The sequence below is a fragment of the Apteryx mantelli genome, chromosome 3 (genome assembly GCF_036417845.1).
Source record: "Apteryx mantelli isolate bAptMan1 chromosome 3, bAptMan1.hap1, whole genome shotgun sequence".
Classification (NCBI taxonomy): Eukaryota; Metazoa; Chordata; class Aves; order Apterygiformes; family Apterygidae; genus Apteryx; species Apteryx mantelli.
This window is the reverse complement of record NC_089980.1, coordinates 113,028,314-113,136,608: the sequence shown is the minus strand read 5'-3', so window position 1 is coordinate 113,136,608 and position 108,295 is coordinate 113,028,314. Positions and strand designations below refer to the sequence as shown.

Here is a 108,295-nt window from a genome sequence, read left to right as displayed (position 1 = left end):
TCTGCCTGTGATGCTCACAACCACCAAGCAGCTGGCTTGGGTGCTCCATACCTCCTCCCAGCTACCAGTGGTGTCATCTCAGAGGTGGGGACAGGCTATATAAGTAAATGCCCTTACAAAATTAAACCAGGGTAGAAAGATTCTCCCCATGCTTCTTATCAAGCTTTTAAACTAAAGTGCAACAGCACTGTGATAAAAGGTTAGAGTCCACATGAGTAGTTAGAATGAATTTGCGTCACTCAAGCCCAGGCTTGTTGTCTTTTCATACTGTAAATCTCCAGTGATTGCTCTAGTTCTGTCCTGGAAGCTCTCCTGAACTCCTGAGCGCAAATTTAACCAAGCCTCTATTCACCCTCCTGCATATCTCTGCAAGCTGTTTGGCACTTATCCAGACACCAGCAGTCTGAAAACAGTAATCTTAATCCTGATTTACACCCATTGTGCTGCCTCCAAGTAGAGAGGAGCTTAAATGGAGAGCCAGAGAAAAATTTATGCTAGCAATCCAAAAAAAGCCAGTGCACAGATCCCAGCACTGGCACGTGACTCTCCATGCAGGTAAAATTTTAGTGGCATTCCTAACAGTTTTGGCCTGTGCCAACCAACTGTGTCCTAGGTGGTGTGGGGAAGGGATCATTCCCAATAAGTAATTCAGACTCCCCATGTCTTGGGGAGTAAGTTTGGATGCACAGAGCTTCACCATACCAATTGGCTGCCGAGGCAGAGAACAATACCAGGCCAATTTTACTTACTAGGATAGACATTGCCAAACAGTCCACAGACTTATTCCTAGAGGGGCTGGAGACAGAATCTCGAATGTGTTTTAGTGATGTGCTCAGGACACGAGAAACAATGATGACAGCTTCTGTGTGGGCTACAAGCTAGCCCACAGGCAGGGAAGTATGTCTTACATGACTCAAACTAATTCAGAATGATGTCAAAGACAAACCTAAATATATGCATGGACATGCCCAAGAGGAGCATAATCTACACAGAGATCTAGCCCCCAATATGCAATACTTTAAAACAAGTATAAGGCACTTGCCAGTATATAGAACCTTATTATTTAGATCCTTTAGCCTTTATTGAACTAAACAGCGCAGCATGGTCAAATGGATGATTTACATAAACACGAGTTATGCAAGATCAAGTCTTCAAGGTCAACTGAAAAATAGTTTTCATCCATATTATGAAAAATTTATCTCAAATAACTCATGTATTATAATGACTTTCTGTATTTTGATAGTAACTTGTATGAGTATATGTTTCCTCTATTTGGTTTGTGGTGTGTGCTATGGAACCTTCTAAGTTTATGAGCACTGCTACAACTAAGGCTGATGAAGATTCTTTAAATCTGAAGTTAGTTTATTATATTTTCAAAAGGGGATGTAAGGAAGGAAAACAGAACTTTCAGAAGACAGAACAGAACTATTTTAATCTGATTTTGACCGACAGTAGTTTGGTAGGGGGCAGTTTGCAATAAAAGAGTAAAACTGATCACTTGAAAATATTTGAAATAAACATATGTTTAAAAATAAAATCCTATGAGACTTTTTTTGTCACTGTTTTTATAAAACCAGATCTATCTATGCTTCCATATAAGGAGAAATAGTTTTTTTTCTGACTGTAAGTCCATTTCTTGTCTTATAAAACAGTTCTGTTCTCCCTGAAGTTAGCATTTCCCTGGAGATCATCAGAATTTTCATAAGACCCAGTTTCCTTAACACAGATTTTAATATCAGTTTCTCTTCACAGGCAAATATTCTATCCTTCCCTTAAATCCTCTTACACAGATCTGTCAGTATAAAAAGATTCAACAAAACAAGGGTAATGTAACATTATTTATACAATCTAGAAATACCTCATTTTTAAGATACTCTTTATATTTTGTAGCATGCTCAAAATACTTTGTATGACTTATGGTTTCTAATTATATTTATGAATAAAGCTCTAACTCTTCATTTACCTTCCCTGCCTGTATATATAACAGTTTATGAAACAACTTGGCTTGCACTGTACTGAGGTTTTCTGAATGAGATTGATTTATGCCTATTTTATTTGCAAGACTGTAAAATCCAAAAGGATTTTTTTATATATATATATATATATATATAAAAAGAAAAGTTCAGCTAGGAAAAAGAGTTGAAAAAAATCACAACAGATGGAACCTGGCTTTATCTCCTGTTGAAAATTCTGTTTGTGAACGCTACAGCTTTTTCATCTGTTGGAGGCTTTCTTTGGCTGCCAGGCTGGAGGAACTTCTTAATTGTGGCAATGCTGCTTACTCTTGCTTTAAAAGCCTAAAATACAAAACAATACAACTGCAATAGAACAAAACAATACAATCATTTTCATGCTTTTAAGTTCCTGGCCTCAATAACATCCTCTAACAATGATTTCCACAGTCCTAGTGTGAAAGAGTTTAGCTTGCATTTTGCCACTTTTAATTCCATCGAATGTATTCTTCCACGTCTGTTATGAGACAGGGAAGATAAAAGCTTCTCTCCCTCTCTCTTACTGGGACCACATGCATAAAAATGATTTATCTTATTGTTTTTAAATTAATTGTACTGTAATTTGCTTCACAAGTGCATTTCTCAGATCTGTGTTTTCCCATATTCCATTCATTGTATTTCACTTTGTTGACTGTATTCCCTGACCCGCACTTGATTACTTCTGTATTCTACAAGAGGGCAAGAAACTGCCAAGCATTTAATTTCTTTTCCACAAACTTACTGGTAATGAATACGACTGTATTACTTTTTAATTTAATTACCTGCAACAAAAGGAACTCTGAGAGAATTGTGGGCACTTTCTCTTCTACTGTTAAGATGGCTTCAATCAGTTGGACATCTGCCCAGGTGAGCTGGTTTCCAACAAGAAAGTCATCTTTGTGGTCTTTTAAAATCTACAGAAAATGAGATAAGTTTGCATACATAAAACAGCATCTTCTAATCTCAGCTAAAAGGCTATAAAAAACACCTTGTAAGGTATGTGTTTCATATAAATAGAAAAAATCTGAATATTTGAGCAATGGAGAATACAGGTGAAATCCTTCTCCTTTGTCTTAAGGCACTGTACCTAGTGAATGTACTCAAAGCAGGATTAAAGGTTTCCAAAAGGAAATTTGTAGGAATGAGCACACTTCACTGACCTTTGATCAGACATATAACAAGGGAAATGTTACTGACAAATTATAACAGTAATATCAAGATATTTTGGAAGATATTTCATCCTGATGCTATAAACTGTCTGCATCTGGAAACTCCCTAGCTTTTTATACTGCTAATGACAAGTCACAAGAGAGTAATGTAATTTAGGAGTCATTTCTACTCCTCTCTGTTGATTGTAAAGAAATTCAGGGTCTTCGCAGGTTTGATTCAGTGCTCAGTTTCTTGAATCATGACAATATAGCAGTTATCAAAATGAGGCACTTAACGGTAGGCAATTTAAATACGGGTTACTGATAATAGCTCCCTGCCCAGTAAGACTATCAGCTGGAAGGAAGACTTATTCTTGTGTTTTGAAACAGAAAAATGGACATTCTGAATCCATTTCTTCTGTTTGTTCATTTAGTGACTGAGGGGAGGCAGACTGTACACAGGTTATCGGTTTCTGACCATTAAAGAATTCACCTTTTGAGGCATTTAGTGTAACAGAAGGTGATCCACTCTTCAGTACAGACAGACATGAAAGATTGTAAGTAGCTTGATTCAAGGGGAAAAAGGTCTCTAGAAATTAAAAAGCCAAAGATTCTTCTCAGTTTTGTCCCAGTACAGAGTTGATAGAGATATTCTTCACCTAAACCTACGTTTCAGCTGTATTTCTGCATCCCTGGACAATTTTATAATTTACACATATAAGAAAGTTACCACATTTCCATAAACATTAAAATAAAGAATACATAGAAGAGAGAAACTGTATGTATGGTATAAGATACATTAAAAGAGGGGGAAAGGTAGGTAGTTAGTCATATGTGCAGTGGGTCAGATACAAACCTCCACCACCTGCTCCTGTTCCCATGTTCTCAAAGAGAGGTTTTCAGTAAGAGTTTGATAATGGAATCTGGCTCATCTTGCCCAACTAGTTAGCAACACTATAGAGTTCAGTACTTGCTTCACAAAGGCAACTTCTTACTTACATATAAGCCTCTTTTCATCAGGCTGCACAATGGGAGGTTAAATTGGATGTACACATACAAACAACTGAACTGCCCTTGCCACAGCAGAAATATTGAAAGGAGGCTTTGAGGTACTTGTAAACCAGGCAATACTGTGTATGGTCTTTATAAACAAAGTAAAACATTTGCAACAGGTAAACGCACAATAAATACACTCATGTTAGAAAAGTGATGATGTGACTGTGTTTTTACTGCTTCTCCCAAGGCTGGTGCAAAGCAAATACAGGAATGTGTATCAGGATAGTGGTTTTTTTATTACCTTACACCCAAACATAGTTTGGTCATGATAGCCAAGTATATAAATCAGAAATAGTGTAATTGTACAAGGTAAAGAAAGATCTATGAATCCTCCTGTTAAACCCTTACTGTAGGTTTATATAAATTTCATGTTAATTCCTGCCTGGACCTTTACATCCGTGCATTTCTTGTCTCTAAGGTGCTTCCTGTGGACACTTTGGTAAGAGCAGAGCCCAAGGAAATTGGGAAGTGATGATTCATTTGAAAGCCCAACTAGTAGCCCATCAAGCCAGGTGCATTTCTTGTATATGAGCTTACCTTTCAGCAGTCTCACTAGTGACTCTTACCTTTTCATAAACTGGGAAGTATCTGGTTGCAGCTTTCTCACCAATCAAAGCAAGGTTCTTTTGCTGCTCCTGGGGTGATAACTTATGATGAACTCTGATCAAGTCCATCAGATCTCTTACTCCTTCCACATACATGTCTATCCTGAAGGAAGCAGTGAAGTGTTATTTTAAGCATTCTATTCTAACTCAAAAAAAAAATCTATGGGCTTGTAAGAAACTGAATGTTGTTTTATAGGGTATTTTAAACATTAATGTGAAACATGATTGGTATGTCATTTCCGTTGTTTTTCACTTGCCTAGAAGCAGGACTGATTCAGAAATCCTCTTGGTAATAAAATAAGCCTTATCTGTTCCACTACAGTAGCTGAAAGCTGAGATCCCTAGTTTTCTATATAGGAACAATCAGAAAAGACAGATCAATCTTTGGGGCCCAGGCCTGTCCACTTGTCTTCAGTAGCCTGTCTTGGAAACAAATCCCTCTTGCTTCAAGGAGGACCACGACACTACGCAACACTGAAGTCTTACTCTGTCCCTTTTGAAGGGTAAAAGGGACTCCTAGATCCTGGAGATGTACATGCTCCAGCCTCAACTCAGCACTGCATCATATTAGCACCTGTTACTATTAACAATGAGCTACGATGGTACTAGAAAAATAAACAATGTGCTTGTTTAATTAAGGTTAAGATACACACATTCAAAGCAGCTTTTCAAAGTAATCCAGAATAAACAGTTCTCTCCCGGGTCATCCCAAGAGTAAGTTTCTCCTACAACAAAACTGACTGCTGAATAATAGCAAGAGTTGAATAAGGTAGTTACTTCCTTGACAAAGTGAGCAGAGAGATGATCTGTGCTTGGACTAATGTGTGCAATGATTTGAGTAGGCGGGCACAGCTGAGGTCATGTGTGCTAAACTTTGGCTTCTAAGGCTGAAGGCTGAAGTGAACTCTGTCTCTTACCAGAAGGAGGATTACATTTCTATTCCATCTGCTCTTGTGTGTGAGCTTAGAGGTGCTCTGTTGCAGTATAGAAATTGATATGAAATGCAAAGTAGTAGTGGGTCAAGCAACACAAAGAAATTGGGACCTGCAGCATAACCACAAAATTGCTCCCAGTTTTGCAGTAAGGTTAGGAAGGGAGGCCTAAAGCTAGATACTTCATGGCTGAATGTCAGAGTTGGATGCAGAGTAATACAACCTTGATACTTGAAAATTTCCATTATGTACCAAAGGTGACATTGCCTTTTTTTGGATGCCAGCGCCATATTGGGAGCTGGTATATTATGATCGATTATCCACCATGTCCTTCAGCTCCTCCTCCTTAGAGTCCCTGCTTCCCATGTCAGTTGGAATTCAGCTGTACAGAATGTATCTTGTTTATTTGCTCTCAGTGTGCATCCTGATTCAGATCACTAGATCTCACACCCCCCACTCCTTATTGCCACTTTCTTTATCTCCTGCAAACTCTGCTAATTTTCTTTCAGTCCCATGACAAAAAAATGTTAAACAGCAAAGGGCCAAGGATCTAACTGCTGTTTTCAACTATCTAATGTGTAGTTATAGAGAAGACAGGACCAGATTCTTCTCAGAGAGGCACAGTGAAAGGATAAGAGGCAATAAACACAAGTTGCAGCAAAAAAAATTAGAGAATGCTTTACAGTGACAGTGGTCAAACACTGGAACAGGCTGCCCAGAGAGACTGTGAAATCCCTGTCTTTGGAAATATTCAGAACTTGGCTGGACAAGGCCCTGCACAGCCTGATCTAACCCTGAAATTCCACCCATGTTAAAAATCTGATAGCCCAAAGTACAGGTCCTGTCCCAACTCTAGACAGTGTCAGCCCACCACTGAGTTGTCTCACAGAACTGGAGATATAAATATCTGATTTCTGCTCTGCACTTGTGTGGTTTGTAGCACAAGACTGAAAGCATACCTAAGAGGTTAACTATGCCTTACAGTTCAGATAAATTGTCATCTGAAGGCACCTATTTCTTTCTATTGACTACAAAAGTAGCCACAGTTCAAAACTGAGCATCTAGTGCTCAGAGGTCTAAAGTTACTGTACCAGGCTCTCTCCTTCAGGTCCTTTCCATAGAGGTTGTACTTTCCTGCTATGTAGCTGAGGATGGCTCTGGTCTGCACCATCTTCATCCCATCAATCTCCACCATGGGCACTTGCTGAAACAACAGGGCTCCATCTAGGGACAGGAAAAAGTAACAACCTAATTCAAAGCCCACAGCTTTTGTACCATTGAAATGGAGCTGAGAGACACACCTAGTAGTTGATTGGGGCTGAAGTTTTACCCCATAGCAAATAGGATATAGGATAGCCTGGGGCTTAAAGCAATTTTAAATTTCAGAGGCATTGAAATCTGAAGTATGATGTCAACAATAAAATCTTAATTACTTGGGAGAGCTATTATGACTGAGTGGTATTCTATGTTCTATTCTCCTATTCCCTCTTCTATTCTCCTTTAGCTTTAAACCACTTCCAATAAATAAATAAATAAATAAAAAAGCAATGTCACACTCAAGATACATTTATGAACAATTTCCAAAGGATTAAAAGGTTTTTTTAAGCCTGTTACAGCTATACAGCTACTGATAACCATAAAAATGGTTTTATATGTTGCCATATGCAGACATCTTGGATTTTACAATTCTTGAATTACCATTTTATTAAAAAACAAATGGATAGTTTAACTCCTCTTTTTTTTTTTTTAATCCTAGTTTAGAAGGTGTAAATCTCAGCTGTGCTTGCCTCAGCAGCTCCTACGGCACCAGCTAAACTCTAGTCTCTGGCTTCCCACTTTTCAGCAATCAGTTAGCTATAGTCCACATTTTTCACAGAGATAACTTTTCAAATTGTATTTCTAAAGGGGTTGGTTTAAGTCAGGCCAGATGTCACAGTTGCTAGGAACTATGTATCAAAAATATGAGAAATGTAACAAATCACCTGTTCCTCTATCAGTTTTTCTACGACCCCTGTGGTAAAGCTGAGTATGGTGCTGAGTAGCCCACTGAGGACTCCCCTATTCCCTAGCAAGGCACCTGCAGTTGATGTCCATCTCCTAAGTGCCACCTTTGAAATATAAAGTTCCTCTTCTTGAACCTCAGAGAAGTGGCCACTGCACATGAGCATTAGCTCCATGGCCACCAGCAGGTCCACAGTAAAAGCATGTGGCCTTCTTGGAAACAGCCAGGGGGCAAATTTATTTGTGCCATAAAAAAGCAGACACTATTTATAGAAGGGAAAAAAAGAAGGGTGGTTGTCTGTACCTAAGCAGAGTCCTTTGATCATTTTGAGCTAATATTCCCTTTGGCTGAAAAGACTGTAGACTGGTTTACACAGTAGTATACAATATAAGGTAACTAAATCTAGTAGAAGTCATTCAAGAGTGTCAAACATCCTACCTTGCAGTAACATTTCATACCACTCTCTGCTTTCCAGAAATTCTTCTTCAAACTGGAAGGACAACAAGGTAAATTACAGTGAGTCAGGAATGATAATTCTCAGTCTGCAGCCACCTTTCTCATGCCCCTAAACACTGTGATAGAGATACAGCATGCTGTTACACACAGGCTGAAAGCAAAGGCCAGGAACAAGGACATTTCAGTGTTGAAAGGTGATTTTTATGGAGGCAAACAAAAACAAATTTGCCAAACCAAAAAAATATCATTACTTTAAAGTACAATGAATTTTTTTAATCATGCATTTTTTTTGCCATACTCCAGCAATAATAACAACCACATTGCATAGCAAGCACTGTGATTATATGACACAAAACATGTAAGAAGATTTGCTGGGAAATGTCTTCACAAACCTTTACTGTCAATACTGAGAGAAGCTCAGCTAACTCAATCCATTTGAGCCATTCAACTTGCTAATTTAGAAACCTCACCTCAACACCTGCAGGTGCCAACAGCCACCGTATAGATTCCATTCGTCCTCTTCCATTGAAATAGTGAAGTTTAGGTTTCTCAGACATGAATTAGGTTTCCAATCTCCTGAAAATAAAAAGGGATTAGAAGCTCTGATAAAAATCAGTGCTGAATGTGTTTTTTCCATGAGGTGAAAAACATAAGGATTGAAAGTGGTATTGGAGGACAGGTATACTATTTAAAGCATGCAGTTCAAAGTGGCCGAATCACTCACTACTGAGGTCAGAGTTTACAGTCTTTAGCCCCGTGCAGAGAGGCTGTTTTCAAGCTGACCAGGACACCTCTGCCTTCTTTCTGAAACTGAATTTTGTTAGAGGTTTCTGAACATTTTTTCTTTCAGGAGTCAGAGAAATGAAAACATGTCTAAGTTTTAGTGTATGATAACCAGAAGTCTATCTCCAGAACACAGTAAAGGGAGGCAGAGCCATACAGACCCATAAAGAGAGGAAAAGATTTTAAATCAAAATGTTTTAAACTCTTGGTTTTGATTGCCGATGGTCTCTTTTGTTAACTCTTACTTAATTCAAAGATTTAATGAGCATTTCTGAATGCTTGTTATGAAAACCTCTCTTCATTTTCAGGCCAGAGATGAAATCCCACAACATGTGTCTGCACCTTCCCAAAGAAGCCCTTCAGAAACATTTCAGAATGACAAATTGGAATACTGAAAATGTCAAACGATAAACCAACAAACGATCTTCCCCCTCCCCCCTTCCCCAACAAAAAGTTGCAGGGTAAAAATATTTCCTAGAAGTAGTGTGCTAAGTGTTAATGCTCTCATTAAGTTACCAGGAAGTGGTTCTCTCTTCTGTAGCAACTACTTTTCACTACTGTATAAACTTTGGATCAGTGGATTTTTAAAGACGAAACGAACAGAAACCAATGGACAGCAACCAGCATTACATGTTATTTCCTCAAAATCACCAGCTATATAAGAAGTACAGGATATCCGAACTGGACCCTGAAAGTCTGAGTGAATGTACCTGTTCTTCTGATGCACTCGGGCTGAAGGTAAGCCTAGGGAAACAAACTATTCTAGGCATTAATTCTCATCCTCCCTTGGCATACTAGCTCTCCTTGGTGTTTGAAAGTTCTCATTTGGCTATCATGCAAAACAAAAACAAACAAAAAAAACCCTGCAGTGCTTGTCCTGATTTACTCAGAGAAATCCCTCCCACCTCTATCTACCCTTCTGGCTGCGGCTCAGCTCTGCCTAGACATTTTGCTCTCCAGCACCTATCAGTACACACAGAATAAACCCCAATGAAATCCTGCGTTCAACCCTTTATTCTTGTACTGAAGCCCTAATTGATCATACAAGAACACCATTAAACCATCTTGAAACGTGGGAGAAATCAGTTCATCTGAGCTACAAGACTCACCTTAAGTCCTCTCTGAATTGCCTTCTTCAATGAGGAAACGTGCTCAGAGACTGAACTTCCAGAAATTTATCTTTGTGGGAGGAGCCTCCAACCACATCAGGTAGGGAAGAAAAACTCCAGCCCTGGCAATAAATGAATGTTGTCCTTTGACCTCTGCTTAACTGGAGGTAGTGAATATTTCCCTATAATAGCTGGTGACAGGGCACAGAAGCATTGTCTGGAGTGTGCCAGTTATTTCAAATAAATATGTTTTATTAGGAAAATGTGAGTTTTTCTTTTCTCTTTCATCTTCTTTGAAGCTTATGATTTCATTTTTTATTTCCTGGACAGTGGAACAAACAAAACATGGATGATTTGGGGGATTTTGTGTGCTTTCAACTGTAGGTAGCACCCTTCATTACATTTTATGCAGTTAATTTTATTATTTTGCTTTAAAAATTTCCAAAAGCAAAAAATGGGATTTATTGCAGAAAATATGACAGCATGATGGAAGTGTGTGTATATGTATATACACAAACTTTTTTAAAAAATATATAAATATATATATTCATATATACACATACATACATATGCACAAATTTTTGAGGTCTCACACTTGCATTTTCTTTTGCAGGAGCTTGTAAATCACCACTGTATCTGACCTACACTGAGGGTTCAGACGATTTTGCCTATTTGCAGTGATGATCTTTTGCACTGTTGTCATCTAAGAGTACGATTTTATGAGTATGTTAATTACTATACTCACCTTATGTATTCAGTATATCCTGGCAGTAGTTTCATAAATGATTAAGCTGATCTGCAAAGCTGAAAGCAGTGCTATTAAGAAGGTGGTCATATACTCTTTCTGGCTCACAACCGCACATTCTTACCACCTAATTTGTGTTGGCACCAGCAATCTAACTGACTGTATGATTAACTGTCTGAGTCTAAAAATTAACCCTTAAAATAAGAACATGTAGAATTTTCAATTGGATCAACTCACATTGCAAACAGTAGGACAAGAAAAGCTGGGAAGGAGGCAAGGGATGCCTGTCTTTTTTTGGTGACAGAGTAGCCATAATTTGACTGTAAAACCACAGCCTAAAAGCACAAGATAAACTATTCGGTACAAATAGGAAGTACACTTAAGACATCAGAAATGTACAATCCTTGCAGGGGATTTTGTACCTTTACTACTAACCATAGAAAAATCCTCAAGTGCCTGCTGTAAGCAATGCTAGGGAACCCTTTTGTCAGTTGGTCAGACTAGTTTTGCCTGAATTTGTCGTCTTCTTTTTTTCTTTTTTTCTCCCTCCTCTCTGTTAATCCTGTACTAAGGTATGAGGAAGTACCACAAGAAGCAAACAGACCTGCAAAATCCCTATGAATAGCTGGCTTTTCCTTTACTCCTTCCATTTCTCTTTCTCTAGCAGAGGTTTCCAGATTCCTTCCCCTGCCAGTAAAGCAGTCGGTGGCAATGCTCTCCAACCTGCCTCAGTTCCACCAGGCAGCTTGAGTTAATCTGTTACTTTTACCTGAGGAGAATGAAGGATACTCACATGAACTGTCCTGTCAGATGATTCAGATCAGAGAAGAAGTAGTAAGCTACTCACTTGGGTAACATCTTCAGCTGGCAATACTGAGTCTGAAGATGGCTGTTCACAGCTTGCTTTCTTGCATGACCCAAATAGTAATGTTCTGTTGGAGTTAACTGCAACCTACCAAACCACAGGCAAACACAATGGACAGTAATCTATAAAGATCCTGTATTGTTACCAGGAACCGTAACCTGTTCTAAGTCTACATCCTGCACCCACTATTAGATCAATGAGAATTTTCCCATTGCTTTCAATGGAATGAACCCATAGTTCTGCTGACAGCAAGTGTTTTTAGCCAAAGCTGCACCCTGTCTTACCACACAGGACTACAATTCTCACTCCCACTAAGCATAACTTATGCCTGGCTATCAAGATGCTGCTGCTGAGGGCTGATTTGTACATATATAGATCTTAATACAGCAGCGGTTGAAAACAGACTCAAATCCTTCTTGCAAAATACATCTGAACAACCTAAGATCTAACTGTTTTGGGGACATTTAGGAGTGAGACTAATCCTAGAGCTAACATATGGTCTTAATTAATTATGAGCCAGGAGATATTGGGCCTGTGATGTTGGGAAGCATAGGAGAGATAGCAACAAACATTCTGCATATTCTCTTTGCTTACTACTAACTTGAAAGCTGATAACAGAACTAAAGTGCTCTGATGTGCCTTAAAAGCATTACCAAAGTCAGCTAATGATCAAGGTAATTACTACTAGAGTGCTATACCAGGACTCAGGGATACTCAGTACAAGGATATTTTACACATTAGCTAGCATATACCAGGCAACTCCTGCAGACTGATAGCCTTTAAGATCCCTTTATTTTCCATTGGGTTTACAAAAAGCTTAGATCTAAACCCCTCCCCATTTTCCCTAGAATTTGGAAGATCGTGATAATAGTCTATAGACCTGTCATTCAGTACAGGCTAGAAACAAAACTGACAAGCCTGTGTGTAAATATCCAAATAAGAATGATTACGTCCTTAAAAATCTCTGTCCATTCCTTCCAGTAACGAAGGGCTCAAAGCAGTCCTTTGTCCAGCACTACTAATCCTTGTGGAAACGTTCCCCAAGACAGGAGAATGACAAGCAACATATGATTCAGCTCACCCTAAAGCAGACAACTACCAGCAAGGCGGCTCTGTTGTTCTCCCTGCTCCAAAGTGTCCATTGACCGGGCTCAGCTCCATCTCCTGACTGTGAGCACCTTGTGACAGCTCAGGTGCCTTATGCCAGCTGCTACAGAAGGCCATGAATCTCCAATAGTTCCTACATCACATCATGGAGCCCTGTGATGACAGCATACACAAAAATGGCTGTAGATGTTACATGGAGGCATGCACTAGCTCATATATAGACACTTCACACTTAGATGTTGTCATCTCAAATCAAATTGAGAAGTTAAAATAAACAAAAAACCCACAGAACAATAAAGCAAGTTCTCACCAACCTTCTCTCACAGAATAAACAGAGATCTACATCAGGAAATGACCCATCAGTTGGGCCAGAACTGGAGTGTTACAGCATGTCTACTTTAGTGGTCTAGAACAGGAGCATGCTTTTAAAATGAATTTCCTGCCTCTGCTTTGGTTTTCATCACAGAGTGATCCTGGAGTGCACAAACCAAACTCCTTTTGGATGAAATTGAACTGAAAGATGTGCTCCAGGAGTGCACCTAATGCCCTTCAATGGGCCTTCAGTCCACACAACCACACTTGAGCCAGGCTGAAGTAGCCACCCCCCCACCCTGCCAAACACACACGGTGTTGATGCCAAGTGGTCAGTATCAACTGTTTTGCAGTTCAGTTTCATTTCTACTGGCCACAGGCTGCAAACTTATTAATGACAAGTATTGGCAGACAATCATTTGTATCTCCTAGAGGAGCACTCACTCAAACAACATTACACCACAAATTTCCTCATATCCTGGAGAAAAAGTTCAGTTAGCAAAGTAGTTAAGGTCAACAACTACAAGTTTTTTCAAACTCTTACTATGCCAATTCAAGATTAAGCTATGGATTAAACTGTAATTGCAATTGTTATTAAGAAGGCAGATGACAGATGAGCCAGGCTAGACTGATCTAAACCTTGTGTTCTTGGAAATGAAGGAAAAGAGTTCATAGAGCTGAGGACTGTACTCACTCTCAAGATGACGGGATTGATGAGTTCTCAAGTGGGCAACTCATTTATTAATTATTACATAGAAAGCATATTCACTGCAATACAAGAGCAAGAAGCATCTCTTTTTTTCAACCTATAGCTAACAAGGAAATTAACAATGGCATTAGGGACTGAGCAGAAGTCTTTTTCTTGTAAACTGTATACCATTAATATAAAACTATAACAGCAGATATGAAACCCTATAATACCTTCCTACAGAGCAGCTTTTCAAAGCGTAAGTACAGTTTACCCAAGACGGTTGCAATTCCTTTGTCAAGTCATTTGTTGAAAACACAGATTAAAAAAAATAATAATAACAAAAGAGCACATTTTGATTTTGGCAAGTATTAGAACTTAGATACTAAACAATCGCAAAGCTGGTATAATTCCTATTTCTGCTTCACATCTCCATTCTCTGGTTTCTAAATAAAATGAAATGACTCTTCATGAATATGCCCATAGCATGTGAGCTAACAAAAAAACCCTTCATATCAAGTATAAAGTATTCTCTAGGAGAAGTAAAAATGAGGTTTGCAAGCTACAACTTTCATTCATAAGCGGAAGACAACATGACCACATAAGAATAAGAAGTTTATTGAATAGAAAAGGTCCTCTAAATACAGCAATTACAGCATTATACAGCAATGATATTTGTCAGTCAGATTTTGTACTTTTTTTTCCTGCTGAATTAAGAAACAACTTAATTATGAAGGCACAATACAGACATTTCAGGCAAGTCATTAATGTCCAACAGACCTGGAAAGAGAAGCATCTCCCTCCTACTTTAAAAGCTATTTGCTTCATTTTCCTACAACTATATCAAAAAATTCGTTAAAGGCCTGAAACAGAACCCATCATCATATTGTAATCTGATCTGGATCTCCGAATAAAGTCCTCATATCTACCAGAACGTACTGAAGCTGTCAGACAGCAACTCACACTTCTTTCTCTTTCGCTTTTCCCCCTGCTTCCAGAAAGTTTCTAGGAAGACTTGCTGCCATTTCAGTCCCTTAAAATTACTAGAAAACACTCAAGAAGAATGAAGGAAAAAATAGGCTAATAGTAAAGTGTTATGAAAAATACTTGCATATTGCATTTTGTGTGAGAGAACATGAGATACTGTTAATTTAACCTCCTTTTGAATGTCCCTACACCTTCCCTGTGGAGTTTAATTACGCATGTACAATCTGATAGTTTTCTTAAGCCAAGCACAGTTGTTGTTTTAGATAGCCATGCTAATTTGCTTTCATATCAATACATCCAGAGAACTTTTCTCACAGTCTCCACATATTTATCATCAGGAACAGGTTTTCTCTGGCTTCCTGGTTCTAGAAATTTCTTGATTGCAGGGATGCTGCTTATATTTGCTTTAAATGCCTAAAAAGTAAACAAGTACATGGTATTTAAAGATCAGAATGTAACACACACCCACAAAATAGTTAGACTGATTTGTGTAAGCAGAGGATTTAACTGAAGAGGGCACTATTTAGTTGCAATACAACCCAAAAAGTGTCTATGCTTAAGGCTTGCGTGAGCCAGTCCAAGACTGACATAGTGGTACTTTTCCCCTCAACTTGTGCATCTTTGTGCTTGTGAAATGCAGCTGGCGTCAGATCATGACAAGCAGAAGGGGATTGCTCTCAAAGTGAACAAAAAGGAAAAAGTCAACGTGGTTACACTGGAAGAAACACCATCTGTGCAATATTTGCACTGTTCATGCAGGTAAGTACTTACTCAAAGCAAGATTAACTGTGGGGATGCTATGAAAGAACATACTTCAAATGTTAGCACTGCCATAAGTGATTGAAGTGATAGCAGAGGAAGAAATAGGAAATACTAAGGCTTAACCACACTGCTGCAAGTAAAGACTACATTTAAATACACTTATCTAAGTGTTGCACATTTAAAAAGTATTGTTTGATGGAGTCTGATTGTACCATTTACTCAAATGATTTTGGAGGGTTTTTTTTAAACACTTCTAGGTAAATAAGACATATTGTATGGACACTGAATGTTTATGTTAGCATCCTCACCTACACAGAGTGCTTCAGAAAAACTTCAGTTCCACTCCTGTGGCAAGAACACTAGGGAAGAAGAACAGGTTGCCAGCTTTCTATGTTTCACTGTGCTAATATTCTTTCCAAGGATCCATGTCTTGATCCCTCTATCCTTAGGGTGTTATCAGAAGTGCTGAACGGGTCAACAGCAGGAGAATCTCTTCCCCAAAGTGTGATTAATGTAGCTCTGGTCTTAACAATATTTCCTCTACTGATCAGGCAGTTCCAGAGAGCTATCATTAGTAGTTTCCCCAGTAACAGTAGAGACTCTTAATGATTTCTGTAAATGATGCTCCTGTACTCGTTTCAGTCTTCCTAACCACCTTTTCCTTACACATTCGTTAACAAATTGCTTGTTGAAATAAGACACGAAATATAGTTTTAGCCATGGAGGAAGTTTACTCCCCTTTACTCCAAACTCATAATTTTAAAAAGTAATAAAACAGCCCTCTTCTGTCTTGTATTGATATTGAATGAAGTGGAAACAGTTATCTGTTGTTTCAGATGTGTACTTTATACAAATCACATCTTGTGATCTGAAAAATATTTTCTACTGAAAGGTATCACAGAACTAGTGATGGGACAGAAAAAAAAAAGTCAGCAGGGTGGGTTTCTTCAGATCTATACAGGGATTATTCTAGAAAAGAATGCATTCTCCAGATGAAGCCTATTAGGAGGCTCTTCCTAATGGTAGCAGAACAGGACTAGAAGGAAAGAAGTGACAAACATTCTTGTTTGTCCATGTCCACACGTGACAGACTTTGAGGGACCATTTGTCATGTTTCCAGCCATGTAAGTGTGTTGTTAGTGTAGCTACCTGTAATCGAGGAAACTCGGAAAGAACATCCGATGACTTCTCTTCTACCATTAAAATGGCTTCAAGAAGATGAACATCTGCCCAGCTAAGACGGTTGCCAACAAGAAAGGCCTGCCCACGATCTTTCAAAACCTGCAAGCGTTACGAATGAAAGAGTTTAGATGTGGATAGTCAGCCCTGGCTGATGTTTTCAAAATGCTCAGGTACACCTTCCTTCACAATACTTCCTGTGCCTACTCTTCTTCTGACCTTTTTCTCTCTCACGCAGCTAGGGATATTATTAGTCTTGGAGATGTGGGTTCACTTCCTGCACTCACTGATCATTTTATAGATTATATATGAGAAATCCTCACAGTAGTGATTTAGAACCGCAGGGTTTCTCTTACCCATCCTTCCTCCCTCCCCCCTAAACTCATATGTAACCCTAAGTACTGAACTATGGGGTTAGATACCTCCTTGGTTTTCTCTCCTTTCCAGACTAATAAATCTTGAATTTTCTGTATATAGTTACAACTTCAATGGGAAAATAGATTGATCACATCTCTTTTTACATTACCTAAAGCTTTTTGGCTAGGACACAAGTGGAATGCAGGGGAAAACTGAACTCCATTGACCATACTTAGGACTAGTGTTTTAACCAACAAGCTAGCATTTAAGTGGGAAACTGCCCTCCCTTCAACCTTTAAAAGAGTGAAGCAGCTATTTCTGCCAGATCATCCTGTCCGTGTATGTTAAGCTTGCACTGAGAGCACCTGTTGGGTCCAATCTCTCAGAGGATCTGTTAGAGAGACACCAAGATCCCAGTATGGCTTATGCAGCAGACAGTTCTGACTAGAACACTTCAGCACCAGGAGCTGCTCCTCCATCTACCTGGGGAACTTAAAACACTGAGAATCTCTGAGACTCGCTGTGTTACTGTAGTTAAAAAGCCATGTAGATGTATCTGAAATGTCAAAGATGACAATTAGCTATTTTAAAACTGCGATAACTTTGCAATGGCAAGTTATCCAGTTTTCTTTTTCTTAAAAAACAGGAAGTTGCCATTTAGACTTTACACAGACATATTCATGTACTTGTTAGATCAAACTTTTAAGTCTACAGGGATATTTGGATCCTTCAGTCTGAACACTGATATTGCTCAGCCCATAGAATCTCACTTAGGAATTCCTGCATTTAACCTACCACCTCTTCTCTCATACTGCTTTGACCTCCCACTCATCTCTCCAGCCTGGTGACAATATGACATCCCGGGTTAAAGTACTGTACTGATTCTTTCCCGTTTCCTTTGCTTTTGGTAAAATAACCAGCATTCCCTTTGTCATTATTCCAGAGCAATAGAAGGAAATAATGCTCCTACATACCTTTTCATAGGCTGGGAAATATCTGCTTGTGGCCTTTTGAATTATATGGGCACATTCCTTCTCTTTATCCTCAGCTGATAAGAAGGGAAATCTCATAATAAAGCCCATAAGGTCATCTGTTCCTCCTACATACATATCAATTCTAAAAACAAACAAACAAACGCACACACACACCACCAACTTAAATGAGAAGGCACCTTTATAGGCAAAGCACTTTCCTAGTCAGATTTGTTTTGTGGTAGTAAAAGTTGAATTTTTTTCTACCAGGGAAAATTATTTTTTTCAGTTAAAGAGTAAACAAAAAAAAATCTCAATCTCAGTCTCACTCGTACTTGTAGCATTGCTGGTGCTTCACTTGTCCCACTGTCCAGGATTAATTCTAAACAGGATTGTACAGGCATTAAAAATCTTTAACTTCAAACAGCAAATGCTGATATAAATCCCTTCAGAATCACTAAAGGGAGACACATAGTACCATAAGGTGATTCATTCTGAACTAGTTTAGTCATCTAGATGAATCCCACCTTTAGGGTTTTATCCCAAGTCTAAGTGGTGCCAAATAAACTACAGGCTGATGTTTTATTAGAGCACTGCAAACCACTGCATCAAATATTTTTACACAAACATAATCTAATTAGAACAAATCAGTTGGCCTGCATCCAACAGAAGCCTGTCACTCTCACTAGAAGTTATGTGTGTCACTGAGGCACACAGGCGATACCCTGGGTGTGCTAGTTAACAATTAATTCTAGATGTATCTAAACTACTATAATAAATTCAAGAAGAGTAGTACTGTTACAGTACAGGGCTCTCTCCTTCAGGTCCTTCCCATAGAGGTTGTGCTTTCCTGCTATGTAGCTGAGGATGGCTCTGGTCTGCACCATCTTCATCCCATCAATCTCCACCATGGGCACTTGCTGAAACAGCAGGGCTCCATCTAGAGAAACGGGAAGTCACACATTATTGTACTGGATCCAATAACTCCATATCAGATTTCCTGCTGCTTTCAGGAGAAGGTGTTTACTTTTACAGCAAATTTGCTGTGAGTAGTCCTTATATTATACTGTGGAAGGTTTTTTTTTTTTTTTTTAACATGCAAACAATAAATTACAATGGTGCAAGACAAATTAAATTGAAGAGCAGAATTACTGTGGATTAACAACCTCACTTAAAACAAAAGGTTCACTAAGTTGCAGTCTGGACTGTGTACAACAGCTTTTATATGGATATTGAAATACAGTGGAGATAATGACTCTAAAACATATAAATAAAGAACATCTAATTCTAAATAAATACATAAAAATATATTTCTGTTCTACTATTTGAAACACAGTTGAAGCAAATGCCAGATTTCCACGTCTCCCTTATAATGAGTATCTAAAGCTAAATTAGGACATTCAATGAAGCTTTAGGATAAGCCTTTGCAAGTTGTTGAAATCCAGGGTAAATGTGTGGGACCAGGTGGGATGCGTAGAAGGGAATAAAATTCATATGGTAACTGTATGACACCGTTTTCCTCATCAATGAGGATCTGATGAATTCTGACAAAAGAATTTCAAATACAGCTTGGCAAATGCTCAGGGACCATGACCTTTAACCAGCCATTTTATAGCTTAGGCACAAAAACATTTGCTATGGCCCATTTTCAGAAGTAATCACATGTTCTTAAATCACCTAAAGTGAATTTTCATCAACAGGAGGGGCAGCAGTGGACAAAGGGAGAACAGAACAACTGGAAGGCCTGGAAAACGCATTTAATCTTCAGTTGTGCCTGTCCACACTTGGGGAACAAAACAAAACAAAACAAAACACCAGTGCCCTGTTCTCCCCTGTTCACAGCTCTCAGTTTTACTTCCCCCCCTCCTCTGAAAGTCCCAAACGCAATATCAAACACACCTTATCTGAGGCTAGAGTAAAGCCTGCTCACACTTTTCTTGAGGTTTCATCTGGACTCACCTTGCAGGAGCTTCTCATACTGTTCTCGTGTTTTCAGAAACTCTTCTTCAAACTGACAGAAGAGAATAGGGAAGAAAAGGAAATGAGCATCTTGTAACCTTTCAAAGATTAGGCAAACCTGTTAAGCATCATACAAGGAAGAGAATATACAGCATGGTTCCTTCCATTTCAGGTATGGTTCTGAAGGAGAACATGCAAGGGGCAGAAGCACTGGCAAAACCTCTTGGTCTGCTGTATTTGGAAGCTGCTGCTACAGGCAACTCTAGCAAAAAACTGGCAATAGGAACTGGAGTAAGGATGGTTTAATTAGTATTCGACAGACAATTTCATCCAACACACTTGACCTAAAGTAGTAATATTGAATAGGGGGCTAGGCAATACTGTTTACTATGCCATCTTGAACACTTTTTCTTTGCTGGCTACTAACTCAAGTGATCTGCCTCAACGACAAGCTTCCAGATTAAAATTGAAAATGCTAAAACAAACCTCAACCCCAGCTGCAGTTAACAACCAGCGAACTGACTCCATTTTGCCTCTTCCATCAAAGTAGTAAAGTTTAGGTTTTCCAGCCATGTCTTCAAACTTCTTGTCACCTAAAATATTTATATGGAGATAACAATTTAATAATAATCACAAAAATCTGACAGCAGTTGAAGTAGTAGTTCACAGAAATTTAAGTTAATTTTAGACTAAACACTTCAATAAAGTTTTGGTCCAAACTGATTTGGTTTCATTGTTGCACAGTCAAATCACAATAACAGTGTTTCATAATTCTTTTCATTCCCCCAAAAGACAGAAAGTGCAAATACCAAGTTGCTACATAGGAGATAACTGAGAAAATAAAGTCACCACTAAAGAAATCTTTAAAATCCTTCAGGAGAAAAAAAAAGTTTTAGTGCTAGAGTTTCTAAAACAACCACTGCTAAAAGCCATGTTTCAGTCAAAGAGGGGAAAAGGGACTATACAGCTTTTTCAAGTCTGACAGTCCTCGTATCAAAGAATGCCAGAAGTATCTAAAGACTAATTCTACACATAATTAGATGAAGTATGAGAATGTGTTTTCAAAAGTTCTCACTTTTCTTTCTAGCTCTGGTGATCCAGGATAAGTAGGTGATCTAGGATAAGTAAGAACTTCAAAAGAGTGACCAATTTCTTCTGCAAGAATCCAGATTAAAATACAAAGATTCAGATTGTTATACAATTTACCCTTCTACTGGTCTCATTTCTATTAATAATCTTTATTATTAAGCATAACTTTATAGACTTTTAAGTTGCTGAAGTCTACAATGCTGCTTTGAGAGAAGAATTTTAGTTCTTGAACGACTTCATAAACCTTTTTGTTTGTTTTAACTAGACTAGTGTTTTGGTCTCAGCAGGAGTTGGATTCCATTGTAGAGCCATAAGCCAAGGGAACATCAAATTTCATCGTACAGGTATGTCATACACAGAACTGCATAACAGTAACTCCTTACTGCAACTGCGAATGTTTTTCCTCCGCAGGGATATTCTTTGTCCCTCCAAGAATTTAAGCCTGGGAAAGGGTCTGTTGGCATTTGAACAATAGCCTCCAGTTCACAATGTTTTTGCAAGAGTTCCTTCATACCAGGTGGGGGGGGTGGAAGGCGACCTTTGAAAGGCCTTGAACACAGAAGCAGCACTAGGCAAGGCATCTGCCTGTTTATTAAATAGGCACAAAAAAAAAAAAAGACACAAAGACTTCAGCTGACCACAGGAACAAATGAGCAAGGCTGGTCAGCCCTTCTAGGCAGCTCAGAGACCTCCTTCTCTTCTCAGGTAAGTCACTGGGAATACGAGCATTGCAAAATAGCATCTGCACCACTAATAAATAAAAAAGTGCATGGGGGGGGGGAAAAAAAAAGACTGAAAAAAAAAAAGGTATCAGAACGAACTACATAAGCTTCATGAAAAAACAAAAGGCAAAGACCTGACAGATGCTTGTCTTTTAAATACGTGGATATCAGCAGGCTTTGAAGCAAGCCGTAACCCCTTGGTTCCTAAGGCTGCACCTGCCATGCAGTGCTGCAAGAGCAAGGAAGTCCAATGGGGAACTGAAGCAAGCAGCGATCAGGCTTTTTCCTGCACAGTGGATGGCAAACCTGATTTTGACTCACGGTGCCATCCCCTCTTATTCCGACAGAGACTGATGAAGCTCGGCTAGCCCAGCAGGTGAAGAGAGAAACTTGCAGGAGGGAGGATGCTAACAGCCATACCAGAAGCCATCGCTCTCATGCCACCCATACGCACCAACAGCACAGCAGTGAAAAGCTGATTTTCACTTCACACATTCAGCAGCCCCCAGCTGCTCCTTTCTGCTCCAAAGCGCACAAGACCAATCTGGAAGGAAAGTCCCCTACTGACCACAGGGCTGGTAACAGCCTCCTGGGCCACCAACTCCAACCGCTGCCACTGGGGACAATTTCTCCACGGGTACAATATAAAAAATGATTAGGTCATTAAGCAGGGAACCATCACGTTAATTATTTAGGGTGGGGGAGGGCCTGGAGGCAAAGAGCAAAAGAAAACAAACTGTCACTAAGAGATCAGAAGTGCTAGAGTAGGCAGGTTTTCTTCAGACCTGAGGTAAGAAAGGCCTGGCCTCACGGCCGGTGACGCCGTTTCCAGATAAGATACTCGATCAGCGAGCAAAACCCGGCGCGGCCTACAGTACCTCGTCCGAGCGCCAAAGGCAGCTCGGGCGGCGAAGGGAAACAGGAACCCGCCGCCGCTGCCGCCCGCCCGGGGGCTTCGCCGAGCCGCGGCGGCCGCCCACCACGCCACCCCGCTCCCCCTCCCCCCACCAGCCGGACCGGACCGGACCGGACCGGACCGAGCCGCCCGCGCACGAGGGCCGCCGGAGCGCGCCGCGCGCGCACCCACCTGCGTCCAGGGCCAGCACGAACCACTGCGCGCCGCCACCCGCTCCCTCCCTCACCAACAACGCGGTAGGCGGTGACGAGCAGGGCAACCGCCAATAGGGAGTCCTATATTTGCATGTTACGCAAAGGCTTCTGGGAGAAAAATGTGACTTAAAAGATCGGCAGCGTTGTTCTAACCTTGCTCTAGTTTTGACAGATCCTGTTTGTTGGGCAGAGAAAAACGGTCTCGTTGCAAAGTTCTCCAGCTTCCGGCCTATAAACAATCACCCTAACAAGAAAGAAAAGCGGTATTAGGACCTTCATATAGCGCTGCCGCCGCAGTTACTTTCGGATGTGAGGGCGATCTGGCTGCGACATCTGTCACCCCATTGATCGCCAGGGTTGATTCGGCTGATCTGGCTGGCTAGGCGGGTGTCCCCTTCCTCCCTCACCGCTCCATGTGCGTCCCTCCCGAAGCTGCGCGCTCGGTCGAAGAGGACGACCTTCCCCGATAGAGACGTACCGTTCATCGGTCAAGGGTATACGGTAGCTGCGCTCCCCTGCTAGAACCTCCAAACAAGCTCAAGGTCCATTTGTAGGAGAACGTAGGGTAGTCAAGCTTCCAAGACTGCAGACACATCCAAGTGAGGCGCTGCACGTGGCAGTCTGCCATTCTTTTCATACTGCAGAGCCCTACCTCTGCCCAATGCTGCTTACTGAAGCAAAGTTCATTCAATAACACTCCTACTAGTAGGTTTTTAATATTATCATTCAGAATTATTTATTAGCTATTAAATCAATTTTATCAAGAAAATTAACATTGAGGCACTCAAGTACAACAGCGATATTAAACAGGAACTTCCTGATTATCAGACATCCCTTCTTGCATAGTACTTGCTTACACTGTTTCTTATTTTGCATGATACCTTTTTGGGGGAGGTGGGGGTGTGGCAAATTCTAATTAATTGTAATTAACATTCTTCCAGTCACTGCTGGGCTCCCTCAGTTTATCACTTCTCCCACCTGTGAATTCTTGAGTACTGTACAGCCAAGATACTTATAATCTAGAATACTTACCTTTTTCATGTATTTCTTCACAAAGTACTCGTCTTAATTTAACCACCATCTAGTTCTGCCCCTGCACAACTCAGTTCAAGGCTGCTCAAACAGATCGTAAAAGGGCTGGGTGTGTTGCTTACCAGTTGTCTTCAGCTTCTACTGTCTTGAAAGCAGGGGCAGAAGGGTGAGAAATGACGCTTGCAAGATGTTATGGACAATTGTATCCTTCTTCCAAGGTGTTATGCACCTTTTATTTTCATTCCATGTTTCTCTTCATTTCAGAGAAGTCACCACCCAAGGACTAATCTACTAGGAGTATACAAAGCTCACAACATACTGCATAAATTCCATGTTAGACTCAAACCACACAGCCAAGTCTCAAGAGTGCAGCTTACAAAGAGGTACTGCACATCTGAGAAGACACCAAATGGGGGGGGGTGGGTGAGTGTTTTTAAAGAGCCAAACTACAGCGCTGTTTTTAAAGCATGAATGAAAGTTCAACACTCTAGTCTATTTCTTCAAGAGGAACTTCATTCTGGGCAGGAAACTGGACACAGAAGTACTGAAACAAACATTTATAATATTTTTGAACAAAACCACTGAATAAAGAAGACCTATTACTTCTTGAAGATCTTTCTCGCCATGACAATTCCGTCCTCTCTTTCCACAGAAGCTCAGAGATGTTCTTCCAATAAATATTTTCCTCCCCACTTTACGGATCATCTTCTTCACATCAACTGCCTTACTAGGTAGGCAAATACCATGGAAAAGGGTTTTCTAGGATTCTTCTTCAGCAAACAGCATGGCACTTGCACAAGACTTTTAAGAAAACCTGGGTTAGAGAGGTGCACGAGTCCCCTATCAGGCTCCTTCATTTTCAACAGTCATTATTAAATGCTAGGCATAAGCCTGAGAAAATGTAAACAATAGATTTCTAAAAGCATCTTGCATAAAGATGCTGCTGAATCTTAAAACAAAGTAGTACATTACGTACGACAAATTCTCAGATATGCTGCTTTTGTCCAGATTTCAGAGCAGAGAAAGACTAACGCCTTTTCCACCTACATTGCACACTGAGAAAGCACATTAAATTATGTCGGCAAGTTAGTCTGTATTCAAACAGACCTTTCTCCAATTTCATCAGCAATTTGCTTGAGCAAAAAGAGTACAAAGAGTGTTGTCATTACACTTCCTATTTAACACTTCTTCCCTCCCACCAAATCAAAGTTCAAACTAGAAGAGGTGATTTTGAATGTCAAGCTTATTGGCTTTTTTCCAAAACAAAGGCTTGCATTTTGGAAAGGAGAAGATATATCAAAGAACTTGACTACTTTTGTTTGTTTGTTTGTTTAATCCTTTTGCTGAACAAACCCCAAACCTGAATGCTGTGTGCAAGGAAATCACTACGGGGCTCATTAAGGTTCATAAAGTTCAGGTCAGGTCCAGATTCATCCTCTATCACTTTCAGGATGGGAACTATTCCATGTAGTTAGCAGAAATAAGAACAATTTACATCATAAGAAAAATGGAGCAGAAATACCCAGGCACCTCCAGAGGCCTATTAAATTCTCAGGTGAGCTGAATCTCTCCTGGGGTGACTCTCACTCCCCCCTGCCCAGACATGCAGCTCACAGCAAAGAGGCTTGTGTCTGCCCAGAGGAATCCTAGCCACAGCAACACAGCCTTATGACTTGTCTCCCGCTTCCATTACTAGGAAGTAAGTGCATGAAACAGACTGCCCCAAGTGGGTAATTTAAGCAACCACAGGATCAGGGTTTTCCCCCTTCGGACCAATTCTCCAGTGAGGAAATAAATTAAATGAGATCTAGACATAAATACAGGTATTTATTTTCACCAGGAGAAAAACTGTCCGTCTGCTTCTAACACAAATAATACCTACTTCCCTTTCCACTTGCCCAAATACACCATTAGTGTGTGCTTTAGAACTCAGAATTGATGCTTTAGTTTATTGCTACACAGTGGCATCACTGCTTTGGAGGCAGTTACATAGAGTTTGGAATTAGTATTTGTTATAAACAAATAATTGGGGAAGGTGGACACACAACATATCCTTGGTACGTACAAGTCCTATACACATGTTCCTTTTAAGGCATAGACCCTTCTACTCCTTTTCTGCCACGTACATGTGCATGTACTGTCTCACCGTGGAGCCCATGCAAGCAACCTGCCCCTCATGCTTCCTCTGAGCATTGAGCCAAGCAGCCGACCCTAAAGTACAGGCTCCTCCAGTCCCTCCCATTCTCCATGGAAAGCACTGAAAAGCTCAGGGTACATTACCGGTCTCCAGCCCACAACGGATGCGGGCAGATTCCACCGGGAGGATCTCACCCATCTCGTCGATCAGCTTGCCACCTAGCCCCTTCACAAGAGCCAGGTGCAGAGAACCATACCCTCCCCATCTCATGGATTTTTAACATTTGTCTGCTCTGTTCATAAAAGGCAACTCAGGTGAGGTGTCCAAAAAGGTGAGCATTTCTGAACGCTTCTGCAGGAAGATGTGTTTTTACAACACACTTCAGCTTTGCTGTGCTGTTTCAAAACGCAGCTGTACTAGAAGATGCTCCCCCACAGCACTGTGCCACTTTTATCCACAGGCTTCATTTTCTGTGGAAGGAGGTGCAAGAACACCCAAACACCATGATCGAAATTACCTTTTGCCAATGAATGGCTCAACTCTGGCGCTCCTTGCCAGTGCCAAACTCCCTCAGGCGGCAGGGCCATTGCCCTTTGTCTGTTACTGACAAATTCCTTTTCTCTTTTAAACCCAGTTACTTCCTTCTGCCTTAAAAGAGCTGTATCAGGTTCAGTGAAATCAACTAAATTCAAGTTTGGAATGTTTGTTTAGTAGGACCAGGGTAAGGTCTCACTTTTTTTCCAGCAGAAAACTGGGGCCGAGTTTATGGGAACTGGCATATTCATCTATTGCAAGTGAAGTACTGAAGTGCAAAAGAACTGAAGGAAGCTTCAACTTACTCCTTTGCAGAGGCAGGGGGTGGGGAGGGGCGATGTTGTGAAAACTGAGTCAACTGCATCGATACTGTTTCCTTAAACTCTGCTGCTGGCTATCACAAATACTTTGTTAATCTGTCTGTGAAACCAGCTTTGTCATAGGCAATACTGTCTTAAATATGTCTTCAGATCCTATATTCCTTACCAAAAAAAAAAAAAGAAAGAAAGAAAGAAAAAAAAGAAAAAGCAGAATATGTTGTTTCTCCTTAGAAATCATTAGGAAACCTTAAAAATTTTCACTGAAGTAGATCCACATTCTATTTCATGGTGAACAATGCCAAGATGCAACTTTGAAGCAGGACAAATAAACACTATGTAGAAAACAGATCTATTGAATACCTGTCACCAAACAGAAGATTCCCCCAAATTTGACAAAAGCAAAACACAGACTGAATGCAGCCAATCTAACAGTCTAGTCTGTTTCTACTTCTCTCTTTCAGGCCAAATTCCCATTAACCCTCAATGGGAACTGAGAATGGGGCTGGAAAGCTAGACAGCAGTCCAACAAAAGCCTTCTAAAGGCAAAAATAAATACCAAAAAAAGTCTCCCATTGACTTGGGACTTTCATCAGTCTACCACTGACTGCAAAGGAAAGTGCTTTCAGTCATTCCTTTGACGCCAGTATGAAGCAAATGAGTAGATGACAACAGCAGCATGGCATCAAGATGAGGCTGTAATATTTTCACAGTAATGCCACATTCAGCACAATCTTCAGAAAATGTCTGATGAATGCCCCTTCTTCAACACTGCTCTTTCACTGCAAAATTGCACCGCTTTGCTTTTTCTACCCACTTTCATAAAAAAGCTGAATCTAATAAAAGAAAAAGTTAAAATTTAAAAAAGTTCATTATAAAAGTTTATCATATAAAAATGCCAATCCCCCTAAGCCATATATACAAAATGCATCAGATTTATGAAAATAATTGGACCCAGTTATATAACAATTTTATACAAAAAGGTACAAGACTGCATTCAAATACAAATAAAAATAAAAAACTTCAAAGTGTCTCACTCATAGAAGATCTGTTTCTTTTAAATTTACAGGTTTACAAAATGATATCAAATTGTTTCATGTTAGTCACCATTTCATGGGAAATATGCACTGGTTCAGAGCGTATTTCCATATGTCACCGGTGAGCACCATACTTTGAAGACCAGTCAATACGCCCGTGGATTGGCTGAGCTGGTGGTGGAAGAGGCATTAACCTTGGTGTGCTTTTTGAAGGCGAATTAAATGATGGTTGTCCAAGATGGGGTCCTACTGACTTCAAAGCAGCATAATCTACAAGACAAAAGAAAATATCTGGATATAAAGGTTCAGTGACCATCTATCCACATTAAAAAATAACTGGTTGCAGGTCTACAACCTCATTTCTTCAGGGAAGAAGCCTCCTTTTTGAACAGAATTTGCGATGTGAAACAATAGTGGGTCCAACCTCTAAAACCTTTTCAGACTAAGTGGCAACAGACAAATTAGCGTACATCCTTCTGCATCTGCTGTGAATTCTGTGCCAGCTCTCATACCAGCCTCTAGGTTCCACTGAAATATACTCATCAGATAAGAGCTGCACATAAACCTACATAATTCACTAATCAAAGTAAAACTAAACCTACTCCTTCTCCATAAAAGTTCTGAAAGGTCATGATGTGCAGCCCTAGTCTCTCAAGTATTTACAGATAATGTAAAACAAAGATATGTAGTTTAGTGCTGCATATATACATCATTACTAGAGAAATGAGGAAGAGACCAAGATGACTTCAGTACAATACTTACTAGAGGATGGATCCACAATTGGTGCTAACTGAACCCTCTGTCCAGCAGAGCCTACTTCCTTCTTCAGAAACGAAGAGATATAACCACTAGTTAGACCACTTGATCCTATGGGCCCTGCAAGAAATGGCAAGGAACACTTGAGGTCAACACAATGGATCTCTCATACTATCAAAGCTTGTTACAGGTCTACTGACAGCAGTTGACAAATGCGTGCATTGGTGGGTCATATTCAAGACCAAGCCAGATTATATATTTACAGAAACAAGAACTCCACTGAAACCACTAGAAATCTGTTGATCCTTTAGGCCTTTGTTCAGGAGACTGGCAACATCAGACTACCATAAAGACGAATGGAAAACAGGTATAAATTGCACCTCTAGAAGGGTAATTTCTGCTTCTCCCCAACATCCTAACCTTAGAAATATGCTAGCACCATTTTTCAAGGTTTCTTAGAACTTTCAAGACTTGGCATTCAGCTGGAATTTTTTGGTCTGACTTTCAGCAACTCAGTTCTGAGAGCGCAGTCACTCTTGGTGTCTAAGCTGGATGCAGTGAGTCTGGGGCTCTGACACCAGACAAAGCTCTTACCGAAGCCAGAATCTATTTACTTCAAATCAAATAATAGGGATTTAATACCTGAAATATCAAATGCCAAAAAAACCTGAAGAAAATTTGAAAAGTTTCACTTTCTGTCTGAAATTTTTAAAGCTACAGTTATTTTATTCCACTATTTTAAACATTAACTAATTAAAAGACATTTGATGATAGATTTTATTTATTTTTTCAAATGGCAAAAGTCATGCGCACAGCTAGTTCAGTTCTTTTTCAAACCAGACCAGCTTTCCCCTTTTGTGACAGTAATTTACGCAGCAGCTGGGTTAAAAGAATTTGGAAACCTGAAAATATGACTTACAAGAACTGACAAAGGAAATTAAAGGCTAGTGAAAGTGTTTCAAGTTGAACAGACTTAAGCTGTCCATCCTTCTGTATATGTGGTACTTCAGACTTTTTGGAAGTCATTAGAGGAAATGACTGTTTGTCAGTTAAAATTAATCCCCAAGTCCAAGGAACATTGCTCTTTACTGGTTTTGATGGAAAGAACAGACACAGTAGCAAATATGTTTGGAGATGACAATGTGTTAGAAATGGGTGACCCAAAATACAGCTGACTGGAATTATAAAGACACCACCTATTAGCTTTTCTCACAGTGTTAAGCTCAGCTTCTTACCTGAATTCATCCTGTTGATACTTCCTCCCAAACCTGAAGCTTTCCCAGGCAAACCAGAACTAGGCCAGGGATTAGATGGAACAGACTCTTTGCTTGAAGTGGAGACTATGCTATTCCTTGTGCTTATTCCTATAGGAAAAATGAGGAAGCGAGTTTATCATCTGAAATCAGTTGTTATACAGGCTTGCATGCATTCAGTCTGATGCACAATCTTAGAGCAGTTGTTCAGTTCAGCAAACTTAACTAAAAATCTTTCATTCTACCATGCTGCCTCTGCATTACTGCCTATTCTCTCACACATACTGCTGTGACTATCCATAGGCTCTGCTCCTGCAAGGATACTAGTGGAAAGAGTTTCACTAGCCTCAACAACTGTTTATGTCAAGAACGGTAGAGCAGGATTCTTACATCAGGACATTTACATTCAGAAATACTATGAAGTCACAGAAGGTGAACCGTGCTACATAGGTGAAAATTATGTTTTCTGTTAAATTCATCATGTCACAAATTTTAACCTTACAGTGACAAAATACCATGAGATTAAATAATGGTAATTGCATTTCTCATAATTTTCATATTCTTCTCTGGTGCCTCTACTGAAACCAAGAAAAGTTCTTCACACAGATTTTACAAGCAGTTTGCAGTAGAGTTCATATGTCATGTATTAGTTGTATTTGATATATATACACCATATTTAAGCAGAGTATCTAGCATGGAAGGATGTGCTCACAGTTTGTGGTAAAGCAAAAGCAGACTTGGGATCACCGGGTTTTACAACCTTCTTCAGCGACACAAGTATTAGCTACCAAAACTCTACTTCAATGGTCCAGTTTTGAAAGTGTCTGAAATGGTAAACATTACAGCTACACACCACTTGTGTGTCAGGAAAAAAGACTAAGTCTCAGTCCATCATCATATTCCCTTCCTGCTAACTTAATTTTGGAGTATTTACACAGCAAGTTAATGGATTGCTAACAGTGGCTTTACAAACAAAAATTATGAAAGAGGATACATTTTCAGACAGCTCATCTTCAATACAAGGAGCTATGCTCCCCCCCCCGTACTAGATTCTGCCCCAGTGCTGGTGTCAGTACCGCAAAGGTTAACAGAAAGACAGGCATGTGATTCCTCTACAGAGACACGGAGTTGTATTCTGTTTAACTCCAAGCCACATCAAAGTGTATTCCCACTAGCTGTCATGTAACATTTGCTGTTCATGCTATTATAAATTCATGAGATGGACAAAAATGCCCTCAGTTTTTTTCCAGACTGGAAGACCAGTCTTACCCTTCTTTGGGAAGCAGGGAATAACTTGGCTCATTAATGGATGTTTTCTAACACACTTAAAGTATAAAAAGAGTGTCTGGTAGAAGGAAGAAATGCCAACAATCCTATCCTTTTCCTGTAAGCAGGATTTACCTCAGTTTCTAGCCCGCTAAAGTATACTTTGTATTATGACCATTTACACTAGCAGGAAAGCTCTTGCTTCCCTCATTTTCCTTAAGCAGTACTCCCCCTCTACAAGCTCAAAAGGATAAAGCTTAATGTATTAATGACCATTTCATTCTGCCATTGGAATTACAGGAAGAAAAAGAAATATATATTTTTTACTAACCAGGTAGATACCTAGAATGTCTCAAGTAGTGCTGCTTTGCTGCAGAAACTCGCAATGTGGGCGTGTCCTGCCTTGGAAAGGTAGCATGCGAAGGTGCACTGCTGCCAGAACCTACAGCATCCGAAGGCTTCAGGTCCAAAATGCTTTCAAATCTATAACCCAAAAATTGCTATGCTTAGTCCAACACTTATAGCATATGTTTATCCACAGTCGGCCTTCTCTCCTCCATCCCATCTCCAGGGATCATTTCCTCATATTGTGTTTGCTATAGCATAAACACACAGACAACAGGAAATATTTTCAGCACTGAAGCCATTTAAGTGCTCCTGAAAATCAGATTTGAGTCTCTAAGTCCCTTTATAAAAATTGCTTTGTAAGTTTTCATCTACTGTGTCTGATTCAGTGAAAGTGCAGCTTAGTCTCATCCAAAACAGTTTAAATGTGTGGAATATGTTAAAATAGTTCATACATGAAGTAGAAAGTATATATTCAGAGATTAATTTGGGAAGACTCAAGCTAAGCATGATTTTCAGAGGGGAAAATGGATATGAAACTGTATAGAAAGATGCTTAGTCTATGAAAGAATATGCTGCTATCAGAAGAGTCAGCATGAAAGCAACAAGAAATCAAGACAAAGTAGAAGAGAGAAAAGTTGTATGTCCTTTACTAGGCTGGATATATATTTCTAGATGTGTAGAGATCATAAAGAGCAAAGACTCTGAAAAAAGAGGTGAAGCTTAAAGAAATGAGACCAAACAGCATGCTAACATAAGAGAAAACTTACCTACAAAGAGTTTCATCGTTCTGCCTTATCTTGTTTTTCAAGTCAGCTCTCATGAGGGAAGAGCTGAAATCAAGATCTTCCAAGTCATCCCAGGCTTCAGAGCTCTTCACTGTTCTGGCAAGATGTCCCCACCTTCGCCTAGTTTTTGGCTGAAGTTCACTATTTATGTTTTCAGCCCCACCAGATATTTTCTGTTATAATGATTAAAAAGAAACAAACTCACACACTTACACCACAGACGTAAGGATATACGATAGGAGTAAAAAGAGGATTTTTTTTTACCTCAAAGAATAAGAGTGATAATAGAGTCATAACAACAGAAATCTAACCTTTGATTTAACATATTAAGAACACGATCTATAGCCTGTAGACTATCTGCTGTCTTCTGCATTTCATCCTATATTGAAGTAGCTTGCACTGACAGGAGAACAAGTTTCTTATGTCTCATTTCCAATTCTATTTGTTTTTCACTATACAACTTCCAAAAAATTACCTCATACTTGATTTTTATTTCTTGACCCATCTTGTGAGTGTAAAACTGCATGCATGCTCATGTTTCCACAAGCCTGAGCCTAGGCATTTTTAAAATGCATTTTTTCCTACAGGACATTGCAGGTGCAAATTTGGGTCTCTTTTGCCATTTAAGTGCATTTGTACATTTTAACTTTGGGCAATTTGGTACATGCCCAGCACACACCCTACTTAAAACCTGTCTCTTAGCAGAAGCATTCACACTACGTATTTTATTCATCTGTCTTAGGAATCCAGTCTCCTTGCATAGTCAACAGAAACAGTAAGTTCTTATTCTGAAGGAAAAATCTATTGCTTTCCATTGCCTGTAGAAGAGCCCAAAGAGACTAATCTTTTTAGTTAATCATTTAAATTAGATGCCTGAAATAGACTAAGGGAATAGCTCTCATTTTTCAAAACTATTTAGCCTAATATTTTTCTCCCTGGAATCAATTTCGTTAACATTCTGCCCACTCAGCATCATTATACTCATGTAAAATCAGTGTCATCCTTTAAGTCTGCTTTACAGTAAAAGGACATGTAAAATGGCTTTGAGAAATAGACCTGCTTGTTTTATGGCAATCAGACTGAAATTTCATTTATTTATTTATTATTTATTCAGAATAATTCAGATTATTTATTCAGAATAATTTCCAGTTTATAGCTACTCTTTATTCCATTTCCTGTCTATTTAGTAGAGCACAAGGACTTATGCAAAAGAACAGGAAAAAAGAATGCAATTAATGACAGATGAGGCAACACATTCAGAAGTATACCTTATGCTAAGTTGACCTTTACCTGCTGAGGGACCTTATTGTGAATTGCAGGCAGCAGCACCTGGTTAGACTTGTCCTCCCGTAAATGGCTATTGTGATCAGCTCCAGAGGTGTCCGTCTTATATGGATACATCAAATGCTGAGAAGGCTGGCTTTGCTGAAATGGTCTTGAAGAAATGCGCATGTGGGGTTTTGTAGGGGGTTGTGCTGGAGGGACAGGTTTAATATGATGGAGAGCTGATTTATCATGGAGTTCCTTCTGTTTTCCCAGTTCCTGAATGCCCAGGGAATGTCCAACCTGGAAGTATGGGTATCGAAGTGCCTAAAACATAATAAGGATATCAGGATTCAACTTAGGAAACCAAAGTTTCTACCTTATCCTAGCCCTAAGGAACAGTACTTTTCCTTTTTCAAGGATAGGAAACAGATAACACAAGATTCCAGTGAGCATAATCCACTTCAGAATTAGTCAATAGTGCTGTAATAGTACAAAATTCCAAATAGATACCAAGTTATTAGATCTCCTGCTGACACAGAGAAAAGGAAAATGTTCCCCAGAATTGAAGAAACTTAACTATAGATATGCACCAACTAAAGACACATTTCACTATGTGAGATGGGTGAGTGGGGGGGGGGGTAGGTGGTATATAAACACATGCACACCTGTCATCACAGCATCAGAAATCAAGACTGGAATGATCCCAGAGATCTCATCTCTTCATACTGTCTTGGGGCTGGAGAATGGAAGTGAAGCAAACCTATTCCTTATGAAAATCAGTCTCTCTCTTTTTTGGAAGATAAGTTGGTAAAAATATCTTTGCCCTGCTTCACAGGTAATTAAGTAAAGGCAGTTCATCTTTGCCCATCTTGCTGCTTCAGGTGTACTCATTCTGCTTTCCCAAAGAGCTTTCATTGTAAAAAGTTTCTAAAAACTCAGATTCGTTTCTGTATTTGGACCTTATTGCAAAACAGATGTTAAGTACTGTTTGCTAATGGCTCTTAATACTAAGTTAAATTCACTATTTTTGTTCTTTCTCACCTTTGAAGGTTCTTCTTCTATTTTACCTTTTACCTGCTTTAATTAGCCTTAAAGCTTTTTATTACAATTTGTGCTAAAGGTCTGATACAACTATAGAGGTTCAAATGAAGTCAAGTACTGGTACTGTCAGAGGTACTGAAGTCAAGTCACATTTGAACCCAAAGTCACAGCTGTTTGCAAAAGGTGCCCTACTTATTTCATTAGTTGGGTACTATCTCTATAGTATGGGTATCTGAAATCAGTAGCTACTGCCACCAGAATCAACCAGACCATTATATCTGCTATACTGATGACCTGGGATATGTTTTTGTATGGGATGTTGGGATATATTTACAGTGCAATCAAGTTGAGACTGCCCTGCAAACTGCCCTGCATAAGCTAGCTTTATCCAGGCAACATACATATCAATAGCAATGAAAGAATGACATCATAGCTTCAACATGGGCTATTCTCCACACATTATACCTTTACTCTGTTGTTATTCACAAGGACTGGGTTATATGCAATTCAGATGTACTTAAACACACTGCAGTCATGCCTTTGATCATTTTATCATTGAGGACACATCCCACACAACTGATGTTGCAGGCAATGGATTGATTATTCCCCTGTAAATACTCCCCTTATCTTGCAAAGTCTTCTTGGCTTCTGCTCATTTCCTAAACTGACACCTTCTAAGAACTGGGTCCCTGAGCAACCATGAAATGACAGCCAATAAAGAAGTGACTTGTGGTGAAAGGAAGAGTCATATGCAGAAATGAGGAAACAAAAAAAGGAAAAAAATCTCCAAACCTGACTAGCTGTTGGCCGCTTTTTGGGGTCCCATTGCAGCATGTCTCTCATGAGCTGCACTGCTTCACTGCTGGCATTAGGTATGAGGGTTTTTAGGTTGTTAGGTACACATTGAGGCCAGCGAAAATTCATGGAGGATGCAAGCTGGTAGCCTTCAGGCCAGTCATTCTGGAAGAAAAGAGATTACTGATCACAAAGCTCAAGTGTAGAACATCATAGCTCCTAAGTACACTAGCATATATTTTCATATCAATAGTAGATTTCATCCAGCTATCCCAGACTATTTTACAGATTTCACCAGACCTCAAATCTCTAGTGGGAGGTAACAGTCTTGCTTTATATTTGACCAAGTCAAAGTCACAAATGAGATCAGGAGATAGAAGTCTTGTCACGCTTCCGATTTCTAGCCACTTAAACCAAAACAGACATCAACATCCAAGAGAAAAATGAAATTTCACTCTCAAAATAAATCACACACTAATGACTTTTTTTTTTTTTTTTTTTTACACTGTTCAGGGGTATATTTCTCCTCTCCTCTTCTAACCTTCAGTTTCAGTTTTTAAAAGCATAATTATATAATGCTTATTTCACTGAAAAATAAGTTTTAATTTTTTTTTATCAGATCTGAGATCAGTGCCATATAATAACAGTAAGGGTGAAAATTGATAATCAAAGTGCCGTACTGTATTGTAGAACAGCTCTGCTGTGATTGCAGTGTGGAATGAGCACTGTAGCTACCTTCTTTGGTGTCCCCAAGACTTGGCAAATCTTGAATATAGTATCAATTTCACTGGCACCTGGGAAGAGAGGCCTCAGTGTGTAAACTTCTGCCATTATACAACCAACAGCCCAGATATCTATTGGAGAACTATAGCTGGTGGATCTCAGAAGGACTTCGGGAGCCCTATACCTGTAGAAGAGAAAAAAAAAAAAAAAAAAAGAGGAAAAGAAAAAGAAAACTAGAAACAAATCCCAACAATAAACACAATTCAAACAGAGTCCCCTCATACATGAAACCGTTTGGATCTTCATTCTTTGCTAAGGACAAACATCCCTTAAGATGCTCTTATCTTCTCCTACCCAACATGTAGAAATATATATATATATATATATATATATATATATATATATATATATTTTTTTTAAGAATTAAGAATTAGAAACTACATAAGCTCTTGTAAGCTCTCTTATGAGAGAGCTGACATGCAGCATTTCCAGCCTGTCGCACCTGCCTTGTCAGGGCCCCTCTTTGTTCCTATGCTGCTGCCATTTGTAATCTGTCTTGCATTAACTGAAACTTTTTAAATTAGCTAAGCTTAAACAAAAGTTTCATAAAGAGGAGGCATCAAAAGTGATATTACATTCAGCACAAATTTAACACATCACTTCTTTAAAGGCTTGATTACGAGACATGCAATTTCATACAATGTAGGTGAATACCCGCACTCACCATCTTGTGGATACATAATCAGTGTAAGGAGGCCTAGATCGGATTTCTCGGGCTAAGCCAAAGTCCGCTATTTTCACAAGTTCTGGTCCCATGCAAAGGAGGTTTTCAGGTTTCAAGTCTCTGTGGAAGAACCCTAAAATTGAAATGAAATATTGATGTGCATTGCAATGTCACATGCAGCTGTAGCCTTAGTTTTCCACCTGGATTCTTTTGCTTTAGTTCTTACTGCTAATGTTTGAATAGTATAACACAGAAGTTCAAAGTCTTACATAATCAACAGAGGCAGTCAGTAAAATAATTGTTTTGTCAGACTGAAGAAGAATGTATGCAAGCTGACCATCTTATAACTATTCAGAGCATCTGATCAGGTAGCTTTCTTTCAAATGACACCTCCTTAAAGGAAAGCTAAATCTACACCATTTTAATACTAGCTTTATTCTAATTGTGTTGGAAACTGTGCAATGAATCAAAAAGTTTACCTCAAAGTTCTTTTAAACAAAATAGAAATAAAAATAAATGAGGTAGGGTTTTTTTGCACTTTAAAGCTTTTTTTTTTTTTCAATTAGCTGGAATGCAATGAAAGCTGTTTGTCACTCAGACATACTATTTTAAGCATATCTTAAAAAGAATGTGCCTTTTATACATGTATCTGTGTGTACCTTGAGGGGAAAGAAGAGAATAATTTATTCTTTATTCCTAATCTCTGGGGACCCCTAAGTCTATAAAGAAATGTGCCCGTTAACATCAGATGAGTTTTAAGAAGTGGCCAGCAGCCGGTTTTAGAAAGTGGAAATCCACTGAATGGGAACTAAGCCAGCATCCAAACTAAAATATCATGCAGCTGAAAAAATGCAGACACCTGCTCTCTAATGACCTGCTCAGTATTTTCTGTAATCTGAATCTCTACTGTAGTACCATTCTTTTGATCCCTCCCTTTAATAAAGGTACTAAAGTACTTGTTAATGCATTCTTTTAAAAAACTTATACAGATACTACCTTGTTCAAATTGAAAATGTTGCAGCTAAAACAGCCTACCATGCTTATGGATAAATGCAAGTCCTTGCAGGATCTGATACATAATATTCCTAACTGTAGATTCTGGAAACAGTTTGTTTCTGCAGGAAAAAAGAAGAGGAGGAAATAAATGTTAATGATTAAGTTAACACATCAGCTTACGCAAGCTCACAAACCAAAGGTTAAAGCTAATAATGACAAGAAAATGGTGACATACATTTTTTATGTGCTCTGATATAGTTTATTTCTCCAGCAAAACTTATGCAGTTTGTAGAACTGCCATATTATGTTATGGTAGACTATGGGGGACAGTGAGTTAAAAGAAAAAAAACAAACAAAAAACCCCCACAACAACAACCAAGAAAACTGGTGAAACTGAACAAACTTTAAAATGAAATGGGCATCAGGCATGTTCCTCAAGACAGCGAGGGTTCATGTTAATTAAGTATTTTTCTTGCACAGTTTCTTCTGTGCATTTCTTCCTTTCTTGTAAAGACACTTACAGACCACATATTTGACTTTCCTGTGTTATTATCTAACAGCTCTTTCCTCTTCTGTTTTCTGAAAAACAATCTCCCTTGCCCTCAGTGACAAGAGGCTCTTCTCAGACAAGATGATCGGTGACAGCAGGAGGTTTTACGACAGCCCCTTTTTCTGGGTTAAACAACCCTATACCAGACGCCTCTGCGCATTCCAGAACACAGCAGAGAGGATTTGGGGGAAGATTAGAGACAATTTTAATCAGAAAGAGCCTAACAGTGAATGAAGAAGGAGGCCTGAGCCTTCTTCAATTTCCTGAACTTGATTCCTCTCAAAAAACATGATCATCACATATTTTACAAGTGAGATCAGAGACTAGAGTCAGATTTTTGTACTCGCTTGCTTGTTTTTTAAGCTACAGCAGAAAAAGAACCAAGTTTCCTCTCAGTCCCTTCCAACAAGACAGACAATTTTAACTATGACTTAAACAAATAAATCACATTTTTAAAGATTTAACTTACAGAATGTCTAATTAGTTTGAGCTTATCTAAACTGTAACAAATATGATACATAGATGCCTGTGAAAGTATGCTGCCTTTCTAATTTTCATAAGGAGGTAGAATATATCAAGCATTTCTAAGAAATTTTGTGATACATCCTAAAGATAAACTGGCTTGTATGTTATAAACTGGAATAATTTTCTCAAGTTCATCATTTCATATAATTAACAATTGGCATCTAAATCTACGTGCAGAATTTAGTGAAAGTTGTTCTATACCTGTGTATGTATAATAAGTATTTATATGCCTAAAAAGATATTTTACAAAGTATTCACAGAGATATACTGTAATAAAACTTGGCTAAACAAAGTAAGATTATTCTCTCCTAGGATTCTATGGTCCAGAGAAACTAAAAGCCTTCTTCAGGGAACACTTCAAAGCAGGGACCTATTTCACCCTTGATTATACATTTGAGGATTCTGTCATGAGCCAAAGGCTAAAATTAAGGCTTCGGTAAAATTAAGACTCTATTAATACTCAAGTTAATATCAAAGACCTAGATTTTATTGAGAATATTAACAAATAAAACAGACAGGCTTTGGACACCTCAGTTCAAATTGCAAGGCAAAAAGTATCTTAGAAACAATCCAGAATTAGGTTCCTCACAAACAGTATTTCAACTTTTTTTTTCTTTTAAGGCAACGATATGGGAATAGGTAGTGATACCTGCCTCTAGTAGAAAAAGTGCTGGTGGTTTGAGCACTTACCTAGAAAGGTCCAAGTTCAGTGCCTCCGCAGCCTGAGAGGTGTTAAAGCCCACAACTCCTAACTCTCAAAAGAGTACCCTGCCTACCTGTCAGGCTAATCTGGGAAGAGATACTGGAAGCACTTTTCCAGTGGTGGTTTAGTATGGAAGTGGGGAAGATAAGCTCAAAGGAGACAGCCACAGCTCTTACTGTAGTATACAGCTTTAAGTTACAGTGATCTCGGCCTAAACAGATGACTCTGAGTCCTTTGAGAAGTAACAGGTATATTAAAAACAAGGAGAATGAGCACATTACACAAGTATTAATTTATTGCAGGAACGTGTGATGCTCTTACATACCTTTCTTTCATTAACTGATAAAGGTTTTCCTTCATGTATTCAAAGACAAAATAGAGATGATCATTTTCCCTGATTACTTCTTTCAGTTTTACTACATTAGCATGGTTTAATTTCTTCAAAGACTAGAAGTAGAGAACACAAACAGGATTTTACAAGGGTTTTACTCTAAGAAAAAAGAAAATACTATTTCACTAATGCAGAAGATTTCACTAATGCAGAAGACTTTCTTCAAGAATTATTTAATTTTTAAAATAATCAGACAGCTCTGAGAACAAAGACCAGATTTTCAAATATTAGCAGTTATATATACAGTATATATGTAAAATGCACTGACAGTCTTTCAAAGGCCAACTATCTGGCACCGTAGTAGGAACAAGAACAATTGCATTTTCTCTCTATGCAACTTCCCACTGGCAGACTTCACATTCCTCTTGTATTCTCACTGGTGATACTCAGGTTAGACTCAGGACAAAATACAGCCCTGAAAATTCTCCCCCAGGTCTTCATTCCCCCCTCTTTTTAGACTTTCAGTGTGCTCTTCATTCATTCTTGCTGTAGCAACAGAGTAAAAATACATGGCACTGGAAGAAAAGTGACCTACGCTTTCTGCATCTGTTTACAACAGTAACAGCAAGGATTGGAAATCATGGGAGATCCTTAAAGCACGTACCTAAAGCTTTCATGGTGGCAGAACTTCATGCTAAATGTGTCTCCAAACCAATTATCCAAAAACAAAAAAAACTGCATATGCAGGGGTTATTGCTGAGCAAAGGGCATGTGTTCTCATGCCCTAAAAAGCACACACCAAAGCAACTCCAGGCTTTGTGATTGGAAAGCTATTATATTGTGTAGACTGCCAGGAGATACTCTCTCACCACCTACTGCAAGAAGGAAGAAGCTCTCTACAACCAAATGATTTTTTTTTTTTTTTTTATATACAACTACAGAATAGCATCCGATTCAAATGCAAATCCAGGAAACAGAACTATTAGTGACACATTCCACAGTTCATTCTGGGGGGAACTTTTTGATACAAGGGGTAGAAGTGCAGAGAGGGCTTTTCTAATTTAATTTTTAAGTCAACCATTGAATGAAACAAGCACCTTAACCTCTCGAAGGTTCATGCATTCCTCCCAGGAGTAAAACTTTCTCTTCATTCTACAATAACAGAGAGAAAAACAGTAATATATGGTCAACACCAGCTACAGTCTGAGATCCACAAGTCTCATTACAGCTTAGTGATTCAGTTTCACCATCTAAATATAAGGAGTCATGGTACTTCCCTTGTCAAAAAAACTTTACATATCTAGACAAGGTACACTGTAGTAGAAGTAAGTAGCATTATTATTATAAAAGATTGTATTATTTTGCACATTTTGCAAAAAAGTCAGAACCTTTAACCAGTCAGGACATGCTATTTTTCATTCCAGTATATAACCCAGTTGGCTAGAGCCTAATCATAAAAAGAACAAGGGTGAAAACAGTTATGAACAAATCAGATTAAGTTTTGAAACAAATCTACAGAAGACTAAAGTCAAATTAAATCACTTTACTTGGTCTCCAATTTCATCATATTCTTCCTGCTCCTCTCCTCTAGATCTTGAAATTTCCATAGCTTTCTCCTGTACAGTTGCATTTCTTCAGTTTTCAGTGCTCCCAACATTTATCTCTCTGCCTTGCTAGTTACACCTATTACACCAATTGCTTTTCAAATTTTGCCTCTCCTTTCAAGCTATTAAGAAACACTGCTCTAACAAGAACAAACTGTTTGGTGGACAGGGCATCTGTTTCCCCCCCTCCCCCCAAGCCAGAATGCAACTGTGACCATAGTATTTCTGCATAAAGTGTGGTCATATTTGTTCAAACTTGATTTATTTTGATAGTTCACATGTCTCAGTTCTTTCACACACAGTTCTATGCTTTAGGACAGAGAGAACCAGAGCTTGTGTACATACACACACACACGGCAGAAGAGCACTGGTTAAACTTACAAAAATACCTGACTGCTTAGAGTCTGGATTTCAGTGGGAGTTAGGCAACTTTTGAAGATCTGACTCTCTGCCTAACTTTAGTAAGAAATCAGTGTTACTTTCTATAGTAGGAATTTTCCAATTTGAAATCTGCTCTGACTGAGTAGCTTAAGACGACTGTCACTGTCTTTCATTTCATGTAGGGTTATAGATTTTTTTGGGTTTAAATTGGGTTCTTTGCAATTACTGTCTTGTGCTTCCAGCCACCATGCCACATTTGTTCTTAACAATGGATTGGCATTGAAATGTAAACTAAACAAGTATCTTCTTCAACTGCAATGGTTTGTTCTGAAAGCTTGCGTTTCCACCATAATGCAAAATGAAAATCAAAAGTGTCTCTAGTAAGGTTTGGAAAAAGAAAAATATCCTCAGCACAGAGAATTTAGAAAGTTGCTGAAGCCAGCTACTGACTGCTCATACAAAACAACACTGTACTGAACATTCTTTCGACAAGTATGTCCCGGGGTCATAGCTGGTTTTTCAGGAAAGCGTCTGCAATACTTTATGGCTGTCTCTTACCATAACAAGGACAAGTTTGCCATTTATAAATTGAGGTCATTGCTGAAGCGGCAGAGAGGGAATGAGAAAATTAAATGGATTTCTCAAGGAATTTAAAGAAAAATTTAACCTAAAGAGAGCAATATGTGTTAGAATATGAAGACACAGATAATGGACAATGAGATCCACTGTGTTAATTACTGCTGCAATACTGACATCAGACGGGAAATTAGACCACGAAATATATGTTCCATTTAAGCAACAGGGAAGGGGCTGTAGATTCTAAAACATCACTGCAAAATACAGTATATAATATAGATAATGCACATTTGACTGCATGCATTATCTGAATGCTATTATGTTAAGTCTATATATCTCACCCTTTATTTTCTGTGCGGCTTTGGAGGATACAGGAAACTCCTATTGGGGTAGCACACAAAGCTCAACCCCAAAAGTGTATGCTGCATGGAATCTGAAGTACACAAACCAGCATGACCAAGAAATGCAGACCACAGAACAGAAAAGTCTGGACTATATCCTGTTGAGCAATAAATGAAGATACTTACTTTTTAATGGCTATTAGCTCCCCGGATTCAATGCTTCTCCCTAGGAGGACAGAGCCGTAGGTCCCATCGCCAAGCTGTCTGATAGTTGTGTACCTATTCATGATGAGGAAACTTTAGCTGCAAGCGCATTTCAGTCCTTAGTGATTCTTGTGTTTCTCCTCCGAGTGTAACCAGTTCTTTCTGTGGCAGCATAAATACAGAGCACTCAGGACAGTGTGAATAGTTGCAGGAATCATGTTTTCAAGACTTAGCCTTTGGTCTGAAAGCACAGAACATAATCCATTTGATTTTTGTACCCTTTTGAGATTGCTTGTTTGCAGTCTCCATTCTCCTCCAAGAGATAGTTCTTTTAAGCTATACACAAACACTTGTCTTGACTTCCTATCAGAAAGGGACAACTTGTATCTGGATGCAACTGGGCATGTTCCGCAGATTCCCTCTAACACCAGAGGCACTTTACAGGAAGCATATAGGCAGCTCTGACGGGAGATACTGTTACTGGAAGCAGAGGATGAAATGTCACAGCTTAGAAAAAATAGTCTGTTATCAGAAAAATGAAGCACTGTAGTAAGATAGCAGAGCATCTGCTCTAGCCAAATTATCAGATACGTAAGTCACCACCTCACAGGTCACACTGCAATCAAGGTAAAATAAACCAATTTTCCCGACTTTCAAGAGGCCTCTGTGCCAGACACATAGCCATATGTATTCTCTTAAGCAAAATCTCTATATTATATATAAAAATATTATACTGTCAGATAAGACAAAATATATTTCAGGACAGTAGTCCTGAAGCTCTAAGAATAACAGATATATCACATTATCTATCAGACCCTTTGTCCTGACACTGCATGAACAACAGAATGCTAGACATAAAGCAAGAAAGTTCTCATTCACTCAATCTAATTCCTGCTAATATTTCCTATGCTTTACACTATTTCTGTTACAAGGAACAAATGTGATCTATGCTGTATAAATTAATCACACACTTGGAATAAAGGAGAATTCCCCTGTAGTTTGGGTTTGGTTCTTGCTTTCTTTCTTCTCCAATACTGCAAGGACAACAATATTTGCAGCTAGTGACTTTTTGTCTTTTGTAAACCGTATTTCAGCTACACTTCAACATTTTTCTATAGCAGCCTTAAACCCCTGCATTTATCTTGCCTTATCTGGCAAAGCCAAATTACAATTTTTAAAGTAATGGGATGTTACTTGAACTTTATAATTGACATCAACGCAGAACCACAATTTTGTTGATGGAAACATCACTGCCAAACGTACTATACCATTAACTGAAGGTACTAGGAGCACAAGATGTTGCCAAGATTCCTCTTTCTCAGTTTTATAAGCCTATGAGTCCCACTAACACTGATACAGGAACAAACAAACAAATGAAAATCAGGAAACATGATGTCAAAACACCATTTGTCAATTTTATACATCATGTATGAAAAAGAAAGAGCAAGTCTCTCACATTTAAACACTGGGAAGCATCCTCTAGCATATCAATTTCTCTCCACATGCTATAAAGAATCATGTCCAAGTAGCTTAAATTAGAGTCCTAATCCCACTTTGTGGGCCACTTGCCAAGGAACACCGAGCCTGTCCACACGAATGGCATTTTATAAGGCTTTTCATTATCTGTTTCTTTTTGACTAGTTTTCCAGTTGTGCACTGGCACAGCATAAAGCTATGTTTAGGCAGTGATCGTATCCAAGTTAAAATGCTTACTGAATTCTCTTCAGTCTTTGCACAACGACTAGATAGTAACCTCAAAAGCCTGGGCTTCCAGACCTTTAGTCAGATCCTTACTGCAAATTTCCAATAATGATAAAACACCACAGAGTATCCCAGTCTGAAAATGTGGTATTTATTAATACCCAAACAGATTATTTTATACAGTACAGAATGAAACAGATGGGGCTTGTGGATTTTTCAGCAAATACTCTCCTAATGAAAGTGTTCTGAGATTGTAATCCCAGCAGATACGATGGCTCACAATTCACAGAGCATTATGCTGCTGCTGGCTTACCACTCACATAACCCTTCCCAAGGGACTGTGACTCTGGAATGGAATAGCATCTTTGCCTTATGTCGGATAACCACAGCGAACCAAAATACGCATAACACTGTTAGCACATGACATCGCTAGTAATAGCCAGCAATGGCTATCACGGATAGATCATTTGGCTGATGTCTCTAGAATAGATAAAGGTGTGAACATATAACTGCCTATCCCTCACCAGGGATATTAATTGAAGCCCCCCTCCTTTCCCGAGCCACTGATTTTCACAAAACTTGTAAATTATCTTTGAGATCCCAGCTCAGCTGTCAAATGTGACCGAAACAAACAAATTCAAATATTGCTGGGGGAGAAAAGGAAGGCAAGGAAACTAGAGAGGAAAAAAATAATCTAAAATAATAAGAAAAGATTTAATGAGGAATGCATGTTAAAATACACTCTAGGATGCACAGAAGTTAACAGGACTCCTATGGAAGCACAAAACCACTTGTACAAAAATCCACTGGACAAAAGCTAAATAACATCTTTTTTTGGTTAACTAAATCAGTATCATAAAGCTGAGCTTACCAGTGCAACTGTTCTTAAAATTTAGCTTCCTTTGCAACACTTATGTTCTGTGTTTATCATCTTGTAGTTCACCCTGAACTATTGAAATAAACTAAACCCTAATCCTGCAGCCTGTTTAATGTCAGTGGAGTCCCCCTGAAAAGAGCGCATGGGTCTACGACAGGCAGTTTCACATTGTCACAGTCAGCTTCACATTATTAGATTCACCTTCTGGCTTCCATGATGTAAATACTAACTGAAAAAATGGCTTGGACTGGAAGAAAAGAGTGCATTAATGTGATATGTGCTAATTTGTTACATCAAATTGAGAAACAGCCTTGAAACATCCTGGACTGTGATGTGTGCTAATTGGTTACATCAAAGTAAGAAACAGCCTTGGGAACATCTGTGGGAACATCCTACATCCTGTGGTGGGGGCATGTACCCTGCCTGAGATAAGGGAGTTGAGATAGCGAAGTGGCAATGTTAGTTTAGATAGCCTAATATGGTGATGGCGATGTCACACAACTGTGAAATATAGCACGACTTTGAAAGTTGTAAAATATATGCGTGACCTGAGGGTCACCACTCACAATGCAGAGGGCTGAAGAAGACCCCCTAGCCGGCGCAACCGCAGAAGTTGCGGGAAGTGCCACATATACCCGGAGCTGGAATTGCATATAAGGAGACTGTGAGGGGGGGATTGCGCGCGCCGTTGGTGGAGCAGGAGACTCCCCGGCCGCCCAGCGCTGTTTTGCTTACTTGTGACTTGCTCAATTATTTTATTAAATTGGAATTTATGCAACCCGGCCCGAGTGGTTGTCAATTTGTCACGTTTACCTGTAACATTAACACTAAATAGAATAAAAAAAGCTTTATTTTCACAATATTGTAAAACTGTTCCCAAACCCTCCTATCTCACCTGTAAACAATTTATTCCACACAAGTCAACTAGCAAAGTCCCTCTAAAAGCAAGCCTCTCTGTTATGTTAAGGAGACTTTGCAAGTGCAATGCAAAATTACTATTTTAATTTCTATACGCACATGGGTAACCTCGCTGGCGTCTGAAGGGCTGCAGGGCCGAGAACTGAAAGCTGACAAAACCGGAGAAACGCCAGCACTAACACCCACCAAGCAGCTTTTAACCTCCGTGCTGTGCGCTGGCAGTCATCTAAAGATATTAGTAGCAGCAAGCATAAAGAAAGGTGCGGTTTAAAGAGTAGTTTTAAACTGACCTCCGTCTGGCTATTGCTTATGATTGTCAGTAAAGGGTTCTGCGGTTCCCCACAAGAGGGAGATCAGCGTACCCGCCACGGCAGGGTCGCCCCGCGGTAAGGACCCAGAGCGTTTGCGAAGCTGCCCCGCGTGGCCGCAGCCTGCGGGCACTTCCTGGCCTCCCGGCCGCCGGCGGCTGAGCAGCGCGGCAGGGCGGCCGGGCGCCACAGGCCTTATAAGCGACAGCTCAGTGGCCGACGCGCGGTCCCGGCGCTTATCCGCGGGAGTAATCCCGCTGATGCAATTTACTTAAAGAAAAAAAGAAAAAACAAGAAACAAGAAAACCCTCCTCTTATGTCTAAACTTCTCCACCCTCGCAGTCACGCACAGAGGCAGGCCCTTACAAAGGGCGAGGAAGTCTCACGACGGGCACTCGCAGCACCGAGCCGTACTCACGACGGACAGGCATTGTTCCTCCTTGAACAAAAGCGGGCGGGAAGCGCGCGGCGCTCCTAACGGCTCGGCTCCGGCAGCAGCCGCGGCGCCGGCCCACAGAGCCGCGCCCGCGCCACGGCCGCGGCGCCGCTAGCCCGCCGCCATTCCCGCCGCGTTTCCCTCTCAGGCCGGAGGAGGTCGCGCGACGCGGGGGGAAATGGTGCCCCGGCCCCGCGGGCAGGGCAGGCCCCGCCGGCGGGCCTTCCGTCAGGGCGCGGGACTTAACCCCCCCCCGCCCAAAAAAAAGAAAAAAAAAGAGGGCGGAAAGGGGGGAGAAAAAAAAGAGGCCGGGAAGCAGCACGGCGTAACCCCCTGCCCGCCCCGTGCGGCAGCCCGGGTCGCGCCCCGCTCCGCGGCCCAGCTCCGGCCTCCTCCGCAGCAGGGATCAAGGCTGAACGGCATTTCACCGAAACTAAAAAATAAAAATAAAATAAAATAAAATAATCCCTGCATAACTGCTCTCCATCGCATCTCCAAGAGGAGTTTAAACAACCAAACAATACAGGAATACAGCAACATTACTGTAAATCGTTAACAAGTGGCAAAAATACATAGGTTTTTACCATTACCGCTCAGGCCTCCGTCCTCCGGGAGCTTCAGCTGCATAGTTCTGCTCGCAGGCTCCAAGCTTTCGGCCGCTGGGAAGGAGGCCTGATCCTTCGCCTCCCGAGCACCAAGGCTCTCACTGGCTCTAACAACGTCAAATTAAGTCATGGGGGATGGAAGGGGGAGGGAGAGGCAGAAAAAGAGAAATGAAGAAAAAAGTCGGCCCCAGGTAATTAATCATCACATCCCACTGCAATAACAATTCTGTAAGTCTTAGCTTCTTTCTACACTTTGTGTTCATCTAGGTTTTAATGGTAAAAACAAAAAGATATTTCCCAGGGCTTTACAAGGCAGAGTGAGCTGGTCTTGTAATTCAGGAGCATGCCACAGCTCCTCCTCTTGGGCAATACTTTATGTCAGGGAAAAGATACACCCCCAGAGCAAAATAGAGGCTCGTCTTTGGAACATTTACATTTGTTAAATAAAAAGGAGAACCCATAAAATTAAGAGTTAAATTCCCTACTACAGACAGGCACGCCTAACTCCCAGTGAAACCAGCTGGAGCAGTGCATATTAACCCAAAAGAGAATTCAGCTGTAAGTCATCCCTATAACATCTTACATGCATATACATGTATTTACACCCAGCCTGATGACAGTTATAGTACCGTTTTTCCATTGTTAAAGGCAGAGCTTCTTCATTTCCAAAAGAAGAGAGAAACAATCAGGCAGGGAAACGGCCTGACAGCTTTGACTCTGACCCCAAACGAGAAGACCCATTAGATGTGTCCAGCCATGGAACTGCTCATGGTCACCCCATCTCAAAACCTCTGCTACGACGCTACTGTCATCTCCACCGTTCACCCCCAGTTGCTCCAGAGCACAAACTGCGTGAGCCTGCCCAGACCCAGGCGCTTCCTGACCCTCCAGTCCCCCTCACCCTAGAGTCACCCCTTCCCTCACCTCCAGCAACTCAGCAAAGGAGCTCGCAGCCCTGCCCAGCCCAGCCCCCTCCTTTTGCTCGTAAAAATATTTAGGGTTGTAGCCATGGATAAGGGGGTTAACAGGGGAGTTGTGTATACATACTCTGTCTCTATTCCCCCCCCCCCCCAAAATAAGATTGTAATTCAGATTAAGGAAAAAATATTTTAGCCGTCTTTAGAAAATCTTATAAGGTATACAGATAGCATGTATTAAATCTCTTCATTCATTGTCGAACTGGATGGGCAGGACACAGCATAAGATTCATTTGACTTTTGCAATGCTATTATATGCACAGCCACAGTGCTACGCACTCCTTTGTGTATCCAGTTTTTCATTTATCGGCAGTAATAGCCCCAGCCTGACCATAATTACACGGGAAACCTCTACGCCAACACTGAACCACAGCTCCTGCTAACCTAGGGCTGAGGGGGTACTTACACATTTTAAAGAAAGGGTCTCTGAGTATTTGTGCTGAACAAGCAGGGACGTTTCAAAGCGTCTGCACACACCATAGCTGTGCGCGCACTCGCCAGCAATTTCGCAGGCGGTGTGCCCGGAGCCAGGCCTGCGGCGCCGCCCGCCCGGGCCCGGCACTGCCCTTGAAAATGGCGCCGCGCTCCCCGCGGCGCAGCAAGCACCATTGCTCCTGCGTCCGCGCCCGGCGGCCTTTAAAGGGCTTTACCACGTGCCCCAGGCGCACGAATGGAGACTGGCGGTAAGGGACAGCGCACCGCCCCGGCGGGACTACACTTCCCAGCAGCCACTGCTCCGCCTCCGGGTTTGATTAGCCTGGAAAAGCACTACCGCCTCGGACGCAGCACTTCAGCCCGGGGAGGGGTTTCGCAAGAAGACTACATTCCCCAGCAGGCAGTGCGCCAGGCTGCTTCCAGCGGGAGACCCGCTGCGAGGGCGTGGTGTGTGCTGGGAGGAGTAGTCCGCGCGGCCGGCGCTCTGCGCCTCAGAGCGGCCCGTGCGTCAGGCGGCGCTCTGACCTTGCCGGGTTTGTCTGGTCGCGTGTCTCCGCTGCTCCCGGTCCGCCTGCCCCTCACTCGCTGGGAAGATGGCTGCTGTACGCAGGGCCCGCAGTTTCTCCCGCTGCGTGGTGCGCTTCTCCGACCGAGAACTCTGCTAATTCCCCCCGCGGGGAGGACGCACGGACCGAGTGGGGGGCAGAGGCCCCCGGGACGGCACAGCGCCGCCCGAGCGCTGGCAGCATGGTGAGCGCCGCCCGGCCCGGCCGCCCGCTGCCGCCGCGGGGGGGGGGGGGGCGGGCGAGGCGCGGGGCGGCGGCGACGGCCCGGGCCGAGGTGCAGGCGGGGGCGGGGAGCGGCGGGCGGCCCCGCCCCGCCGCCGCGCTCCCGGCAGCGGGGGGGGGGGAGGGTTGGGAGTGCGTGCCCGGGGCGGGAGGAGGCGGCGGCCGCCGGGCCGCAGCAGGTGTCAGGCACTGCGTGTCAGGTGCTGCGGTCCCGGCGGTGCCGCCCGACATCCTGCGCCACGAGGAGAGCGCCCCCCACCCCCCCGAGGATTTTTTGGCTGATGAATTTTGGTCTTTTCATTCGGCACCATCTAGCTATCCTCAGAAACACAAATCGTTGTGTCTTTACAGATGCGTGTGTCCAGCCTTTCTCTTTCCTCCCCGCAAAAAGCGGATGTCATAATGTTACTTGGTAATTTAAAGGGCTCTGTGGGCCAGGCACTCAGGTTAAATCAGAAACTCTAGCAAACAATCAGGAGTATTGTCTGGTTCAGTACTGCTTCGCTGCCTGTGTTTCCAAAAGAAATGTAAGTATCCATGATGAGAACTGGAACATTCAAAGTTAAGCCTCTTATATCATTCAGGAGCTCTTAAAACTCTTTATCACAGTGATTAAAACTTTTGTTGAACAGAGTATTGCTTCTACCACACTGACAGGAAAGTGGAGTTATTTTCTCTTTTCTTACAAATCCGAGAAGAACATTAGCCATCCGTCACTGTTCTGCAGTACTGTCCTTGCTTATCCTTGAGTTCTCCACAGCTCGCGTGTAGCCCTGTTCAGCTAGTGGCAGTCACCTTTGAGCTGTTTCTGATCTTAGCTTTGTTCTGTTGAAACAAAGATCTGAAATTAAACTCAAGTGGCAAGTTCTTTAGTAACTCATTGTTTGTAGTACTGTGAGGAAAGCAGCATGCTTACCGATTGCTAAATAGTTAAAACTGATCTGTGAAAACAAACTAGGCTTGCATTTGGCAAATGATCTGTAAAGTTTTGCAAACAAATCAGAATCAAAATGGCCCAGCTGATTTCTTTTTACAGGTCAGAATCCAATGCAGATGTTTGCTGTTTCCATTTTGCCATCTTGCAGCTTGATTTCCTACCTCTTTTTTCACAGAAGAATTGTTTGCACTGATCAGTATAGACTATAAATGTCTTGCTTGTAATTTCAAGCAGAATCAAGTCACTGATGTGTATAATAGCTGACTTGGAGGAAGGCCAATAGCATAAAGATGAACAGGCTGTAGCAGTTGCAATACAATATTCTGTAACCTTCAGAAACTATAACTACAATTTAAATTTTGTCCGAATGTGGGGAAGAAATCAATTTTTATAAATTACAATCCACTTTGGATGTAGTCTCTCGAACTGTCTGCTGGTGGGGTTGGCTGGTACTTCAGTACTACCCCGGTGCTTACTCAGTTGTCCAAACAGGTTGTTAATAGAGATCAGTTTTCTAGTCCAGTTAGCTGTGCAACAGCAATGTGGAAGAACTGCTTTACTGGTAAATCTAGAGGGATAGATAGTCACTTATGCTGCCACTGGTGCCAGAAGAAAAGCTTTTGATATGAGTGACTTCAGATCACATGTGCAGTCAGCATAGAGGAGGTAATGATGAAAATCAAAACTTTGGTTATAATCAACTTTGTGATGTTTTTTGACAACTTTTAGACTTGGGACTAGGTCTTCATAAAGTGGTGTAATTTTTGCTTGGATTGAGGGGACAGTTAAGTTTTAAATAACATTGAATGACATTTTGGAAGCAGTTGATCCAGACCATGACCATTTGTGACTCAGGAATGAAGGAGAAGTAGAACAGTCGACACAGAGACAAGGGGAAGAAATCAAGGCTCTGGAAAAGGTTACTGAAACAGTAAGGTTTTAAACACTAGGGTTCAGGCAGCTTCATAAGCTTTTAAATAATTTTAAATTTTACCACTACTTTGCTCTAAACAGTTTATTCACAAACTTAAAGGATTAATAGTTTTAATGGGTGTGCCGTTATGTCCAGGAAGATAGTGTGTTGATTTGATCTAGAAATGACTTTACTAGTCTCTGCATTATGCAGATAAAACTAGGCTTTCTCTGCCCAGACTGAGAGCTGACTGGACATGAGCAAGCTGCAAACCAGAAACTTTGTATCTCTGCCTTCTGCTCAGGCAGACAGGTAGGCCTTATTTGTGTGAGCAGGGTGTTGTAGTAATGCACTTACAAGGCATCTTGTTCCTCTGCTATCTCTGTTTGTCCAGCATAGATGCAATCCCTAGATGCTAAAATACTGTGGTGATAGGACTACTGTAGCTCATACAGCATTAATGGCCTGTAATCAAATTCTGGAATCAAAAACTGTGTGAGGCTTTTCATGAAAAGAAATTTCTAAGCTTTTTTACTTCTAGTTCAGACTTAACTCTTCTAGTACTTTGGAATGTTTCAACTTACCTGGTTTCTCCACTGAGAAATTTTAAATGTACAGCCTTAAAAACAGAGTCAATATCTGTTTACTGTAACCAACCTACACTGTCTGCATTATGAATTGTGAAAGATAATATGCTTGGACATCAATGAAAAGACATTTACAGATGACAAGCCAGTCCAATGAGGTTGTGGTAGCTTGGGGAGCCAGAAATGAGGGCTACAGCTGAACTCCAGGGAGATGTTTGTCACCAAGGCAAACAGATTAGGCATTGCCTTCCCATCAGGTTTGCCAGTGTTCTGTAGCTTGATCGTGAACTTCCAGATGTTATAAAATGCTATAAATTTTCTGAGTACAAGTGCAAGAATGCTCTGATTTCTGCACTTCCATTGCGCCGGAGACTAGAGCTTTATTTAGGAGAACTCGGAAGGCTCTCCCTGGTAAGTGTGCACAATGTGACTTAAAGTCATTGAGTGCTTTCCACAATAGGAAAGAGTGGGAAACAAGTTCTGTAAGTTCTCCTGGTAATCTTCTTAACGACAGGTTTGCCTTCTTAATCTCACTTTGCATTATGTTTTTGCAGAACTATAAATGTGAATTTAACATGGAATGGTAGAAAAGCTGGGATGCTTCAGCTACAGGAAGAACTTCTAAGCAAGTGTCTTAGTCTTTGTTGTTTTGTTTTGTTTTTTCCTTCTGACTTCTTGCTGCTGTTCTCGTTGTCACTTGCTACTGATACTCAAAATTAATTTTCCTCTATTTTCTTATATATTTTGTACAACTTTAGTATACTTTACAACTTTACAATGAGGAATCTCCCTCTGAAGCAGGACAAAGGGGCTTGGATTTTTCTTTTTTGTTACTGTTGTTTTTAAAAGTTCTGTTCTTAAACTAGCTGTCTTAATTTCCATGCAGGGCCCTGCTAAGTTTAGTTTAAGGTCTTGCTGTTGAACCAGTCTCACAGCAGTATTGTAAATAAAAGCAGCTGTCAAGCTCTCATGCCCCTCCCTTTTTTTTTCCACTAAGATTTCTTCATTATAGTTTCATGTGCAGTTTTTTTCATAAAGTAGCTATTATTACTCAAAGTACTAGTCTTTTTGTGCTTTCTTAAATATTAAATGAATCAGAACTACAGATTATCTTTCCAGTGAGAAGACAGTGATTCTTTTTTAATATCTAATACAGAGCACGCTATGGTTTAGTACTGAAATTTTGGTTCTGTGCTTTGACTTAGGTGCTGAGGGTTTTTATTTAGATACTGTGTCAGTGTACTGATGCATGTAAGTGTGCAAGTGACACAACTAGTCAGTGTTGGAATGGCATGACTGAAATGCAGAAAACAACTTCAGTGAGTTAATAAGATAGTGTAAGTAATAGTTATTTTAATTTTTATCATTAATTAAGACTGATCAGTGGAGTAGGTGGGTAGTCTGGGGAAAGGGGGAGTGTGCTTAAATTTTTATACTGAGCGTCTGTGAGACTTGGGCTTTGTGAAAGTGCTGTAGGGACATATGAAGACTCTGTAATCATGTCTGACTGCTCTCTTCTAGGCAGAAGCTGAAGAAGATTGTCACTCTGATCTGGTAAGAACCGATGACAATGAAAGACCTGGTGAAGCAAATCTTCAGGTACATCTCATATGCTAGTGTTTTATTACAAACATAGTACTGTTTTGATTTATGCCGTACTACTTATGCTCATTTAGTTACCATATGTTTGTTGAATTGACAAATACTTATTTTGTTTGCCCCTCCAGAGGTGAAACAGATAAATTTTGGATTGTGTTCCAGGCGTCAAATTCAATGTTCTGTTATGTGTACAGATAAAAAGAAAGTCTGTGGCAGATTTGGAATTTCTTTGAAGAACTGTAGAAGTCAGACAGCAGTTTCTGTATGGATCAAACTCAAGTTTAAATTGTCACTTTCTTCTGGAGCAGAAAGCTGATAAAAGCAGCCTGATACAAGAGCCTGTTTTCGTATGATACTAGTTTTCTATGTAGTTGCTCTCCAGAAGTCTTGATTGCAAGAGACATTTAAAATATAACTTCAGAGATACTCAAAAAAACGCCTGGCAAAAATTACAGGTTGTCTTGTTTCACAGAGCATAGTACTTTCTTTTTAAAAGAGGAAGGAGTGTAAGGCTTAATTTGTGTGTAATATAAATGACAACCTTGATTATGATAAAGCTTAGTATGCTTATATACAAAAAGGTAGCTTTTCTAATTTTTAATTACAACAGCTAGGTGACTTCTTGCTTAAGATAGCTCTCAGTAAACAAGAAGTACAAAAGCCATTTCCAGAAAGAATGATTTTCTAAGGAATCTTAGGTGATACCATGGTATGAACAATCTTTTCTTGGAACATTCCAGTTTTTCTTCTGTGATTAGCAGCCCTGATAAAAGCAGTTATCTTATTCAGTGACACTGGACAAATACTTATGCATGATTTCTTTTTTTTTTTTTTTTTAATTTACTATAAAACAATTGCTGATTGTCTGGGTCTAAACTCGCTGAAGCCATCTAAGACTTGGAAGCGTAAAGCATAATTTGAAAATTTTGAAACTCTGTTTTTGTTCTTTATAATCTCTACTCAGAAAATGTGCTGTCTGAATGTGACACTAAGTCAGAATTAATTGGATTTTTTAGGCAGAGCTCCAGATGTTCAGAGCTCAGTGGATGTTTGAGCTTGCCCCAGGTATGAGTTCTAGTGGGTTGGAAACTCTGCCATGCAGATCATCATCAAGAGGACCTGGAGTAAAGTCTGTAGATACCAAAGGGAAACAGGAGCTAGCAAAAGAGGAAAAGGTACAAAAAATTAATTTATAGATTTTTTTTTTTTCCTTTTAGTGTTGCAAGCTATATCAAAAGTTAAAGTGGAATTAAATCCAAAGAAACTAGAGTGGCAATTAAGCCGTTGTCCCCACACGAATGTCTTCCTGATAAGTTTCTGTGCTTGGCTTTGTGCTTGCCTCATGTTCCCGGTCTGTTTTCTGAAAGGCTGTAGGTAAGGGGTGAGCAGCCTTTCCGAAGGGTTTTGCCAGTTTGTGTAAATCACCGATTTCAACTTGTTAGTAGAAATTCAGGCAGAGGGAGAAGGAGGAGCCTACTGAATAGGCTGAAAATCAGTGGGATGCAGGAGCAGAAGCTTCCTGCCTCAAGATGGCTTGGTTTATAGGCCAGTAGTGATTATAGTGTGTACCATATGAGCTATAGTTTGCTGAACCCTGTTAAAGGCCTTTACTACAGAGCAATGAGACAACATTGCCATTCATTAAGTGAGTGTTACACATTACGAGGTCAAATTAGGTCAGCTGATCAGACATCCATATTTTTGTGTGTATTAGAGAGAGCTGAAACTGAGAGTGGGTGGGTTAATAACCTGTCCCTTGTAGTCAAGTAATAGAAAGAATTGTGACATCAATTTGAAAGATGTGAATAGCTCTCTGCCATTCCTCCTTTCGTTTTCTCACATCAATGTGGGGAGGGAGAGGATGAAGAAGAATTTTACCAAGTTTCGTATAATAGTATAGTCCCCTTTTCCTTCAGTGAACCAGGCTGAAGACAGCACAAATGCTGAAGTTGTGCTTTTCTTCTGCTTAGGGTACCTGCTTTGGCTTGGTGTTTACCTGTGCTGTGCTTTCTGAAAGTTTTTCAGATGAATGAAGTGCGTTTCCTCCTCCTGAAATTTTTCAGTACTACTTTGATCATCAATGTCTGTAAAATTTCCAAAAAGAAGGCTTAGGATAGACCTCTTTTTTTTTTTTCTTCTTTTTTTGCTCCTTTTCATCTCCCCAGTTCTTTCTAGAGTGGATATGCTATGTTTTTGCAAAGCTGCAAGGCTTTACAAAGCATTGTCATACCTGCAAGTCCAACTACAGTTAAATTTTAAAGGGGTCATACTCCTGAAGGGATTTAATTTATATAATGCTGTGAAAGAGATTCATAATGGGAGTACTGTGATCCAGTATTAGAATTTTGGTAACTCTTTACAACTCCAACATAATGCCATGATTCAGTTTGGTGGAACTGCTTAAAATTGCTGAAAAGAAGATGCACTGTTTGATGATTAGGAAATTCAGTTATGGCTTGTAGCACATGAATTTGTCTTCTCATTTTATTAACGGAGTTATCTTACTCTTTCATAGAACTGTTTGTCATCTTGCTTATCATATTCTAAGTTAACTGACTTTGCACAGGTATTTGTAAGAAATATAAGAAGTTTTCTGTGTGATTTATTGTGCAGGCAAAAGAGCTTTTCCTGAAGGCAGTGGAGCAAGAACAAAATGGGGCCCTTTATGAAGGTAATATGGAAGTCTATAATGAGCACCCTTATTACAGAGGAATCTAACACTCTTTCATTTCTGTACGAGATGTTAAAAATAGTTTTTCTTTGCTGTGCTTGGAAAAATACTGCTGTATGATGCCGGTGAACTTAAACTGAAGGCTAATAGTAATTTGAAAACTAGACTGGGTGAATAAGAAAACAAACCTGCTGTAAAAGTAACCGTCATATCACAGTTCTAAGGTTGAGGTGAAGCAAACTTAATTCAAGGAAAGTATTTCTAGCTTCTAGACAAAAAATAGTGAGGATATTTTGAAATCTAGCAGCATTCACACCAGCTTCAATTTACTGAAGCACTAGATTGCTTCTGATTAACTAGCTAATGGTAGTTTTTGTTGTTTGATGTTGAATAGACCTAGTTAACCCATCAAATGTTTTTTGATATATGGCATGTTAAGATAGCTTCTTTAAGATTTCCTAAAATGAAAGTTTGAATCTGGTAGTCTCACTTTGTCAGCTTTGCCATAAATATTTAAGATGCTTCGCTTGCTTGTCGTCTTATATCCACCAGCAAAAATAGATATTCAAAGTTTTCCTCCTCATACTTAGCTTTCAGAATATATAGAGTAAGATACCCATCCTAACTCAAAGTCCTGTAGATCAGTAGTGGAGATATTAAGTAATAACTAGGGAACCAATTATTATATTGAGTTTACCGTTTCTTTCATTTAAAAAAGTGGAACACAGAATGTAACAGTGGACAAGCAAGATGGTATGTATGGCCATGTTGGTTAAAGTGCGGGTACAAAGTATGGCAAGGTAAAGAGATGGAAGTGGAAAACTGGGAGTACTCAAGAAGTTTCTGAGCTCAGCCACCTGTTGGAGAGAATATTTCTGCTCCACCATGGGAACTTTCTTCCCCTTCTTAGGGAATTCTGCTTGTTCCAGATCTCAAATCAGCTGAGAGTTGCGAGTCCCCAGTAGGTAATAAAGCTAGTTAGTTCTTCAGTTTTCAATTTATTATGTGTTTTTACAGGGCAAAGTTACTTCAGGCAAAAGTATTTTGTGTGTTAGATGTATAGTTAAATACCTAGTTAAAAAAAAAAGGCCTTAGATCTAAATACAGTCTACCATTTAGGAAATTATGCAGTACATTGTGAAGGTTTGTTCGTACCAACAGTGTACAAGTAAATTTTTACAAAAAAGCCAGGAGAAGCAGACTGAAAAGCAGACTATTTAAGCATTATGTGTATAAAGTGAAACTGATAGCTTCATCTGCCTGAATGTAGTCCTCGTACACTACACGCAGCAGCAGAGTAGTAACACCTATCAGAGGTTTGCATTCACAAGGGCGTCCTAGGCGTCCGGACTGCATGGTGAATCCATTCTTTCCGAGCTGAATTTGATTTGAGGGTTAAAGAAACAAAAATAAACTGCTCCTACTCGTACATCCATATGAGTCCTTAGAGACAACGTCCTACACCAGGCACAGATAAATTGCTGAGTATATATTGGGCCATCTGTTTTTAGACCATGCTTTTATCTGCTGACCTGGCCCAGTTCACCAGAATCCAAGTGACGTTTCGGCCTGCTTCTGCAATCTGCTGATACCCGAAGTTCGTGAGACAGTTATGTGAAGCAGCCTGTTCATGTTTAAGTACGGTACAGGCCTAGCTGCTAGATTAACTGCTAAAATTGAGACTGGTATACTCAAATGAGGTTTCTGGTATTCTTCATCCTCACCAGCCAAAGAATACTACTTGTCAGCTACCGGCACTGACGTACTCAAGGAAATAGGAATACTTACTCACCCTGCACTCCTGCTTCTCAGATTAGTTAGTAGATCAAATTCTGAGCTCAAACTCACTGTGATGTTTGCTTTGTTGTGTTTTTGAAGGCCCAAACTGAGGGTGAATTGCCCTCTGCTCTTGGTACCCTCACAGGAGAATATAGAGAGGCACATGAATACATACATGTATAATACAAGTATTTAGAAAGACTGAATTCATGTACGGTGAATCTCTTTACCTTGAACAGGATCCACAGCGTTAACTCAGAAGAAAGATATTCTGCAGCTTAAGTAACAGTTCTTTCCCAGAGGGTGTTTTTTTTCTGATTTTTTTTTTTTCTTTCTTCTTCTTTCACTACTCTGTTCGTAGCATCTTTGGAATATTAAAGGTAGAAGTACTTTCTCTGACTGCTGGAAGAAGAAACCCTGACAGTTTATCCTCACAGTTGTTTGCTATACAGCTTTTTGAAAAGGCTGCTCTCCTCCAGTCAGGTTTCTCATACTCAGTGTTTGAGTGGCTTGCTCCTGTGCTTTCTGTAGCTTCCATGGTTTTGCCACAGCAAAATTTATTCACTTTGTATCTGTTGTTGATATTTAAAAGAACAGCAATAGTTTTTCTGCTCTCTTGCAGTTTTATAATGTGATGTATGTTTAAATGATTGTCTGTATTGTGTACTGGAGATTTAAGGTACACCTACATTATCTTTCAAACTCTTTTTCACTTTCCTTGTTGTTATTTATGACTACAGTGCCTAAAATATTTATGCTTTTTTGGAAAAGCTTTGTAAGTATTGAGCAACAAACAAAAACAGGACTTTCTAACTTTTTACTGTAAACCTTTGTACTCCCTAATTGAATTTTTAGTGATTGTTAGATCTGTAAAAGCTGATATATATCTGAGGGAGGTTTTAATTTTTAAAATGCATTTAATTTGCCTCTCTTCTGTACTGAATTTAAACCTTTATTCTAATCAGTAAAGATTGTTAACAAGATTTATTAGGCAAAGGTATTTTCCACCTTTTTAGTGCTTTTAGCAAGCCAGAATGCTATAGCTGGTCATCTCTCTGGAAGAAGCTTTGCTTTGATAAGCTAGTATAGACATCAAACAAGTTCAGATAGTAAACCTTTGTTTTCAGCCATCAAGTTTTATCGTCTAGCCATGCAACTTGTACCTGACATAGAATTTAAGATCACCTATACACGTTCCCCGGATGGCGATGGAGTTGGAAAGAGGTGGTAAGTAAGAAAAGATTTATTAATAAAGAGCACAGAAGTACTGAAACATGAAATTTTGTTTCTAATGCACATCAGTGCTATATTGTGATACACAGCTGCAAGTCTCTGAGCATTTGGAAAGCTTCTCTTAATTTCATTTTAATAGAATGCTTCATAGAAAGTAACACAGATGCACTAACGGTCTAGGGAAGACATTTCTACACTGTAGTTTAAAGGAGGTAAAAGACTCATTTGGAGCCAGATAAATTTAAGTAGAAAAATTAAAATACTTATGTGGTTATTTAATAAAATGCATCGGCCACATTATTACTTTTGACTTCTGATTTTCAGATTTATGAATTGTACATTATAGGAACATCTACATAATTGTATTAGTTAAAAAGATCAGTTACTGAAAGTTTTGTGGCCTGAAATAAGCATAATACTTAAGCAAGGCAATATATTGCAATTCTTGTGCTGACTAACACAGCCAGATAGGAACATTCACAATAAGTAGAAAAATAAATTTAGAAGTTTATACATTATAATCTGAGTAGTCTCATTCTTCATCATTACAAGCATTGGAATACCTGTAGCCTCAACACACCAAATAAGTAGCAGCTTAAAGTTAACCTGACTTGAGCCAAAAACTTGTGGTTTGAGGACAGGATTCAGGTTTGGGCCAAAGCTTCTAATACAGCTCAGACGGTGTTGTGAAGACAAGCTCATGAAACAGAGCTTCCAAATCTGCTGCTCACTGATAGCATCCATAGATGCTGATAGCTACAAGAAATTAGAGTTTTAAAACTGAAAATAAAAATGGAGGGGAAAGCACAACATCGCTCATGTGGTATTACTAACTCAGTCTTGTTGCCCCAAGGCAGTACAGCTTCAGTACAGCACTGGTTCAATATAAAAGAAAGTGAGATGAACTAATTGCTTAATTTACATCTGTTACTTTAGTATTTGAATGCATTGCTGGCATGATATTTTTACTGTACATTTATGCTCTAGGAAAAATACTGGGTTGCAGAGTACAGTCATGTAAAATTCTCGATATTCTTAGCATTATTTTTTCACTTGGTCTTCTTTAAGCCACTCTTTCCATCTGTCAGTCTGTGTATGAATTTTCATGCAGCTGTTTTAAAAATGTTGCTGCCCCATCCCCAGCACTATGTAACAGTGAGGGGAAACCAGCCAGGACTCTTAACTGTTGTTTAAAAGCAGTATTTGTAGTGATGTATCTTTTCAAGAGATGCCAGTGGTGGTGGTTTTGCTTTCCGAATTAGTGTTGTAGGTGTTTCTCATACTGTCTTTGTGAGAAAAAACAAATTACATACAAGTTACAATATACCCTGTAGGTATTGGCCATCTCATTGATCAGAATAAGGGAAGTTATGTGCTGTGTAACATCTTATAATGGTTTTAGTTATGACAGGCCCAAACATAATTGTCTGCCCTGTATAATATTTTAAAACTTGCTGGTAGGTCTATTAGTTGCTTATGGGGCTCTATGTTATCAGCTCTTCCTATTAAGCTTGTTTAGAGTAAAATTGAATAATACAAAGACTTACTGGAAGATCTGCTAGCAAGTCTTTGACCCAAAACAGTTAAGGAAAGTATTCTGTGATGAGATTAAGGAGAGTTGTGTAGTTTTTGGTTATTGCATGCACTTGTGAAGTTGTATGCTGTAATATGATCCCTTAAATTGAGATTTTTTGAATGCAGTAATATTCTCTTACTACCTAGTAAGTCTTCAAGTGTACTGAGCAGTAGTAGATGGCTTTTGTTTTGCCATCTAGTTCACTATCCTAAAATTTTTAAATCTGCTGATTTACAGAATTTGTAAAAAAAAAAAAAAAAATTTTTAAAGACAAAATGTTTCGTGAAGAAAAACAAGATGTTCCCTGAATTCCCCAAATAAAGCAGGAGTTTAAAAAAAAAACTAGAAATCTCTAGATGTTTTCAGTATCTTAAGCTGTGACAGGAATTACAAAAATATTATGTCACTAAAAACAGTGAACCTGTAAATCCAGAAAGAAACTGCTTAGATTGGAATTAAATGGAGAAATATATATTGCCAGATGTGTCCCAGCAAAATCTATATGAACTGGATAGAATTGCTCAGGTTGTTTTATTATATGATAAAGTGAGATTGCTTGCAAAACAAACAAGGAAATTATATTGAATGAAGAAAAGAAAGCTGATTGAAGCCTACATAAGAACATCTATGGGTACGTTTTATCCAATATCAAGGTGTTGACATTCCCCCTTTATACAGTGTTGAGGATAATGAAGACGATGGCAAGATGGCTGATCTTTTGACGGATTTCCAGCAGCAGCTAACTCTTCAGGAATCTTCAGTCAAACTTTGTCAGCCTGAGCTTGATGTCAGCCAGACCCATATCTCAGGTAGGAGTTAAGGTCAGAAGAGGAATTTTTAGAGATGTTAAAATATTCATCTCCTTCAAAGATAGCTTTAGAATGAAGAATCTGTACACAGTATCTCTTTATAGTACATATAGTATACATCTAACTCTTCAAAGTTAGCTGTAAAGAAAAAAAGATCACCAGCTAGCTAAATGGATCTTTTGTTTCATATAAAAAGTATGAAAAAAATGATTTTGCCTAAATCTCAGAAGCTCCTCCATGCCCTACTGCTACTGAGTAGCATTTTTCAGGATTAGAGTCACACTTAAAAATAGCAACTTCTAGAAACAGACCTACTGAAGTAAGTATGTTCTAGTTTTTCTTCCACTAAGTGTTTGAAAAAGTGAAATGTTGTGTATATATATTCTTTTTTTTTTTGGGGGGGGGGGGGAAGGTTGCACATATTTATTACAATTTTTAAGTGTGAATAAGAGGCAATTGTTCTGTGAGGAGAATGCATTTTTGTATCTCCTGTTTTTTTTTTTATCTGATTCTATATCAGGGTAGTGTTACACATAAGGTTGGTTTGAACAAAATGTTAGCTTATAGACACTGTATGTACAGTGTACACCTGGAATCTTTGATGTGACTTCTAAGTCAGCTGAGAAAACTGAAGTCCCTACGGTCTTGTATATTTGTAGTCTAAAACTATGTTTTTAGAATTTCTTACCATAATGCACTTTGAACTCTTGATTTTTGTTCTTTCCTTATGTGACTTTTTTGTAATATATAGTAATTTTTTTATGAAAAATAATTTTCTTTGGTATGTTCCCTGGTATCTAAGATGTACAAAAGTAGGATTTCCTGTGGAAATATGGATAAGTTACTGATTTACATGTTACTGTCTAATATGGAATTCTTTTCTATTTGCAGTGTTGCCTATGGAAGTACTAATGTACATTTTCCGATGGGTGGTTTCCAGCGACTTGGACTTAAGATCATTAGAGCAATTATCTCTTGTTTGTCGAGGATTTTACATTTGTGCCAGGTATTATAGAAAAGTTATCTAAAGTGAAGTTTCTTTCTGCTCTAAGGAAAGAAAAAAGAGCTTTTTTCAGCTGAATCTGTGATTTATAGTAAACAATATATAGAGGTTGATAGTAAATCCATGGTGCAAAATTACCTGTACTGGAAAGATTTTTCTTTTGTTTTTAGGCCTCTAAATCTTACATGTGGGACTACATCCTGCTTTCTCTTCCCATGACAATTTGCATGTTATGTTCCTCACAGTGCTGACCAGCTTTTGAATGTGCCACTTATTGGTATATTAGATAGAGGACTTAACTGTAAGAAAAATTGCTTCTAGACTTTGTTTGAAAATCAGAGTTGCAGGGTCTCCAAAATAGTACGTCTGCTGTGTTGTCATCATCATATGGTCAAGTAGAGCAGTACCAAGCTATTGCAATGTTGTTGTACTGTACTTAGCTGAAATTGCGTTGTGTCTTGCATTTCACTGGGAGGAGGAACTAGCTTTCAGATTCTCAAGGATTAAGTAAATTAATTAGTGATTTAAATTATGTGTTATTCTTGTTCAAGAAAATTTCTTCCAGTTGCATCCAACACAAATATTGGAGTGTGTTACTTTGATACAAATACTAAGCAAGCTTTGCAGGAAAGTTATAGGTTTTGCTTTTTTTCTTATTTTCATTAGAGATCCTGAAATCTGGCATCAAGTCTGTTTGAAAGTATGGGGCAGAAGCTGCAATAAACTTGTTCCATATGCCTCTTGGAGGGAAATGTTTTTGGAAAGGCCTCGTGTTCGATTTGATGGTAAGGTGTACTCTTGGAAACAGATTTTTCATATTGCATGTAACTATTACAGAAACAGTTAGTCAGGTTTAGTATTTATGACATTGTTGTTATACCTAATCTGAATTTATTTGGGCTTTTGAAGCTGTAAAATATCTGTAAAGGCCGGAGGAGGGTGCAAGGGACAAAAATAAAAAGTTTGGGATTTTTTTTTACATTTTATATTTTTTGCATACTTAATTTTTCTTCATATACTTATTTCTTCCTTTCCTGTAGGTGTATATATCAGCAAGACAACGTACATACGTCAAGGAGAACAATCTCTTGATGGTTTCTATAGGGCCTGGCACCAAGTGGAATATTACAGGTAGAACTGTAGTACAATGAGTGAGTGAAATGTTTCTCTCTCTAAGTACTGTTCATCAAAATCCAGCCCTTGGTATCACAAACATTAATTATTCTGTAAAACTCAGTGGAAACATTACTGTGTGTAAAGCTATATATTTTTTTTTGAGAGTAGATCTTAAGGAATAGAATGTGTTATAATTGCTAGAGATGGACTCAGAAACACATTTTCTCCTCAGTTACACTTTTCCACGTGGATAAAACTTAAATGGTAATAGTGGTAACACTCATCCACAGATTTCTTCTCCATCCCCAAGTCACTTTACATTTCTGATATAATAATTGTTTTCAGCAAAGGGAAAAAAGTGATTACACAAGAACTGTCTTTTAACTTACTTGTAACCACCTGTCAGTAATCTAAAGGCTGGGATCTCTCAAATTGCTCTAAATGCTTTGCCATTTGTTACTGTAGCCTGTTTTTCTTGCTGTTCCTCATCCTGCTATTCACAAAGTGCATTGTTTCATTCTGCTGTCCCTTCTGTGGCTGGAAACTGTTAATAGAAACCATTGAATCTTATGGCTATATATATAGTCTTACAAGCATTAAGACAGTATCTGAGTATTGTAAAAACTGATCGAATTCCAGAACCTGAATGAAGTCCATATGGCATTGTCCATTCTGTATTAATACTGTAATTAAGATTTTATTATGTTTGTCTCAGTCGATGCTGGGAATGGAGAAACTTATTTGAGATCAGTTTTGATTCCTGAGTAGCCTTCTTGCTTTAATTAAAGTTGACAAAACTGAATTTCTGCCCTGTTGCGTAAGCCTGCATAGCTTGATTTTTTTTTTTTAATTCTTAAAACTCTTTTGATTTCTGATCTCTTTTTGTGCTTTACTATGTGTGAAGAAATCTGTTTTCAAATTCTGAACTTTATTACCTGTGATGATTCCAAAAAAAGACATTTTTTCTACGTATAGATTGTGTAATTATATTTCTGCAGGTATTTGAGATTCTTTTCAGATGGCCAAGTTATGATGCTAACAACTCCTGAAGATCCTCAATCTATTGTTCCTCGCTTACGGACTAAAAATACAAGGTTATTGAAATAAAATATTTGGTTATACAGTTTTTTTTCTTGCTTTTACTTGGCAATTTCTATTTACCTTTGTCTAGGCTTCTATATCTGGGCTTAGCAAAAACAAGAGTAAAAATATGATGTTATTGTTATTTAAGGTCCTGGTGTTTTAAGTAGATTTCTTTTACAGGTTCTGTGCTAGGACAATGTCTAGGAAGACTTTTAAAGGAAGTAGATGGAAGAATACATGCTATTGGCTATTGTGGTTTTAGAATGCTTTGAAAGATATTATTTCAGTATTGACTACATTCTTACACTTCCTTGTCCGTGTGAAGGAAGGTGAAGTTTTCAGTGGGACCTAACTAAACTATTGCTTGATTTCTCTTTGGTGTTTGCACAGCTTGTTAAAAATCTTGTAGAAGAGGGTTTGCAGCTTCCGAACAGGTTTGAGCTGTTCATTAGGAATCTGAAAATATTTAGCAGTAAGCTAGAGCGAACCAACTAATTCATCTTTACTGTGCTATCTGGGACAATTATAAAAGCAACCTTCCAAAAAGTTTTCATCATTTATTACCATCAGTCAGCCTGGTACTCTACCAAATGCAAATAAAAATTGGTTTCCTTGAGTAAGGGATGTAGTCTTCCTTTCATTACTCGTATTTGGACTATAAGTACATGACTCTTTTGGGACAGAGAGTATTTTTTTATGTGCTTGACACTGTCCTCTTAACCTTCCAGAACTGATGCAATCTTACTTGGCCATTATCGCCTTTCCCAGGAAACAGACAATCAAACCAAAGTATTTGCTGTAATAATGAAGAAAAAGGAAGAGGTAGGTACCAAAATAGAACAGAGAAAAATAGTTTAAGGAGAAAGGGCTTTTTAATTAAGATTTTTCTCAGACTGTGTATTTTAAGGCACAAGGAGATTTGCATTACATCAGAGGATTAAAAATAAATTTCATGTTTAAAATATAATATTCACAAACTGATTTAAAAATAAATACATAAATAAGTATGACAATTTATCTTACCATTTTTTTCCAAACCTGTAATAGTCTGTATTAAGACAGATAAATATTTGGTTTACATCTAAGCAACAGTTCTCTCCCTTAGGCTAGATTGTTGCACATGGTGATAGGCATTAGGTCATTTGTTTAACTTTTTAGTCCTCTAAATATGAAAAGGCAATACATATTCCCTCCTGGGAAGATAATGGGAACACTAGAATTAACCAAAATAAGACAGGACTGGGGAGGGACAGGTGAAGAGGTCTTTGTCTGAGATCACCTTTCGACTATATGCTGTTATGTTACACAGTGTTAAATAAAACTTAAATAAGCAGTATTCATGAATTGAACTCTGAATAATTTGGTCAACTTATTTTCCTCAAGAAATGTTCTGATTAACCAGGTGTCTGTCAAGAGAAAATAGTTACAAGTGTTATGTTACTTTACAATGATTTAGCATAGTTTGGGTGGGCTCTTCTACCCACTTTTTAATTTTCTGTGAAAACTTCTTCCCTAATTAACATCTAAATTAACGTGTTTTCAAGCAATACCCATACTTACTTTTAAAGATTCTCCTGTATGAGAGTTTAACCATCTGTCCTCACAGTTTTATTTAAGCCTCAGGATAAATAGTTGAATGATGCGTTCTTTGTAGGTCACAAAACTTCTATTGTCTTTGTACAGAAACCAATTGACTACCACAAATACAGGTACTTCCGCCGTGTTCCTGTACAAGAAACGGATCACAGTTTTCATGTAGGTCTGCAGTTGTGCTCCAGTGGGCGCCAGAGATTCAACAAACTTGTTTGGATACATCATTCTTGTCACATAACTTACAAGTAAGTAAATAAACAGAGAATAAGCTCAAAGAAGGATATTTAATTGTAGAAACATGGGTGGCATTAATTTGTCCAGTTTTAAGTTGAGAAAAATATAAAAAGTGCGAAACTTCTGAGGCTTTAAAAAGTACCTTGAAAAAATAACTGGTTTTGATTCAATATATTGTAATCAACTTTTTTCCCCAAATTTCAGTAATTTTTGCTAATGGTATGGAAATTGTCATTAGTAGAACTGCAGCATTTAAGTATTTAAGGGATTTATGAACAGTGTTTAAATGATTTCAGGACTGAATCAGGGCTGAATGACTTAATTGTGGTGCTAGTAAAGAGGTGTGGAAAACATGTATTCATTAAGGTCTGTTTCTTTTCCTCTGTAAAAGTGCAAGCTAGAAATGCTGTAGAAAGAGCCAATTATGTGAGGGTCTCTGCACCCATTTTGTGTAGAACTGTAGTGCTTACAAACTACATGACCCAGCAGTGCAAAATACTGTGACCAGCTGTTCTCATCATGGACCCAGGAAGAGCCATGGCCCTTGTTCTTTCTCCTGTCACTCTAGACTACTGGCAGACTGGCTAGTCAGATGTGTGACATTGGCATTTAGGCTGGATTTAGGCCTTGTCTTCCGGTCTTTTTAACCTTCATATTCAGTCTTTTTATAGGGTCAAAGCTCAGATATCGAGCTGTAAGTATGTAAAAATCTATGAATCTAACCTACTGGCAGTTCAGAGTATAGGTAGCTTTCATAAGCAGAAGACTAACTTTTATAAAAACAAATATTTTCATACCTAATTTATGAAGAAGTTGTGACAATATCAAAGATTCTTTTCAGCAGGAAGTTTCTGTGCTAGTCAGGTTCTACTTAACCTTTCAGTACGGCATGTCCTTTAGAAACTAGAGTAAAGGTGAGCAGAAACCATAGCTGGGAGGATGTATGCTTTTTGTCACTGATGTCCCAAAATGCTTGGGGGTGGTGTTAGTCTTGTAAACATGCGGACAACTTAGAGCTGTCATTCAGTATTCTGAAGTCCATGATTCTAACTGAAACAAATGACTTAAGCGATATTCTGCACTGTTCCAGGTCTTGGAGCTAATAAGAGGAATTGAAGGCAGAGAGTGGTTTCTTTGTTATTAAAATACAAGTGTGATCTAGCCAACATTCAAATGCTTTCAGAATGAAGTGGTATGAAAGACGCTTATTTAGCTTGCGTTCCAACTGTACTTTAGTGTACACATTTTACTGTGGAATGTGATTACATAATTGAAGGATTTAAACAGCAACTTACATCTGATGTAACTTTTATTTTATTGTCTATTCTTTGTAGATCGACCGGTGAAACAGCAGTTACTACTTTTGACATTGACAAGATGTACACACCTTTGTTCTTTGCACGAGTGAAGAGTTTTACTGCATTTTCAGAAAAGCCGCTCTAAGAAACACCTTTTCCTCTCACAACTCTTGCATGAATAAAAGGTTGTAGCAAATGAGCACTTAAGTTATAAATGTGTATATATTTGGAACATTTTAAAATTCGGGGGATTTTTTGGGAAGGCCATATGTTCTATTTGATTAGGGATGGCTGGAGATCAAGCTTATGAGTATTACACATCTTTACTTTGTGACAAGACTTTGATAACAAAGTTTTTATTTTTTTTTAAACAGATTTTATAAATCAGTCTGCCTAAAATGTGAGTCTTCATCTGCCTGGGCACCTTAATGGTTTGTCCAGAAGGAGTTGTTATAGGAAAATCTCATTGTCCATGGGACAGTGTGCGCATGCTCTCTGGTGAAGGCTTGAAATGTGAAGGGGAGAAAATTGTCTTATATCTGTTAAACTGTGTGACATACAAGAACTTCAAATAAATGTTTTCTTTAATTTAAACTTATTTTGTTTGCCTTTAAGATCTGACATTCTGTCAACATGAACGTTAAGAAAAAGCAATCGAGGGCAGACAAATGTGAAGTACAAATTTAACCGCAAAGGTACATCACCACCAACACAGTGATGTCAGTTGGTCATTAATGTAATTTGATCTTGATACAAGTTCAGTGGAGCCTGCCACCTTGATGGGATGGGCCTGAAGGGGAGCAGGATTTGGGGAGTGAGTTGTTCTCTTGTACTGCAGGAGGAATTGGCAGGGTACATGGCTCTGCTCGGGAAGTGTCACAGTGGTCATGGTGAAATACTGGAATGTACACTGGTTGTGCATTGGCCAGGCCTAATTGCACAAGTAAGAGCAGAGCTCACTTGAACATGTTTGTAATGTGTTATAACCCTTCATCTAACCTTGCTACAGATGCTGTAAATCCATTGGGCATTTATTATACTAAGATAAATTTTGAGGCTGCTGTAGATGTTCAGGTGCTGTGTACTGCTAATCATGAAGTGTACCTTGAGGTTAATTGCAGGTACTGTTTGCTGCTTCTCCTGCATATATCGCTTGGGGGTGTAGTGCAGACACTGTAATGCTGCTTATTATATATGTATCTTGGATTCTGAAAGAACTGAAGCTTTCTAGTGTAATGGTTTTTTTAAAGGCATTTTGCATAATTTTCCTTTGAACATCTCATTTCAAAATACTGACCTGGACTTGAGGACTAAAGTGTGAAAGAACTGTTGAAAGAACTATACTTGTTCCATAATTTATAAAGTGTATCTTTGCAAGGAGCTACACAACTAAAAACATCAATAAATCTTGATTTTGAACACACAATCCCTTGCAATTTCTTATTTTGCCAAGAAATCATTACTTTCATACAATAAAACAAATACTTAAGAGTTACTGTACATGAACTATTGGCAAGGTTGGTAGGTAGAGTTAATATCATAATGACTTTTTATTATATTACCTACAGGATATCCAGGAAAAGTAGAGATGCTTTCAGGTGCATAAGTTCTGAATACAAACACGTATGCCTGGAACTTCTGACTTCTTCTAGCTAGTCTAGTAAGACTCTACCTACAACCCTCTCTGTTCTATGTCCTTAATAGTGCAACTGCAGCTGTAATCTTACTACACACAACAGAGCATTTAATAAGGAGGATATTGTATTATGATTGAAGGGGAAAACAATTGCTTAGACTATCAACTTCATGTTTTGATGATAACTAATGAAATATTGCCATGTGTGTAAATGGAAAAAGATGTTAGTTACTTGCACTTATGTTGAGGGTGATGATCTGATTCTGATCTGATTCTGCCTAGTGAGAAATGTCAAAAGTTGATTTCTGTGACAAGAATCAAAAAAATGATACTGATTATGTGTTTAGATGCAGTTTTGTCCTTCAGTAACCAAGCTGAATATAGTAAAAATATCTTTTAAGTTCAAAGCCCTTTTCATACCAAGAAATACCTGCATTATCTGAGCTTTTTTTTTCCTGCCCTGGCCCTGTTTGAAGTATACTCTGGGGACAGTGGGAAAGCTGCTGATGTTCTCTTATAAATTAAGGTGTAGATTCAAGAAAAGTTTCAGGAAATGTTTAGTATAATCTTAAAGTAAAGATTCCTTCACCAAGAAAACTGTGTGAGCCTTCTGTCTATCAGACTGAGCTATGACTAATGTGCTTCCTCCCCAACATTTAGCAATATGAGAAAGCCAAGCTAGTTTGCATTTTAAAATGGTTTCTCATCAGCAAAGATTATTACTGTCTGTTCACACGCATCTATTAAAATACTTGTTTAAGCAAAGAAAGGGATGACTTTTCCTTCATTCTGTCTAGCAATTTTAATAGTCCAGGACTTTAGTGGCTAAAGGCTCCGTGTTCTTATTGTTTAGTTTTATTGTCCTTTTAATTAGCCTATAAAGACACTAGTCAGTATAACCAGCCTACTGCTGGGAGATTGTCCTTTACTAATTATATCAGTAACTTGAATGAAAGAATTGGGTATACACCTACTCAGTCCTTTTCCCAAGAGTTTGTGTGAATTATGACAAGGTGTGAGAAAATCCATCATAAATGGAAGGAGGGCTACAATGGGTGATCAACTAGTAGTTCACGTCACTATTTTTATGTGCTGGATTAAAGTCAGCTGCCTTTTGTACTCTTTGAGGAGGTCTTTGCTTCCTGGCATTTTTCCCATAGAAATACTTTCTGAACAAGAAAACAAAAAAAAGGGGGGGGGGGAATATATATGGCCAGGTGTCCTAATCCAGGTGATTGTAACACACCACAATATAGAAGCTAAACCTACAATTAGATGCCAGTGCATTTTTGCCCTTTCTTTAAGCAGAGATCAGAGAATAAACCAGAACAGAACACTGTCACAGCACTGGGCCCCAGCCCCCATTTTACAGTCAACATTCTTTAAACAGTAAGTGAATTTTGTTGAGAGAAGCATGTTCAGCTGATCAACTGTTATGCTAATTTGAGTCAGTCAAATAATATCTCTTCAATAAGAAATTAGCACCAGTGAAACATGTGCCTGTAATGCTGGCTTGAATGTGGGGGGAGGAAGTAGTGACAGAGTGATTTAATGCAGTGAGCAAAGGACCAGCTCCGGACACTTTCCAACTGCTGGGTTGAGCTCCTGATTTGCTCAATAACCTTGAGCCAAGCCAGTTAAGAGGTTCCAAAATACACAGCGTTTTCACAAGGGTATTGTTTAAAAGAAAGCAAGAAAACAATAGAGTCCATTTTGATTTTTTCTAATCCCAACAAAATTCCGTAAAGTATATGCCAGTATATTTGGAAGTTGGTGCCAACATTAAAGTAGCTAGATTATGGGGTGCTTTTTTGGTTTCATCTTTTCTACTGTTCAAGTTGAGAAAAAAAATACAGAAGTTTATATACTTTTGAAAAACAGGTAGCCTTTTAGAATTTAATGTTACATATATTACTAAATATTAATAGTGTATGTAGAGAAACTGACATTTTAAATTTGATAGTGCAAGGAATCACTCTGGATTCAAGTTTCATCCTTTATGCTAGGACTAGCTGCTTTTTTGCTAAAATGACTTACATAATGGTTTGCTTAAAAGAAACAGTGAGTGCTTTGCCATGCATCTATCTTGTCTGAGATTTAGCTCCTGAGGCCTTAAAATAATTTGTAAAACTGCTAGTCCTAGATAATGTTGGCTGAAGCACAGGAGCTGCAACAAAACTAGTGTCTATTATTGCATGGAACCATTAGAGGTGTATAAAAGTGGCATTCTCCCTTAGCTAAAACTTCTTTGAGCTCTAGTAGCATAGCCCATTTGAGAGCGTCCGGATACACCCATGCTGATATACGTGCTTATCTTTCAAGGCAATAAGAGATTATAAAAATACACAATACAATGTGATTGAGACATGCATTCTGAATATGAACAGAAAAAAATAGGATTTCATTTGAAGACAATACTCCTCCATATTTCAGGATTGACAGCTTTCCTGCCATAGCAAGTAAAGCTATTTTGACATCTTTTGAAGATGCCGGTAGCACACAGGTTAATTTAGTCTCAGAACGTTCTGTGAGAAATAGCTGGGCCTGATGCAGAGCTGAGAAAAAAATAAGACTAGTGAATTCTGTCAAATTAAATTAGTCTTTAATGCAGAAAGCCAAGATCAATTGCCTTTTCTTTTTTAAACACGTATTTTATTTCTGAATGAATGGATCTTCCCTTCAAAAGATGTATACAAACATGGTGACCCCTACCTGTCTCCAGGCTAAATTTACACCCTGAGTAAATTTACCTTCATTAATTCTATCTGTGTAATGGTACAAGGTTGCTAAAATTGCTAAAACAGAAGTTATGCTCGGCTTAGTTGGTAATAGATAATTTTATTTGGGGGTGGAGGGGGGCAAAGGAATTTTCTCGTTTGATTTTTTCTTTCAAAATAGCGCTATCCATTCAGTTTGTTGCAGCTTAGTGGTAAACAAGAACTTTGGGATGTGGCTTCCTGATTGCCAGGCGTTTAGTGCTACCAGTGCAGAATGATGCTATTCTGCCACTAGGTGGCAGGCCACAGTTTGAAGCTTTCTTTTGTATTGAGTATACTTAATACATTTATTTTTCCCCAAAAGCTTCTTTAAAAATTGAGAACATTCCAGCGAAAAAGGAGAAAATGCAACAAGTTATAGTTTAGCTTTGTGTGTAGCCTGCCAAGCATTCAGCACCTTAGGCTTCTGTGCTAGTAAGGCCTCCATGATAGCACAACTGAAGAGGAGTAAAAAGGAAGGCCAGCTCGCACCAGCATTTTAAGTGCCTGAATCGCAGAATGGAGCCTTCGGTCCTGAGTTTGATTCCTGAATGGTAGGGGACAGCTTTTGAATGGGATCTAAAGCAGCCAGTATGCTAAGCAGGAGCATCCTTATTTGACTAAGTAAGATATGCCAAGAAGAAGTGCATGTTAAACACTGCTATTTGGAGAGCTTATATTCCCACAGTGGCAATTATGATTTCAGTCCCTGCCCTGCTGTGTACATTTTTGTTCACAGTCCAAGTTTGTTATGTCAGAGTTGATGGCCCTAACCACTAGGCCAGGCAGATGCTCTTTCAGGTTTTTTTGCTTACGTTGTCCCACAGTATATATAATGAACCTATTGAAAGGAACCTCATGAAGTTCAGCAAAGGCAAGTGCAGGGTCCTGCACCTGGGGAGGAATAACCCCATGCACCAGGACAGGCTGGGGGTTGACCTGCTGGAAAGCAGCTCTGCGGAGAAGGACCTGGGAGTGCTGGTGGACACCAAGTTGACTACGAGGCAGCAATGTGCCCTTGTGGCCAAGAAGGCCAATGGTATCTTGGGGTGCATCAGGAAGAGTGTTGCCAGCAGGTGGAGGGAGGTGATCCTCCCCCTCCACTCAGCCCTGGTGAGGCCACATCTGGAGTACTGCGTCCAGTTCTGGGCTCCCCAACACAAGAGAGACATGGAGCTGCTGGAGAGAGTCCAGCGGGGGGCTACAAAGATGACTAGGAGACTGGAGCATCTCTCATATGAGGAAGGAGAGCTGGGCCTGTTCAGCCTAGAGAAGAGAAGACTGAGGGGGCATCTTATTAATAAGTATCTGAAGGGAGGGTGTTGAGAGGATGGAGCCAGACTCTTCTCAGTGGTGCCCAGCGATAGGACAAGAAGCAATGGGCACAAACTGAAACACAGAAAGTTCCATCTGAATGTGAGGAAAAACTTCTTTACTGTGAGGGTGACAGAGCACTGGAACAGGTTGCCCAGAGAGGTTGTGGAGTCTCCTTCTCTGGAGATATTCAAAACCTGCCTGGACGTGATCCTGGGCAATGTGCTCTAGATAACCCTGCTTGAGCAGGGGGGTTGGACCAGATGATCTCCAGAGGTCCCTTCCAACCTCAACCATTCTGTGATTCTGTGATTTATTGTAGAACAGCTTTAACAAGAAAGACTGAACATCTCCCCCAAAACCCTATAAAACTGGTAAATGTAGGTGAGGATTTGACTGGAATCCCTCTTAGGCAGAGGGGAGGGATGAATCTGTGAGCTGAAAGCGTATTTATAACTTTTATGAGAATCTCCCCCAAACTCTGATCAGGGTGGTACAGCACCACCTGCTACTTTTGGAGAGCAAGAAAGAGCAATCCTGTCTCATATTTTTAAAGAAGATGCTGTGGGGGTGCCTCACTCCAAGAGGAGTTCAAAAAGCTCCTTCCTACACTGTTAAGAAACTAGGTTTAGCCCTAATACTTTGCAGTTCAGTGTTTATTAGCCAGGGTTGGCCAATTAAGGTATGTTTATAGAGATATACTTTTTATGTGCAACTGCTAACTGATCTGAAGTAAAAAAAAAAAAGGTAAGCAAAATATTGGTCTTTTTTTCTCCTCTTTTCCCTGATGTCCAGAGTCCCTGCCTCCTCACTTGAATTATGGCCACACAAACAGCTGACGGCTCATCTGGGGGAGCAGAGAGCTCAGGACTGGTGAGGAATGGGATTCAGGGACTTAGCGTAGAGGAAAAGGCATAAGCCTCTTAAAACAATAAAGTAAAGGTAAACAGATTAACATCTGTGAAAGCAGTGATCATTTTTCACCAAGAGTATGTAGCAGGGCTTTGGGTTTTTTCTTCCTAACTGATCTATCCCAATGACTGTGTTTTCTCCAATAGGGCAATCCTGGACAACAAAACATAGACAGAGCTTAATCTTTTTACCACCATGTCTAACGTGACGGGCAGAATGAAAACAGGCTATCTGACATCTGTACCAGTGTTAGCAGAGCTGACTCTGCGCTGGCCTGGATTGCTGACCTGTGCTCTGTAATTCTCATGCACAGAAAGGCCCAGCTGCACTAGAAGCTACTTTGCGGGAATGGTATTTAAGCTAAATGTAATTGCTCTCTTCCAGCACAGCCAAATTGTTCCCTGCACAGATTAATATATGGATGAGTATCATCAATCTGATTGCTCCTCAAAAGCTTTTTCATTTTCTCTCTGTAGTAAGCAATGTTAGTTCACAAATCTCTCAGCTGAATCCCTCTCCCCACACTTCACTAGTCTGGGGGTTTTTTTTGGTGGGGGGAAACTAAGGCAAAGATAGCTCCTATTATGCCACCTTCAAGAAGGCCTTTGAAATTCAGGGTACTTTTCATAACAACTCCTCTACCTAGCTTTCAGTAGAAATCAATGAAAAAATCCTAATTTGTTTCAGATAATGTGACATCTGCCTTAAATCACAAACATGAATACTAGTGGGTCAGTTCAGTACTGCCTTGAAATTTAATCACATGGAAAAGAAAATATTGAATACCCTTAAACTCACCTTGAGTACACATATTAGTAATTGACAGTGTCTAGACAGATGGTGATCTGGAAAGTAAAGTCTGGGAAAAATAAACTTAAAGTTATTAAAGTCAGCTACATTTCCCAGTGGTAATAAAGTAGAAAGATCGGGGGGGAGGGAGGGGAGTTTTCTTAAAACAAAAAACAAAAAACAAAAAACAAACAAACAAACAAAAAAAAAAACCCAAACTTTCTGCAGCATCTGACAGAACAACTGTTGTTGCCAGCAGTCCCATTTGGAACCTGCGCCCCTTTTAAGTCTGTCTTTTTTTTGAAGATTTCACATTAAAAAAGTCTGTAGAACCTGAAAAACTACAAGAAAAAGAAATCTAATGATAAGATGAATATTCGTCTGAGTATGTGCAAAGCAGTGAATCCAGTTTTTCTTCTTTCTTTTCAAGGGACTCTAATTTAGAGAGTTTTTTATGAGATCAAGATCATACACAGGATCATAAGTGTGTATGTTTACTGTGGTTCACTAGGATGAAAAAATCATTATGGGGCACACTGTTGATCAGCTGGTGATCTCTGAGCTTCAGCATAGCATTATTTATGATTATCTTATGCTTAAACTGCTATACTGCTTCCCATCAGGCCTGGAAAATCCTTTGCTATAGAACAAATGTGACCTAAACAAAAGTTAAATGTATTGTTTGTGAACAGAGAAAAGATTACTGTCACCCCAATTCTACAGCGAAGACATCTAAGTTAAGTTTTCCAAAGAACCTGAGCAAGCTAGTTACCCTATCCTCCTTAAATTTAGTACTATTTGCCCCACTATAGTATTAAAGGACTACTAAAAATTCTGCTTACAGAGGTATTAAAGAGTAGAGTGAGAAAGGGTTGAAAACATGTGGTTGAAAGTAAGTGTCTAAGTTTTTTGAGGGGTCCTTGTGTTTCAGCAATGTTCAGAATCCACCTGGTTCGGTGCTGGATTGGGCACTCTCTGTACGGTTAAACAGAGGGCAAGCTGGCGAGCAGCAGAGTCTGTGATGCAGACCGCAGCTTTCCGCCTGCTGGCCTCAGGGCTCACAGCCTGGGAGCAGAGCTGCAGAATGGTTGTAGGGACAACCTGAACCGCAGGTCTCTGTCTCCTGCTGCGCAAGACTACCCGTTCTTAGGAGGACTGTGGTTGATCAGTCTCCGTGGCACTGGCTGTGTGGTTTTGGCATGAGGCATTTGGGGACTGACGATGGAGAACCTGGTGAGATGCCCAGACTATCCACATTTCAGAGGTGATCTTGGCCAGCACTGGGACATTATGTGAACTTGATCTTTCTCTCATTTTGCTCTGAAGCTTGCCCAAAAGCCCACGCCTGGGATAAGACTTGATTCCTCTAATGGACAAAAACTGGATACAGAGAAACACTTTGCTTCTGAATCCTAGATGGACTTAGGCAGGAGAATTATGTTCTGGGTTGTGCAGCTGGGCATAACGCTCTTCATGCGCAAGAATGGTGAGCTCAGTGGAGGTAGTTTCAGGCTCCAACAAGTCTCTGCCTACTAAATGAGAGCAACCTGCCTGCACAGTTAGGCTAAGGGAGAGATCGAGACTTTCTGGATCACAATTTTGGCCCTTAAAATTCAATTCCTAAATAACCTTTCAAATGGACTCTGTCTTGGCTGGCTGTTAGGCCTACCACCACTTTGCTAATTGCAATGGTGTGACTGTAAAATTTCTTGTTGGAGAAATGAGATCCTGAGCGAGGATTTTAATGAGAGTTTCTTTTGCTTGCTTGCTACAACTCTGCATTTAGCCATCAACAGAGTTAAGATGGAATAAATGCTGGTAAAGTCACAGTCATTATGGAGATGAAGAGACTATTTTGATGAAAAAAGACCACATTCCACAGTTTATCTGGATAATCACAGCTACTTGCAGCAGCAAATACAGCTGTGCTACACGCTCTTCAGTGCACTATTACCAAAACATGCTTGGATACCAAAACTTGTTATTATTTGCAGATAGATTTTTAGCCAGTTCCCTAAGGAAATGAGGTATTATGCATTCATGCTGTCAGCGTGACAGTTCCCACCAATAACTTTTGAACCTGCTGACCAGTTCCCAGACAAATTTGCCAGAAGGACCAAAGATTCAATAATATTGAATTCCTACACATTTGATGAAAGTAGGTAATGAATGGAAAGAGACACTGCTAGTATTTCCATGGAGAGAAAGACTGCTGTGAGTTCTGGTTTTAGTTTCCATGCTGTCAAAAATAGTTTTTGTACTACTAAAATAGATTTTACAGTATTATGTTGTTAGACATCAAAAAATACACAAGGGAGAGTGCCGGAAACCAAGAAACCAAGCCCAAGCTTCACAACTTCTGCCATTCAAGAGCACATTTTTAATCAAATAGGTAGAAGTTTTGAAAAAGTGGCTTTTGGGGGGTTTTGTTTTGTTTTAGTGAAATCAACCTCCAAGAGTAAGTTTGAAAAATGCAGGTCTGTTCAGTGCAATGAGAGGAGGGAGCAGCGCAAGGCAGGATGTTATTCCCCGGACGAAGGACCGACTAGAGCTTGGAGAATGGCAGCCATGTGCCAAGGCTGCGGGCAGCCAAGAAGAACTGACTGACAGCGTTTAAACATATCTACTGAGAAAAATCTCTGCGCTTGCTGCTGCGTAATGCTCTTACTGGAATACAGCTTCCAAGAGACCAAGCATTTAAAAAATACCGAAACACTCCCTTGGCACCTGGGAGGGACCTTTTTGAGAAAGCACTGGTTTTACAGGAAAGAGCAGACCGCAAGCCTTGTCGTGGGTCGGCTGAGCGCAGGGGAGGCGGCGGGACGAGCCAGGTGGCAGCGCAGGGAGGCTGAGCGCTGCCTGCTGATAGCGAGGTACCTCAGCTCCGCCGCACCTGCGGCCTCGCACAGCGGCACTGTTACAGTATTGCCGCGTGTGTTAACAGGCTACGCGGTAACATCTCAGTTAGGCAACTTCCTCAGCTCCCCAAAGAAGGGCGCTGCAAGGTACCGGGAGGGAGCCAGGTTAAGCTGTACCAAGACAGTACCTTAAAAGGAGCAATTATTCATTTTCTAAAAGCTTGCGAGAAAAGACCTATGTTTGGTAAAAAGTTTTAATATCATTTCCAGGAAGAATCTTGTAAATATTTTGTCCAAACATTCCAGTTAAGTTAGAGCTTGTCAAACACACTAGAACCCCCTATTAAGTTAGCTGTAAAACTATTGTTAAATAGCAAGCTTTAAAAGGAAAATAAAACTAGAACACACCTCACTAAAACTGGAGGGGAAAGGTTTGTGCCCATTCCCAGTGGTGCACTGCCTGGGCAGCCAAGGGGAGGCAGCTGCTGGGGGCTCAGTAGCCTTCTAGATAAGGCACTTCAGGTGCGCTTGGCTTGTTTTAATGCACCCATCTCCCCCTCCCTGTAACCTCAATGGTACAATTTCAGTCTGCACAGGTGGCACCGCGGTCTGCTGCTAACTCACGTCGCCTCGGGGCAGCCCGGGCCGCCAGGCGGGATGCGGCTCCCCTCGGACCCCTCGGGGCAGAGGCGCCTGCCCCAGCCGCACCTGCGGGAGAGGGAAAGCAGAAATCAGCCTTGGGCCCCGAGTGTCATCGCCCTGCAGGGAAGGGGCTGGCGCTTTTCCTAGCTCATCCTTACAAAGAGGAGACACTCACGGTTTTCATTTCTCCAGGGATGGCTCCTGACAGGTGCATGGGGCCCCTGGGAGGTTCGGGGTCCGGGTGGGGTGAGTTAGTACGTAAAAGTGAGATAGAATCAGGGCAGGATTAGGATCTGGCCTAAAGTTTTCTTCCTAGGATGCACAAGGACCAGTGCCTCCAATGGAGCAAGCTGGCATGACGCCATCCACTTGCTTCTTATGTTAATTCGCTTCAGGCAGGGTCTGCTTGCTCCTCCTGCATTGCGCCCGCTCTGCAGAGGAGGGACACTCACTCGCTCGTCCCTGCCTTCCTTCACACCTGGCAGGCAGCAAAAGCCGTTCCTCCCGTTCCTCCCGGCACGGCCTCGGGGACGTCCTGAGGCAACACATGCAAAACCACCCCCCTCCCCCTGCAATTTAACGCTAAGGTTTGCTTTTGGCTTAGCAGCCTCTGCCTTCCGGGGACCTCGCTCTGCCCAGGAGTGAAATCCTCCTGGAAACTGTTGTCTTTGCAGTCACTTGAGCAGAGGAAATCTGGAAATTTGGCCAACAGTTTTTCATGACACACACTATTTACGCTATCCACAGGCATTATCTAGGTCACAGCTGCTCATGTGGCAGCTGTTTATCACTGCCGTAGGTGCCCGTAACCTGCCCAAGTGCCTCAGAGTGAAAGTGCAGGATCCTGCCTGCTCGCCTTGCTGCGCCGGTCCCACAGACGTAGAAGTGATGAAGGCAGCATGTTGTCATCTCACCTGGCCTTGGGGCAGAGGAGGGGCCCTGCCAGCTGGTCCCTCACCACTGCATCCCGGCAGGGACATGCAGGGGAATGGGGCCTGACCCTTGTCACCGCCATTTGGTAACTCCTCTAGAAGTGAAAAGGCGCTGGATGCTCGGTTGCATCACGTCTCTGGCCTTGGCTCAGCAGTTTCCATCAGTCACAGAAAGTAATAAGCCAAGAGGACGTTGCTCATGCTGTGATTTGTATGGTTTATGACTATTTGTCTTTAGAAGAGCAAATATATTGAGCAACCCTTAGTAACAACAGAAGACTTAGAAATATGTCACTGATGATACAATTACCAAATTATGTGTAGAACTGCAAGTTCAAATCTTGGCATAACTGGTTTTGAGAAATGAAAAACACTCTCCTCTGAAATGAGCCCTCCAAGGCAGTTTTGCTTCCTCCATTGCTAACTGGAAACAGAAGGAGTATGCTTAGTGTGAAAAGCCGGCCAAAGCCCCTTCCTAGCTTGCCCAGTCCTCTGCAGGCTCAGTCTTTAAAGCATGCTTCAGGAGCTACCTGCTGTCCAGGAGACCATCTCATGTTGTTTCCAGAAAATCAAATAATCTGAGAAGGAGAGCGACGGATGCTTGTGAAGTCCACACTGCTGATGATGTTGTCTGTAGGGCCACGAAGGCTGTGTACTGCTGCCCAGGGTGTCCCCAGTAAGTCAGGTCTTTGGATGACTTTCCAGATGTGCCATATGGTACGCAGCTAATTCAAACAGAAGCAGCTGGAACCTGCAACTGTCTGGTCTGAGAATAGCTGCATTTGATCCTAAATGTTGGCAAAGTATGTCTTGTGCAAGATAAAAGCTCCACAGTATCTGGGGATGGCAGCATCTCTGGGAAAAGGGTGCTCTGGCAGGGCCAGCGTGTACGCAGCTCGCACCAGAGCCAGCTCCACACTGCTCAAGTGTTCACATGTGCAGCATTAATATCCTACGCACGCCCCGCTTTGCTCTTATTACTGAGTGCATCTCTTTTTACTCTGACATAAGTAGACTTCCTTTACTCTTTTCTCTTTAATAAATGGTGCTCCCTTCCCATGCTTGTCTGCCTCCCCAGGTGCCCTGCCACAGTCACTGCCCTGACCCATGAAGCCTTTTCCTGGAAGAGGCAGGCAGTATCCCTGCTCATGTCCAACACAGGGGCCCCTTTTACATTTTGCTTGCAATAGAGCAACTATACCAAAGGGCAGAATTTCCAAGGGATGTCAGGCACACAGAATTAATAGACCTCCCAAAGGCCATGCTGCAAGAAAGGTCTCTATAGAGTTACTTGGCATGTATCCCCTAAACCTAACTCTGTGGGAGTCCTTCCCCACCCCCAAAAATATAGAGGGAATGCATTTAGGACTATGTTTTAGAAAATAGTCCATAATCTTGCAGTTTATGGTCTCAGTTTGCCAAAAGACTTTTTCTTTTTATGTACTAGTGTTTGGAAATGAAAACAGCTGATTGTACTCAGTCAGGCTTGCAGTTGTTTTCACATGCAAAGTTAGAGGCCCTGGGGAGAGAAAGGCAGAGGAAACTGGTCAGGGCATCTGCCCAGGGCTTGGTAGACATGTATCAAGTCCGTGTTTTGCCTTCTCATGTCCACATCAGTATAACTGAATACTGAAGCATTTCTCCTTCTTGCAATGCCATTCTGAGGATAAATACATGGAAAAATGGAGGAGTCCAGCTACTCTCTTGCATGGTTAACATAGCTCCTTCCGGTAATGTGTCTAGATTTCAACTTTAAATGTTGCATGAGACAAAAAAACCAGACACATCTGTGTTTCTGTAAGATACAGTCTGACTACATATATTATTCTGAGTAACCTTGCTGTGGTGCTTCTGATGGCCTCAGAAGAGCCATTATATATATATATTTTTTCTTTTGAGCAATAACAGAGATTAATCCCAAAGAATGCCCCTTTAATACTGAGGCTGGTGCTTTCAGAGTTAAGAAGCTGGGAAAGTAGTAAGTGTAGACTATCCATGCCATCCATGTAGGGATAGTCAAATAAGCTTTGATAGTAGTTATGAGTGTCTGAAGCACTGATAAGCCAGAACACAACACATTGTCCATGTAATCAACCATATCCTAAACTTCTTGTCTCATCTGCCTTCCTAATATTTTGCTGTAGCTGTTCCTTGCAGAAAACAACTTTCTGTTGCAGAGAATAAGGTTACAGAGTGCTTGTCAGTAGATCCTCACATGTAAATTGGTATGTCTTCATAAAGATAACCTGAATAACTTTAGTGTTCAATATATTTTGTTCAAATTGCAGGGGAAAATGCATATAGTGGCATCTTCCATGCCTGATTCTTATCACTGCCCACAATTTTAAATTTAGTTGAGCAAATACCTTAGAGCTGGTTAAAAGAGGCTTGAAGTAGCAACATATATACATTTCTTTTCACACATCCCAAATGTATTAAAGTCATTTTTGCAAAGGTCACAAGTGGGATGGGTATCTTCATACTTTGAGCCAAATATTTGCAAATCTGGCATGGTATTGATTGTACCAAAAATGGAGGGAGTTACTGCCAGCACAGAAGTCAGTGCAAGAGCATGGAAAGGTCAAACTGACACTGGCAGCTTGTAAATCTGGGAAGCCTTTCTGCGCTTCACCTTAGAAGAAATCACAAAGTCAACCTGCATCTTGGTTTCCTCATTTTTAAAAGGGGAGAGCATTTCATCACGTGTGTATCTTGGAAATGTGTTGAGTGAGATGAGCTGTCGTGAGCAGAGGCTGGAGTCACCCCAACCTGGGGGTGGTCATCGGGCTGGGTGTACAGCTGGAGCACAGCTGCAGGAGCCTGTCCCCGAGGCGGCCAGGCATGCCCAGGGGCACAGGACTACGAGCTCTGAAGCTACAAGAAGTCACAGGCACTGTGATGCCAGGAGGCTGCTGAGTGGGTCTGTGCTCATGGGGGAAGGGTTCATTTTGGAAACCTCTTGGTTCACACTTAAAGACAAACAGTCAAACTAAAAGCTTCCTACATATCAGAAATTCTGCCTTTTGACAGGTTTGGTAGTAGCAGTCTTTCAGGGGGCTTGTGAACCAATCATTTAACCATGCACATCTCCAGTTACGTGGAGAAATGGCTGATCTGCAGGAAAGAAAGTCAGATATCAGCAAAAGAAATGCTAACAATTGGGATGATGAAGCTGTGGAACAGGCTCTGAGATTGGTCATCAGTTCTCCTTTGCTAGAAATTTAAAAAAGCAGAGTAAGGCCTCCGTAGGTGTAAAGGGGATTGATATTACCACTGTGTAGGCACAATACTTGAGGTACCTTCTAGCCATACATTTGTATAATATCAATGAAAGGCAATACTATCAGTGGTGCAATAGAGAGCTGAAGAATTTAGAGGAAAGGCAAGACAAGGGAGAGCAAAGCGGCACCAGGCCGTGGTTAGTGTGTTACGCAGGTCCCGAGCTGGTGTAGCCAGTTTGGCTGTCGTAGAAGAATCTCAGTTATGGGACACATTGCCCAGAGGCATCTTCTCTCTGTCCATCCTCGCACATCGCATGTCCTGAAGCACAGACACTTACAACTGTTTTTGATTTGTTCAACTTTTTGTCTTTAAAAGATAGAGATTGTTATTACCCTTGATCAAAATTTTCTTCTCTAAGTTATTGATCTGAACAATCATAACACACAAATTTGGGTATTTGGGTGGGAGTACCCAACAGATTAAAGAAAAGTTTGCTGAACTGACCCTCATGTACAACACTGGATTGCCATATTGTGATCTACATTTAGATTTCTTCCACATAAAAAAATCACTACACATCCTCTATTTCATAAATTGCAATAAACATTATGAAACACTATAAATATAATTTGTCCTTGTCTCGTAAATGTCTCTAAACCCCATCCTTCATAATGACAGCAGTTTCCCTAGTAACTAACGTATTCCAAAGTTTAAAAAAAGAAGAGGGAATCCAAAGAGATGAAAACAAGCGAAAAACAAGACAAATGATAAGACTGAACCTGTTTGACAGAGACCAAATATATCCCAGTTTGAGGTACTCCAGAGTTTTTATTACTGCTTGTTTTGTAATAGTGTCCTCCCAGACTCACCCCAGTAAAAAATTTATTTCACCTTACACTGTCTGGGCATGGCTTGCTTCAGAGTGAGAGCAGGGGTAGGGCCAGACTGCAAAATCTGTGTCTAACTAACTCCAAAGGCTTGGTAGCGTGCGGAGCCATGGGACACTGGCTTCTTTATAGTGAAAGAAACCAGCCATGATATGTGGCTCCAGCAAAGCTGTCCCTCATAGCTGGCCACTAAATGTAGGCAACAAGATTCATATTTGGCACCCTACTTTTTCAAACAAATGTAGGGAACTGATAGCTCCTGCTGAAATACAGCTTACAGAAGTGATGAGAAAGTTGGATGACATGCAGGAAAGGACACTGAAAGATTTGTCTGCAATGAAAGAACTGAAAAGTGGCTGGAAAAAGCACCCTGAGGCAAACTAAATATTTATGTGTGAGAAACTAGGTCAAGCAAAACACTCATGGGACTGGTGAAATGAAGAGACCTAGCTCACAGGTCAAAGATGATGAAAGAGCATAGGGGGTTACATGCAGCTGCTGTGGTCTTTGAGGGCATTTATCTATACCTTCCATAATTCTACATGCTTGAAGAAACTGGGTATCGACAGGGGGTGAAAAGCTTCCAAATCAGAGTGGTAGTGAGGTATTTTGTAGGAAGAGGTGACAACTTTTATTAGGTCAATGAAACAGCAGGGAAAAAAATAACAGTAAAAAATAACAGAATAGCAACAAGCTTCCAGGCATTAAAGCCCTTCTTTGGATCTCAAACAGGAGCTGAAGAGGGGATCAGAGTGGTAGCACTTTGACATCCACTTTGCAGCAGGAATGGAGACTTAGGCCCATTGCCAGAGGTGGACAGAGGGAGGAAATTTAAATACAGTCACCGTAAAGGGTACAGGTTAAAAAACATCTCACTGCTGCAGTAGTCCAGGTTCAGACCTTGCTGCTCATCTTCCAAGTCCCGTCCGTTTGCTTTTGGAGGCGTCAAGTGGTGGCGGTGGTGATGGGCGCTGGCTGGGACGAGGTAGGGCTCCTGCTGCGCCAGGAGGAACAGCGAGGAGGGGAGGCAGCTGCTGCTGCTGGCCGGATGGGGCTTTCCCTCATAGGATGCGTCCCCGGCAGGGCCAGTGTTGGGCCGGAAGGGCTCATAACTGCCCTTGGGCGTGGGTGGCGCACCAGGAGCAGGCTGGACGCCGGTGCAGAAGGGCTCGCTGGGCAGGTGGGCCGGGGCGAGCGTGAGGCTGCGGCAGCCCCGGGGGGCACCTGGTAGCCTCTTGTCCCAGCGTGGTGGCTCGCCGAAGCCACCGGAGGGCCCGCAAGTCGAGGGTGCAGCCGTGACCCCCGGTCCCCCCAGCTTGTTGCAGCGAGGGCTTGAACCTGTGCCCTCGGCATCCGCCCCCAGGTACAGCAACTGCCCCGAACCGCCGCTGAGTGCATGCTCCGGGGAGCTCTTGCTTAAACGTCGGCTGAAATGACCGGGTATAACGTAAGCTTCTGGCTTGCAAAGAAGTAAAGGCAAATATTCATGGGTCTGCATTTCACCTGCTAGAGACTTAGGAAAGCAAGGCGTAGTTTAGTTAAAAAAAAAAAAAAAAGTGTAGTTTAGTAATACAAACTAAAAACCCTCTTGTAAGAGGGCCTTATGAATGCAATTAATTAATATAGATAATAAAGATGCAGTTATAGAGCCTTCCCTTAGAGCAGTCTTAGCGGTTTTTAGGGGCAAGCTGAAGAGGGGTTCCAAGATCACAATTATGGATTTAGTTCATCATTTTTTTTTGCCCAAATCCTATTTTAAACTAAATACATTGGTAGATCTATCATTCACAGCTCTCAGAATCAGGTGCCAGCATATACTGAAGTAACACCTGAAAATGAAATATTCTCACTTAGTAGATTTCACAGAATTTAAATCATTCCTATGGGGTCTGGAAAAATGAAATAAGATTTCTTTAACTGACTTTTTTTTGAAGCGTCTTTTTCACTCCAGTAATATTACTCTTCAGTTTTGCAAGAATATTTACTTCTATTTTTAACTGATTAATTTTCTTATATTTAAAATTTTTGCTCCATGAATACAAATTGCATTCAAAGAAGGAGCAGTACACTAGAATTATTCTGCTAGGTCTTCTTTCCTGGATATTTTGCAACTTCTTTAAATGCTCTAATTGTTGGATTATAATTTTAAAACTTTAATTCCTTGCAAAACACATATTTTGTGCTATCATTTATGATTAGGGTTTGCAGGTCTCTGTTCTTTGTAATTCTGCTTTTGCATCCCTTTAATTATAGTGATTTTTCTAACTTGTTGACCACAAGAGTAGCAAAGCTTCTTTCAGCTATTCTCAGCCTATGATAAGGAGAAATTCCAATGACCTTATGTAGGACCCAGCTCTTCTTCAGTTAAAGAGCAGCTGACGCCACACAGAAAACATCCTATATATCACTTGATCTATTTTTGACTCATATATTTTCTACAGTTCTCCTTTCTGCTCTCTTGTAAGCACATTGAAGTAGAATCTTTTAAAAAGACTTCTGCCAGCTTCAGCGACACAAACTTTACATCTGAAATCAGACTCCTGAGTTTATCCTATCCTAACTGGCCATGGCAAGAACAAGAACATGATGGATTACTCTCAAAACAAACCTGCTTAAGAGAAATGAACTAGAATGCCATGGTATAACTCTGAATCACTGGAGTGACTATGCAGAGTCAAACTACCTGAAGAGTGGGTTCAAAGATTATACATTTATGACATCTTTGGTCCATTCCTTGTCCCACACAATTTGAAGTCAAAACACCAGGAAGATGTTGTAGGAAGGGAAAGATCAAGACCTGTCTAGAGGGACCTTCACCTCAGTGAGACCAGTTGGCCCAGGTATAAAATAAACAAAGCCGCCTGGCTCAGGAACATTTCCTAGCCGAGGACTATTCCAGTGTTCACGAGGACAAAATTAAACCTGCAATGTGAAAATTATTGTTCCCGTATTTGAGGGTGCCCTAGCTCCTCTGTGGCTCTCCTCCATGTCACTGGAGGCTCTTGGAACACATATCGACGTGGAGAAGCGTGACCCCGTCTGCAGTACTGCAGGCAGGGAGCTGGTGGCAGGAGGGAAGCAGGTGCTGCCGCAGTCTCCCTGAGTGATCCTGCCCCGCCTGACGATCCCTGATGTCCACCCTGGGGATCTGCAGGCTGCAGGGGCAATACCTTGCTCTGGGCACGCTTCCCCCATGGGGAACCCCCAGGTTTGTCTCCCTGGTGGGTATCAAGTTTGCCAATCGATCAGCTACTGAAGTAACTGGCTTTTCTTAAATAAAGGTTGGGGGACCAGAGGAAAAAGGAGTAAGGACCTCTGGATTTGCCTTGTTAATGACAAGTGTGTTCTGTCGAGATGCCATATGCAACATATAACAGGTATATCATCTAGGTAATATTATACATTGTATTCTATAGCAAAATAGTGTACAGAGTTTGTTGTGTTTGTGTGTACACACATACAAATCCTCCTCCTGAGCTTAGTTATTGCCAAAAGGATTTCCTGGTTTTCAGGTGTTCATTTGTTACAATTTTCTTACGGGGTGGTGCAATCAATAGGTAGTTAAACCCAGTTAAAATCTCCTAACTGTTCTCTTTCAATGTCCATACTGATTAGACTAAATATCTGTTTTCTTTATAATATTAGTCCTCGAGCAGAACTAACAAAGAACTTGTAGGAAAGTTTTTTAAAGGCAACTCTTGCATATAAACAAGGAAAGAATTGTGGCATGAAAACTATGTCCATGCTGCTAAATAAAACAAGTCCAAGGGCTGTCATCAAGGACTGGACCAAAGGCATGGCCTGGCTGCATCCACACTAGGTGATCTCTGGACCTGACATGGAATAAAGTGAGGGCCACTTTGCAGCCCACCAAGGGGTATTTTCACAGCATCAGCTTGGGATTCGTATTGTCTATCCTGGCTTGTGGCACGACGCATATAGGGCCACAGGAAGGTGCAAGGCCAGCTGTATATGGTGAAGAGACCCAAACCTGGTGCAGCATATCCAGACCCTACAGGGGAGTGGTCCCCGACACATGCTGTCTACCTGACCCATGCCCAGGTGTTTTGTCCACGAGCACTAGCTCGCACTGGCCAAGATGATGCCAGGGCTCCTGAGAAGGGTGATGTGATTGAGCCTTCTCTCTGATGCTGTCTTGTTCCTCAGTATGGACACAATCATCTCCTGCTCCCAGCAGGCCTGAAGGGACTGGCCACTCAAGCCCGGGGTGCTGGCGGGGAATGACAATGCTGAGCCAAGCCGACAGTGAGCTCGGGACAGTCCTATCTGTGCTGAGCCCCCTCTCTGCCTGTCCGATCCTGTGGCAAAATGCAGAGATGCAAAGCCTGGTCATGCCCAGAGCCAAAGCCAAGCTAGCCTCCGCAGTCACCCTAGATGCCCTAGACTGCAGATCACTCACCCAATAATTTAATATATCAATAGTAAAAGTTACCTCGATCTCCCGGATTCTTTTTAATTTTGGACAGGGGGGAGAGAAAGCTGTCTGTGCTTTTTGGATTGATCTTCTTGCTTCTGCTTCTAGTTTTGTTTCTGGTCGTGGATGATCATGAGCCCCTTTGGACTTTAGAAAGGAATTGTGACATGTTAAACTTAAAAGTAGAACCTTGTTAACAATCTTAAGGAAGCAGGATTTGTAGCACTGGCCCAGAATAAATATATGGACTGGATTAATACTTTTTATTTAATGAGACATATTTAATGTCATCTCAAGTCACAAACATATCTCAGATGAAGTCTGATGGGGCAGAAATTTTCTGAAATCATGAAAACAGTGCAGCACATATGTATGCAGAAGAAGGTCCCGACACTAGAGGTCCAACTGAAGCCATGAGGTCATTTGAAACCTAGCTACAGTGTCCCTGCACAATTGGTTCCATTCATTTTGAACTTCAGACAATGTTTATCAGGACATTAATTTCGATTAGATTCCATGGAGAATTAATTTTATTTAATCTGCACGTAAGTGAAAGACAATCGTAAAGTCTCAGTACTGCTCTCTAGCTCCTAAGGAGGTCTAATCTCCTGGAAAACAGGAGACAATCCAGTGTTTAGGGTACTAACCTAGGACTACACCTTCCAAAAATAGTGCCCCTTATTTAAACATCTGAGTACACTGATTTCCAGGTAAAAGTTGTACATAATGTGTGTATTTTTTTTCCACAGACAATCCCCTGGGTACAACCATTTCCTGCTCTAAGATATCTTCATACCTATATGTGGTGTCCTGGAGAAGGGGTTAACATAACATGGCATTTCTGATTCTTTGAGGTTCCTATGTGTGTATGTCCAGTCATAGAAGCACAGACTAATTCAGGTTGGAAGGGACCTCCTGAGGTCTAGTTAAGCCTCCTGCTCAAGTAGGCCTAACTTCAAAGGCCAGTCAGGTTGTTCAGGACCTTGACCACTCATTGTGAACTTTTTTCTCCTTGCAACTGGTTAACTTTGTCATATTCAATGATCCTTATTTATTGGAACAAACAAATGTCTTCCATTAATCCAAAAAGCATAGTCTTTATATCCTTTATAATTAACTTGCATAATGTAGGGTAATTTTATACCAACCTGAAAGAATATGAACTGGCCTTCATGCCTCCAAAAGTTGGTAACTGGATAACCACCATGGCCTCGGCAGGAAATGAGCCTCAAGGGTCCATTGCAATTTGGACAACATTTCCCTGGAACATAGGTAGTAATACAGAAATATTTTCTATGCAGTATCAATTCAGATAAATCCCAGCTGATACAACAATTTGTGGGCAGTGGATTGCTACTCTTTTGTTTCTGGGCTCAGAAACTACACTGAGAAAAAACTATGCAAAAAAACTTTCAAATATACAGAAAATTTAACATAAGCAAATTAATTATTACCTTTATTCTTCTTCATTTTTAAATATGACTGGCAAAGATTATTTCTAGTATAGTTTTATCATTTAATATGGTCAGTTATATCCAAGGAAATGACTTTTACCTTTGAAGATTTTTTTTTTATTTTTCTTCTGGTTGTTTTTAACTTGGAAGTGTCTGGAATGTCAAATATGTTCTTGCTGGATTTTTCTAGAGGACCCCTTTCTGACTTCAGTGAGATCTTGATTAAAGTCTTTCTTCATCCAAAATGTTCATCAGTTCCAGAAATTAGTATAAGCTAGCTCTACTCAACAATCAAAAAATTGTTTGGAATAGTCTCATCAAAAATGTCCGTCCATCTCCTTTACTCTGCTAGCATATTCTTGTCTCTTGTGACACCACTGTTTGACCTACTTTCCAGTCATCATAGTTTATGGGCAATGTCTTTCCTGCAAAACTTTCCTGAGTTACTTGTGGGCCCCTGAAATAAGGACATTGACACTCAGGCCAGCAGGAGCAGCACAGCAGAAAGCTGTCTGTATTGCCCCGCTTTCTTGGTAGCCTTGCTCATGGGTCTGCGAAGGCCAGGAGCCAAAGCCTACCCATTTTCCATCAGAAACAGAGATTAAAATTCTAGCATGGAAAACAAGATTGAAAACAAAACATCTTTTTTCTGGGAAAGATATTCCTACAGGGTAAAGAGAGGAGGAAAAGTTCTGAAACAAGTGATTTTTGCCTTAAGATCACCTTTCAAGTTAAGAAATGTTTTCCTGCGAGTGTCCTGCGCACAGAAGCACGAATTCACCTGTCCCTCTCTGAAAGTCAGTGCTCAGCTGCAGCTGGCTGAACACCACACAGGAGTTTCCACCATTAACCAGGCTGCGAAAATACATTCTGACAAGTTGAATTCCAAAAAAGAAAGCAACCAAGCAAACCCCTCAACAGCAATAAATGTAAAATGAGTTGCTCCAAAATCAAGAGCTGCATTTGACTATAGGGAATGGCAGAAGAAAGGCTGGTTATTCCAGTGGCTCTCCTCTACTTCAATGTCTTTTATGTTGTGTTCACTTATTAACTGTCACATAATAAAGAGCCCAAGGCTGGTGTTGCTGTCTTCATGTAGTAATACTTACTCTGTTGTTTTTGCCGAGCTTTGTCACATATGGCTGGTCTTAGATAGATCTTCCTCCCATCCAGAGTTGAGCAGTCATTGCCACAGACCACCACCCCAAGGCAGGACTTTTTTAAGATGCGAGAGTTATGGTTGTTGGTGTTTCTCATTGCCCAGCTACTATGGTGCCGCTGAGCGTTTTTATCCTCGGAGCTATAGATATGTTTTACATAGGAGTCTGGCCATTCTTGAAACCAGTCCGTCTGTTTCACGTCCTGTTAAGACACCAGCGAAAGCCACATTTTAGGCTGAGGGAGAAAAGGGTTTGTGTATGAGCCTAACAGACCTGATTCTCCGTTGGATCCCGTCTAGCTGGGGCCACTCTCACACTGAGGAGATGGTGCTGGTTGGTGGCTCCGGGGGGGGCGGTGCTGGAAGGGAGTATGCAGCTCCCCTTTGATCCTGTGAGCCCCAGAATAGCCGGAAGACCTGGCCAACAGGCTGCTCTCACTCTCTCTCCGGTCCAGCTCCGTGCACAACCACCCCAGCAGAGGAAGGTGGGGCTCTTGATGTAAAATAGCACATGCTTTCCTTGCACGCAGCAGTCACCAGCTGAGTAACTGCTATTAGCTTTCATGGCAGAAATCCTACTTTGACGTTATGGCCGTTAACAACAGTGTTATACTGAATCATTTGGCTTGACTCACTGTGGAAAAAGGGCACATACTACATCAGACTGAGCCTATTCCCAAATTTGTAGGTCTTCAGGTCTGGGATTTTGGTTCCTTTCGGCCTAAGTATCATGAAAGATTTCCACAGCAATTTTTATGAAGTCCAAAATAAAGAACATCTTGGTCAAATTTTATTTTCACTATCATAGATGAAGCAAAAAAAGCCCCCCCTCTAAAACTTTTAATAAAAATTATTCAAAAGAGCAATAAAAATGAAACTGCATGGAAAAGAAGACAAAGGGCGAAGTACACATTACCTCAATGGTTACAGTCAACAAGTAAAATGCAGTAAGTTATAAAGCCTGAAACATGCTCTCTGATTGTTTTTGAGGGAAAAAAGGCTAGTGATAACAGGGGTACAAAAAACTTAGTAGGACTTTCCTTGAAATTGCAGATCCCAGACACCTCAAGCCATTATGGCAACAGGACTATGAACTGAGAAGGGAAAAACTGTATTGCCTGTGCTTACGTGGGAGCGATCCGAGAGCATAGGGAAGGGTGTGGGGAAGCCTCCTGGCTGAAATGCAGGGCAAGGTGACCTTGGGGTGGAGGGCAGTGAAGGAGGCAGCCTGGGACAGGGAGGCTTTGGGTGAACAAAAGTGATTTAGTATGGAAGTGACTGGGACCAGGTAAGAAGACAGAGCTGGATAGTGAAGGGGCCCAGCAGGAGTAATCTGCTGTAAATATGCTGTGGTGAGAGACAGGGACATGAAGCTGGGGTACGGGATGCCTTGGGTTTTCAGCGGCCAGCATGAATGAGATTTTTAGAGAGAGGACTGGAAAAGGACTGAGGGAGGGAAAGGTCACTATTCTGCCCCTGTCAGCAAATCTTTGTAAAACAGACTTCCACAGACCACATGGAGCCGGCTTTTCCTCACAAGAGGAGCGTTGCCTCTATGTGGAAATTCAGCCCAGCTTGCCTGGACTCACATTTGTAGCCAGGCTGAGCACCAGAGGTGCAATGAAGCTCGTGGGTGCTGTGCTCAGTTCTCGCAAAGCACTGCCCATGTCCCGGACATTTCCAGTTGAATTATCTTCAAAGAAGGAGACAAATATTTTCCCTGCTTTCTCTTCATCTCATCCAAGAGTGGACTAGAAAGTCAATGAATCTGCAGTATCACTATTTTTAATGTATAAACAGTTCTTTAAATAACACACTTAAGGAAAAATGCATGGGAAGCTCGACATTTTACAGGATGTTATCTAGCTCTTCAGCAAAACACTGTGCCATGCTCAAGGTGGCAAAGTGAGTAAAGACAATGAGGTATAGATCACTGAGAGAGTATTGCAGAGCAGTGGTGAAATGGAGAAGCCAGGACAGAACTGGATGAATTTCTAAGATACAGACACATACCTGAGGAAGTTTGATGTCATTAATATCCCAACTTGCCGTTTCTCCATTTCGGGAAGCAGAGTCCTCCTGTTTCATAACAACATCATCTGCACCTTTCAGCATTTTTGAATTCCTTCCCAAACTTAGCAAGAAAGTCTCTACTGGCTGCTTTTGAAGTTGACTGGCTGTCAGCACTCTTGAGCAGTTTACAACCAGGAAGCTGGTTCCTGAAGCTAAATGATAGAGAGGCTGCTCATTAAAGATAAAAATCAGTGTTCTTCTGCCAGAAAAACTTGTTCCATTAAAAGTTTTGCAAGCCAACAATGCAGTGGAAAATATAGCTTAGAGACAAAATGGGATCTTACAGAGGCATCGGTAATGGCAAGCAAATCATGCCGTTATCATCTGCCTGCTTTTGCTCATTTTCCTCTCACATTGGGTTTATAGCCTTGTAACTCTGCTGACAGACTCTTTATATGTGGGATTAGACTCTGGCTCAGTATTTCCAGAGCCGAACCGACTGACCGGCTCAGCAGCTGCTAGGGACTCTTTCAGTCGCTGTGCACCCATTAGACTTTCCTCATACTGCACCCGGCAAAGGTGAACAACAAGCGGGGACTGCTATATTGTTTCAGATGAAATGTCTCTCAGCCCTTCCAAAAAGTGCTGGCATCTCTGAGAGCTTATAAGTCACATGAAGGATGGGAAGTATAAAAAAGGAGGTTGGGCTACCTGCATTTTCATACAGTGTTTTCAACAGCTGACTGAAGGAAAAAAGAAGACTGGTATGGTTGTTAAAACTGACAGTTCTCATCTGAAGTCTTGTAAAGTGGGCGGTTGCCCTATTCTGAATTTCAGTATCAGCTATTTTCAGGGATCACAGACATAAAAATGCTTAGGGAGTTGTTTCCTTTGGTGGGAATCGCTATTACTGAGAGAAAAGGTGAATCAGAAAATAAATGGGCAAATTTTCTGTTTCTGGAAGGTGGAATAGCTTCAATGGTTTCAGAGAGGTCCCTGTAATTTACAGCAATTAAGGATTTGTTAAAGGCAGAGGAGGGAGAGAAGAAGTAAAATCTGCTGGATGTAATTCTATTTCACACACTTTATTAATATTAAGAAGAATTTCTTTTATTGTTTCTTCTGACTCTGCATATACACAGCCCTTTGAAAGTCACTCAGTCTTCATGTCCTTAGTTTACCCAATTATTAAAATACTTGTGATCTTAATTTCTCATGTTATACTACCATCCCTAAAGCAAGAGTTTGTAGCTATTTGCAAAGCACCCTGAGACCTTTGGCTGTGAGGTGCCCCAGCAGCACCTCAGAGCCCCACTTTGGGCACAGGCTACGGCACTGATGGAGCCACAAGCTGCAGCTGGCATGCAGCCATGGAGAAACGCCTGGGAGCTAGCACCAGTGTGCTTAGCAATTTGAAGTGTGGTTAGTTCAAAAGCAACTAAGACATGACAGGTTCAAAAAAGATGTCAGAATATAGGAAATGGGAGATTATAGGAGAAGGGAACATCACTGCTTAGAAATACACATGGCTGTAGAAACATCAGGTCTTCATATATTTTCATATTGCAGTTACAGTGAAGATGCAGATAGTAAAGTCAGGACAAACAAAATATGAGCTGCATTGGAAAAAGGAGTTGAATTTACTAAACAAATAACCCTTGACTATTACTTGCTCTAATACATGAAATGATTTGTCATATAATTCAGAATGACACTCCCATTGCTTTTAAAACTACTTTTCAAAAGGAGCTGGCTTAAAAACTGGTTTTTAATTTTCTTCTTAGAGAAAAATTTAATAATTTACTATGGAATATTTCCTCTTTTATTTTACATTGATAAAGATGAAATAAAAATTAAGTATTAGTTTAAGGTTTAATGAAAGACATATAGTTAATTTCAGAAAAATACACCTTAAAAACAAAGTTACAGTAAATCATACAAATTTAGCTCCTTGCTGCCAAAGGCTGAAATGGCAAAAACTTCAAACTACAATTACATGATGATGTGGCATATTACATTTCTGATTGTTATGTGTGTAGCTTTAACTATTAGAGAAGTGTAGCAGCTTTACAAAATTTAAGTTTTGAATTTTTTTGTTTTTCCTTTTCTTCTAGTCTTTCTTTTTCTCTTTTTCCTCCACTCTGCTCCGCTCCTCTCCCGAAACCTCAGAGGTGCCCCCTCCATAGGCTTCACTCCAGCAATGTGGGGCAGGAGCCAGGAGCTCACCCAACCCCCCTGAGCTGCCTCTCCCTTCTCATACAGCCAGCTGACATATAATGAAGGAGTTAGATCAGGTTAGATCAGTAACTGATTAGTTTAGGTTGATGGAGACCTGTTCTGCTTTTATCTTTATTTTTCTGCTGTTTGGACCTCCAGTTGGTTTTATCATTTATTTACAATATAGTTAATGGCTGTTCACTGGTCTAACTGGAAAGATTTGAGAGTATGTGGTTGAAAAAATAGGCACATATAGGAAAATATCATCAAGAAATCAGACATGCCAGAGGAGTTACTGTGTCAAATTCTGTACTTTATAAGTATATAAAAGCATATAAAAGTATCTAAGCAGCTGTGGTAGTTCTTCTGACTGAAACTGAGGAATTGCGCAGCTCCTCTGACCTCTTGCTCTGAATAGTATTCCTCCCAGCTAATTATTTCAATTGTCTGAAAGTTAGGTGTCCAATATAAGCAAGCTGTGTAAGCTCCCTTTATACACAGTGCAGATTTATGTACTTGTAGAGGCAAATTATTCCTGTGGTCCTGGCCAGGTTAGATAGGGCGACTAACTCTTTAGAAGCACGTCTTTCTTCACTATCAGAGGAGACAAGATAACTAATTAAAATTATATGCCTAAGCATTAAACAGTTAAAATTATCTGGAAAATATACCTTAGATTTCTTTCCTTCCTTAAGTCTGACTCTTATGGTATAAAAAAAGAGTTGTTCAAAGTGTGAATGGGATATAGAAAGCCACAGCCATGGTTGCCTGAGTTTGCAAAGTGCTTGAAAAAGGTAGGTCCAGGACATAAAAACTGATAAAAAGTGACAATTCAAATGTCAATGCTGAATTAACTTGATTTGGAGAAAACATGTAAGAAAAATGGGGATGACTATACTGCGAAGATATGCTTTAAATAGCACCTCAGTTTGGCACTGGAACGTGGTGGAATTGATTGTGCCTGTTAAATAGTGTTACCTGTAATTTCCCATTGGATTCCTGCCTACAGCTAACGTGGAGAGAAGTGCTGCTTCCTACTTTGACTGTGAACTGGATGCCTGCCTATTCTGCCCCAAATATTTGAGCCATCCGTACAGTAGCTCAAGGCAGGCTCTTGAAGAGCACCAAAACACAATGGCAACACATTGCTTGAAACAGGTTTCTATTTCCTCAAAAGGTGTTGTTTCAATATAAAGAGGGTTTTGTGAGATAAATTGTAATAGTGAAGGTAAGCTAATTCTTTTCCTGCTCTTTGGTTTGCTTTTATGCTTTTTTTTTTTTCCTTGTATATTCTCATCATCACAGAAAGTGAACAGCAGAACAATATTCTGGTTAAGGTCCAATGTTTAATGTATCTGCCAACGAGCTGGAAGGGAAGAAAGCAGAAAGGAAGAAAAAAAATGCACGGATTACAAAAATGTATCCAAATTAGGCCTTCAGAGGAAGCTAACCATATTCCATCCAGAGTAATTCATATGTAGAAGACTAATATTTAAGGTACTTATTTCTCTTACAGAGCTCTAAATAACTCATGGCAGTGACCTAGGGATCAGTACAGAGAGCTATATAAATAGGAAGTGTCAGACAAAAGCAAACAGGCTGTTAGAATACAGGAAGATTGAAGAAATTATGATATTGCCAATTCATAGACCACCACAGCTTTCTCACTTATGATAATACTGTGCAAAAGGATGAGTCCTTCCTAGAGCCCTTCAAAGGGCTCAAAGCACAGGAAATGCATAAAAGCTGGGACTGTTTGCTCTAGAAAAGAGACAAATAAGCAAGAACACACTAAAATGACCTAAAATAATGAAGGGTCTAGAAGAAGCAGAAGGGAGCATCTCTTTGTTTAAGGGGCAGGGGCTCTGGTGACAAAGGATACAGAGAAGGCACCTAGGGAGGAACAACCCCATGCACCAGTACAGGCTAGGGGCTGACCTGCTGGAAAGCAACTCTGCAGAGAAGGACTTGGGGGTCCTGGTGGACACCAAGTTGACTACGAGGCAGCAATGTGCCCTTGTGGCCAAGAAGGCCAATGGTATCCTGGGGTGCATCAGGAAGAGTGTTGCCAGCAGGTGGAGGGAGGTGATCCTGCCCCTCTACTCAGCCCTGGTGAGGCCACATCTGGAGTACTGCGTCCAGTTCTGGGCTCCCCAACACAAGAGAGACATGGAGCTGCTGGAGAGAGTCCAGCGGGGGGCTACAAAGATGACTAGGAGACTGGAGCATCTCTCGTATGAGGAAGGAGAGCTGGGCCTGTTCAGCCTAGAGAAGAGAAGACTGAGGGGGCATCTTGTTAATAAGTATCTGAAGGGAGGGTGTTGAGAGGATGGAGCCAGACTCTTCTCAGTGGTGCCCAGCGATAGGACAAGAAGCAATGGGCACAAACTGAAACACAGAAAGTTCCATCTGAATGTGAGGAAAAACTTCTTTACTGTGAGGGTGACAGAGCACTGGAACAGGTTGCCCAGAGAGGTTGTGGAGTCTCCTTCTCTGGAGATATTCAAAACCTGCCTGGACGTGATCCTGTGCAATGTGCTCTAGATAACCCTGCTTGAGCAGGGGGGTTGGACCAGATGATCTCCAGAGGTCCCTTCCAACCTCAACCATTCTGTGATTCTGTGAACAGCACAAGAGCCAGGAGGCATAAAGTGACAACAACTGGCAAATTCAAAACTGAGGCAACGGAATGCATTTATCACTCACTATATAATTAATATCAGTTGATCTAATGAAAGTTTTTTCCTTTACATGCCTTGCCCCACTTGCTTCTTCAGACCCTTGTGTTATAACATTACTGTTAGTATTGCTTAGTATGTAATGAAGGTTGAAAATTAGACAAGACTTAAAAAGAAAAATATTTGAAGATCTGATATTTAATACTTATATCTGTGTAATATCTAAAATATATTAAATCACAGTTAGAAAGAGACATCAAGCCTCATATTTATGGCTTATGGCAATTTTAACCAGCAAGGATTAGGAAGGTTTCTTCTACCTTCCTTACAAGTACCTGATGCTGGCCACGGTTAGAAACAAGATTATGGATTATAAAAGAGATTATGTATTACTAATTTATGTGATCGTACAGATTAAATTAATTCAATGTAATCTGCAAACTCTTATTTGGAAGGACAGTCCTTCAAACAATAACCACAGACAAAACTCATGAGTTCTTCAGTAGTCATCTATTACAAGAGATCTTGGGCTGGCAAAAAAAGAAATCTGGAGCCCTAACAAGGTTCTTACTTTCAGGTTCACGTTTCAGAGAACAGTATGTAATATTGCAAAACAGTGCCTTGCGAAAGCAGTTCCCTTTCTGCAGAAGCTGACTGCTGCTGCCTTTTGTTCAGGTGCCAGGCTGTGACGAAATGCAAGGACGCATGGATTAGGCTATTACACAGGGAGTTCACAGGATCAGGCTCCTTACTTGTATTGTCTTACTGCCCTGCAAAGTGGATACTTTTGTCAGTGCCAACATCAGTCTTCCTTTCCCCTCTTTGGTGTCATCTTTCAGTTGATGACAACCTTTACCTGATTTCTGATGCAGTCAGCGGCCCTTTACATGGCCTGAGTTACCTATTCCAGCGTTTCTGCCAAGTGGACAAAGCCCAGTGCCAGCCGTTAACTATTTGTCTTTGGCTAGTACACAAGTCTGCATGTGGATGCTGGTATCTTTAGTCAACATAATGTAACATCAAAGCTAGCCAAAGCAATGAGGCGAGACTCATTCCTGCCGCCTGAAAATCCAGTTTGTTTCAGGGTGGGCAGAGCATGCACACAGCAGCACTTGCCTTCCTAGAGCAAAAGCCTCCTGTTTCAGCCCTGGCTCTTCAGCCTTTTCCTCTCAAATCGCAGCCACATGCATGACTGTCGCTCACCAATCCCCTTCTGAAAACAAAGTCCTCCATGATCTGATGTGTATCCATATGAAAGCACCTCTTTAGGGAAGTGACTGCCATTGCATGCTTTCCACCACTTTTGCTTGACCCAGCAAGATTAAACATAATGGTCACAATCTGCTTAACCTTCTGTGGTAACCCCATAAAATTGGCATCATCATGTCTGGAATTCTGTACCAACTCTTTCCTTAACTAATGGCCTCTGTGCAAGAACTAATGCTAAGCTATGTGCTATGGTCTAAGCTACGCCTCTGGGTTTGGGAAGATAATGAGTGTTGTATGAAGTCTTGTGTGTGCCTTGAAGGACATATGATATTGGAGCAAACATAAACGTTTTTTGTGATGATGAGCCACCATGATGCATGTGGTAGCTGTAGGGCAGCGCTGTGGGGAAGTGCTCCTCCTGGCCACTTGCTGGACAATATATTTTGTGTCCTGCCAACAGCATGTGTTTCATTGTCTTCCATAACTTATGTCTTGCTTTTGAGTATACGATTTGCTCTGAGGACATATTTTGATACTGAAAGATGCCCTAGCTGCATTTCTGGAAGGTCTTGTGCCTGTCAGCTATTTCAGGCCTTGGCCTTTCTACGTCTCATCTCCTCCTCTGGTACTCCTTTTATTAATGCCGATTTGCATGATGCTGCACTACAGCTACAAAGAGGCTTGCATGTTTTGATGACAAATACTATATCAATAAGCTACTGATGCTCTCTATGGAATATTTCTTTAAATTGGTCTAATATTTTTTCTCTGAGTTTTTTCCCAGCTACATTCAATAGACTTAAAAATAACAATTTTATCTGCCAGGTCAGCCTTCCTATTTGATCAACTGTGGCACCAGGATGAAGTAATGTGATTAAATTCCCAGACACAGAGCATAAACTCACTACAGATAAATGTGTCATTTGTAGTGAGAAGATAGTTTTGGCCTGTGCCAAACTGCACTGGGGATGCTTCTTGTTTTCTGGAGACAAACTTTTGTTCCCAGATGGCCCTGACGTATTCTCAAATTACCTGGCTCTATACTCAATATTATTTTAAATGCTTATGCTGTCTTCATAGTTCAGTGTTCAGAGAGACAAGTAAAAGCTTCTCCCCTGTAGTCTGGCTACTTTGAAAGAAAGATGAACGTAAGCATTTTGATCTTTGTTTGGTTTTGTTTGTTCTTGGATACTCTTTATTTATTTTACTCTTTTTTCTTTCCTTTAAACTGGTCTTGTTGATGTCCTTGATGTCTTTCTGTTTTCTGTATACAGAATAGGTTGATGATCTCATATTTTTATTCAGTCACCAAATTTTTTAATTCAGGACTGCACTGGGTAAGAAGTCTGCTGTAGATAGTTTAGTCCTTCTAATTTTGCTGTTTCAGTAGCATTCACTGAACACTTTTTTTTTTTCATTTAAAAGTTTAATTTCCCACCCCTATCCAGACATCTTCTTTGTAGAAGCGTGATCTGAAGCCTGTACCACGACCCACGCTGCTAGATGAGCATTGCAGGGTTCGCTGACGGCCACATTGCAAGAATTCACCTCAGGGCTCACTGTTGAATGTTTCAGACTCATCTTTGTCACACTACAAATATGTAGTTTGCATCACGTTTGCGTTGATGGGGTCAGGTCACAACTCGGGGAGGTCAGCAATGGTATAGGCTCTGGGGGCAGTGGTGTTGGACCACTCGGGAGTGCACACAACAGAGATGCACACACAGACCACTGGAGCACCTTTCTAAGTGGGTATTAAAATCCCGCTGATGGGATGGCAATTTGTTGACCTGCTCTAACTCAATAGCTGGCAATCATCTCAACTTTTCCTCTGTGTCCTGTGAATGATACTTCAGCCAGCTGCAATTTTCTCTTGTGTTTCATTTCAGATTTACTTTCCCGGGTCTTCTCTGCAGACAGATGTGGTTCTGCCACATTAACTTCATGCCCACACAGTTGTATCACATGTGGTAAATACCTCTGTCAGGCCTCTTACTCTGTATTGTTGAGGATATTTGATATTTGTCCACTGTGGGTTAGCTCCCAAATGGCAATCTTGGCTGATAGCGTGGTAGGTGTATGAATTACTGTATGAATTACTGTTTACAGAGCAGTATGAACAGTCTGTGAAGATTTTTTTCCTCTGTGGCACTATTTTGGCATCAAATGCTAAGAATATGTCTTTTTTTTTTTTTGCCACATAAAGAAACAGTACCAACTGTAGGGTTTTGGACTGAGCAATTCTCAGTGATCTGTTTGGGATGCTCAAGTCTGCGCAAATAGAAATTTGACTTCATTTCTCAGTAGCTCTTTATTAAACCTGTGGCCTCTAAGGCTTTGGCAGTAAAGTCTAGCTTTTCTATTAGCTTTATTGATCTCCTTTTTTTTGTTTTTTTTTCTTAACACATTGGACACTCTGCAAAGTAGGTGATATATTAACCATCTTATTTACTTCTGGAGGTAAAATGAATGGCAGCTATTCCATAGCTGCAAAAACACCATGGTAATATTGTAATGGTTTTAGTATTGGGATGATGTGTGGCAATATTTTAATGGTTTTAGTATTGGGATGCTGTGGTGGTTTGTTAGCATTGGATATAGTTTTGTTTTTACTCATGCATCTTGCTGACTGCATAAACATTTTCATGTTTTTTCATTAGCAACATGAATTCACATGCTTTTGTTGTAATCTGTGGCTTCTACGGATCACCTAAAATTTTAATTGGCATATGTTTTGTGTGTTATGCTTATAATTTACAGTATCTTAGTGGTAGTATTATCATGTAATTTTAGAATTACTTTAGTTTATGGCCCATCTACTTTCTTATTTTGCATACTTATAGGACAGTCTTCATAGTCTAGCACATTCACTGATGCCCTCTCTTGATTTGACATTCAGTTTCTTGTCTTTGCATCTGGTGTAATACCTCTAATTCTGCTGTTCTACATGGCATGAACATCACATACATGCAACATCTCATCTTATGCAATTGACACTTACTAAATACAGTGCTTTTCTTTTCCTTGCAATTTTGTAATTTTCCCTTTTGTGATCTAAAGACGGTCTAATTGCTAAATGAGTTGTCCTTCATGTCCATCTGCTTCAGAACAGGCACTTGGTATGCCACTATGTTTATTGTTTACTTTGTTCTCTGTGTTTTGCAAAATGCTTTCTAATTTTTTTGTACTTGTAGGGATTGACTCATTTCTGGCATCTCTGACACCAGTCCCCACTTTTCTCCAGGATCAGCTAGAATGTTATCGCTGTTAAACCCAGCCCAGGCTACAAGTAATTCCAAATTAAATTCCTGTCAGTTAATCATGCCCTAACTTCAGACTAGCCACTATACTGTTTTTGGTATAATCAGCTGCTATAGCAATTCCTTATGCACATGGTGTTCCAGTTTCTACCGATAACATCTTCTTGCAGATTCAAGTGCTCCTGCAGAAATTATAAAGCCTTAACAAATTTGGCCTGTCATACATCAAGAATGAGTGGAATGTTTCCAAAGCTTGGGCCGCTGAAAGAAGCACCTTGTGGGAGAAACAGAGTTTCATTCTGGCTGCTTACTTTGAAACAGGACATACCTTGCTTGGACCCTGAGAAAGAATAGCTGCTGTTTCAATTGTGCTGGTCTCGATACCCAAGGGGATGGTGGAAATAGTAACAGTGACACAAGGTCATGTCTTTTTCAGCTTTGGGAATGCCAAGTAGCACTTGGTTATCCATTTGATCCCAGGTCTCACCTCTGTTTCTCCTAGGAAGGAAGTGTCTATCCCAGTTATAAGGCCAGGTTCAGCAGTTTGGCTTGGCCACCTGAGGTGGTTTCACTGTCATCCTTTGGAAGCCCTCAGCTCCCTCCATGCCTTCAGTCTTGTCTCCTCCAAGCCAGCCAAAGCTGCTTCAATATCCTCTATTAAAACATTTTCTGCTTGTCCTTCATAGCAGCCCCCAACATCTGTTCCTACAGGTCCCCAGCAAAATTTGGCAAAGGCCAGCTGCACTTCTGCCTCACACATGAGCTGGAAACGAGCCAAAGCCAGACAGATCTGCCCATCAGCATGGGCAATGACTGCCTGTACCCATGAGGTAATAATTTCTTCTTTCCTTGTCAAAATTATGGCCAGTATGCACTTTTCTCATTTTCTGTCCAGTGGCTAAAATTTATCATGTCAGTGCATTTCTAAGCTTATCTCAGTCTCAAGTATGGCTTGAAACAATCTGTCTTCTTAGGAGTTCTGTCTGTCCTTACTATCACATCTCACACTGGAGCAGGATGCATGGCTGAGTTGCTCAGGCTCCTGAGCGGTGACTGATGTCTGCATTATCTCCACGAGCTGAAGGTCATCCACAGGTTTGCTTCCCTCTACAAAAGGCCTACCTTCCCTATTTTCTCATGGCCCTTCCTCGTCATAGCTGTGGTAGCTGCTTTGCATGCTTTGCTTCTTTGGTAATGCAGATTCATATTAGGACATCCTGCAGTTCTGACAAGATAATCCAATAGCACAAGGTGACACCTTGTTCTCTAAAAATCCAATCAACTGTACTGCAGCTAAAGTCCTCACAAGGTAATAGATGGTTTTGCTAAAAGTGATGACAGTAACGCCATTCTCCATGTTATTTCTATTTCTCCATCTTCTTTTTTCAATCACACTCACCTATCCCCTAGCTAACTAGAGAGGGCACAATATAGTATCTACAATATCTAAAGCTTATTTTTTCCTTATATGACTGTAGGTGTGAGAACTGGTAGCCCAGGATGCCTGGTTTGTTCTTTAGCTCTGAGGCTGCCCTCCCTTATTTGACCTTGACTAAGTCATTGCACCACCTGTTTGCAGAGTGAGTACCTAGTGAAGCACCCATACATGCTGGATCCCAAGCTCACTGAAGTCTGGGTTGGTCTCTATAAAGCAATGTGGTTGGTTAGGCACTGAAAGCTGTATAGCTGCATTACCAGGTTGCTCTGCCAAGGGTAGTTGACTCTGGCCATACTTTTCCTGTTTTGCACTACATCATGACATGGAGAATTTCTTTCTGTCTTTCCGCTCAGTTTGACTGATGTTAGGCCAGCCTTGCTAAAAGTTCATCCACACATGCTGCCTGATATTGCAGGATATTATGATTCTTTTCCTAACAAACAATTACACTCTCAGTAGATGGACCCTATGTTTGAAACTAAATACAGTACAGTTTTCAGCATATCTAATAACACAGTGCAGCGATTTCCTGGTAATCTGATGATACGCTCCAGTGATTGCCTACGTATCTGCTCTCATGCTGCAGCACAAACTGCAGTGGGAGTTTAGTATGTATCAGTGGGTTTTCTTACACCTTGTGCTCTTTTCAGCACAGAAGGACAAGTCTGTATTTCATTTTCCCTGTGTTTCAGTTATCCATTTGTCCTTCATGAAGATAAGTTCTCCAAGCTTTTCCTGCCCTGACTATTACCAGTAGTTCCAGGTTTGGAATTGTCTTAGTAATGCCAGTGAGTGAGAGCACAATGTCATGTAGTCTTGGCCTCACAGATATAAGAAACTTGCTGTTGACGTTGAAACTGAAAATCAGAGACCAAGAAAAAAGGTACAGAATCGCACACACTGAATAAATGCAAGTATCACTGACTGTCCTGAAACCAAACCTTGAAAATGTTAGCGTGAGAGTCCCTTACCCTCTGTGGCGCCATCAGGTAGAGGGAATACAAGAAGGGAAAGAATGAGGAGTGGCAGCAGCCAGGAATATTGCTTGTATCTGGGCAGAAAGCTTAATTCTTCTTCCCCTCTGAGAGGGGTTCTGTTTGTAAGAACATTGTTTAAAAGTCAAGAACAAATTAGGGTGACTGAATAAAGAGGAAATATTTATGGCTGTTGTGTGTGAACTGATGCATAATTGTGAGCCCATAAACATGACAAGTTTGTCTGTTCACTTTGATACTAAACACAATCCTTATGCAGTGCTTCCACCTTGACTAGCAAAAAGCTCCTCATGCTGTATGAGAAGTCAAACCCATTTCTATTTCTCATTTATGTCATGTCAAAGATATCAGCTTCTCCCAAGGGACTCAAACTCCGTTTGATTCGTCTTTCGTACAGACTGCAGGGAGATGGATATTGCTCTAGCCTGCTTTAACTCTTAATTCAGCGTTATCAGCGCTATCAGCCCTTGTTAGATCAGCTTAGCTACTTAAAGAATTGTAGTTTCAAGGGCATGCTACAAATGTCTTTCCCATCACCCCTGGCTTCCGTCTACCTCCCTCTGTTTCTGCCAGATGCTTGCGGTACCGTCCAATGAACGCCGAAGACAGACTGCATCAGACTGGTCTGTCCCCCTCTGCCCGGCCCCAGGCACGTGCTCCAGGTCTTCCACTCGCTCACCCATGGGACTGAACTGATTGTAAACGCAAGACATTTTGTCAAGGTTAACCTTCAGCTGACTCATTTCCCTGAACTAACTGACTGCGCCATCGGTGGGATCACAGCACATGGCAGCACAGTCTACAGCAACCCCAGCTCCGATGGTCTTCAACACCATAAATGCACCCACAGAGCTCTTCAAACCACACTGGCAGAGTCCTTTGCTTGGCATCCCAGCACCGAGGCATCTGTCATTGCAGCTTTCTGTGCCAAAGGAAGATTAACATGTACATGCTGAATGAAAGGGCAGTAGCCACACTCACAGACTTCCATACAGTTCCCTTAACTTAGCATAAAACGGTGGTGCCTGAATCAGTCAGCATATCCTGTGAGTAAATATTAATGCATGTGGACAGCACTGTCATACCAAAATATGATATTCATAGTTTACGGTACCAATATTACCTCAGCGGGGTCACAGTCCTTTCCAAGTTTGTCTCCTGTGCTGGGAAACAAGAGCTGGAGCTCATCAGCCAAATGCTTGATGAAACAGGAGCTGGAGCTCATCATCATGTTTTCAGCTCTCACCAGTCCTGTAATGATATGTAAGAGTGCTTCAGCATCATTGTTGTGGAGCAGTTCAACAAAATCTAGGCAATTTAAAGCTTTCCTGGAGCCAAAAAAATCTGTCTGTGAGATACAGACAGATGGGAGGAATTGTGAGGGCCCTGACACAGCTACCTCCCCCCAAACGACAGCGAAGACAGAGATACCACCAACTTCACGTGATGGTTTTGATGCAGTAGGGAGCTAAGGACTACACGAACCAAAGGGCAGTGCCTCTGAAAGACACGTTGCAGTCACATTGTCTTCAAACTCTGGGGCTTGCCCCATACAGAGACCAACTATTATTTGAGCTGTTTGCTGGAGATAAGATTTTGGCCCAAACCAACAGAATATAGTAGGCATCTAAAGAGAGCCGGGATACAATACAAATACATATATACAAATATAGGCATCCTTTTGAGGGTACATAACCACAAATGTACCTCTCATATTATACATCTCATACTGTGAAAATAAGACACAGGTGTAAAAGTCACACCTCGAAGGGAGACAAGTTCATTTCTTTGAATCTGTTATGCCAAGCCTGTCCTGGAGTAATCAACGCTAGCAGGTTTGCATGTACCATGGATGTGGTCTCATGACTCAGCTGATGGTATCACTTCAGGGATACTTTCTCTGACCAAATCCTGCTTTGAACAAAGCGTTCATAACTTTCAGGAGCTGCTGAACTCCTGTTCACAGCCTCCTCTTGTTTGTAGCAGAGCACCACAGAGGTTGTGAGTGTTTCAGTGCTCTGCTGGCATAGCAGAAGGAGCCAGAGACCTTCTGCTGCTGCTGCTTTGCAGCAGACACAGACTAGCCTGTCAGGTGGCTCCCACAGGTGCCAGCTGTACATCAGGATAGCTAAGAAATGTATTTCACAGAGGTGTTTTTCATTGAAAATACCACCTGTTGTTTCTAATGTAATGTCACTTAATATTGGTCATCCTTCTGAAATTCAAGTCCTGCTAGGAGAGTTAGCGTGAAATTCATGACCGAGATGGCCAACAAAATAACAAACATTCAGTAAGGGCTACATGCTGAAAACATACATGCATGCCTACCAAATTGGTGCATACAGATAAGATCAGTCTCTAATGCTGGCACAGTATGCAGTGGTACTGGAAACATTGTCCACTTCCATTTGAATCTCAAGATACTAGAAATAGATTAAGTTTAGGACAACTTAAGCAAACTGGACCCCTGCACTAGTCTACAAAGACTAGATGGGCTCCATCCAAGGATGCTGAGAGAGCAGGCTTGTTGCAAGACCACTCTCTCTCATCTTTGAAGGGCTTTGGTGGCTACGGAGGAGTCCTGATGATGGGGAAAAGGCAAATATCACTCCTATCTTCACAAATGCCAAGAAGGACCATCTGGGGAACTACAGGCTTGTCAGTCAGCCGCTTTTCTGCCCCTGGGAAAATCATGGTGCCAGTCCCCTTGGCATACACTTCTGGCTCATGAAGGAGACAAAGGTGACTGAGAACAGCCAGCATGGATTTACTGAGGGACAGTTTTCCTGGCCAACCTGATTGCCATCTGTGGTGAGACGACCAGTTCCACAGAGAGGGGGAGAGCAGTGTAGG

The 108,295-nt window shown here is 40.6% G+C and overlaps 5 protein-coding genes across 20 annotated transcripts; 1 reads left to right on the top strand and 4 right to left on the bottom strand.

Annotated features, from left to right (window-relative positions):
• Window positions 1–2,144: 2,144 nt before the first annotated feature.
• Window positions 2,145–10,351, bottom strand: LOC106493243 (glutathione S-transferase-like). The gene is made up of 7 exons (XM_067294201.1): window positions 10,083–10,351; window positions 8,661–8,766; window positions 8,173–8,224; window positions 6,824–6,956; window positions 4,762–4,903; window positions 2,774–2,905; window positions 2,145–2,297 (listed from the first exon to the last, which is right to left on the bottom strand). The coding sequence occupies exons 2-7, from the start codon at window positions 8,745–8,747 to the stop codon at window positions 2,172–2,174; spliced, it is 672 nt and encodes a 223-aa protein (XP_067150302.1). The 5' UTR covers window positions 8,748–8,766; window positions 10,083–10,351; the 3' UTR covers window positions 2,145–2,171.
• Window positions 10,352–14,397: 4,046 nt separating this feature from the next.
• Window positions 14,398–22,999, bottom strand: LOC106493251 (glutathione S-transferase 3-like). Of its 2 annotated transcripts, none has more exons than XM_013953264.2 (7): window positions 22,913–22,999; window positions 20,501–20,607; window positions 20,015–20,066; window positions 18,863–18,995; window positions 18,059–18,200; window positions 16,698–16,829; window positions 14,398–15,200 (listed from the first exon to the last, which is right to left on the bottom strand). In XM_013953264.2, the coding sequence occupies exons 2-7, from the start codon at window positions 20,585–20,587 to the stop codon at window positions 15,075–15,077; spliced, it is 672 nt and encodes a 223-aa protein (XP_013808718.1). In that variant the 5' UTR covers window positions 20,588–20,607; window positions 22,913–22,999; the 3' UTR covers window positions 14,398–15,074. The 2 variants fall into 2 exon arrangements, with proteins under 2 accessions (XP_013808718.1, XP_013808719.1); XM_013953265.2 differs by lacking the exon at window positions 22,913–22,999 and adding an exon at window positions 21,487–21,500.
• A 2,193-nt stretch (window positions 23,000–25,192) lies between these two features.
• On the bottom strand, window positions 25,193–49,541 carry CILK1 (ciliogenesis associated kinase 1). 11 transcript variants are annotated; one of them, XM_067294182.1, is made up of 15 exons: window positions 49,389–49,541; window positions 47,985–48,112; window positions 43,143–43,401; window positions 41,152–41,206; window positions 40,049–40,170; window positions 37,985–38,064; window positions 36,950–37,082; window positions 36,238–36,409; window positions 35,500–35,667; window positions 33,691–33,990; window positions 32,383–32,573; window positions 31,599–31,750; window positions 29,984–30,112; window positions 28,755–28,868; window positions 25,193–28,262 (listed from the first exon to the last, which is right to left on the bottom strand). In XM_067294182.1, the coding sequence occupies exons 3-15, from the start codon at window positions 43,241–43,243 to the stop codon at window positions 28,108–28,110; spliced, it is 1,872 nt and encodes a 623-aa protein (XP_067150283.1). In that variant the 5' UTR covers window positions 43,244–43,401; window positions 47,985–48,112; window positions 49,389–49,541; the 3' UTR covers window positions 25,193–28,107. The 11 variants fall into 11 exon arrangements, with proteins under 11 accessions (XP_067150283.1, XP_067150290.1, XP_067150286.1 ...); XM_067294189.1 differs by having other exon boundaries at window positions 43,143–43,322; XM_067294185.1 differs by having other exon boundaries at window positions 47,991–48,112.
• A 372-nt stretch (window positions 49,542–49,913) lies between these two features.
• FBXO9 (F-box protein 9) lies at window positions 49,914–70,062 on the top strand. Of its 5 annotated transcripts, none has more exons than XM_013953257.2 (14): window positions 49,914–50,167; window positions 54,164–54,241; window positions 55,258–55,416; window positions 56,855–56,912; window positions 59,819–59,918; window positions 62,179–62,309; window positions 63,201–63,315; window positions 63,979–64,097; window positions 64,353–64,443; window positions 65,427–65,522; window positions 66,240–66,333; window positions 67,195–67,349; window positions 68,673–68,821; window positions 69,252–70,062. In XM_013953257.2, exons 1-13 carry the CDS (start codon window positions 50,165–50,167, stop codon window positions 68,779–68,781), a joined length of 1,308 nt encoding a protein of 435 aa, XP_013808711.1. In that variant the 5' UTR covers window positions 49,914–50,164; the 3' UTR covers window positions 68,782–68,821; window positions 69,252–70,062. The 5 variants fall into 5 exon arrangements, with proteins under 5 accessions (XP_013808711.1, XP_067150296.1, XP_013808710.1 ...); XM_067294195.1 differs by adding an exon at window positions 50,557–53,271 and having other exon boundaries at window positions 54,168–54,241; window positions 68,673–70,062; XM_013953256.2 differs by having other exon boundaries at window positions 68,673–70,062.
• Window positions 70,063–85,425: 15,363 nt separating this feature from the next.
• On the bottom strand, window positions 85,426–93,747 carry GCM1 (glial cells missing transcription factor 1). The gene is made up of 5 exons (XM_067294602.1): window positions 93,646–93,747; window positions 91,583–91,835; window positions 90,168–90,280; window positions 89,038–89,166; window positions 85,426–86,097 (listed from the first exon to the last, which is right to left on the bottom strand). Exons 1-5 carry the CDS (start codon window positions 93,745–93,747, stop codon window positions 85,426–85,428), a joined length of 1,269 nt encoding a protein of 422 aa, XP_067150703.1.
• Window positions 93,748–108,295: the final 14,548 nt, after the last annotated feature.

Bases quoted from the DNA above. Each gene is read 5' to 3' on its own strand.
- CILK1 (XM_067294182.1), bottom strand. From the start codon at position 43,243: ATGAATAGGTACACAACTATCAGACAGCTTGGCGATGGGACCTACGGC. The intron at 41,207-43,142 runs GTAAGTATCTTC...CTGTTATTGTAG, and splicing joins GAGCTAATAGCCATTAAAAA to AATGAAGAGAAAGTTTTACT. The intron at 31,751-32,382 runs GTAAGTTTTCTC...TTTGGGTTATAG, and splicing joins AACGATGAAACTCTTTGTAG to ATTTGAAAGCATTTTGGACC.
- FBXO9 (XM_013953257.2), top strand. The intron at 54,242-55,257 runs GTACATCTCATA...TGGATTTTTTAG, and splicing joins CTGGTGAAGCAAATCTTCAG to GCAGAGCTCCAGATGTTCAG. The intron at 62,310-63,200 runs GTAGGAGTTAAG...TTCTATTTGCAG, and splicing joins CAGCCAGACCCATATCTCAG to TGTTGCCTATGGAAGTACTA.
- GCM1 (XM_067294602.1), bottom strand. From the start codon at position 93,747: ATGCTGAAAGGTGCAGATGATGTTGTTATGAAACAGGAGGACTCTGCT. The intron at 91,836-93,645 runs GTATGTGTCTGT...GTGTCTTAACAG, and splicing joins ATGACATCAAACTTCCTCAG to GACGTGAAACAGACGGACTG. The intron at 90,281-91,582 runs GTAAGTATTACT...CCTATGTTCCAG, and splicing joins AGCTCGGCAAAAACAACAGA to GGAAATGTTGTCCAAATTGC.
- LOC106493251 (XM_013953264.2), bottom strand. From the start codon at position 20,587: ATGGCTGGAAAACCTAAACTTTACTACTTTGATGGAAGAGGCAAAATG. The intron at 18,201-18,862 runs GTACTGTAACAG...GTTTGTTTTTAG, and splicing joins GACCTGAAGGAGAGAGCCCT to AATTGATATGTATGTAGGAG. The intron at 16,830-18,058 runs GTATGTAGGAGC...TAACGCTTGCAG, and splicing joins ATTTCCCAGCCTATGAAAAG to GTTTTGAAAGATCGTGGGCA.
- LOC106493243 (XM_067294201.1), bottom strand. From the start codon at position 8,747: ATGTCTGAGAAACCTAAACTTCACTATTTCAATGGAAGAGGACGAATG. The intron at 6,957-8,172 runs GTAGGATGTTTG...TCCTGTCCCTAG, and splicing joins GTATGAAATGTTACTGCAAG to ATGGAGCCCTGTTGTTTCAG. The intron at 4,904-6,823 runs GTACAGTAACTT...TGCTTCCTTCAG, and splicing joins GACCTGAAGGAGAGAGCCTG to GATAGACATGTATGTGGAAG.